Raw genomic sequence first — 144,179 nt, forward strand, 5'->3', positions numbered from 1 at the left:
TAAGCTTGAATTTTCCGGGCAACCCCTGTAGAGAGTAAGGGTTCTCGTAAATGATCAGGGTTGAGTCTACGGACTCAGGGCTCAGGGGTACATGGGAGACACCATTTTTATTCTGGTGATACCTCCTACTCCCACATGGTTATTGTTTATGTATTATTGCTAGCTCGGGTGGTGGAATTCTTAAGGGACGTAGTGTCATCCAATGTTTCATATGTTCTTCTAGTCATACATTAAGTTAATGCTTGTCTTTCACATGGTTTTTTGTACAAATAATATTCCATGTCAACCTATGTTGTATCCACTTTTGGCCTCTGTAGAGTGTGCTGGTTTATAAGAACGCGAAGGTGGGAGAAAGGTGAAGAAAGGGGCCTAACCTTGGCAGATATGGTGAAGTCTAGGCCTCACGGTTGAGCCTCAGCCTGAGGTGGAAGGGGCCATAGACACCGGGAAGGAAAAGGTAAAGAATTTGGTTCTTCTTCTTGTCAAACTACGCGGTAGAGGACTGCAGGAGAGAGGGGTCAAAAAGAGAACTCTGAGATTCTTTAGAAATACTACGAAGGTACCCCGATGGAGGTGAAACAATTGATCACAACTTGGGAGGTAGAGTTGAATTTGAAATTTGAGCTTGAGCTGCCACCTGAATATTTGGGGGAACTAATCACAGTCCCTAGGTAAACTCGTAGTCGTCTCACCCTATTTAGACAATTCATCCATCTCTACTGGTTAATGAAATGCATAGTGGCCAAAGCAATGGCTGTGACCACCAACACAACAACACAAAGTGAGCCTTATTCGGGCCTCCAAGACATTCAAAAAGAGCTCCAACTTATTCAACTTTATTTTTATAATTAGAATGCTCGCCTAGGCCTCATTGAGTGGCATATCCCATGTGTGCCGCAATCTAAATTTCCAGGATCAATTGCTAAAGATCCTCCTTTGGTGGAATAATCAGATGATTAGTTAGTTGAAGTTATGCCTATTAATTTTGGCTTAATTTTTGTTGTATATGTCAACTAGCAATTATGTTTTTAGCATTATTCTTACTAGTTTGTTTCCACAATATCAACCTTATAAGGCTTTGTTCAATAAACTCAAACTATTTATGTTTTGGATGGCTTATAATGCGATTCGGTGGCCAATAGACCTGGTTTCTCACTGGGCAGGTTGAGGCCACAAAACGACCTATATATTTGTAACCTGCATGTTTATAAATGAATGAATGAAAGGTACTACTAAGCTTACAAAAAAAAAATTATCATCCAAATTTTATTGATTAGTTTGTGTTTTGTATATTAAAAATGATTCTTAGACCATCACCATCAATCTATTATATAATAAGTAGTTAGGTGGTCAAATATTGTGAAATGATTTTGTATGTATCATATAGAATATCTATGTATCAAATATCGATGCTAGAATTCTTTGTATACATATTATATATATTGTGTTATGATTCTACGCACATATTTTACATCTATCAGATTTTAATGAAATTTATAGCATTCAAATGTTTCAAAGATATATACATTTTCATTGTAGCTTGTTGAAGACTTAGTGTAAATTATATTAATCCATAGATTATATACTGTAATTTTTTTAATTTACTTGTGTATATTTCTATAAAATATCCATGTCTCTCTTTTATTTCATTCATCATTTCAAATCCATGAATACCATCTATTTATAACTACAAAATCATAGTAAGAAAATTTTTGTAGCCAAATAGTAAATCGTCTACCTCCTTCGAGGGTTTAGAATTCTACCATACATATAGTTTGAATAACCAAATGGATATGTAGCATTCAAGAGATATTTATATACACACTTATTGTAGAAATTAAATTGTCTCTAATGAAATTAAACAAATTGTGTTTAAGGTTACGTGTTTTTACCTTCAGATAGGTTGCAATGCTTGAAATTGTTAAAATATGTTAAAAGTTGACAACTATTTCTCTATATTATTGGGATAATAGCTAAAATTGGTTGCTTTGGTTTTCATTGTTTTTCCTAATCTAATCTTTTGGACAAAACATATAAAAGGAATTTTTTGTTTTTGTAAAAGGTTTCTCATCTAGCTGCTTTAAAATCTGTGGACAAGTTTAGAAAAAAATTGACAGGTTGATATTTATCCATGTAAGCCTACAGAGACAATGAGAACACATAAAACGAATGGAGAGGTTGTTGAACGGTTGGATATTGTATGCTTGTGAGTTGGATGTTTTAAATATCATTGAATAATAAGCATATTGATTATCATTTCCCTGTGGATGTTTCACTCACAAGGAGGGTTTTACCACATAAAACACTGTGTCAATTTTTGTGTTTCATTATTCTGCTATATTGTTTATTTGCCTTTATTTTATGCAACTAAAACTTATTTGTAGGATATGCTTCTATTTCTTAACTCCACAAGTGGTATGATATGTTCTAGGAAAAGTTTTTGTTAATGGCAAAGATGTAGAGTATGAAGTTTGAAATCGAAAATCTCAATTAGAGAAATAGCTTTGATCTATGGAAGGTTAAGGTGCAGGATATGCTCATGTAGCAAGGAGTGGAGAAGGTGTTGCTGGGAAGGGCAAAGGAACTTGTGGACATGGATGATAATGACTGGGAGTACATGGATGCAAGAGCCCTTAATGCTATTCATTTGTGCTTGGCATATGATGTATTATTTAGCATCGTTGGAAGGAAAACAATAGTAGGCTTATGGATCAAGTTAGAAATCCTTTATATGAAAAAATAGTTAAAAAATAGAATCTACTTGAAGCGACAGTTATACAGTTTGCAGATCAAGGTACAAATATCCCTGATCATTTGAATTCTTTCAATACACGTTTATGCTAGTTTTCTAGTATAGATGTAAATCTCGAAGGGGAAGAGAAAGAAATTATATTAATTTGTTCCCTTCTTGAGCTTTGGGTTCATTTTTTAACCTCTATCAGTTTTAGTTGTACCAATACCATTGAATTTGATGGTATTGTGGGATAATTATTGTCTGAGGAAAATCAACGAAAATATAGCCTTGAAAACTCAACATGAAAAGAAATTTTGGCAATAGGTCGATTAAAATAAAAAGATCAAAATTCAATAGACACATCAAGATTGAAGTAAAGAGGGAAGAAGAGTAATTTGAAGTGTCGGCACTATAACAAATCAGGGCATCTTAAAAAGGATTGTGGGCAAAGAAAGGAACACGCTGCTAAAAAGGAATCTACAAAGGAAGTTAATTCAACTTAAAGTAGTGCAAGTATTGTTGATGAGGTATTGTCCACTTCTACTATTTCTAAATTTCAAAATAATTTGTTACTTGATTCTGATGCTTCCCATCATATGTGTCTTCATACGAATTGGTCCTCTTCATACCAATTTATTGATGACGGTGTAGTTTTCATAGGTAATGATGTTACATGCAAAATTGTTGGGATTGGTAATATCAAGCTTAAAATATATGATGTTACTATTAAAATGTTAACAAAGGTGAGGAATGTGTCTGAGAATAGAAAGAACTTAATATCATTGGGAATGTTAGATTCCAATGGTTACAAAATTTATAGTTCAAGGTGGAGTTATTAAGGTGATGAAAGGCATATTAGTAATCATGAAGGCTAAAAGATTTGGTAAATTTTATGAGATTGGAGGAAGGAAAAAAATAGATCATGAAACAATAGCATCTTAAGGTGAAAGTGACTATACTCATTTATGCAATCAAGGCTTGGGTCATATGAGTGAGAAAGGGCTAAAGGTATTAATTGATTGAAAGTTACTTCCAAGCTTCAAATCCTTGAATTTGAATTTCTGTGAACATTATATTTATGCAAAGTACTACACAAAGAAATTTAAAATAGGAACACATGTAAGTAAAGGTATGCTTGATTACATCCATTGAGATATTTTGGAAGCATATCCTAAAGTGTATTTTGGAGAATCTTCATATTTTGTAACATTTATAGATGATTACTCTAGAAATGCATGGATCTATTTACTGAAATTAAAAATTGATGTAGTTGATTCTTTTAAGAAGTATATATCTTTGGTTGAAAAGAGCAATGGAAATTCAATTAAATATTTGAGAACTAACAATGGAACTGAGTTTATTTATAAGGAATTCGAAAATTATTGCAAGGAAGTTGGGATCGAAAGACATAAAACCATGGTTTATACGCCTCAACAAAATAGGATTTCTAAATGCATGAATAGGACTCTTATAGAGAGAGAAAGAGTATGCTTAGTAATTCCAAGTTGCAACAAAAATTGTGGGAAGAAGCAGTTCTTACAATGTGTTATATGGTAAATCAATCACCATCAACCACAATTAACTGTAAGATTCTAGAAGAGGTATGGATAGGTCAACCTTGTGATGATTCAAATCTTAAAGTTTTTGGTTGTGATGCCTATGGTCTTATTCCAAAGAATCAATGTTCTAAGTTAGATCTGAAATAAAAAACACTAATCTTGTTTGGATATGGTTATGGAGTTAAGAGATATAGGTTGTGGGATCCTACCACCCCAAAAATCATCATTAACAGAGATGTCATATTTGATGAATCGCCACTCATAAAATCATATGTAGATGGTGAAATGGAATAGGAAAAAGTACCATAGATTCAACAATTTCAATTGGAAACTCAATCATCTTCAAGGGAGGAGGATCATGAAGATGTTCATGAAAAAAATCCTATAGAAGCATATGATGATAAAAAAAATTCCGAGGAAACTGAGGAAATACTGTAACAAATTATAAGAATATCTACACAAATAAGTTCTTTTCCTAAAAGGTATGATGATTTTTCTACATAAGTTTCTATTATTTCTAATGATGAAGAACCTAGTTATTATCAGCAAACAATGGAAGCATTTGATAATGATGAATAGAAAGTAGGAATGAAAGAAGAAACAAATGCCTTACAAAGAAATAACAGATGGGATTTGGTCCAACTTCTTAAGGACATGAAAGTTGTTGGTTGCAAGTGGGTTTAAAAATTGAAGAAAGGAGTTGTTGATATTGTTCTGAAGTACAAAGAAAGAGTGGATTAAAAAGGATATTATAAGAAGGAAGGTATTGATTTCCATGATATTTTTTTCGCATTTCTTAATCTTGTTTGAATTTGATTTTCGTTACCATTAGTTTATTTACTTCAGCTATAGTTAGAGAAACTAGATGTTAAAACAACATTCTTACATGGAGATTTGGATGAGGATATATATATGGAAAAACCAAAAGGGTTTGTTCAAAATCTCAATAAGGGGTTAGTTTTTAAACTCAAGAAGTAATTGTATATTCTAAAATCGTCTCCCAAACAAAGGTAGAAGAAGTTTGATTCATTCGTGATGAGTTAAAATTGTTTTTACTTTGAAAATTTCGGAAATGGAATATTCATTATTTTGTTGTTATATGTTGATGATATGATTATAGCAGGAAAAATCATGGTTGAGCTCAATAGGTTGAAGGATTAGTTGGCTATAACTTTTGAAATGAAGGATCTCAGAGCAACAAAATAAATCGTGGGCATCGAGTCACAAAGAAAGTAAAAATGGTAAGTTCTAGTTATCACAGTGGATGTATGTGGAGACAATACTTCTAAGTTTTAGTATGAGTAATGTGAAACCTGTACAAATCCCTTTAACTTACTATCTCATGATTTCTTCAATATTGTGTCCTAGTAATGATGAAGAAAATGAGTATATGTCTCGTGTACCAGATGATAATGTAGTAGGGTTGTTAATGTATGTAATGGTTAGTACAAGGCCAAATATTTCACATGCATTTGGCGTTGTCAATAGATACATGGAAAATCCATGTAAAGAGCATTGGGCAATAGTGAAATGGTTTGTTTGGTATTTTATTAAAGGAACAAATAATTATTGTATCACCTATAATTGTAGTAGTGATTCAGTCTGTGCTTATGTTGACTCAGATTTTGTAGGTGACCTGGATAAGAGGATATCCACTTATGGATATGCTTTTAATCTCGTAGGTGGAGTTGTTAGTTGGATGTAAAAGTTTTAGAACATATTTGTTTTATTGACAACTGAGGTATAATACATAGTTGTCTCACATTCTTGCAAAGAGGAAATTTGGTTACATGGTTTGCTAGGTGAGTTTGGAAGGATGCATGATAAGGTGAATGTATCTTGTGATAGTCAAATTGTTATTCATATGGTGAGCAATCCAACTTATCATAGTAAGACAAAACATATGCATATTAAATACCATTTTGTAAGACATGTTATGGATGAAAGTGGAGTGGTGGGTCTAGAAAAATTCCATACAAAGAAAAATTGTGCAGAGATGTTCACAAAACCATTGTTGTCAGAGAAGCTAAAATGGTGCCTAGCTTCTCTTGGATTGCAAGGAAGGTGATAAATATTTTGGACATGATATATCAGGTAAATCATTGTCAAGGTGGACATTGTTAGAAGTTGCTAACTGTTTACCTATCTTGCTGGGATAATAGCTAAAATTGGTTCCTTTGGTTTGGGTTGTTTGTCCTAATATATGTTTTTGGTAAAAACATATATGTTATATGCCTTTTTTTGACATATGTTCAATACGCCTCCAAACCTGATCAATGATAATCTTTGAACATGTTTTCATCATCCCTACACAAACCCCTAAGCATGACATTTCGAAATAATTATGTTTCTGGGTCTAGCTTCCAAAAATTAGATCTTTTAATTCCTAACACACCATGCCCCTTTAAAGACCTACGTTCAACAGTAGGCTTCTCCTTTCTGCACCAATGCTGATAGGAAGTAGCTTGTTCCTCGCTGGGGTTTCACTGATTCTTGAAATTTGGGAAAACTAAAAGAATCTCGACGCTTCCTTGTCAAAAAGATTTCACGGGTTGTTTTAACCATTTACCTAGGATGAGAAGATTGATTCTTATTTGATCCTACCTTGGAAAATTAAGATCTTATCTCTTGAACTCATCCTCCAATCTTAAGTGGATCTCTAGTCTAGATTGGTAAATGGATAAAAAATCCTAAACTACCATTCCTATCCTATAAATTTACCACTCTCTACAACATGAGGGTTGTATTTTGGAGACCAATCATGCCCTCATGATTCTTTCTTGAATCTAAGGGAGTCATCATCTCCATACATTAGGATGACATTGAGGTGTGCATTGTGACAAGAAACGACAACTCAACTTGGGGAGATCTATACAAGATCATATATTATTATTGGTTATAAACTCTCTCCTATTTATACTTATACAAAGAGTTTATTGTTTTCCTATATGTGTTATGTTACATTTATATTCATCGATGTCAATGCCTCGATAATTCATTTAATAGAGTAATTGAATTATGCTACATAGATGTTGTGGATCCTTGGCTTGTTTTTGTAGTATGTGCAGGTTCTAATTACAGGAATCATAGCTATGATTGGAGCTTACAAGCAGGGAGGAAAGTGAATCTTGTGACAGATTCCAAGTAAGCCTCTTTCTGATTCTTCAATTTCTCTAAGGGAAACTTTATGTTCTTTTCTTTTTGTGTTCTAGACCAGTCCACTAGGTCTAGGGAAGATACTTTTGTCTGCAATCATAAATTCCACATTAAAAATTGGTAACTCCACTAGGGATTGTTGCTTTCCCATATTGGTTTCCTTGACCTTAATACTTATTTCACCTCTTGAATAGACCTTCCTTTCCTCACTCGGATTTGGATTGACTTATTGTACTTTTCAACGACCCCCATTTCTATATATTATAAATTTCCTATGAAATTTATATATATTAAAATAGGACCCTTTTATTTAAAAAAAAAGAAGAAAAAAACAAATTTTATTTTTAATAAAGCCCCATAACCAAAGTTTAATACTTAGGCTTTTAGAAAAAGCCCAAATATTAAACCTTGGTTATCATAAATATCGCAATTATTCTTTCCAAAGTTTTTAACCATTCCTTTGTTAAATATGTGATTGCCATTTATCAAACCAGACCTGATAGTGTTATCAATTGACAACCATGAAAACCCGCATCCAAATATACATAGGTTTGCCCCCACATAACTCATTACAATATGCAATTGTGATAACTGAACCTGAAGTTGGATTTAAATCCACTTCATATAAAATATCGCACCCACAAGGACTATTGAAACAACTCCCATGGCCCCTTCCTTTAGTGATTGCGATCAGAAAAACCCGACAGGTTATACACTCGAGTTCATAAATTCCCCATGTCCGAGCAATGGTAAAAGCCAAAGGTTAAGCACTCTACCCCTTCTCAACGAGATTTGCGACCAGCAGACCTAGTGAGATTCTACATTAGAGTTCATAAATCCCCATGTCCATGCAATCGCAAGTTCAAAAGGCTAGCAATCCCCTCTCATCCTTCCAAACCTGCTATGATTATAAAATGAAGTTAAATTAATATTGCATCCATAGTTACCAACGGTCATGCCTCCTAACCGATACCAAATGTGATTGCAATCTGACGTCAGATCCATGTCATCCATCCATGTTAGAATTTCACGTTAACTAGTGACCTCACCTCCATGTCAATTACATGTTACCTTTCCACATGCATATGCCACGTCATAATGACATCACCATCATGTCATCCCTTAGATCACAAATCAAAAGTCTTTCATGACTGTTGGTACCCAACAGTTCTGTTGTTGCAATTGCGATATCACAATCACAAGATCCATGTGTCATGTGCCGTTTCTGCCTATGTTCATTAATTCCATTAACATGATTTAGATTTATGTCTATTTTTATAAGGATTCTCCTTACTCAAGATATAACACTAATTCATCCCCTCCTGGTCTAAAAGCGATGCGATATGATTTTAGAAGGCCCCATTTGGATTTTGATCAGAATACTCCTCGTTTTAGATATGATTTTGCTTGTAGTTCAATCCCTCTCCAAGCGATTCCGATTATTTTGGGTTCCACCCCTAATTCTCAGGCGATTCTGATTTTGATTTTTTTTATTACATTAAAACAATCTCCTTTTTTATTATAACGTCCAGGCTAAAAAGAGTTTGCGATTTAATCAAAATGGCCTCCCTGTGTTTACTTAATTTTATCTGAAAAATACAAGTCTTAATTCACAATTTACTTATCCATGGCTTATCCTTCTAGGTATGGTTAGATCTCAACAATGAGGAGGAGATAGCTACACAGAGGAAAAGGCATATTCGTTCCTTAGAATATATAGAAAGCGAAGAAAATGTGATCGAAAGTTAAGGATAATAAGCTAGAAAGGGAAAACTGTTTTTATTTTTCACAGATTCGAGGAACCTCATTTAATTAATTTTTTCAGCGCTTTGTGTAGACATTATATTTTTAAAGAAAATTGTATTATTATTTAAGAAGACATGATGGACTGATTTAAGGGTCCAGAAGTTGATAGATAAATCCTAACGAAGAATTCACACTTCTGCATTCCTTCTTGATTATTTGTTTAAATAAAAAAAAAAAATCGATTGTGGCCTCTTTTATTTTTGTAAAAATGCTTGAGATTTGTTGCATTTCCATATTACCTTTAAGTGTTTGAGGAAAGGAGAAAAGGTCGAGACTACTAATTTTTTTAAAGCAAACATTTTTGGATACAGATATTTTTATCAGTATTTTAAAGCGATTTTGTTTTCTTTTATTGTTGCAGTTTCTCTCTGTTTTGTGTTATATGCATTTTTGTAATAAAACATTAGCATAAATTCATTTCTAAATATGTTTAAGTGCTGCAATATTTTAATGGAATGTATAAAAAACAATTAATAATATTTTGAATGTGATATAAGCTTATCATAGTTTTTAAAATTAATTTCTTAATTAAAAGAATTAATTTAAATCATTTTTCAATTCTGAAGTAAATGGTTAATTTACTACTCATCTACTAAGGAAGATTATGCTATACCACTATCAAACTATTAAGAAATAACTCAGGTAATAAGTAGATTAGTTTCATATGTTCTATGTTTTAGTCATAAATCATTCCAAATCCATATTTTTGATCCCATTATAAGAATTTATTATCCATTTTATCACCTCTCATTGGGAAATTGGTCACATTATATCCAGTCGTAGCGACTACCCCAACTGGAAAAGGAGTATTTAAGGTTTGGACCAGGTGATTTTCCCCCATGCTGGTGCAATGAATTTTGAGGCCTCAACATCTTGGCACTAGAAGGAGGGCCAAGACTATGAATGGAGAAGAGATCTCAGTCTAAATTAACAAGCCATTCCAAGAGTCACTCCCACTCATGATCACCTCCAACTTCTCGATCCTCTTCTAAAACTCCTATTTCTAGATTAGAAGTTGAGCAGTCACTCCCAAAATGTCCTAGTACTATCCCTAAAGTAGATTCTTCAGATTATAATTCTAAATCGCCTAAGGTTCAAAATTTAATAAAGAAATTAGAGGAAATCTTTATTTCAGCAGAAAATGCTATCCTATCTAAAGCATCTGAAGGAAGTATCACATTTTCTTTACAAGCCCACTTAGATTCTAACTCATTCTCAAAGTGAGAAGGTTGGGTTTCCTCCTTTTGAATTTCCCTTCCCTTCTTTCCTAAAGAAAACTAAGAGATCTGAGTTACAGACATCAACTAGTGAGGTTTTATCAGATTCCCCACCACAAACACCTTCATTCCTTCCATTTTTTCCCACTTATTCTTATCAAGGTACTGGTTCTCACTCATAAAATCCTACCACTCAACCTGCCTCTACTTCCACTCAAACTCCATCAATATCCACTTCCACTCAAACTCCAATAATGGAAAGACAACAACCACCACCACAAGTCAAACCATGGGTTAATCTTGGCGTTGTACAAATGACACGTCCCATTCATGACGTACCTAAGCATCATGAAAGATGGCTGCCAAAATTCAATTCCGATGATGGATTTCCCATTGAGGAATATCTCAATAATTATAAGTTAGCTATCAATATTAATGGAGTAATTGAAGAAGATTGTGTAGTAAGATTATTTCCCTACACTCTCCAAGGATAAGTAGGATCATGGTAGTTTTCATTGCTAGCTGGATCTATAATATGTTGGGACATTTTTGAAGATTTTCTTTGGCTAAATTTGGTGACGATAGATCAATCACATCTCCTATCAATGTTCTTTCCAATTTGAAAACTAATCCTAGAGAAAAGATAAAAGATTTCAATGCCATATTTAACAAATTGTTAAATAAATTTGCATCCACTTCAAAACCTGTTTTAGATGTACAAATTGAATGGTATATTTCTTCACTTCCTTCTGACATATCAATTTTTGTAGATAGAGCTAACAAAACTACATTGGTAGAAAACATGAGGGAATCTTTTTCTATAGAGAAGAAGATAATTTCACTACAGAAGAAAAATGAACAAGAAGATACAAAGCAAAAGAGGGTTAATTTTAAAGGAAAATCAAAAAATAAAACTCCTAAATATCCCTTTGATCTCGAAGGATTACAAAAATTCCTAAAATATATGTCTAACAAGATGGTAGAGATTAAAAAACAAGTAGCTGAATCTTCTTCCGAGAAACCATTTAGACCATTCAGAAGAAATCAACCAGCTAATCCTCAACCTCTAAATACCATATCAAATGCTAAAACTTATGATGAGGATGAGGATGAAGCAACACTTTCTGTTGACGAATTCCAAGATGAAAAAACTGTTGAGTTAAATGAAATGTAGGTTTTCATTCTTCCTATATATGATAGTGAAAACGAACATGAATCACTTCCTATTAGCACAAGAAGTAAAGGTCCAGTTGATCCTATACAACCAATTCAAAAACAAAAACCATCAACTCCTCTTGCTAAAGATAAAGTTGTTAATAACAAATCCACTTCCACATCTAATCAAGTGATTCCCTCTTCATCTAATTCTCCATATCCACCCAAAACCTTAGTAGTTTTGGATAGTATTGAGTATAACATGGTAGAGGACATGAAAAAAGTAAAATAAAATATATCCCTCTTTGAACTCATTAAACTCAAACAAAAGAAGAATATTTTATTGAAAGAATTGAATGCAATGCCTGCTTCTCCTCTCTCTATTGCTGTAATATCCAAGGCTATAAGTGGAATGGGTAAACCTCCTATTAATTCATTATTTGATTCCTCTGATTCTATTTTGATAGGTGACAGATATAATTCACATACCCCTCCTTTGCTGTTGACTTATGATATATTCAATAAAAATGTACATAAATTGTTTGTATATTCAGAAGCTTCTTCGAACATTATGCCATATTCAGTTTGTTTAAAATTGAATGTGTCCCCCAAAAATTTGCAGTTCATGTTGTGCAACTCGATAGGGAAAAAGTCAAATTAATAGGAGTAATGAATGCAGTCCTGATTCGATTATCTTCAAATCCTAAATTCTATCAAATAATTGATATACTATTTGCCGACATACCATATTTTTATGGTTTGATTCTTAGTAGGAATTGGTCATAAAAACTACATGGTTACTTTTCCACTGATTGGTCTCACTTGTCGCTTCCTTACAATGGTAAGCCAAATCAAATTAAAATCAACTGACAAAAACACATGAAAAATTTGGTGACATATTTTGAAGGTGAAAATGATCCAATAATGTTTAATAATAACATCCTTGGAAATTACTCTATTGAACCATTTTTTGGGAATTTCGACGCACAAATGTCACCTTTTCAGAGTAATTCGGCAACTTCCCAAATTGAAATTTTTTCACAAACATATCCTTCTAGATGTGTAAATATGTTAGAAAAACCATTAGCTAAATCTTTGCTTTGGAAATTGTATTTCGATGGATCAAAGTCAAGTGATGGTGAAGGAGCAGGTTGCATATTGATTAATCCTGAGGGTGAGAAGACAATGCTTACTTGGACGTTAGAATTCGAATGCACAAACAATATTGAAGAATATGAAGCATTGGTCCAAGGTATCTACAAAGAAATAGTCCGTAACATTAAATACCTTCAAGTTTTTGGAGGTTCATAAATTGTAATTAAACAAATAAGAAGCATTATGCATTGCATTTTTGGACACTTGAAGCGTTATCAATCTTTAGTTCAATCTCTCACTTCATGCTTTTTAGCTTTTAACATTTCTTCTATTCCTAGGATTCAGAATGCTAGTTCTGACCTTCTCGCTAATGTTTCATCAAAACTAATTCCATCAGAAGATTACAACCCAGATAAATTTTCTATAGTGTTAATTTTTAGACCATCCATTCCTGATAATATCACCAACTCGCAGGTATTCAATGATGATGAATACATCTGAAACTTCTTAACCTTAGAAAAATCATATGATGACCAAATAATTGATGAAGATGAACACGAACACGACAATCAATAAAAAATAAAATCAATGATAATCCCATACCAAAATCTGTAGTTAAGCTTAAGGATATTTATGATTTAAAAGACAGATTCAAAAAGGCTATTAATTCAAAACTTCAAAGTTCGACTTTAATATTTGAATTAATAAACCTTAGGACATACCTTAAACCTTAGAACATTAACTTAGAAGTTGGTCTCTCATCTGACAAAATATTATCCTTCATCTATTTGTTAAATAAATATAAAGATATCTTTTCTTGGAGTTACAAAGATCTCAAAACATTTGACACTTCCATCATTCAACATACAATTCCGATGAAATCTAATGATAAACCTATCCAACAAAAATTAAGGAAAATTCATCTGAACTTAGAAAGTCAATTCAAAACAGAATTGAATAAACTCCTTAAGGCAACAATCATTTTTCCTGTTAGGCATTCACAGTAGGTTTCCAACTTAGTGCCTGTTAGGAAGAAAAATGACAATATCCACATTTTTATAGATTTTAGAAACCTCAATAAGGCCAGTCAAAAGGATAATTTTCCATTACCTACTATGGAATAAATTTTACAATCAATTACAGGTTTAGAACTTATCTCTTTCCTTGATGGATTTTCAGGATAGAATCAAATAATGGTCCACCGAAGTGATGGGCTTAAGACTACTTTCACAAACAAATGAGGAACTTATGCCTACCAAAAAATGTCATTCGGGTTAATAAATGTAGGGGAAACTTCCAAAGGGCTATGGATATAGCTTTCAAAGGTATGTTAAACAAAAGGGTTGTTGTTTACTTAGATGACATTATTGTTTATTCTAAGAAAAGAAATAACCATTTACATGACTCAAAACAAATATTTGAATGCTGTAGAAAATATGTGATTTCATTAAATCTGAAAAAGACTTTCTTCTCTCTTAGTGAAGGAAAACTTTTAGGATTCATTATATCCAAAGATGGAATTTATATTGACCCTGCTAGAATAAAATAAATTTTATAAATTCCTCTCCCACATAATAAAAAAATCCATGAAATATTTTTTCTGACACATCAATTTCGTCAAAAGATTTTTCCCTGATTTTTCACAAATCATTCTACCATTACAACAAATGATCAAGAAAAACTCAACCTTTAAGTGCGGTCATAAAGAAAGATAATATTTCGACTTAATCAAGGAAGAAATCATTAATTTTCCTTCTCTAAGTACTCCAAATTTCTCTCATGATTTCATCTTGTATACTTTAGTTTCTTCAACATCTAATGTTGTTGTCTTAACAAAAATTAACAATCAAAAAATTGAAACAACTATCTCTTTTTTCAGTTCAAATTCTCAAGGTGTTGAACTGAATTACTCAAAGGTAGAGAAACAAGCATTTCCTGTTAAGAAATCTATAAAGAATTTTATACCTTTTCTCTTAAAAACACATACGAAAGTAATAGTCACATTCCCAGTGGTGAGAAAATTACTTATGTAGAAATAGTTAAGAGAGAAGAGAGAAAATTGGGTAATAGCTCTGCAGTAATATGATATTGAAATGAAACCAACTAAAATTGTCAGAGGACAAGGTTTCTGCATATTTCTTATAGGAGCATCCAACGTACCAGCTAATCAGGACATAGGCAACAATGAACACGTATTTGAGGTAAACCTTATTGATACTAAGTCCCAATACGTTGATCTGATTTTCTATTTAAAAAATGGATATTATCTTACAAGCTCAATCATAAAAGAAAACGAGCTTTAATATTGAAAGCAAATCAATATGAGATTTTTGATAATGTGTTATTAAGAAGAAACTATGATTCCATTTTGTTAATATGTGTTATGAAACCAGCTCACAAAAAGATAGAAAAGATAGATCAACGCCTTAGAATTTAGCTTCTTCGAGGGGGAAACCTCCTTTACATTACACAAATGAACAATTCTTCGATGATTCAAATGACAAAACCTCCTTTCTATATATAGGAGTCTATGGAGTGACAATATAACCCAACCGACCTAACAATAATAATATAAAGCCACAAAAATAACAATAGAGGGATTCTATGGGGCACAATAATAAAAATATGGGGACCATAGGGGCTCAACAATATTAATAAGGGATACAACTACAATAGTAATGGGGTAATCACTAGTATTATAGGGACCTAACATGCCCCTCTCCTTCAAAAAAGTGTTGTCCTCAACGCTTGAGTAGTTCTGGATGCTTCTGTATAAAATTCTCATCCTCCCATGTGGAATCTTCAGTAGATAAGTTCTTCCACTTGATGAGATACTCCGAAATTGATCGATTTCATAGCTGTCGAGTTCTTGTTTCTGTGACTGCTTCCAGTTCCAATATAATTTTTCCTTCCTTGTCAAGTTATGGCAATATTGTTTGAACTAGGAGCTTGTCACCTATAAACTTCTTTAAATATGAAACATGGAAAACTGGGTGCACTCGAGATGCTGTAGGAAGCTCCAATTTGTATGCCATAGTACCAATATTTTGCAACACCTTGTACAGACCATAATACTTTGGTGATAATTTATTATCCTTCTTAGCTTGCTTGAGGGACATTTGTTTATATGGTTGTAGCCGTAGGAATACCCAATCACCTGCATCAAAACTTCTTTCGCTGCGATGTTGATCTGTGTGTTGTTTCATTCTATTCTATGCCAACACGAGGTTATCCTTTAAGAGTTGGAGGACTTGTTGTTGATGTTCGATGTGATGTTCCACTGCTTGAACCTTAGCATTTTCTCTTAAATATGATGTGATGGATGGTGGTTGATATCCATAAAGTGCCATAAATGGGGTCAGTTTTGTTGTTGTATGGAAGGAAGTGTTATACCACCATTCAGCTAGAGGCAACCATTTGACCCATTGTGTCTGTTTATCAGATACAAAGCAATGAAGATATCCTTCCAAACATTTGTTTACTATCTCAGTTTTCCCATCAGATTGAGGATGATAAGATGAGCTATGAGCTAACTGAGTACCAAGACAAGAAAATAATCCTGTCCAAAAATTTCCAGTGAAAATTGGATCTCTGTCACTTACAATAATCTTTGGGTTTCCATGTAGCTTTTGAATTGTTTCCATAAATGCAGTAGAAACTATACTGGCTTTAAATGGATGTGATAATGCACAAAAGTGTGCATACTTGGTAAGTTTGTCAACTACCACCATGGTGACACTGTTTCCCTCAGACTTTGGTAAACCTGTGATAAAATCCATTGAAACCTCCTCCGAACATTGGCTTTGAATGGATAAAGGTTGTAATAGACCCGGGGTCTTAATTGTTTCAACTTTATTTTGTTGGAAAACCAAACATTCCGCCAAAAACTTTTGAATATCTGATTTAAGGCCATCCCAAAAAATTTCCTTCTTAACCCCGTGCTAAGTTTTTAAAAATCCTTAGTGCCCTCCTAAGGGAGAAGTGTGCAATTCCATAAGATTTTTTTTTTGAGTTGCGAATTCTTATAGAGGTATAAGCGATCTTTATACCATAATGAATAATTTTTCTAGCTAAATGTATCAGATGTACTGGAATCTTGTTCTAACTTTCGAATAAGTGCCCATACTTCTTCATCATTCTTCCATTCCTCCCTTGATTCGTTTATCCAATCTGGCTGGATAATAGAAATGGTGCACAACAATGCTTCCACATCCTCATCCTTTCTTGAGAGTGCATCTGCCACCACATTTTGCTTCCCTTTTTTGTACATGATTTCAAAGTCATAACCCAACATATTTGTGACCCACTTTTGTTGCTCTTCAGAGGATAATATTTGTTCTAAAAAGTATTTAAGGCTATCATGATCCGTTTTTACCTTGAAGTGTCTTCCCATTAGGTAGGGTCGTCATTTCTTAAGTGCATGTAGTATTGCCAACATTTCCTTCTCATAAATAGCTTTGTGTAAATACTTTCCCTTGATTGGACGACTTTCAAAAGCAATGGGTCTTTCATATTGCATTAGAATAGCACCAATTCCATTTCCTAAATCATCACATTCCACAATAAGGGTTTTTGTGAAGTCCGATGTAGCTAAGACTGGTGCTTGGCACATTGCCTCTTTAAGATGTTCGAAGGCCTTTGTTGCTTCTGGAGTCCATGAAAATGCATCTTTCTTCAATAATGTTGTTAGAGGTGCTGCTATTCTCCCATAATTCTTAACAAACTTGCGATAATACCCTGTCAAGCCAAGAAATCCTCGTAGATGCTTTATGGATGTGGGGATTTTCCATTCCTTAATGGCTTTAATTTTGCTAGGGTCTACCTTAACTCCTTCATGAGATACAATATGACCCAGATATTCCACCTCTTGTACTCCAAAGAAACATTTGGATCTTTTTTCATATAATTGTTTCTCCTCCAATAGTTGTAGCACCCTATCAACATGTTCAACATGATCCTTCCAAGACTTGCTGTAGATTAGTATATCATCAAAAAATATTAACACAAATTTTCTAAGGAATGGTTTGAAAATGGAATTCATCAAACCTTGAAATGGTAGAAGGTGAATTGGTAAGGCCAAAAGGCATGACCAAAAATTCATAATGACCCTCATGAGTTCTAAATGTTGTTTTCGGAATGTCTTCAGTCTTCATTCTGATTTAATGATATCGTGAACGAAGATCCAACTTGGTGAAGTAAATTGATCCATGCAATTCATCCAGTAATTCATCAATGACAGGAATGGGAAACTTATCTTTAATAGTGATCTTGTTGAGCTCCCTATAATCCAGACACATGCACCATGATCCATCTTTCTTGTGCACCAATACTACTGGAGCAGAGAAAGAACTTTGACTAGGTTGAATTATACCATCCTCTAGCATTTTTGCAACCATACGTTCAATTTCACCCTTTTGGGCATAGGGATATCTGTACAGCCTGATGTTTGGAGGAACACTTCTTGGAATCAGATGAATAGAATGATCATGATCACGAATAGGTGGGAGACTTTTGGGAGTCTGAAATACCTTGGAATGATTGTCCAAGACTTTTTGGAGATCTAGAGAAACAGATGATTCCAATGTGGAAACCTCTAGTGAACATAATTGAGATATTACACCTCTTTGTTCCTTTTTTAAAAGCTTTGTCATACTGTTAGAGCTGATTATCTTTCCTGGTTTCCCTGCAATACCCCTTAATTCATCTTCTTTTCCTTCGAAAGAAAGTTTCATGAAAAGTTCTTAAAAATTAAAAGCTATTGTACCCAAGGATTGTAGCCATTGGACTCCTAGTACAACATCAACACCTCCCATTGGAATGGAAATCATTGGGCTAGTCAATACTTATTCTCCCATGGATAGCTTGATATTATGGCACTTTCCAGAGAAATTTATCGTTCCTCCATTTGCAATCATCACTTGCACTCTGGTGCTGGATATAGGAAGAAATTCAATTCTTTTGCTACCTTACAATGAATAAAATTGTGGGTACTTCCTGAATCAATCAACACTATTACCTTTTTCTTCTTGATTTGTCCTTCTATCTTGATGGTTTGAGGAGTGGTAATTCCAGCCAATGCATTACAAGATATGGTCGGGTTCATTTCTTCTTTATCTAGGCTTTGTTCCTGGAGTATATCCTCTTCCTTTGACCTTTCTTGCTCATTTTCTTCTTCCTCTTCACAATCTATGTAGAATAATTTCTTCTCAGCACACTTATGACCTTTAGTGTATTTTCTATCACAACTGTAACAAAGCCCTTTTGCTCTTTTTTCTTCCAATTGTTGTGGTGTCAACCTTATAGGTTGTGGAAGGATAGGGGTAACAACACTTCCATCTTTATAGTTTTGACTGGTATGCTTCCTGGTTGCCATAATTTTGCTTTCCATTTTTCTTGCTAACCTGAATTCCTTCTCTAATGAGTCAGGTTCCCAAAGGCGAATATCATGTTGGATATTATTCTTTAAAGTCCCTATGAACACATCAATCCTATGCTCCTCTAGAATACTTTTTACCCTTAAATTCAATTTTTGGAACTCCTCAATATGCTCCATTATTGAACCCTTTTGTTTGAGACTTATCAATTGGATAAAAAAAGTGTTTCTTTTTGTATCCTCATAATGTGCTGTCAATTCTTCCATAAAAATTGCCCAAGTTATAATTTGTTTACAAGAGAAAAGCCATTGATACCATACAAACTGATTTGGTTACAAATATAAAGTTGCAATATGTACCTTTTGTGTGTTTTGCACATTATTGAGATCGAAAAATTGCTCCATCTGTAATATCCATGTTGCGGGATTCTTTCCATCGAACTTCCTCATATCGATTTTTGGAATATGGTGGGTCTTCGATCCAACATTCGAGTATATGGAATCATGATTAACATTTGTTTTGTTCTCATCATGAGTTTCCTTTACTACCCTTTCACCATTAGTGACCATTTCTTGTAGCAACTTATTCATATTTATCTTCAATTCTTCCATCTTATCATCCATGCCATCCATTTTACCATCCATGCCATTCATCTTAGCTTCCATGCCATCCATCTTAGCTTCTACACCTTTCTTTAAACAATCCATCTTATCTTCTACACCTTTCTTTAAACCATCCATCTTAGCTTCTACATCTTTCATCTTAGATTCTGTTACTTTTTGTGCAAGTGACACTTGTTGCACTTGGTCTCGTAATTTTGATATATCATGTTTCATTTCTTCCTCTTCTTCATGAGTCATGCTTGAGCTTTCAGGTTGATTACTAGGTGTTTGCATTTTCTTTCCTCGAGGCATCAATTACTGATAATAATGCTTTACTATGCCCTTTGAATTCCTTCAAACTAATTTTTCAAACCAAGCTTAAGCAAAAATTTAAAAAAAACTACACACCTTTTTTCACTTTGTAGGAGCTTGATATTGAATCTGATGTATCTCTGTAATTCCAGATCATCCAATTTAGAAATTGTGACCCATAGTAGCCCTCTGTGTCCTCTTTCCAATGCCACCAGTCTGATCCAAATTGGATTCTCCAAGAAAGAGTTATGCACAATCTCCCAAGATGACCTGATTAAGACCTTTCCAGAAGAGCGAACTTGTATGAAATGTCACGTGTCACTGTTTCAACCTATGGGAATGAAAAATATATACAAGAAACTAAAGTCCATCCTCTTTTTGTACCTTCTTACAAAATTTCAATCTGATGCTCAGAGAGAAAGTTATGATGATTTTCCCTAGGTCACCTATTTGGAATGTAATTCAGGAGTCTGCAAAAATACCAACTTCCTCAGATCATATCTCCACAAATATAACGCGAAAAGCTCTGAAATTTGGACCCGAGGTTCAATGCGACTTCGTCTCAATTGGGTTTTTTTTTTCACTTCTGAAACTTCGCAAAAAAAAGTTATAGCGAAAATGCCACGATGACCTATTTTGAGTAGCAAAACCCTAGAATCCAAAGCTCTGATACCAAATGTTATGAAACTAGCTCACAAAAAGATAGAAAAGATAGGTCAACGCCTTAGAATTCACCCTCTTCAAGGGGGCAACCTCCTTTACATTACAAAAATGAACAATTCTTCGATGATTCAAATGACAAAACCTCCTTTCTATATATAGGAGTCTATGGAGTCACAATATAACCCAACCGACCTAACAACAATAATATAAAGGCACAAAAATAACAATAGAGGGATTCTATGGGGCACAGTGATAAAAATATGGGGACAATAGGGGCTCAACAATATTAATAAGGGATACAACTACAATAGTAATGGGGTAATCACTAGTATTATAGGGACCTAACAATATGTCTTGAAAAATATGAAGCCCAAAAGGTTTTGCAGGAACATCCCGATGGACCAGCAGGAGGACACTCTGGAGGAGATACTACCACATATAAAATCCTGCATGTAGGATATTGTTGGCCCACTCTCTTTAAAGATACTCATGCATACGTAAGAAAATCCAAAACGTGTCAAACTGCGTTTGGAAGGCAACATAAACTGGCCTTGCCTCTGCAGCCAGTCAACATGGAACAACCTTTCGAACAATAGGGATTGGGTATCATAGGTGAGATTGTTCCTCACTCTTCTAGATAGCATACGTATATTTTAACTACTACAAATTATTTCACTAAGTTGGTGGACAAAATCCCATTAAAGGGATCCAATTCTGATGTTGTTACTGAGTTTATTGATCAACTTATCATTACAAGATTTGTTTTACTTTCTGCACTTATATTTGATAATGCATCTTACTTTTTGGGTAATAGTATGACTAAGTTTGCACTTAAGAGAGGTTTTAAAAGAAAATATTATGCTAACTACTATCCTCGTGGATACGGTTTAGCAGAATCCACTAATAAAAACCTCCTAAGAATAATAAAAAGAAATGTTTACCAAAATAAACGTAATGGGCATCAATCATTAATATTTTCTCTATGGGTTGATAGGATAACTCAGAAGGCCTCTATAGGTACTTCTCCATTTAACCTAGTATATGGGAAGGAAGGCATCATTCCATCACATTTAGCACTTCCCTCACTAGCCCTAGTTCAATTCATTAAAGATACACCTACTTCTTCTTTACAATTAAGACATTCCAAAACCATAAAACTAGAAGAAGAAAGGGAGAAAGATAAACTCAAACATGCCAAACATAAACAGATAGGGAAAGCTTCTTTTGATGCAAGCTCAGTTGCACAAAAATCCTTCCAAGTTGGAGACCTAGTTCTCAAGTGGGACAATGCACATGAAGAAAAAGGGAAACATATGAAATTTTAGAAATTGTTGTTTGGTCCATTCCATATTCTCAAACAGATAGGCCCATCTGCATTCATACTATAAGATTTATCAGGAAAGGGAGATTCTCTTCCTGTAAATAGGCTCATCTTAAAGAAATTATTTTCTTAAATATTCAATTTCTTTAACACAGATCTATATCCATATATATGTGTGTGTGTGTGTGTGTGTGTATAAGATCACTTTCATTGTACATCCTGCTGCAATTTATTTTCCTTTTACAGATTTTGTTAGTAAAAATGTTAAATAGTACTCTATTAGCTTTTCAAGCATCTCTCAAAGTTATTTTTCATTTTTCAATTTGAAGGTAGGATTTTTTTTTTAAGAAGTGGTTACCGAAATTGAAAGCTAGATAAAAATTATATAACTCGTAAATTTTTCCATTAAGTTGTGAAATCTTTAAAGAACCTAAAAAATTATATCCTTTTACTCTAGTTTCAATAAAAAAGGTTATATTTAAAAAGTAAAAACTATTTTACGATTAAGCACCTTCAAGTCAGATTTGTGATCCAAAACTCTTAAGGATTTAATGATTCTCTCCATCCATTAAAAAGAGAATTTTTAGAGTGTAATTCAAAAATATAATAAATCTAAAAGATAAGAGGTCTCATTGTGAGCCTGCTTACCATGATCATAGGAACCAATTAAACTGATATTACTAATACTGAACACCAAATTAGGGTAATGGCTTATGATTGTTTCAATTATAAGACAAGGGGTCTCACCACGAGCCAGCTTGTTTATTTTAATTATTACCAGTGAATGACATTGTCGCTATCTGGTCATGAAACCAAGACAATGGCTTTTAGGCATCAATTAAAATAGAGAATAAAATAAAAGAAAAATAAACTTACCTCTAATGATTGCACTATTAAATGGATCAGATACTAGATGATTGTTGGTTAAAGGGTAACCCTGTCGAAGCTATGAACGCTTGCTAGTAGCAGCAACTCTACCTGTGACAAACGAGTACATCAGAGGTTAAGTCGTAAAAGGTACCTTACTTTATTTTTATAACTGATTAATGATTAATACAGGTAAATAGGTTTTTTTTATTCACGAAAGTTTTCTAAACGAAATTTCTATTTAATGACTTTTTATAGTCGGAGTAATTTTATTTATCTAAATATTTCAAAAAATACTTTCCACATCATAAATTATTTTTACTAAATTTTTGGAGAATTTTGTTATTATTCATCAGAGATAATTGGTTCTTCCAGTGAATCACCAATTTTTGTACTGTTCAACAACCATCATTTTTATATATTATAAATTTCCTATGAAATTTATGTATATTTAAATAGGGACCCTTTTATATTTAAAAAAAAAAGAAGACACAAAAACAACATTTCTTTTTAATAAAGCCCCATAACCAAAGTTTAGTACTTAGGCTTTTAGAAAAAAAACCCAAATATTAAACCTTGGTCATCATAAATATCGCAATTATTCTTTCCAAAGTTTTAAACCCTTCCTTTGTTAAATATGCAATTATGATTTGTCAAACCAGACCCAACAACAATATTAATTGAAAACCATGAAAACTTGCATCTGAATATACATAGGCCTGGCTACCCATAACTCACTTCAATATATGATTGCGATAACCAGACCCCATGATGGATTTAAATCCACTTCATATAAAATATTTCATCTGCAAGGACTATTGAAAAAAGTCCCATGGCCCCTTCCTTTACCGATTACGATCAACCGGACTCGACAGGTTATACACTCCATTTCATAAATTCTTTGCGTTTGTGCAATCATAAAAGAAAAAGGTTAAGCACTCTTCCCCTTCTCAACGATACTTCTGATCGGCAGATCTGATGGGGATTATACATTCCAGTTCATAAATCCCCACGTCTCCGCAATCGCAAGTTCCAAAGGCTAGCACTCCCTTCCCATCCTTCCGGACCCGCCATGATTATAAAACACAGTTAACTTAATATCACATCTGTAGTTACCAAGGTTCATGCCTCCTAGCCCATACCAAATGCAATTGTGATCTGACGTTAGATCTACGTCATCCATCCATGTCAGCATTCCACGTCAACTAGTGATGTCACCTCCTTGTCATTTCCACATCACTTACACGTCACCTTTCCACATGGATCTGCCATGTCATAGTGAAGTCACATCATGTCATCCCTTATGTCATCCCACAGATCACAAATCGCAAGTCTTTCGGGACTATTGGTACCCAACCACTCTATTGTTGCAATTGCGATATCGCAATCACAAGATCCAATGGTCACGCGCCATTTCTGCATATGTTCATTAATTCCATTTATATGATTCATATTTTCGTCTCTTTTGATAGGGATTCTCCCTGCCCAAGATATGACACTAATTCATCCCCTCCCGATCTAATAGCGATTGTGATATGCTTGTAGAAGGGCCCCTTTAGATTTTGATCAGAATAGTCCCTATTTTGAATACGATGGCGATTCTAGTTCAATGCTGCTCCAAGAGATTGTGATTATTCTGGGTTCTACCCTCGATTATCAAGAGATTGTGATTTCAATTTTGGTTATTGTATTAAAATTCTCCCCTTTTCAATTATTATTTCCTGGTTGAAAAGTGATTGCAATTTAATCAAAATAGCCCACCTTTTTTTATTTAATTTTATCTGAAAAATACAAATCTTAAGTAACGATTTACTTATCCATGGCTTATGCTTCTAGGTATGGTTAGAGCTCAACATCAAGGAGGAGATAGCTACACAAAGGAAAAGGTAGATTCGTTACTTAGAATGTGTAGAAAGTGAAGAAAATGTGATTGAAAGTCCAGGATAATAAGCCAAAAATGGAAAACTGTTTTTATTTCTCACAGATTCGGGGAACCTCATTTAATTTTTTTTCAACGTTGTGTGGAGACCTACTATTTAAAAAACAATGTATTATTATTTAAACAGACATGATGGATCGATTTAAGGGTCCACAATTTTACATAGAAATCCTAAAGAAGAATTCACATTTCTACATTCCTTCTACAATATTTGTTTGAATAAAATTTTTTGAATCGTGGCCTCTTTTATTTTTGCAAAAAATCTTTCGAGTTCTTGCATTTCTATATTACCTTTAGGTGTTGGAGAAAAGGAGAAAAGGTTGAGATTGCTATTTTTTTGAAAGAAAACGTTTTTGGATACAGGTATTTTTATCATTATTTTAAAGCGATTCTGTTTTGATTTATTGTTTGCAGTTTCTTTTTGTTTTATGTTATATGCATTTTTGTAATACAACATTAGCATAAATTCATTTATGAATATGTTTAAGTGCTACAATAGTCTAATGACATGTATAAAAAATAGTTAATAATATTTTGATTGTTATATAAGCTTATCATAGTTCTTTTAATTAATTTCTTAGTTAAAATAATTAATTTAAATTGCTTTTCAATTCTGAAGTAAATTATTAATTTGTTACTCATCTACTAAGGAAACTTATTCTAGATCACAATCAAATACTATGAAATAACCTTAGTAATAAGTAGATTATTTTCATATGTTTTATATTTTAGTGATAAACCATTCCAAATCCAACTTTTGCATCCCATTATAAGCATTTCTTATCCATTTTCTCACCCCTCATTGGCAAACTAGTCCCGTTATATTCAGTTAGAGCCACTACCCCAAACGAAAAAGGATTTGTTTAAGGTCTGGACCAGGTGGTTTTCCACCATGTTGGTGCAATTAATTTCGAGGCCTCAACGTGATCCTACGAAGGCATTTCATTGAGCTTGACTTGATTTTTGGTTTCATAATTTGGCTAGATTCAAATCAACACTCCCTTGGTCTGGAGACAGAGTGCTGCAATGCATCCTATCCTTCTTCCCACCTGTGCTACAGAGCACTAGTGCTCTTTCTACACCTACACTAGCCCATGTTAGATGCAACAAACTGCCTTTTATACTTTTCTTTCTTATTTTCTTTGTTTTAGCTAGTTCTCCTTACGTCTTTGAGTGTGTATTGGTCTATGAAAAGCCTTCAGTTGGTTTGATTTTGGTTTTCATACCCTTTGATAAGATTTTTTTTGGATTTTTCTTTGTTCTTGTTAGTTAGGTCATTAGAAAACTCTTGCTTGATCATTGATTTCTTGAAAGAATCAATATTACAGTTATCTTTTTCTTTGTTAATAGAGGAATTGGCAACTGGAGCAGCCTCGCAACTCGCGTTACACGGGATCGATTCTGACTGCTACCACCATAACCCCTGGGAAATTGTCCTTGCCCCTCTCCACAACTCCAGGTTAGTCTGGGGGAATTGAACTTGTGACCTTCAGTACAGAGCCCGCTTTCTTAACGAACTTCACCACATTGTGATTACCAACTCGCCTATCCCTGTGGGGCCTGTTTTTGCGGAGCAGAGGACGGATTCGAACACACAACCTTTGCCTTAACAGCTAAACATTTTACCACTGTGCCATGTGATTAGGACTTAGATCAATATTACAGTTATCATTATGTATATTTTATTTTATTAATTTCATAGAAAGAATATTAGTTTTGATTTCATTTGGAAATTAAGTGGATCGAAAAGAAAAATATCATACACTTTTCATTTTAGTTAGGGTTTTGTGTGTTAAATTAGAAATTGGAAAAGTTGCATTATATGAATTGATTTAACAATTTGTTTGTTGCATATTTTATGTTTCATTACTCTTTGTTCTCTTCCCTCCCATACATAGATTTTCATTGAAATTAAAATTTCATTGTTTCATGCTAAATTTCATCTTTCGGATATTTAGGTGAAATTCGTCGTGAGCCGAAAACTGAAACATAATTCAAGATAAACTTTAAAATTTATTGAATAAATCTTAAGGAGAATTTGAAACTTTAACACAAACATCTAGAGGTTTAGGCTAGAGGCATGTTCATACATCTATAAACATATGAGTTATTTTTTTTTTGCCAACATTGCATTCTGTGGGTGATATCATGTTCCACATATGAAAGTGCATCACACCATTCTTCACATACCTTCAGGTATATCGGATGGCGCTCCACGCATGAAAAATATATGGGAAGGATATCATCATATGGTTATGCATTAGACAACACTACCATAGACTACAATTCCATGTACCAGTGAGTATATTTTAGAATTCCACCATAGGTTGTTATCCTCACGTTAGGTAACCGAGTTGGCCACCTTGTACACTGTGATACACCAAACATAAAATTCGAGTAGATTTCTTGCTAATATGTAAATCATTGGTTCTCCAAGGTGGTATATTGTAATTTATAGTTGTTTGATAAACCTTTATGCATAGATTACCCCTTTCGATTTATTTTTTCTTTAATTTTTGAAATTTATTAAACCAATGTGGAATAGAAACACCCCACACTCCTTGTTCATGTATAATGTAAAATAAGCCTCCTCTTCCACCTGAGGAATATCCTGGCCATCGTCAGAAGCAAAAAAATATGCATACTACCTAATTTACTACTTCAAGGGATAATACATTTGGCCCTCCACCTAAAATAGATCCACCTGAATCATCCTTTCCTATGAGTACTGAACCAGAAATTAATTCTTCATTTGTTGGTGAGTTTGATAGAATCAAAACAGAAGCACCTAATATTTCATTACCTAGGGTTATTGAACCTAACTATACTACATGAGATACAATGTGGCCTCAGTTTATACAACTTGAGGGACCCCAGTTATCTACACTCATTACTTCAAGACCTTACTCTTCTCTTCCTCTATATTAGACCTAGACAAAACCTATATATCTTAGACCTGATGATGAATCCCTTCAACTTGGGCCTATGAATATTGAAGCGATTCCTCAGGAAGAGCCTTGACCCTCCTCTCCTATCCATTTGGGAGGGACTCAGTTTTATTAGGCCTATAGCTTTCCTTCTCCTCATACTCCATCACAAGCTCCTTTATCTGGTCTTTTCCTTTCAACTCACCCTTGGGTTTACCTCGAAAATCTTGTTTCATATAGCTAACCATGGTTGAATCTACTATGGTTTCTCAGCCTGTATCTACTACTATGACCAAGATATCCCATGTTGCAAATTCATCCATGTTTGTAACATCAACAAAGACACATCTATATGGTGGCCCATCCATTCGGCCTCATTACCAATCATTGTCTGGTACCTTTTCTAGCACAACGTCTAGTTGATGGACCTCTCCCATGTCATCTTCTTCTCTAATCCTATCTTTCACTTTTTTATGAGTGCTACACATTTTTATCTTTCTCCTGCATTCACACCTACAATTTAGCAGAAAACGGTCCTTAAGTAAGTGGGTATGGACACCTACAACAACCCAATCAACTTCTTATTTGGAACCCTCGTCTTGGGGGGAATTTTCCTCCATATTCTCCTTCTCTTTTGGTAGGTGGAAACTTGTCATCGGATAATTTCCATCGCCTCATAAAACATCACAAGTTAGTCCTAAGCCCCATTTGAGTCCTCCTTGTTCACAGATGGATGATAATGTTTGGGAAACTACCTTTCCCGTACAACCTAGTTCGGTTGTGGCTTCATCTCTTATCTCTCAACCTCTTCCATTTTTATCTCAGATTCCTACTCATCAACCTATACCTCAACCTATTCAAGCTCAAGTGAATGTAAGCAAACCTTCATAGGATTCATATTTAACTCAACCTATTATATGGGTATCTGTCACCTATAAAGACCCATATGCCTAGCCTCTTCAAGGTTTCTTACAATATTCATTGCTCAGTAAGGTTATTCCTCAAATTCAATTGGGTCTGAATGTATATGGTATGGAACAGGCACAACCTAATCAACCTTATGTTGGGATGATGCGAAATCGCACAGTGCATCTGTACCAACCATATCAAGGTATACCTCAAATTCCTTATGGTCAAAAAATCCAAACCCAGAAATTTCAACCTTTACAAGGTTATCATAGAGGTGGGAAACAACGTTATGTGTATCTTGATTATCAGCATCCTGCCTATATTTGAACATATATACCTATTTCTTAGGCCATCCCATCTTACCTATGGTATCCTCGACTGGACCTCAGCAGGCGGTTTCCATTTGTAGCAACTCTTGAATTTCCATATCTGACCTGGCTTACCAAGGACCACATTTCTCATTATCCTTGGTGGTCAGTTATTCCAATGAAATCTCCCAATGATATCCCTAAATTCAATCGAAATACTAGAGAACACCCATCTACACACATTATTACTTATCATATGTGGTGCTCTTTGCACTCTCTCAATGCTGACTCTATTCATTTGTGTATTTTCCAACGCACACTTACCTGTTTGGAAACAGAATAATGTTTTGAATTACCATGAGTTTCGTTCAATAATTTCAGTGCCTTAGTGACCACATTCCTAACACATTTCTAGTTACCCATTTTATATGAGACTGGAACTAAATTTTTAATGAATTTCAAAGAAAATAATTCCACTCACATTTCAATCACATTCATGAGTGGTGAAATCATTGTCATTTGGTTGAATATTTTGTTCATGATCAACCATGAGACAAATGGTTTATCTAGTCTTTATTTCCATCTATAAAAAAACACATCACAAAAGGTAGAGTTGTGACCAAAGAGCAAGTGATTTCTCGTGGATCCTATTTATAACCAATTCAACACACTCTATGATAAAATACCAAATTCTCTGCAACCTTCAAATATTCTTCCTCAACCTCCCAATAAACAATCACATGTTGTCGATGGCATGATTGGTTATGCCAACCGCTAGTGCGAGTGTAAACCATCTAGCTTGTCTCTTATTCTGGTAGCCCAAAACGCTTTTGCGGATTCTACTTTTGAGATCAATTTCATTCAATCCTCCATAAGCAAACCGCAGAACCAAGATGTAAGAAAAAATAAAGAGGTAAAAATAAGGAAGATGATCCTCCACACGATAAACAAAATAATTAGTCTTCTGAAATAAGTGGAAACCTCATTATCCATGTTTGATTTGTAATGAGGAGCATTTCACTAGCGATTTTCCACATCAGTGAAATAAAATAATTTCTTTATACCTTGAATAGTTAGGCTACTGATTAAACCACTAGCTCCTTTGCATCTCCATCAAATCTTACTCCAAACAAACTTCCTACTGAATTGACAATTAATCCTCCCAAAGGCATTATCCATAAATCTGCATCCAGCCAACATGCAAGAGTTGCTCATAATTATAACATATTTGAGGATCTTTCTCAAGCTATTTCGACTATGTCAACTCCTAAGGTGGTGCAAAATTTTCCCACCCATAAGGAGGCTTTGATTTTCGCAATTGGATGTATTGACCCTCCATATTCCAACCTTGTAGTTTTTAACCATAACAATTACACACCTTGACTTCCAGACCAATTAGCTTTCATGATTCAAATTGTTATTTGATGTAAGAATATCCATCGTTCCACTATGGATGAAGGAGCCTCAATATGTATCATGTTTCTTTAGTGCCTGAAGAATATTTCTTCTCCCCAATTGAATCATTCATCGACTACTCTAAAATCATTTGATAGAAGAGTCTTGAAGCCTTGTGGAATTATGAATTTGTTATGAGTAGAATTAGATTATAACCTTCTACTAGGTTGTATATGGGTTTATGCTATGCATGTTTTTGTCATGACATATTTTATAATGATTTCTGTCCATCACAAGGGAGGTATAGTAGCCATTTATCAACTCACTTTGTTTGTCGCTAATTCTTAAGTTACTAGAACCATCTTCTTGTGGGAGAAACCCCACATCCATATTAGTAAGTCGAGGTGGGATTGCTTAAGGATTATTCCCTCACGGGAAACTTTTCTCCTCCTCCTCCTTCTTGTGACAAATCTAATATAGTTGCCTATGTCAATATGATATATTCTTGTACTACTCCATCTAATCCTTAGATAGTACCATATGCATCTAATATTGATACTTTTTGTGACTGCAAGCCACTCAGTCCCATTGAGATCGACTACGAATTCATTTATTCATCTTGTGCAGTGCATTCCACACTCTCCTCTTTGACCAATTAGGTTGATCATTCAATATATTATGCCGAATCCTCTGATCCCTTCTCTCATACATTTTCTATTGATGAGAGCATCATGGAGATCATGATTTCGAATGATACGTCATGGGAGGATCATCATCATCATTCACCCTTGCCAGATTCCTTGGAGGATAATATTAGTGAAATCTATTGCCCCAATGTCATTGAAATGTGTGTGAATTCTATATTCATCAATGATATCAATTATGAGAAGAATTTGTCAAATATTGAAGAGATGATCCCTCTCAATATTTCAATTAAACCCATAATTTTTGAGAATGTACATATTGGTGCATATTTATATCCAATTGAGATCAAGACCTATAAAACCCTTTTCTGGTTTACTTCTCCATTTCATTGTACTGAAACATGGAATTTGTATTAACCCATTGAAAGTCTAGGCGAGACTAGATTTTCCTACTCCTTCCTCCCTTCTTCAACTTCAATGACTCCAAGGGAACACTAATTTTCCATAGAGATTCATTCCCAACTACGTTGAATTAACCAAAGGATTTAATTTATTGTTTAAGAAAGGTCTTCCCTTCCATTGGGATGAAATTATCCAAATGGAATTTGACACCTTGAAAGATGTTCTTATTTGAGCATCCTTGTTGTACTCCCCAAATTACCAATGTAGTTACTTCATGTGCCTCACTGTTGTAGTTACTAGCATCACTATGGTATTGGTCCAAGAGGATGATGTAGGAATTGAACACTCTATTTATTACTTGATTGTAATTTGAATGATACCTAGGTCAGGTATACTTATGTCGAAAAGTTAGATTTGGTGGTTGTCCAAGTTTTCCAAAGGTTTCGTCGCTATATCCTGCTTCGTAAAACTATGGTCGTTTGTAATTGCAACCCTATGACATACATCTTCTAACCAAAATTTATGGGTGTAAATAGTCCAAATAGATTATCATGCTCCAGGAGTTCGATTTCGAGTTCATCAAATCCAAGTCGAAGAAATATTAAATTTTCGTTGAGCTTATGTCTGACCTTCCATTGCTGAAACTGAAACGACATCTTAAAATTCTACTCCAGATGAGTTGTTGTTCCTAATCGAGTCATATAACACATGGTATCGAGACATTATCATATAGGTCCAAAACCATACTTTTCAGTGTGATACTTCTCACTCTGACTAGTGAGGTATCCGATATTAAGGTAAAATTTATATTATAATCGGTGACACCCTCTATTGTCATGGTATCGATGTGATTTTTCAAAAGTTTCTCACTCATAACAAGGCTGATAATGTGTGAATTAATGCCATGCTTGGGCATACAATTTTTATATGTCTTGTTATGCCACCGCACAAAATAATTTCCATGTTGGCTACTTTTGGCCTACTATGTTTCATGACAGCATCGTTCCCATCCAAAAGTGTCATGCCTGCCAGATATAAGATTTTAAAACCCATGCTATACCCACTCCTTTACACCCTATTATCATTGTTGGGCCATTTTCAAAATGGGGCATTGATTTCATGACATGTAACCCTCTCTCGGCCAAGGGGCATGGCTATATTATTGTAGTGGTAGAATATTTTACCAAGTTGGCTGAGACGATGCCTACATACAATAACACCGGTAAAAACGATTCTCTATTTCTTTTCAATAATGTCATTGCAAGGTTTTATGTACTATAGGTTATAATTAAATACCATGGGAAACATTTTTGTAACCACATGATCTCTCAAGTGACTTCCAAGTTGGGCCTTTCCCATGAGAGTTTAACTCCCTACTACCCTCAGGCAAATTGGTAACTTGAGGCCATCAATAAAAATTTGGAAAAAATATTGAACGCATGATAGGGCTCCACAAATTGTACTGGCATCTCATCCTTTATGCAGCCTTTTGGGCATATCGAACCTTTGTTCAGGCTACTATCTGGTTTACACCATTCCAACTAGTATACAATTTCGAAGAAATCCTTCCCATTGAATGTGAAATTACATCTCTAAAACTTGTTTTCAAATCCATCCATGCCACTTTTGTAGACAAATAACATCTCTTACATGTGACGTGATTATATGAAACCCAACGTGATGTCACGATCACTAATGAAGCCCATAAGAAACACATTAAGGTGTAATATGACAAAAAATCCTAAGTCTTGTGTCTTATGACAAGGTGACCTTGTCTTGTTGTACGGTTAAGAGTTTGAAAAGTTAGGATAAGGGTAGTTCGAGCCAATGTGGCTAAGCCTATACATCGTTAAACTTGTTCTTGATAAAGGGGCATACGTGCTTGTTTATTTTGATGAAGTTCCAATGACGCAACCTAGAAATGGGTTGTACCTTAAAAAATATTATGCTTAAGTTATTTTTGCATAGTTCATTTTGTACATGCTCTATATAGGCATGTTGAGTGTGTTTTCAATGTGTTTCCTTAAGAGTTTGTTACAATTTCTGTTATTTTGTTGTACATTTGGTTTGTAGATGTCATCATCCCTTCAACCATATGTTGGTTATGCTAATGGCACTAGTCGTATTACTTAGAACCTTTCTTTGACAGCATGGGCTAAATATGCTCTGGGATAAATTTTCTCTACAAATAATATCGTTGAGTATAGCACAGTGATCGAGATATTTTCTGATGCTATTTCTCATGGTATCCACCGTATAGTTATCGAACTTCACTCAGAACTTGTAGTACCACAATTGACTAATGTCTCTTTAGTTAGAAGTGCAACTATTATTCATATGTTCTTAAGGGTTCACCTTTTGGAATGATATTTTGATTATATCCAATATCAAGACACTTCTAGAAATCTAAATACATTAACATATGCATTGGCTAATCATGTTTTAGATAAACATTTGTGACATATGTAAATTAAATTCAATGCATATCACATACGTTGAATGAGATAATAGAACCATAAGAAACATCGAAGATAGTTGTAATTATATATATATATATATATATATATATATATCTCAAATTTTGGTTTTACTAAAATTTGTACCTGAGAAAAATATGGCCACATGGCATATCAAAAATATACATGCAGTAAAAATATGGCTATATAGCCTCCTAGTAGATCAATCGTGATGCTCATGACAGTAGGAAACTGGATGAAAAATCGTTCATAGTAGCCCACTGATACGACTAGGCACGCCAATAGTATGGCGTTGCTCTCTCATCAAGATCTGATCAAACCTAGTCTCAACTATGCCCTAGGTAAACCCCTACATGTGATACTCAACCTCTGCAAGGGTCTCAACCACATAAAGATCCTATAGTACCTCTCGTCCCCTCACTAGAAATTGTACTACCACTGGTGCCTATTGTGAGATTCCTACATGCTGAATATAGGAGGAACCCATAGGTAGATTGGGTCTAACATCTGCATCTAGAAACCCATAGTTTAGTTTTGGATACATTAAAAAAATTGGAAAACTTAAAAATGATGAAAATTTTCTTGTTTTACACCCGATCACTGACAATGAGGAAGCACAAGATTTGGGTCTCCACAGAAATCCATCCTTGCATATGGATAGTCTTCAATCATAATGAGATCCATGCAAAACAATCAGAAGAATATTGGTGTGAAACTCATCGAGGACAAACTTACATGTATGCACATGAGATCCACCCATCTCCTCATACGTGGGACTCTTAGATCTATGTGCTCAAGTGAGATATTCTATGGCTGGAGCAATATTATCCACTTTAAAGAAAAATACATCAAAATTGAACCATAACCAAAGTTCGTCAACCATCCATTCTTTTTCATGGTCAACTATTCTTTCATATTTCTAGTACTCCCTCCCTCCATTTGAATACTATCATCTCTATAGAATCTAGAGCATACTACATATGAGACCTATTGTCCAAATGTAGAGTATAATCACCATCCAATCTAGAAATGATAAACACTATCATCCTCAAAGGAAAATGTACCACATTTCTTATCTCGATTTTTCCATCCTTGGTCAGCTTAGATCGATGTCTACAATATGTGTTGATTTAATCCTTCATTATCCCTCCACTCCTCTTCAAACCATATAATGAGATCATGTAAGACCCTCCTCCCACATCTACCCAAGCAATTAGTCAGTCAAGGTAAACATGTGACAAGAGGCCACTATGATATTATTCGACCTCCTAATACACATTAAGGAAGTGGAACCGATGAAAACATACCATACATACTTTCAACGCCATAAAAAAAACCCTCAGAACACAAGTTAGTGACTCAGACAGCCTGTCCATGGGTCCCACTATTTTTTTAGGTCTCTTGGTCCATAGTCGCTCTCATGCTATGGGTAAGGGAGAAACCAACAACCTAAAGTCTCTCTCACAGGCATGCCTGCCAGCACCCGTGGACCAAAATTTTCAGTGTTGTGCTAGTGACACTGGGATTTAAGCCACTTTTTTCAAGTCAGAGCCCATGACACTGCCTACAACTCATCCATCTCTTCAAATTATTAAAGTAACATGGAAATGAAAGTACTAAAGAAAATAACTTTTCAAGACCTTGATTGGATCGCTACTAGCCAAGAAAGCCATTTCGTCAAACATATCATCAATATGTAACCTATAGGTGTAAACAACATAATTAAGTGTAGGGATATCATAGTTATCTGAGAATCTCTATGAACCATTGTCTCCTTATCACATTAGCTTCCATTTCATCCATTAGCTCACAGATACATAGATCATTCAATAACAAGTAGAAGACATGATGGGAGCCATACATAGTTGTTGTCATAAAACACATAAAAAACCAACATAATAGGGACAAATATACCAATGAAATCACAGCCATATAAACCACATATAATCCATCATAATACTCATAGAAATACCAGGGTATATCACCTTTTATTAATGATACAAAATCCAAACCCAAGATGGGCTTCGATGTTCCAACTGACCGTAGAATGGATGAGCCAAATCTCTCTTCATGAATTCAACCCCATGCAATATTCCAAGCATGAACGTGGAATCTCATAGAACACATCAATAAAAATCCATCGAGGGCTTCCAAAGGCCATCCACCTAAACCCATCAAAAAGTGATTCCACCTCCTGGTCGGACATCACAAAAACATAATCATATCGATCTCTATCCAACCCTTCCAGGGCTCCAGAGTGTTTGTTCCATCCTAACTTGCAGAATTAGTAACTCAACCCACAAATTATACAGACCTCTAGAGCGTTTTTCGAACCAAGAGTCCAAGATTGATAACTCAACCCAAGTCATTACAGGGCCCCATAACATTTGTCCAACCAAGGCCCCATGAACTAATAAATCAACCCAAGCTAAGGAAACATCAGAACCAACAAAAAACACAACAAAGAAAATAAACCCACAATCACCATGTCTATCCAAGAAATGAAACTGCTAGGCAAATCCAATGTCGATCCAGGCAATCCTCCATGCCAGCGACACATCATAAACAAGAAACCACATGCATGTGTCATGCATGCCAAAACTAGTGAAGAAATCATACATGGAACTCGGTACCTACAAGAAAATTTGATATAGTTGTTAATCCCAATGTCCTCTTGTACTTTCCTACTCTTCTTTTGCCTTCTTGATCCAAGAGTCCAAGTATGCCCCACCCTCCAAGAGTTCTCCAAGAAAACTCTAAGTATCCAAGAGTATGAGAGAGAGCGAATGATGAGAGAGAGCTCCAACACCCAACTAACCAAGTCTTGCCCTCTGATCCTCTGAAGAATTTTTATTTAATGAGGCATCTTTTTTCTTCATTTTCCTTTATTTTCCTTCATTTTCCTCATCACATGCAACATGTGACCTTTCACCTTGCTTTTCTCCAAATTTTTATTATTCTCGTAATAAAATTATAATTAATGCCTCATGCCTTTCCAAAACCTTAGCCATTGCATTTCCTAATTTTCTTTAGCCATAATAAACCAAATAAACACCCATTAGAATGTTTCCCCCAACATTCTACTTGGAATACATGTGCCATCATGTGTGGCCTTGTATATTTTTACAAGAGTTTTTAACCAGGGTTGTTACAAGAACCTCCCCCTTGGGGGAACACCATCCTTGGTGTTCAATGACACCTTTAGCCAATAAGATTGTTGAAAAAAAAACATATTTCTCATGGAGCTTTATAACATAGATCATTGTAGTATTTACAATGACCATCTACTAAAACAAAAAATCATGACAACACGACAACATACGACATAATGGATCTTTATAACATGAATCATTACGGTATATACAATAATCACATATACACATACACATCTTCTTCAACCAACAAATAACCATGCTATCTATGGAGCTTTATAAATCTAGCTCGATACAATATTTAGAATAATATACGCATATACACATTTTCTCATCTAGAAAATAAAAGATACGATGCCTGCATCCGCAACAATGGAATCTAGAGGCGCACATCTCCACCCTCAAAGTAATACCAGGATTCACGTCCTTCCCAGAAAGTCCAGAATCCACTGCTAATTTAGATCTACATCCAATTTCCAGCGCTATAATCCCGCTCCACTTGTCCTCTCAGTGAACAGTTACCAACGCATTGTTCTAGGGCCCACCCCTAATGTGCATCTGATTCCATTTGGAAATGCTAATGAGCAAAATAGATCCATCTGTGACCTTCCTTATCCACTACACAATCCCTAGGGAAATCTGGTCACCCCTTCCATGAAGTCACCCACCTTCTATGTTCTGCGAGCACCCCCATCTCGGCATTCCGTCCCTTGGCAAGGCTTCCTTGCATCTAAAGATACAAAAACCAAGACATATCCTTGCCTCAAAACCATCATACTAGTAATAACATGCTCATGGAAATCAATGGGTACTATTGGGCATGAGTGTCCCACAATGGCCCTGCTCCTGAAGGCTTTACCAGCATACTGCTTCCCGTTTCAATTCCTTTTCTGCTACTACTAATTCTTGTAGTCAATTTCAATCACGCAACTGGGCATGTTCATGCAATCCTGTACTAAGCACATAATTTCCATTAGATTCAAAATAAAGTGAAATAAACTCAAATCATACCCCATTGGTAGCTCGTCAATAAGCTACACTTGCCATCCTGTTTACTTACTGTCACAACACATCAACTAGGATATTTGATCAAATCACATATAGAAAAATATCTCATCGGGTTAGCTTAAAATATTACCATCATAGATCAAAATCATAAATCACATGTAACTATCAAAAACCAAAATCATAATTCACATGCAATTGTCATATACCAGAATCATATAACACATGCATAATAAAAATAAAATAATATACTGATACTTATCCTTTAATTGATCCTTACTTTTGCCTTTGTTCTTATTTCGTAGGTAGACCAGATTGGTTGCCACACCTGACAAAACCCAGTGCCTTCTCCTCAACAAGGTCCATATATACATAGTGTGCACCACACACATACGAGCACACACGACATATAACTCCATGGAATACATGCACCTACACCTGACATATAACACATACAACTACACCCAGTGTATAAAACACAATACCTACACCTACATTGAGTGTATAACATAATACATACACCTAGATATGGTGTACAACACAACACAATACATCTATAACCGATGTACAACAACACATAATACATGCACCTACATAATTCACATACATAGTACCACATTCCTTCAACACAACCTGTATGAAATGCACGAAATAACACATGTGCACCAGTACCATATGTATAGATTGTACACCGCACCACCTGCACACTATGTGCACAACATCACATGTACATAGTGCCACCTTCACATAGTGTATACAACGCTATATGTACACTACACCACTTGTACAACATGCACACAATACAGCATGTACATAGTAGCACATGCACAACATGTACGGAACACCACATGTAGATACCACCACGTGCATGACATCTACACAACACCACCCACACATCGTGCCACTTGTAAAACATGTACACAACACCACATGCACACAACACCACTTGTACAATCATGCAAACACCACCATATGTACATAGAACCACATTTACAAGATGCATGCAACACTAGATGTACATAAAATTGCATATCCAACATGTACATAGCATCATTTGTACGCAACACCGCATATCCAATATGCACAGATAACCTTATGCATATGACATCGCATATCCATCATGGATATAGTACAATATGTACACAACACCGTATATCCAATATGTACCTAACACCATCTATACCCAACACTGAATATGTAACATTCATACAACATTATCTGTATTAACACCCTAGGCATAAACAACATGTATGCACACTACATATGTACAATACTGCATGCACACAATCATCACAGATGCAACATGTACAACATATACAACCTGTGCACAACAATAACAAAATTCTAAAACCACAATATCTTACCAAGCAATCTTTCTTCCAGTTTCTTATCCATGCTTCTCCTAGCCTGTCGCAGACCACACTACTTTCATTTCATGGATGTATACCTTGGTATAACTTGTCCATAATGAAGACATAATATAATCACATAATATCAACTCATGACCACATGATACTGACCTCATATATTTTTCATGACTACTCTTCCCAATTGATTCCTTGTAAGACTAATAACCTCTTCATGCCATTTTCTTGTGTAAACAATCATTCCTCCATAAGAACGATTGATCACGACCTTGTCAGATAAAAACTTACATACATACATACATATATGCATATAATCATTACCATAAAACAATCATGATCACAACATAAATACTAGATATCAAGGTCAAGGTTAAGAGAACTTCCTTTATTCATGCACAACATTGAGAACCACTATTGCCAACTTAGTCAAGCCATACAACATCTCAAGTTCATTTATTTTACCTTTTCTGGTTACGTTTCTTATGACTCTCCAACCATCATCCATATACACCAATGGACCCATCCAGTCCATCTAGTTGTCATAGTCTTACCCTCCACTGTGCTTATTCATGCACAAAGTTTCATTTGAATTTCACATTACCTTTTGGGTACCACACAGATCTCCCCGAGCTCCACTAACTTTCCTCTCTCCTAAAAAATTCCCAAGACACTCAAAACATAAAAGGAAAGACAAGGAACGCCCAAGAAGGAAATAATGAAACCAATAACAACACCAACCCAAGTGACATGGCCATTTACAAGACGCAAAAAAAACCAAAATCAAGCACAAAAAAGCACCAAAATAACAAAAGCACAAGACTAGCAACAAACACCATGACTTACATCCCCATGGTTCCCAAGAAAGGCTCAACCTGAGGCTTCTTCAATATCTCATGGTAGTCTCTTTGCCATGCAATTCCCTACAACATATTACCATGAACACATAACTCTCTGTGCATAAATAAACATAACAATATGCTAGTTACCTTATCTATGTGTGCCAATAAGGTTGCCTTGTAATCAACACATCCACACCATCTCTCAAGGGACTCCAATCCTTTCACATATCCACATGTAGCTAGAGACTAGCTAATATACCCGTCAAGTACATGTTCATGATTGTAGCACATATCCACATAATGTCAGATAAAGTAAAGGTTAATAAGACTCACTACATGTGACACACTCATTCATTTGGAATTATGGTTTCCAAATATAGCCAAATGAATTCTTACACGATTCCTTTTTTTTACCTTTACCCTGTTGCAACTGATTCTTTCTATATATTTTCATGTCACCCAAATATTACTTATACAAACACATCAATTATTACCCCCATCAAGCTAATACCAAGCATTTTTCCTGCAACTGTTCACACATGTCAACCACATGTTCCAAATATAAAGACAATAATATCTATCAATTTGAGATAAACCTCTACAAACAATCATTTCATATTCCATAGTCAACTCATAGTCATTATAAATAATGCTACAACCATTACCTACTACACTCAAGTACATTTCAACTGTCTCAACACATATGTGTTAGTAAAACCATCTTAAAGAAAGATCATTGGAAGACATACTCATATTATGAAATTCAACAAACATTAAACCAATTTGCAAACATACCACGTTAAATAAATCAACTAGGCATCAAACATTCAAACACCAAATAAATGACATAATCAAACAATCAAACACCAAATATAAGGCATAAGAGAACTCATACCTTAGTGTATTTCAATGGAGGTTATCTTGTCTGCACAATCAATCTAGTTAGCAAGATATAAATTTACAACATGTCAACTCAAACATAAATAAGATCATGATATCCATAACACTAACTAACTAACATGTTCACATCGTAAACTCATAAGCATTTATCATTCAAGCATAACAACCACATGTGCAAAGTCATCACAAATATGTCAGCTCATACTTGAATGCCATAAACCTAATTATTTGCATAAGCCAATCCAATTTAGCATGATACTTGTAACATCAAGATGTTAATGTAATAACCCTAATCATCACGATAATTATAATATATCAACAACAAGTTAACCTATTACATAATCAACAACAATACATAACATAATGATAACAAGTCACTAGAATATAACAACAATAAGCTATATATCATGCTCATAAACAACATATAACCTAATCATCAAGTTATCTAACATAAAACCACAATAGGAATGCATGCAAACACAACTTACTATCATTCTTGACTATTCGACACATATGCATATGACTATAATAATCAACTAAGTATGTACCCATAACATCAAAAACATGTACATAAACTTCATGTATATAACAATCCTTAACTTACATACCTCCATTCCAAACATACAATACATGTATGGTGATATTCTCTTGCCTCAAGGGTCAATGCTGCAACGTCACTTTAATAATTTGCATCTCCTATTCTATCTTAGCTAGCACATTAGCATCATAGCAACCAATAACACCCCGATGACCTAAGTTGCATACCATGGATTCACAAGATATGTTTGACCTTCTATTCATGCATAACTATAACCAATACCATACATGCATAACAATTGCATTATCAACCATTCACACATGAATAGATACTCCACGACAACAGCTTCAACCTTCACATGGCAACATTACTATAACCATGATCAACACCATGCAAATGCAACAAGCACATGGACTACATGCATCAGCATTGATGAAATCATGATCAATGTTGAGTCCCAATTTTGCTCATTGATTGTAATATTTCTAAGGCCTTAACCCCCTTATTTTGAACCCTTCTTATCCTTAAAAATGCTCTTTTACTACATTTTGTTTGTTTTGACCAAGAGGGTGTTGTGAACTTGAAAGAATGAAAATTATTTTAAAATTTATCATTTTACTTCAATTCCTAAGTATTTTTGCAGTTAAAATGGTATCTAATTGAATCACCTACAATGTCAAAGAAGTTGATCACATCTTGTGAAGATCAACCATTTTCGGAAGGAGTTTCGAGATTCCTACAACTACTCTGCAATATCCTGCAGTCGCTGATTTCTTGTAGATGCAATGATTCCCTACAGTCGTCAATTTCCTGTAGATATCGAGATTTCTTGCAGTCATCAATTTCTTGTAGATGCAGAGATTTCCTGTAGTCGTCGATTTCATGTAGATGCAGAGACTTCTTGTAGTCGTCGATTTCTTATAGATGTAGAGATTTCCGGCAATCATAGATTTCTTGTAGATGCGGAGATTCCCTGCAATCTCTGATTTCCTGAAGATGCAGAGATTTCCTGTAACGCCTCGATTTCCTACAAATGCCCCAATTTCTTGCATGTGCTCCACAATTTCTTGCAACTTCACCGATTTCTTGCAAACGCAGAGATTACTTGTAACCGCCCTGATTTCCTGTAGTGGTATCCATGGTTGGGCATGTTACAGTTAGTCTCGAGGAGAATGAAGACATGGGTTTTGTTGAGAAAGACACTAATATGGATGTTGTCCTATTAGTCACCTCAAAAATACCATTGAAATGACCTAGATCATCATTCCTTTTTTAGATGGTCGTATTAAGAGGCAGTTCCTATAGCTTCACGAAATCTGTTCGATCCATGCTTTCAGTCACAGATCAACCTCATCATGCTTATTTCTGCTATCTTTATCAGCTATTGTTAGTCAGCAGTTGTAGGGTGTTATATTTTCTAACTTGAGCCAGGTCATGCCCATGTATTTGTATAAAAGAACTTTATGTTTATTTCGATGGAGATTAGGAGAGGATCTGGAGAGAAGAAGGATAGATTGAATATATGAGACCTGTATGACTGCATATTTTCCAGATGAATATAATACTTGATGTTCTGCTGAATTTCATTGAGTAACTCCTTTCGTATTTGATGGGGTTGTGAGTAAGGGACAGCTCCCTTTACTCAGAACTCCTATAGTTGCATATTTGTTTTATTTATTTTTGTCATGCATTACTAGGATTAATACACAATTTGCAGTTCTCTTTTCTAATTTGTAACATCTTGTGAATGATGGTTAAAAGTTGGCTCATCTGGTGAATTATTTGGAATTTTTGAATATGCTTTCGTTTCTGTTACGCAAAGTGTGAATTGAGTTAATTGTTGTTGTTTGGGTTTGTACCTTTTTTGGATTTGCATAAGCAATTCTAGGTGTTGTAGAGAGATGAATTATGTACTCCATAGCCATTGCTGCTAAGTTCTGATGAAGAAAAGAGCTCTTGAAGGAATTGAGTTAATTGTTGTTGTTTAGGTTTGTATGTTTCCTGGATTTTTATAAGCAATTCTAGGTGTTGTAGAGAGATGAATTATCTACTCCATAGCCTTTGCTACTAAGTGTTGATAAAGAAAAGAGTTCTTCAAGCTATGTGTGTGTGATGTTACTTAGAACAACACTTATGGTATTAGCCTGCAAATATTTTTCACAGCATCTCACAAGCTTACCTACCCCTGGTTGATAATTTATGTTAATCAAATTATAAGGATATAATTTGACTCAGCATTTTGGCATCGTTGCTGGGGAGATGCTAAGGGATGACACTGGAAGTGTTTTAGTATGATTTCTTTTCTTTTAATTTTTCAAGACTGGGGGAGTCGAAGTGGTAAGACGTGGGGTAAGGCCTATGCACCTGCAGAGATTAGAATTCACCAAACCCATGTCTTGATTGTTTGGTATGTAGAAGTTTTTAATTTTTCTACATAATATATGAATAGGTTCCAATATTTTCAAATATTTTTAGTGATGATGTGAGCACCACTTCGTCCACTAATAAACTATTAAGGGAGAGTAATTTCATAAAGAACAAGGCAAAGGAAATAGAGGAATCCAACAAGAGGTTTACAACAAGGTTTGATAGTTGATCCTAAGAGGACTAATAATCCCACAACAACTTCCTCTGCCAGAAAATCCTCTATTGCTGCTCATTCAAAATTTACAATGGAACCTCAAAGGCCATTGCAATCACGTCCTACAGGTATGTTACAACAACGTTTTCAATTTCCTTATGCCTAGAATCATGTGTGGAACATTCTAATTCCTTAGAAGCCCTAGCCTTAACAATGGAATTTCCCTTACCCTGCTACACCAAATTATTCCCCTCAAAACTTTTATTTTCAACAAATGGTACAACAACAACTTTGTACCCAACCAGTATGTAATGTCAACAATAAAGCCATCCAATCTACTCAAAATATTGGAATATCCATTTATCCCACTTATCCTACTCATTACATTCCACCTCAGCCTCTGCAGGAAATTTCTGTACCTTTGTTGCAGGAGTTTCCTGCACCTCTGCATGAAATTTTTGTACCTTTGTTGCAAGAGTTTCCTGCGTCTCTGCAGGAAATTTTTGTACCTTCGCTACAGGAGTTTCCCGCGTCTCTGCAGGAAATTAAACTAAGGTTAGGAAAATTGGTGACCCAACTAGAAAACATTGAAGAAATTATAGAGGAAGAAACCCCTGATACACCTAAAATAGAAAATTTACAAGAAACAACAAAAAAAACATTCTAAGATCATAAGAACCTTCCTTATCTCAAACGATCCAGCCTCCTTTTCTCGAGAGGTAGGTGGTGGAAGAAATGACAAAACAACCTGAATTTAATCTAGTGTCCCAGTTAAGAAATTTATGCATCAAGTTTCCTTTACTGCAAGCGATTAGGGATATCCCAATCTATGGTAAAAGAATTAGGGAACTATGTATCAAAATGTTGGGGAGACAAAAGAAAGAACCCTCTACAATTCAAGTAAGTGGGGAAATTGCAAGCCTTGTGTGTACCAGATTTTCCATCAGAAAATATGCATACCCTGGTGTTCTTTAGCCTAGGACTAATTTATGGAGGCACCCTTTGATCTTAGGGAGACTTTGGTTGGCGACAATGGATGCCTTCATTAAGTGTAAGTCGGGGAACATGATCATCACTCATAAGGCTGAAATCAAGCATACCAATCTATATCCCCCTACTAAACCCCTCTTAAAAAAAAAAGATTCATTGGGCCAAGGAAGAACTTAATTTAGAAATTATTCAACCAGTTTTGACAATAGCCAAAGCTATGGGCCTTAAAGGACACACTAGGGATAATTTAATTAATTTCTCTATTTCAAACCCTGATTTTTTCCAGCACTTAGATGGGCATTAAAGTCATGAGATAAATGTCATTGCTAAGCATAACTTCCAAGACCATAGTACAGAAGTCGAATTAAATGCATCCCTCCTATCTGTATTTCCTGCAGAATCAACTACTCAATGTGGAAGCAAGGTAATTGAGATCTTTCCCAGAAAAACTTTAATTATCAATTCTTCCCTAAGTTATGAACAAGAAAATTGATTAACTCAGATATTGAAAGATTTTTCAGACACATTTTCTTGGGAATATGCAGATATGGATATGATACTTGGTATATTCTATGATCTTTTATATGATTACATGGAGGTTTATATGAATGATCTTACGGTGGTGGGTGATACTTTTGAAGAGGCTTTACTTAATCTTAGGAAGGAATCTTTACAGAGATATAGAGAGAATAATATTTCATTAAGCAGTGAAAAATGTTTTATAATCATGATTGAAGGAATTATCCTAGATCATCATGTTTCTTCTGCAGGAATTAAAGTTGACCTAATAAAAATTGAAGTGATTTTGAAGAAGAAAGAGCTGGAAATGGTGGGAAAGGGGGTCATTCCTTTCACTACATCTTCTTGATCTTCTGTTGCAATAAATTGAGCTTACTTTGTTACTTCTTGTACTCATTAAACCATGAGAGGAACGTCTATTGGGTACAGGTTTATTCCTTGTTTTGGGCCAAATGGACTAATTATGGAAAACGAGCCCCCCTGGATACTTATTTTCCATGTGTTTCAGACTCTATCAAATTAAAATTTAGCGAGGATGGACTGCCCTGGCCTCGTTAAAATTACAGGTTAGTAGGTCCTTTAGGATCCTTTCAACAAATTTTGTTTTTAGTTAATCCTGGATTGCTCGTGTTGGATTGATGTGGGATTTCTTAAGGCCCTCCTTCCAACAATATTGGCCCATCGACATCAAAAAGCTATTTGGGTGAAAGTTCAAAGTCTTATGATGCCTTGAAACTTATATGCCCTAATGACATGCTATCTCGCCAGCAGCAATGGTGAATCACTATGGCTCCTTGACTGTTGGATCGTATAGGGGGTTCGACACCAACTCATACATTCACACCTGATAAGATGCATTAGATGTACATTGGTACTCACTCTCATCATCAACGATAGGCCTCGTGTTGGGTAACAACTGACTTTAATGGCTAGTAATCCAGCGAGTCCACTACACATTCGACCTCAGGACATTTATTTGTGTGTAGTGAGTTGTACAAGAGGGGGAGATTATGGTTTCCTGTACATGGACTTCCTGTAGAACATTCCAACAACAACATTTCCGCAGAAAAAAATAATTATTTCATGAAGAACGAATTTCAAGCAAAGCGTATTCTACAGTATCTGGAAAGTACCAATTTTCATCATTATTATTTGGGGCACGTAGCTATATAATATTTCATCTAATATGAATTCAAAGTGGTTCATAATTTCAAAGTAAGTACAGGCATCATCAAATGTATTGATAGTCGTAAGGTAACATCGAAGGTACATTTTGACGTCAGAATACTTAGGTTAGAAAAGTAATGGTACTAAAATTTTTAAATTTGCATGAATTTAAATGATGGTTACCTTCGTTGAAAAGAAGGACTTGACCTTTGGTATGTTACACAAATTCCCATTCGTGACTATTATTCCAATTTGCATGATGTTATCTTCCCAATGTTTATCTGGTAGAACAGATCGTGATGACAATCATGATCACATTCCCCCATAACTCAAAGTTTCCCATTACTTCCGAGTCTTTCCTAATTAAACCTTCTTGTTTTCATTGGGTTCAAATTATTTCCACCTAGTTTTAGTAACAAGGGAAACTGTTGGGTGAAACTTGTAGGCAAAAGGGCACCCTCACACCTGATAAATGCTTTACGAGGGTCCACACCACAAAACTGGTGATTAAAGAACCTACAAAGGAAAGGACACAACTATCAAGACTGAGTAATCAACTCTGTCACAGTCCTCCTAGGGAAATCACGATGATGAGGGAACCTCTAAGGAATTAGCGAGCTCACCGTGTCTGAATAAGTGCTCTGGATAAAAATAAAAAATAAAAAATTGAAGGAGAATAGCTTGCGATTGCAGAAAGAGGTGGAAGAATGGAAATCGAAAAAATGAGAAGGCCTGTCGTATTATGAAGAAACATCAAGTTCAGATTGGTCATTTGCAGAAGAAGAATGAAGAGTATTGGAATAGGGTATAGAAAGCATAATCTAGCAGGGCACACCTAGACCATCTTGCTGTAGTAGTTGCGGCCCAGAACAAGGACTGAATTTTCCTCCTGGAGGAACATTTTTGCTTGCATAAGGGACATGCAAGAAACTAGGTGTGGGGGAGATGTTGAGTCCCAATTTTTCTCATTTTTTATAATATTTCTGAGGCCTTAACCCCCTTATTTTGAACCCTTCTTATCCTTAAAAACCCTCTTTTACTACATTTTGTGTGTTTTGACCAAGAGGGTGCTGTGAACTTGAAAGAATGAAAATTATTTTAAAATGTATCATTTTACTTTAATTCCTAAGTATTTTTGAAGTTAAAATTTTATCTAATCGAATCACCTACAATGTTAAAGAAGTTGACCACATCTTGTGCAGATCAACCATTTTCTGAAGTGGTTCTGAGATTCCTGCAACTACTCTGGAATTTCCTGCAGTCGTTGATTTCCTGTAGATGCAGAGATTTCCTGCAATGATCAATTTCCTGTGGATGCAGAGATTTCCTGCAGTCGTCAATTTCCTGTAGATGAGGAGATTTCCTTCAGTCGTCGATTTCCTGTAGATGCGGAGATTTCTGGCAATCACTGATTTCCTGTAGATGTAGAGATTCCTTGCAATAATTGATTTCATGTAGATGTAGATATTTCAGGTAACCTCCTCGATTTCCTGCAACTACCCCGATTTCCTGCAACTGCTCACAATTTCCTGCAAGTTCGCCGATTTCTTGCAGACGCGGAGATTTCCTGTAACTGCCCAGATTTCCTGCATTGGTATCCATAGTTGAGCATGTTCTGGTCAGCCTCGAGGAGAATGAAGACATGGGTTTTGTTGAGAAAGACACTAATATGGATGCTGTCCTATTGGTCGTCTCAGAACTACCATTGAAACTGCCCAGATCTTCATTCCTTTTTGAGATGGCCATATTAAGAGGCAGTTCCTACAGCTTCATGAAATCTGTTCGATCCATACTTTCAGTCATGGATCAACCTCATCATCCTTATTTCTGCTATGTTTATCATCTATTGTTAGTCAGCAGTTGTAGGGTGTTAGATTTTCTAACTTGAGGAAAGTTATGCCCATGTATTTGTATAAAAGAACTTTAAGTTTATTTGGATAGAGATTAGGAGAGGATCAAGAGAGAAGAAAGACAGATTGAATATATCAGACCTGTATGACTGTATAGTTTCCCAATTAATGTAACACTTGATGTTCTATTGAATTTCATTGAGTAACTCCTTTTCTAGTTGAAGGTATTGTGAGTAAGGTAGGGCTCCCTTTACTCACAAATCCTAGAGTTGTAGATTTGTTTTTTTTTTTTCTTTTTTTTCTTTCATGCATTACTAGAATTAGTACACAATTTGTAGTTCTCTTTTCTAATTTGTAACAGCTTGTGAATGATGGTTAAAAGTGAGCCCATTTGATGAATTATTTGTAATTGTTGAATATGCTTTCATTTTTGTTACACAAAGTATGAATTAAGTTAATTGTTGTTGTTTTGGTTTGTATCTTTTCTAGATATTCATCAGTAATTCTAGGTGTTGTAGAGAGATGAATTATCTGTTGGCATTATGTTTCTGGTATGGCTATATGTTACAGATGTTGTACTTGATGGCAACTCCCGTGGCAAGGCTCTCATTTTATTGAAAAATTAAGAAGGACGCAGGAAATCAGTTCAGAAGGTGCGTACCCGCAGGTACACCATGCAGGGACCGCGTCCAGAGACGCAGGTCAGCCGTTCAGGAGGTGCGTCCACCCAGTGCACACATTTCAAGGCAGAGAAAAGCACACGTGGGGGTTTCTTGTGATTTACTCTTGGTATCTAGCCGACGGTATTGTGTTATTAAGGTGTCGGCTCGTGGTATTGTTCCATGATTTGAGGAAGAGCTTGCCTATATAAAGCAAAGGAGATCATTTGGCTTGAATGTGTCTTGGGTTGAATATCTTATTGGGCTAGATCTGGTCTAGATCTAAAGAAGGCGAATCTACAAAAGGACTGAGATCTCTTTGGCGCATGATCAGATCTGTAGATCTGACTGTTTGGGTTACTCTTAAAGTCTTGAAATCATTCATACCCGAAGGTACGCAGGTACAGTGAAAGGCAAGTGCGCCGGGACGCAGTGCAGTAGAACGAGACCTGCGTGGGGACGCAGGGCAGAGTAATATTCTGGTGCGTCCGGGACGCAGTACAGAAACAGGCGCACTGCGTGGGGACGCAGAGCGGAATAAGGTTCAGGTGCGTCCCTGCAGTAAAAAGACGCGGCGCGATAGTATCTCTGGGTGCGTCCCTGCAGCAACAGGACGCGGCGCGATAGTGTTTTTGGGTGCGTCCCTGCAGCAAAAGGACGCAGTGCAGTTGAAGGAACAGTGCGTGGGCACGCAGCGCAGCGGAAGGATACCTGCGGGTGTACGCAGGAAAGCAGAAGGTGAATTGCGTCGCGACGCAGGCCACAGAAGGGAAAACTGCGTCTCTGTCTTAAGATGTTCTGTTGATTGTATTTCTCTGTTGATAAGGTGTTCTGGGTTAATTCTGTTATTGCTGATCTGATAACTGTAGTAGACAGTAACTGTTATGTACTTGATGATCATTTGATGCTTTATGAAAAGAAGTAGGGGGTTGTAGCTCCCTTCCAGGAGAGACTGGAAAACGAGAGTGAGAGAGAGTTGCAGCTCTCTGCAGGTTGCAGCCTGCATACTGGTAAAGGACTGCACCAGTACAAAATCATTGTAAAAGGAGTTTCTAATTTTGAAAGAAGATAGAGACATATTGCAGCAGGTGGTTTTCACCCACATTGGGTTTCCACCTTACATCTTGTGTTCTTTGGTGTGACTATCTGTTTTCTTGTTCATACTCATTATTTTTATGGTACTGACATGCAAAAATAATTCAAAGATCAAATAAGGAAGATTTATTAAAAGAATTAGATAATACTGATTCACCCCCCCCTCTCAGTATTATTTTCAACAATTGGTATCAGAGCAGGTCCTTCAGAGAAGCTTGATCGCTTGAAGGTAGATCGTTCATCATGAGCAACTACGAGAGAGAAGCATCAATCAGGCCACCGGTTTTTGATGGGACAAACTTCAACTATTGGAAGGTAAGAGTTACTGCATATCTTCAATCTCTTGGTACAGAAGTTTGGGACATTGTAGAAACAGGCTACGCTTTTCCTTCAGCTACTCCTACAGATGCAGCTGAGAAGAAGAAGTATGAAACAAATGCAAAAGCAGTCAGTACTCTATTAGGATGTATATCCCAAACAGAATTCATGAAGGCAATGCACTACAAATCCGCAAAAGAGATATGGGACAAAATTGTCACGAGCTATGAAGGAGATGAACAGGTAAAGCGTGCTAAAATTCAAACTCTCAGGATTCAGTACGAGACTCTCAAGATGTATAATGATGAAAGTGTGGCTAATTATTTGCTTCGGGTAGATGAGATTGTTAATTGTATGAAAAATTTGGGTGAAGAAATAAAAGAGGCTATAGTAGTTGAAAAGGTTCTAAGATCATTGTCCCCCAAGTTTGAATCTAAAGTGTCTGCAATAGAAGAAAAGGAAAATCTCTGAATTCTCACTATGTCTCAGCTACATGGAATTCTAACTGCTAATGAAATGAGAAAGGGAGGTCCATCAGACAGAAGGGAAGCTGCTTTCAAGGCATCAGGCAAAGAAGATTATTATGAAGCAAGCCATGTTCCAGAAGAAGAGGAAGAAGAATCAAATTTTGTCGGAAATCTTCAAAGGGGTTCTGGAAGGTTCAGAGGTAAGCTACCTTTTAAATGCTTTGCTTGTGGAAGAGTAGGTCATTATGCTGCAAAATGTCCTTATAAGGATAAAGGAAAGGAACCTGCTAGATGGAACAAGAAACAAGGTGCAAATAAGAAAAGCTACTACACCCATGAAGATAGTGATGGTTTATCAAACAGTGATGAAGATGAACAAGGTAATAAATATAAGTTGTTAATGGCATTTGAAGATGATGATTATATGGATGCTATAGATGTGGATAACCTTTATGATGAAATTACTAGACTCAAGAGATGTATAGAAGAAAAGAATGTGATCATTGATACTCTACAATTTCAAATTGATGAAAAGGAAAAACACCTTGAAAAACTAGAAGGTGAAATTGTTGGTCTTAGAAAAGAGATTGAGAAAACAAAAGCTATTAATCTTAAGTTTGTCAAAGGATCTGAAACTTTGGATGAGATTATCAATGTGCAGTGGTCTCCTCTAAACAAGACAGGTCTGGGTTATAATGGAGAAACCTCTCAAGCATCCACCTCAAAAAGTTATCTTGATGCGGCAAGAAGAAATGAGCAAAAGAACAATGAAGATCATCAGGTAAAGCAGGGACGTATTACAAACAGAAACTATCAGGGGCAATCCATCTTAAGGGTGAACAAAAGCTACAACCAGCCACAGGTAAAATCTTCTCAGTTTGGTTCAAGAATAGATGAAAATAGAAATTACAATCAGTTGGCTGGTAGATTCAATAACCGCAGAAGCTTCTTCAATGGACAATGCTTTTCTTGCCATAACTTTGGTCACAAAGCAACTCAATGTGTTGCATATAAAACAATCATGACTAGGGAAGCTCAAAAACAAAGAAGTATGACAGGGATTACAAAAAGGACCTATAACAACTTTTCGGTTCTTGAAAATGAAGTTGAATGTTCTATTTACAATAATTTTGGTCATGAAGACTCTGAATGCAGGAGCAGGTTTCAGCAGAAAAAGGAACAAGAGCAGAAAAGGGAACAAGCCTCAAGCACCAAAACATGGAGAATAAAGGAACCTCAAACGGAAAGATGTGGGATAGCATTTTATGCAGAGGGACATGAAAATCTATGGTACATTGACAGTGGATGTTCGAAGCATATGACAGGTGATAAAGAAAAACTTGAGTCTTATTCTACTTTAGAAAAGGGAAAGAAAGTCTCTTTTGGAAATGATACTCCTGCAACTATAAAAGGAAAAGGCATTGCTCAGTTAAAAGAAAAGGTCAAGGCTGGAAATGTTTTGTATGTTGATGGATTGAAGCATAATCTTCTAAGTGTCAGCCAGATGTGTGATCAAAGAACCGAGGTTATATTCAGATCAAATGGATGTCTTGTTCGTGATCTTGATACAGGTAAAACAGTGCTCAAAGGCAAAAGAACTCCAAATAATCTGTACATATTTGAAGAAGGACAACAACAATGCTATCTGAGCAAGGATGAAGAGCACTGGTTATGGCATCGAAGGTTGGGACATCTAAGCTTCTCACAAATAAGGAAAGCATGCAAATATCAGGTAGTTCGCGATCTTCCAGATATCAAAATTCCTGACAACACCATATGCAAATCATGTCAGTTTGGAAAACAAACCCGAACTAACTTTCCAGAGAAAGAAGGATCAGCTAGCATGCCTCTTGAGCTAGTACATACAGATACATGCGGTCCCTTCAGAAAAAGGACACCTCCAGGAGAAGAATACTTGATATTATTCATTGACGATTTCTCCAGGTTTGTCTGGTTAGGACTTATGAAGCACAAAGATGAAGCATTCGAAAAATTCAAATCTTTCAAAGCCTTGGTTTAAAATGAATCAGGTCACAAAATTAAGTGCCTCAGATCCGACAGAGGTGGGGAATTTACTTCAAATGAATTTTTCGATTTCTTTGAAGAACATGGGATAAGAAGAGAATTCTCTACAGCAAGAACTCCCCAGCAAAATGGAGTTGTGGAGAGAATGAACAGAACAATCCAACAAATGGCTCGTGCTATGCTTGATGAATCAGGAACTCTCGCAACTTTCTAGGGTGAAGCTGCACATGCTGTGGTTATTATTCTTAACAAAACAAATGTCCGGGTGAACAACACTCAAACTCCTCATGAGCTCTGGAGTGGTAAAACTCCTTCAGTAAAGCACTTCAAAATCTTTGGGAGCAAATGCTATATCAAGAATACTGATAAGCAGCTTGGCAAACTTGAACCTAGAGCAGATGAAGGCATTCTTCTTGGTTACTCTCCATATAGCAAAGCATACAAATGCTACAATAAAAGACTTGGCAGAATTGTTGACAGCATTGATGTAGTGGTTGATGAGAAGGGATACATTCCTAGGCAAGTACATCGTGAAGACATCGAAGAAGATGAAGGCTACCCTCAAAGACAGAATGATGAAGAAGAAGAACCTCAAGAAGAACCTCAAGAAGAACCAGAGGAGCAAACAAGAATAGAAGAAAAGACTCCATCCAGATATGTTCAGAAGAACCATCCAGAATCTCAGATTATGGGACAGAAAGAAGCAGGTGTACAAACTAGAAGAACAGTTGTAGAAGCTTCAAGCTATTTGGCATTACTCTCCTTGAATGAACCACAAAATGTGAAAGAAGCATGCAAAGATGAATTTTGGGTGAAAGTAATGGATGAAGAACTTGAGCAGATCGAAAAGAACAACACTTGGGAGCTGGTTCCCAGACCAAAAGATAAGAATGTTATTGGGACAAAATGGGTCTTCAAAAACAATTTGAATGAAAATGGGGAAGTAATTAGAAACAAAGCCAGACTTGTTTGTAAAGGATATGCGCAGCAAGAAGGGATAGACTTTGAAGAAACCTTTGCTCCTGTTGCAAGACTTGAGGCCATCCGAATGTTTCTTGCTCTCTCAAGTTTTCAAAACTTCAAAGTATTTCAAATGGACGTAAAATCAGCCTTTCTAAATGGAGACTTGGAAGAAGAAGTGTACATTGAACAGCCAGATGGGTTCATTCTTGGAAATGATCCAAATCTTGTATGCAGATTGAAAAAGGCTCTCTATGGTCTCAAACAAGCTCCAAGGGCTTGGTACTACCGTTTGGACAAATATCTTCATCAACAAGGTTTTTCAAAAGGATCAGCAGATAGCAATCTTTATATAAAAGTTGAAAATGACAAATTGCTAATACTTGTTGTGTATGTAGATGACATTATTTTTGGGAGCAATGAAGAAGCTATGAGTCAAAACTTTGCCTCGGTCATGCAGAAAGAATTTGAAATGTCTTTGCTAGGAGAACTGACATATTTCCTTGGTTTGCAAATCCAACAAAAAGAAGGAGGAATCTTTTTATCTCAAACCAAGTATCTCAAACAGATTTTGAAGAAATATGGTATGGAAGATGCAAAACCAGTATGTACACCCATGGTCACAGGATGTAGCCTCAGTCCAAATGATGAATCTGCAGCAGTACATCAACCAACCTACAGATCTATGATTGGAAGTTTACTTTATTTGACAGGTACCTGACCGGACATCATCCATGCAGTTGGAATAGTTGGAAGATTTCAGGCAAATCCGAAGGAGACTCATCTTCAGGCAGTGAAGAGAATTTTCAAATATCTTCAAGGGACTCAAAATTATGGCTTATGGTATCCTAGAGATACAGATCTTACACTTCATGCTTATACAGATGAAGATTGGGCCGGAAACGTGGATGACAGGAAAAGCACAAGTGTTGGTGCGTTCTTTATGGGTTCCAGACTAGTATCTTGGTTCAACAAGAAACAGAGTTCAATTGCCTTGTCTACAGCTGAAGCGGAATATGTTGCTGCTGCATCTTGTTGCACCCAACTCCTTTGGATGATGCAGACTTTGCAGGATTTTCAAATCACTTGTACACCACCAATCCCCATCTTATGTGACAACACAAGTGCAATCAGCATCTCAAAGAATCCTGTTATGCATTCAAAAACCAAGCACATACCAATCAAGTAGCATTTTCTTCGGGAACAAGTACTTGAACAGAAGGTCAAGTTGGAGTATGTTCCTTCTAAGGAACAAGTTGCGGATATTCTCACCAAACCATTGCCCAGGGACACTTTTGAATACCTCAGGCAAAAGCTGGGGGTTGTTGATGCATCATCTTATTGTTGAACCTTTTTTTCTGATTGATGGTACAGGTTCAGGGGGAGCACATAATGCATTGTTGGCATTATGGAGGATGGTTAGAAGGAGATCTTGGAAATGGCTGCAATATGTCTCTATCTCTTTCATGGTGGATTATGGTTCTTTGTTGCAGATCTGGTTCGTATTCAGGGGGAGCATGTTCCTAGGGGGAGCATACCCCTTTGCCCTTGATGTCAAAGGGGGAGAATGACGCTGAAGTTTGTGAGGTTGCCATCAAGTCCAAAGGGGGAGATTGTTGGCATTATGTTTCTGGTATGGCTATATGTTACAGATGTTGTACTTGATGGCAACTCCCGTGGCAAGGCTCTCATTTTATTGAAAAATTAAGAAGGACGCAGGAAATCAGTTCAGAAGGTGCGTACCCGCAGGTACACCATGTAGGGACCGCGTCCAGAGATGCATGTCAGCCGTTCAGGAGGTGTGTCCACCCAGTGCACACATTTCAAGGCAGAGAAAAGCACACGTGGGGGTTTCTTATGATTTACTCTTGGTATCTAGCCGACGGTATTGTGTTATTAAGGTGTCGGCTCCTGGTATTGTTCCATGATTTGAGGAAGAGCTTGCCTATATAAAGAAAAGGAGATCATTTGGCTTGAATGTGTCTTTGGTTGAATATTTTATTGGGCTAGATCTGGTCTAGATCTAAAGAAGGCGAATCTACAAAAGGACTGAGATCTCTTTGGCGCATGATCAGATCTGTAGATCTGACTGTTTGGGTTACTCTTAAAGTCTTGAAATCATTCATACCCGAAGGTACGCAGGTACAGTGAAAGGCAAGTGCGCCGGGACGCAGTGCAGTAGAACGAGACCTGCGTGGGGACGCAGGGCAGAGTAATATTCTGGTGCATCCGGGACGCAGTACAGAAACAGGCGCACTGCGTGGGGACGTAGAGCGGAATAAGGTTCAGGTGCGTCCCTGCAGTAAAAAGACGCGGCGCGATAGTATCTCTGGGTGCGTCCCTGCAGCAACAGGACGCGGTGCGATAGTGTTTTTGGGTGCGTCCCTGCAGCAAAAGGACGCAGTGCAGTTGAAGGAACAGTGCGTGGGCACGCAGCGCAGTGGAAGGATACCTGCGGGTGTACGCAGGAAAGCAGAAGGTGAATTGCATCGCGACGCAGGCCACAGAAGGGAAAACTGCGTCTCTGTCTTAAGATGTTCTGTTGATTGTATTTCTCTGTTGATAAGGTGTTCTGGGTTAATTCTGTTATTGCTGATCTGATAACTGTAGTAGACAGTAACTGTTATGTACTTGATGATCATTTGATGCTTTATGAAAAGAAGTAGGGGGTTGTAGCTCCCTTCCAGGAGAGACTGGAAAACGAGAGTGAGAGAGAGTTGCAGCTCTCTGCAGGTTGCAGCCTGCGTACTGGTAAAGGACTGCACCAGTACAAAATCATTGTAAAAGGAGTTTCTAATTTTGAAAGAAGATAGAGACATATTGCAGCAGGTGGTTTTCACCCACATTGGGTTTCCACCTTACATCTTGTGTTCTTTGGTGTGACTATCTGTTTTCTTGTTCATACTCATTATTTTTATGGTACTGACATGCAAAAATAATTCAAAGATCAAAAAAAGAAGATTCATTAAAAGAATAAGATAATATTGATTCACCCCCCCCTCTCCGTATTATTTTCAACATTATCTACTCAATAGCCATTGCTACTAAGTGCTGATGAAGAAAAGAGTTCTTGAAGGAATTGAGTTAATTGTTTTTGTTTGGGTTTGTATCTTTTCTAGATCTGCATCAACAATTCTAGGTGTTGTAGGCAGATGATTTATCTACTCCATAGCCTTTGCTGCTAAGTGTTGATAAAGAAACGAGTTCTTGAAGCTGTGTGAGTGTCATTTTACTTAGAACAACACTTATGGTATTAGCCTGTATATATTTTGCACAACATCTCACAAGCTTACCTACCCTTGGTTGATAATTTACGTTAATCAAATTATAAGGCTATAATTTTAGTCAACAATCAACACACAACCCAAGTAGAGTGAAACCATGCTCTGATACCACTCTGTAACACCCTCCTCCCACATCTACTCAACCAACTGGCCAGTCAGGCTAAACATGCAACGATAGGACACTATGATATAATTCGACCTCCTAAGTCACATTAAGGAAGTGGAACCGACGGAAGCAAACGATCCAGACATCCAACCTGATCAACAGAACCCTTAGAGGAAAATTCAGCCACTCAGACAACATGTCACTGAGTCCCACTATTATTTTAGATCTCTTGAGCCATATTCCCTCTCATGCTATGAGTAAGGGAGAAACTAGCAACCTAAACTCGCTCTCACAAGCCTACCTGACAACGAATGTGGACCAAAATTGTCAAACCCATTTTTTTAGGCTCAGATCCCAATACACTACCCATAACTTATCCATCTCTTCAAATTATTAAAGTAACATGGAAATGAAAGTACTAAAGGAATACTTATTCAAGACCTTGACTAGATCCCTACTAGCCATGATAGGCATTCCATCAAACATATCATCGCCATGTAACCTACAGGTGTAAACAACAGAATTAAGCATAGGGATCTAATAATTATTTGAGAATCTCTATGAACCATTGTCTCGTTATCACATTAGCTTCCATTTAATCCATTAGGTCATAGATACATTGATCATTCGATAACAAGTAGAAAGCATGATGGGAGCCATATATAGCTACTGTCATAAAACACATACATAACCAACATAATAGGGACATAAATACCAATGAAATTGGAACCATATAAGCCACATATAATCCAACATAATACTCATAGAAATATAAGGAGATATCATCTTTCATTAATTATTCAAAATACAAACTCGGGATGGGACTTCCACATTCCACCCGACCGTAGAAAGGTTGATCTAAATCTCTCTTCGGCCATTCACCCCCATGTGATATTCTAAGTATGAATGTGGGATCTCATAGAACACATTAATAAAAAACCATTGAAGGCTTCTATAGGCCACCCACCTCAACCCAACAAATAGTGATTCCACCTCACTATCTGACATCACAAAACCATCATCAGATTGGTCTCTATGCAACCCTTCGAGGGCTCGAGAGTTTTTGCTTCAACCTCACTTTTAGAACTAGTAACTCAGCCCACAACTTATATAGTGCTCTAGAGTGTTTGTCCAACCAAGGCTCCAAGAAAATTAATTCAACCCATAGCTTTTACCAAGTTCTAGAGAATTTGTCCAACCAAAGCTCCATGACTAGTAACTCAACCAACGAAGCACTATAGAGCATTTTTCAAACCAAGACTCTGGGACTAATAACTCAACCCAAGCCGTTATAGGACTCCAGAGAATTTGTATAACCAAGGATCTAGGACAAATAGCCTAACACAAGCCGTTACAGAGCTCCAGAGCGTTTTTCCAGGAAAGGCTCCAAGAACTAATAATTCAAATCAAGCTAACAAAACATGCGAACTAACCAAAAATAAAACAATGAAAATAAAACCACAATCACTATGGCTATCCAGGAAATGGAAAGGCTAGGAAAATCCACTATCGATCGAGGAAATCATCCATGCCAGTGACATATCATAACCAAGAAACCACATTCATGTACCATGCATGCCAAAACTAGTGAATAAATCATACATGCAACTAAATGCCTGCAAGAAAATTGGATTTAGCTCTTGATCCTGATGCCCTCTTCTCTTTCCTACTCTTCCATTACCTTCTTGATCCAAGGATCTAGGTATGCCACACACTCCAAGAGTGCTCAAAGAAAAGTCTAAGTATCCAAGATTAGAGAGAGAATGATGAGAGAGAGCTCCAACGCTACACTGACCAAGTCTTGTCCACTGATTCTTAGAAGCATTTTTTTTAATGAGGCCTCTATTTTCTTCATTTTCCTTCATTTTTATCCTCACATGAAACCTATGACCTTTCACTTTCCTTTTGACCTTAATATGATGTAATTTTATCATGAATTAGGTATTTTTAATCTTTTGGTGGTGCTATGAGTAGGTTAACAACTATTTCATAGATTTATGGATGTCTAAATCGGAATAGATCATTTTGACCAAATAAAATACTTTTATCACTTTTTCAGGGTCTATAAACTTATGGAAAAGGAACCCCCTAGATTCCTCTTTCAACTCTTTTCAAACTCCCAAAATATAAAAAACAATTAACAACTTGTCTCTTTGAACTCGTTAAACTTAATGAAAATACGTCTACTCAGTACAAGTTTAACACTTTTCCGGACTTAGATAGAATATTTATGAAAATGGAATACCTTAGTAGAACATGGCTAAGAGTTTCTCTTGAGCATCATTTTCTACCTTCTCAGACTCAAAAGACTATTTATAAAAATGAATCTTCGGAGTTTTCTTTTCCGCCTCTTTTTCAAACTCTCTAAAAATTAAGAAGGAGATAATTTAGAACTTTGTTAGACTCATAAAAACATAAAAAAAAAATATGGACTCGTCAACCATGATGGGACTGAACCACTCCTATTCAGGGTTTGTTAAAGATATTCAGAGGGATTCATCCGAAGGATGAACTTATAGATCAAGCATATGTTATCCTTCTCAATTTTGTAAAACAAAGAGAGGTATTGACCAGAAATCATTGGGGAAATTGGGAAAATAAGTTACTCCACCTATTAATGGCAATGATCCACTCTTTAACATGACACTCTTCTACTTAATCCCTATGGTTGTTCAACTGGGAAGTATGCTTGTTTTTTGGGTCATTAAACCATATCAAAGCCTCCACTTTTGGTTTTTGGTCAACGCTTCCAGCTTTATTTAGAGTCACTGATATGTTCAAGAGATGTCTTCTAGTTTCTATATGCTACAATACTATTAAGCCTTCATTGCATGTCTATCATTCTGGAACTAATTCCACATCAATGTCATTCTATCTCAAATCACTATACTCATTTCGTGTTGTTGATCGGGGATACATCAAGATCCTCTTATGATGGGTCAGATCTTGTCGACCTCAACTCAGTATCCAGGAAGTTGACTCAGAACTCTCCATTTGGTACCTTGGAGCTTGCATACATCAATGGAAAGTTTCCTTGCTCTCAACAATATATTTTCATCATTGGCCTTCAACTGACATATTCTGTGTGGTGTTCAAATTCAACACATTCATTCACACCATATATATTGTACCATGCTACCTTGAGAGCCATCAAAATCATCGATGGTTTCTCTCGCGTTCGTTAATGGCTTACATCATTGGCTGGTAATCAGATGGTGTCTACCATGTTCCACTCCAACTCCTTTATTCACATGGTTAAACTTGTATATTGGATGATCGAGTGAATAATATAGAAGACCTTGAATCTAGTTCCATCCATCTAGGTTTTGATTTCAGGATTAATGCAATATTACCAAGCATGATGGTTATGATCATACATACTGTCATCCAATCATGGGTCCAGACTTTGCCATAATTAGACACAACTTCTTGATCATTGTACGTGTAATGTTAGCTTATGTGTTAAGCATGGGTATCCCTCCCTCAGTAGAGATATGATGATGAATATGTATTATAACAGATGATGGCTCAACTATTTGTTCTTGATCTAAACTTTTCATAAGGTAAATAAATTTAGTCATCAGCTACGATTTCTGACTTTTGGATTCGTGGGTAAATATGTTATAAGCCATTTTGTCACATATGGTCAATAGGCCTACAAACCAAATCAATCATCATCCATGAACATGTTGTCATCATCCCTGTAGAAAGCCCTAAGAATAACCTTTTCGTACAACTGTGTTTATAGGTCTAAATACCAAAAATCAAAGATTTTAAGCCCCATCATACCCTTGCCCTTTAGAGGCCTTCGTTCAATAGTATGTTTCTCCTTTCTACACCAATGCTAATTAGTAGTAACTTGCTCCTTGCTGGTGGTATGTTGATTCTATAAATTGGGAATCCTAAAAATTCCTCTTCCAAAACCTTCCAGGGGTTGTTTCAACCATTTTTCTTAGATAAAAAGCTTGATTTCTATCTGATCCTAACTTGCAGAGTTCACCTCTTATCCCTTGATCTCATCCTCCCATCTTAAGTGGATCTCAATCCTAGATTGGTAAATGGATAAGAATTTCTAAACTACCATCCCTCTCCTATAAATTTACCATCATCTAAAACATCATGGTTGGCTTTTGGAGACTGATGATGCCCTCATGCTGCTTCCTTGAATCTAAGAGAGTCATCATTTCATGCATTAAGGTGGCATTGAGGTGTGCTTTGTGACAAGGAACAAAAATTCAACTTAGGGAGATCTCTACAAGATAAACTACTATTCTTGGTTATAAATCTCTCCTATTTATATTAAAATAAAAAGTATACTATTTTCCTATATGTGCTATATTACATTTGCATTCATTTATTTCAATTCCTTGCTCATCCATTGAATAAAGTAATTCAATTATGCTACATAGATCTTGTGGATCATTGCCTTGTTTTGGTTGTCTGTGCAATTTCTAATTATAGAAATCAAAGCTAATATTGGAGCTTACAAGTCGAGAGGAAAGTGAAGCTTTCAATGGATCCCAAGTAAGCCTATTTCTCAATCTTGAATTCCTCGAAGGGAAACTTTATATTCATTTCTTTTTGCTGCTATAGACTAGTCAATTAGGTCTAGGGAAGATACTTTTGTCTACAATTGTAAATTATTCATAACAATATAAGAGGAACTTTTTTGTTCAATGTAAAATATTTCCCATGTAACGGCTTTAAAAGCTATGGATAGATTTGGAAAAAATTAATGGATTGATATTTATCCATATAAGCTTGTAGAGGCAATAAGAACACACAAAATGAATGGAGAGGTTGTTGAATGGTTGGATAACGTATTCCCATGAGTTGGCTGTTGTAAATCTCTCTTGAATAATAATCATACCAATTATCACTGCCCCGCAGATGTTTTCCTCACAAGGATGGTTTTACGACATAAAACATTGAGTCAATTTCTGTGTTTGATTATTCTGCATCCTATTATTTTCCATTATTTTTTGCAATTAAAATTTATTCGTAGGTTATGATTTCACTGCTTCACTCAATAAAATAACTTGTTCCATTATTCTCTCACACACAGATATATATATATATATATATATATATATATATATAATATGCAAAACTAAATATTTTAAAACCAATACATCTCCATGATCTTGAATTTATATGATGCTTCGTCATTATGTTAGGTTATATGTAGTTGAGACAAAAGGGAAAGTGTATTACCTTTCCTGGATGACTGAAAATTGAGGAAGTTGGCTCTGTTGAAATCCTAAGAACTCTCGTCAATGAATGACAAGAACATAAGTGGCATAAGTCTTTAGTACACTGAGTTTATATTGATGTTGTCTAATATTTAATTAACCATACAAGAATAAATTTTTGATGTTCCAATGAACATTCATTAGTTGGTTATATTGAGTATAGGATCTATCAAATTATGAAACATTTTCAATCCTATAACAAATGTTTTGTCAAAATACGTACCTTCCCGAGGAATGAAAGCATGGGGAATAGAATGAGTTGGAGGGAGGAATGAAAGGAACGAAAATTTCTCTTAGAGTTTGTAAACTACATGGTTAAGCGTACAAGACTAGTGTTTGAGATAAATTTCAAGTGGCCACTATGATTATTGGTAAACCAGATAATTGATATGTGGATGTTGAAGTACTAAATTCAAAATTTCCACAATGAATTGTAGTTCTACGTACTCTTCTACAAGAATGGAATTTGACAAAAGTTATTTTCAATCTCAGACATATTTGATGTTAAAGAAAAATTTAAAACTTCAAAGGTGACGAGATGTAAATTTGACTCGTAAGTATTTAAATTATTCTTTATTAATTTTATTGAGTGGTTTAAATTTTAATGAGTCGTGATTTTTTATAGAGGGTTAAATTTCTAATGACTGATTTAGATAGAGGTCAATTTAAACAAATATCTTAGTTAAACAATTGGTCTATGGAGAACATTGGGTTTGTGAATTTTAGGTAGACCTTAAATTTTGGGGGTTTAGATATATGAGGAATGAGGTACTATTGAATGGTTGTGTCAATAGAGGAGTACAGTACAACTTGAGTGACACTAGGAGTTAAGGCATTAATGAGGTCTTTAGGAAGAATATTATAGGATGAGGAAGAGAGAAGATCCAACATTTTAGATTCATAACCAACATTTTTCATAATAATTGAAGCTTTTCCCTTGTTATCATTGAGGATAACTATTTCTGGATTACTATTAAATTATATCCCACAACTCTATTGAATTTCTTTAGCCACAAGGATGGGGAGGTTTTCAGAGACCAACTCAATAGAGAAAATAATTGGTTCCATGTGAACAGGGTGAGGGGCTAAATAAAATTAAACCCTTTTTTGAAGAGAATAAGGCTGAAATAATTTATCTATAGAGATGAGAGATTGACTACAAATGATAATCGCAAAAGTTTTGGGGAGGGTTCTATGGAAGTGGGGAAAATGTTGAGAGAAAATGAGGCGTCAGAGTTAGAGGTGGCTTGCTCTATTTGTTAACTAATAATTATCATTATCATTGGATTGATTGGCACTTTTAATGATTAAAATAGGACTGTAACAAGGATAAGCGATACAAAAGTTATTAGAATAAATATAGGAAAAAGAGAAATAAAAGAGGCATGAGGAGAAGAATTATTAAGAGTACAATTATTATGTAAAAGGGAGGGAAAAATAATAATAGGGTTGAATTAATATTAGGTTTTGTAGTGATGAAGGATGTGTTATCATAGGGATGAGGGTTATATAATCAAGATTGAAGGGGCTCACCAAGGAGAATTGATGTAAAAACTGAAGATGAATCAAAGGAGTCCACTATGATATCTGCACAATGAGGGAACTTGCATTGTTGTGAATAGGAGATAGAGCTAGAGCTTGGGGTCGAATTCATTTACACACTACATTCAACTTGGAACTAGGGATGGAATAAATAGATATATACATTAGGTTCGTGGAAGAAGGGAAAAAACATATGTGAGGGACCATTCTGCATGTTAAGAGGAAGGGTGCAACACAAGGATGGAAGGCGAGAAGAGCAAAGGGGAAGAAATGTAAAGGTTACACAAGTAAGGGTAGAATTTGGGGTAAAAATATGATCAGAATGGTCAAGTCTGTGTGTTAGGGAATGAATGAAAGAGCACAAATTGGAGCTATTTCTAGTAATATAGTCGAGGTCCCTTTCACGCTGGCAGTGGACATAGAACTCATGCTGGAAGAAGTGAGCAAAGGAAGAAAGCCATTAGTTCCTTTTTTGAATTTCCTTTATCTTCACTAAAATTATCATTTTTCAAAGACTTTCTGAGTATATTTAATTAAGCCTTTGGTCTATTTCCTTCTAGTTTCCTCATTTTGTCATATTGAATCAATTATATTTTTCTCCAATCCTTTCGTCTATTCCATTTTTTGTTTAATCTATTATTATTATTATTATTAATTTGATTTTCATATATATATATATATAGACACACACACACACACACGCACACACACACTCAAAATTCACCTATTAAGTCTCCTCTTATTTCTACTCTGTGACCTATTGTAATTTTAATTAAATTTTTCTTCCAAATTTGACCCTTGACCTATTAATTTTCAGGTAAGAGCTGCTTTGTGTCCTAGTCTATTTAAAATCTCCTTCGCACCTTTTTTTAACATCATCAATATTTTTAGTTTCAGACGATGGATGGAGATACCACCCTAGAAAAGTTAAACCTTGTATGTAGTTCTATTTTGAATTTTTTTAACAACATAAGTAACTCTGAAAATATATATTCACTTAGAAATCACAATTTTGTAAAATTTGAACTGTAATTATAATAGATATCTATATATATATATATAGATAACAACAATTACACGTCTTCATAAAGATAAAGTTAAAATATACTTACACTAATCATTTTATATTTTCTTAAAATAAACATTATATAAAATATTATGTTATTTCATACATATGGAAAAATTGCTGTTGGGAAATTACCCAAATACTGAAGCAAAAATAAAATATTTGGTGCTATTGGGAGATTCTTAGCTTATTATCTATTGTTTAAAAATTATAAGATAGCAAGAATTATTTATCAAATAAAGAATCTGAAACTAGAATTCTCTACTATTAGCTATTTCTTATGCTTGAGAATGAGAAATGATGCTACAAACTATCCCGCCAATACATGTGTAAACAAAGAGTCCTAATGAGAATTGATATTCCTTCCCTCCAAAATCCCTATATTCTTTAGGATAGTAAAACAATTGGTAAATATTGAGAATAAAAAACTCCATAAAGAGAATAATTTTCATTATACTCACTTGTTATACAAGAAATTACATGACCTACTATCCAACTTAGTGACATCATTTTGCCTCATCCATGGCCTCGGTGGCCTCTCTCTTGTGCATTAAGAATCTTGGTTGTAAGTTCTGCAACGACAAGCCCAAAAACATATGTGTGGAAAGAAAAATAATTGTTTCTTGAGACCATTAGCTCTCCTTCTTCCCCATATTCAATATGGGTTCTTGAATATATTTTGAGTTAATACAATATAATGGTTAAAAATAAAAATTTTGGTGACATATTGCATACAACATATATGATTTGATGTAACCTGCAAATATGCATTAAGAAAACAACATAATTTAAAATATATTTCTAAAATATATCAAGTGAGACAAATTTATCATATTATTTTTTCATCATGTCGACATTTCCATTAACAAGGTCAATATGCATGAATCCTTTTAGCGAGGCTAATTGAATCACAAAAATTTCTTTCCAGTATGACAATGTGAGCTCACTTATTATATGCTCATCGGCCCAAGGCAAGTAGAAATTTATAATCCTAAGAACGTACATAATGAAATAAATCATTATGATTTTATTAGCAAGGTTACGACATAACCTAATAAATAATTCAAAAAGGGGTTTGCTTTTGATATAGTGGCTTAAATATTATTATACTACAACCATTTTTTTCATTGATCACTTGGTTTTCTCAAAAGGAGGCCATGGTGGTATTAAAATCCATAAAGAATTCAAGCATTCATCTCACTGGTTCACTGGGTATCAATGAAATTAATCAGTTATCTTAATTTTTTTTGTTATTGATAAGTTCAACAAGCATACATGGAATAAGGGGCTAGAGAGAAATAAAAAGTACTATATTCAAGAGTTTAATCCCACTATTAGTCATCAACAAATTTGTGTGTATTTGGGTTGATATTTCTTGGAGAGCCAAAATTATTATTTCACAGTTAAGGACTAATTATCATCAACTCTATTGTGAAACACGGTGTTGGAAAAGGCTGAAATAATCATGGGAAGAAAGAGTATGTATTTTTTTCTCTTTCACAAAAGTGGAAATAGAAAAGAATTTGATTTTATAATGTGAGGCCTTCAAAGAGAGTAGGGAAAGTTATGCAAATATTTTAGAAGCTAGATCTTAGGAAGCTAGACTTTATAATGTGAGGCCTTTAGGGAGAGTCGAGAAGTTGGGGGCGTTTATTGTGAGGCTTCATAGGAAAAAGGGTTGAATACAAGAATTGTATGGTGAATAAATTTGTCCTATAGGCTATCTTTAGCCTCATGGAAATTAAAAATAATCTTGTTTTATTACTTTCTTATTAGATATTGTTCTTTTCCAACTTTACAAATTAATATTGTTGTTGCGATTGTCACCAAATAGGAGCTCTTCGGTCTTCAATCAATAAGTCGTGATAGGTGGAGCAGGGTCTGTTGACCCTAAAGATTTGAAAGGTTTACCTTCTCTAACGTAACCATCAATCAGATGAAGATAATTCTTTAGATTGTGGGCATAAGTAGGATCAAGATTATGTGGCTCTTTCAGAATGGGAGAGTTGTTATTATCCAAAAACAAATTCATGCCCACATGAAAATATGTCCAAGGAAATCAATCGAACATTTTACTCAACCGTTTCTAGCAATTCTCATTGAAAACAAGTTCAGGAACTTTTGGAACAATATCATTCTTTTTCACGAGCCACAACACCTTCACTCCCAGTTCTTTGAATCTCAGGATGAATGCTATATTTCCCATGCATGTGCTTGTGAATGCAAACACATTCACATGTATAGGCAATTATTCTAGTGTATTTTCATTAAGTTTTTTCTAAATGTCAATTGAACTTAAGTTATGGAAAGATATAGAAGAGGAAACACAAATTGATACACAATTAAACTCGTATTCATTAGAGGAAATTTCAGCCTAAAAGTTCCCATGAAATTTTCATGTAATTTCCATGTCATAACATGTAAACCAACAAAAATCCTTTAAATTTAATAATAGGTACAAGTCCTAAATAAGTTTAAATTGTTTAATTTTGGTATCTGTGAAATATTTAATTATAAAATTCGATATTGGTGGAATATATTAATATTAATTTGAGTATTCATGAAATATTTTATTAATGTTATTTACCTACCTTATACATGAACTACGATATTGAAAAAAGTTATTAATGCAATGTAAAAAACTGATATTAGTGAAACTATATAAATTAGAAATGAGGGCCCATTTGACATTAATAACCATGCCCAAAAAAATAACAAACAATATATATATATATATATATATATATATATATATATATATATATATATATATATATATATATATATATATATATATATATATATATATATATATATATATATATATATATATATATATCGACAATTAAATATTAAATATAAATAGCTATAGTTATAATTAAATATAAAATAGTTAAATGCTAAAAAATAGAATATAATTATAGTTAAATATAAAGTAGTTAAATACAAAATAGTAAAAAATAAGATATAGTTATAGTTAAATATAAAATAGTCAAATAGTTAGAGAAAGTATTCCAGAAAGGTCAAATTAGTGGATGCCAGGAAAAAATATATAAAATATATAGTTAAATATAAATTAATTAAATATAGTTAAATACTTAAAAATACTTAAAAAATGTAATCCAAAATAGACAAATCACTGGATTTCAGCCAAAAATTTAGAATATATAGTTAAATATAATTAAATATAAAAGAGTTAAACAATTTAAAAAATAGTTAAACATAAAATAGTTAAATAGTTAAAAAATGTATTCCATAAAGGACAAATTACTCGATTCCAGCCAAAAAATATATTCCAAGCGATATTGTGGGTTCAATATACAATGTTCTTAAGAAAACACAAAAAAATAGTTAAATATAAAATATATATAGAGAGTAAAATATGAAATATAAATATAGACAATTAAATTTAAGTATAAAATATGTATAGAGAGTTACTTTAATAAAAGTTCCATTTATAGAGGGACTTCGACACAAATGAAAAATTGGAAATAATATATTAATTTAATTGATTGAATATCATGCTATTAAATATTGTGGAACCTAAATAAAAGTAAGGTAATATTAAAAAATTGTCTACATGGCCTTTTTTTATTAATTTCTTGATTTTTTTCTTAGGAGGTCACTTTTAGGCTAAAATTTCCTTTAATGCATAAAACTTTTCACATACACATTTACTGAATTGTGGCTCTTGGATCTTCTGGCCTCGTACTTTGACACACTCATAATGAATAAATCATGGGCATTTATAACCCTAAATTACTAATTGTCAAATCATGTTGTTTCCAACTGACTTGACTCAACTCCAACTAACTTGTTCATGCAAACTCACACTAAATTAGGCTTTTCCAAATATAGACTGAACTTGAACTTCTAATATGGGACTTGACTTAACTCAGCTCAACTCAATCGCTCCTTCATACATCACACACACATGGGAGTAATTACAATTTCCAATACTCACCCTTAATTACGATCATATGACTCAACATAACTCAACTATTCCTATAAGGCTTGTTATGTGAAAATTTCACTTATGTAGAAGAAATTGAACTCTATAGATCTAGTGGTCTGATTTAGGAACAACAGCGGAAAAAATATCTATGTTTTCATTAGAGAGTTTAGAATACGGAAAAGAGACCTACCTAGAATCTATACCAAGCCCTCTTCTTCTCCTTTCTTGTAAGATCCAACTCTAGCTCCAAGCGCTATAAATGAAAGATGAAAAATGACTAAAACAAGCAAGAGGACTACAATATCCACATACACTAGTGGAAAATGATGAAATTAGTGACTAGTTGACTAAAAAAGTTAGTCACTGCAATTATTTCAAGTGAATTGCTACCAAATTTAAGCAATTTTAAGTGACCGAACTAAAAATGACTAACTTAAATGACTAATTTAGTCTAGGGATAAATTATACAACTAGATAATAAGTGACTAAACTAAAAGTGACTAACTTAACTGACTAATTTAGTCTAGGATTAAAATATATGACTAGATAGGAAGTGACAAAATTAATAATGATTAATGTAAATGAATATTATAGTCTAAGAATAAAAATATGACCAAATAACAAGTACAACAAGGATATGAATTAGTCATTTATGTTAGTAATTTTTTATTTTGTCAATCTAGAAATGGTAAATTGTAATTTTGATACCAAAGTGTTACATTTCACTACAGGGGTCCCTGAATCCATCTGTCGTGTTAAAATTTAGAGACAAAGGGGTCTGTAAATCCATATACAATGTTAAAATTATGAATACCCTTTCGTCTCTAAAGTTTAACACTGCAGATGGATTCAGAGGCCCCTTTCTTTGATCCATCTACAATGTTAAATTTAGAGACAAAGGGGTCTATGAGTCCATCTGCAGTGTTAAAATTTAAAGATCCTCATCTGCAATATTAAACACTCTAGAAATGAAAAATTGTAATTTTGATACTAATGTGTTACATTTCACTAATTTTTAATGCTATATATGGATTCAAAGACCCCCTTGACCCCCTTAAAGGAGGCCAACTTTGAATCCATCTGCAATATTAAAAGTTAGATATTAGATGGATTCAATGACCCCCTCAAAGGGGCATATCAATACATGTATAGTATTAAATTATAACATTTTTATACAATATTATTGAGTATAAGTTTACAATATATAATAGTTTTAAACTCCTTAATTTGGAAGGAGGAATAAGAAAGAGATTGACACTGATATTGAAGGGTTTTAAGAGTTAATAGGAACTTGTTCCTCACATCTTAGAGAGACAACACACTATTTGTTGTGGGGTTTTTGTGGTGTTGTTACATACCATGGTTGATTATTGCACTAGATTCATTGAGGCAATATTGATTGTATTAATTTGAATTCAAAGTATGTTGATTAATTTAAACCTTATCAATTAATATAAATGTAGACTACTCTAAAGCCATATTATTCTATACATAATTCTACAAACACATGTAGGGGTTGCAAAGCAGAGCTCAATTGCCAATCTTGCACCTAGGTAAAAGTTGGATTATTCTCCACTTATTACAAATAGAGGAAACTCAATTAGCAAATAGTTGAATTATTTAAATCTAAATATAAAAACCGTATGTGCTTATGTATTTTTAGTTGATAATAATTATCATATTCAATGAAATTGTTGAAATATAGCCGTTACTTGAAATTATTTCTCTACATTGCTCTCTATTTAAGCCTTTTCCATGGTCTGCCTCTTCATTTGGTCCTGATGATGAACCACGCTTGTTGGTTCAAAACGCATTGGCCAAAAAATTCTCTCATGTGATTTCTACCAAAAGACTTTTTTTAAGTCATTATGTATCACAGAAGCTTGAATATAGAAATTATCATATTATTATTTATATTCCCTTATTTAAACTATACAATGTAAAAGAAAAGGCATTTCTAAATATTATGATCCCAAATATGAAGATGGACACTCAACCTAGTTTTTATACCATGGTGGATAATTGTTTTCAAGCCAACAAGTATAAACTATGGAATACCATTTAGTTTGGAAATTATCCCATCCCAAGTCTTAATTTTATCTTTCCTTCTTATTTGTTTGTCCAAATACATTATCCCACAAAAAAGGTGCATGCCATTTCAACTTTGTGAATGTATGCTTCACTCTCTTGGGGTGCTCAATTTCTCAAACTCGAGGGATTTCTCCATCTTCCCAATCAAATAAATCATCTAGTCTTATTTCCCATGGGGCCTCTACTTTTCATTTCTTATTACTCACATCATGAATATCCACTGCAACCCCTCTTTTCATAGCTTCCTCCATGGAATCCATTCTAGTTAACATGAACCTCAACATCTCGGGGATTTTATTTTTGGCTATGTTTCCCTCTACCCTATGCTTGTATTCCTAATTCCCTTATGTGCTCTTTTGCAATTCTCCTTGTTGTAGCTCCACCAAACAAATTCCCTTTGATAACATTGTTCTTCAATTCATATCTGGGACTCAAACCTACTTTGATACCAAAATAATGCAACCTAAATTAGTATTTACATAGGGAACAATAATCATAGTTACAGATCCACTCAAGCATAACACATAATCAACAATTAAAAAGACACACAAAATTTTATATCCTAAACAAAATAAAAAATGACTTTTCTCTTAGAAAAACATGAAACACATATTAAAACCCATTAATTATTCTTTTTAGCTAAACTAATTTCTTATATTCAAAAATTCATTATAATTTACACTCTCAATAAATTAAAAATATATATTTTACAACATTTTAAATTTCAACCCACCAATTTTTAATCAACCAATAACTTAAAAACTTTAATAATTATAAATGAATAAAATAATAAAAAGCTCTATAAATTTTATAATAAGAAGAAAATCATAAAAAGTTTAATATAAAACTACATATTTATCTATCTTTTAATACCAATCAACCAACTTTGATAAAAAATAAATATGAAACAATCTCACTATAAATAATTTTCCACAACAAATTCAAATTTCCCTCAATAATCTCAATCCATGACTTTACATCAATGAATTGATTATGAATTCAAAAATGAATGAATTCATTTGATCTTAAGCATATAAACCTCAAAGAATTAGATAAACCCGACCAGAATAATATTCGTCCAAGGAAATCCTCTGATATGCTCATGTAAAATCCACCATTATTCCACAACAGCCTCGGAAAAGATGACGAAGATGGGGGCCATGAACAACAATGGAAAAGAGGTTAATAGGGATCTAACCTCTGGTTTTCCTCTGGTGATCACAGAATTGATGAGGAAGCCTCTGTGGCATTGCCTTCGTCCAACATGTTGGGGCATAGAATCAGCCATGGCTGTGCTCCTTCACTCCCTTGCTTATCTACCCCGGGACGCCCAAAGGAGGTTTCAGCCATGGCGTTTGATCCTCTGCCTCGGCTCATCTGAAAACGCCATCAATATCACCCTCACCACGGATCTAGGATTGTAGCTCCTGCATGTCCACACAACTAGGGCTGAAGAGGTGGTCGATATTGTCATGGTCTTGTTGCACACATACTTGCTATTAAAACAGGGATTTTCCAGCTACAGTTGGCTTAGATCACTCCATCCCTACTGCCAAGGTACCCGCCTCCATGGTCTCGTGCTCCAGACCACCGACCAACCAGCCTCGGCCCACGCTCTTACCACCAAGAGCTTAGCATCCAAGATGATAGTCCTCTAATAGGATTGAGAAGAGGTATGTGCTATTGATACATCTATTGTATTTTTAGAACACTTGCCTCTAAATAAATAAATTTGCAAGTCAACTCTCCAGTGGAATTTGAGAAATAATGAACCCAAAAAACCATTCGAGAACATCAACATTTTTTTGGCATTTGAATGTTGGATTTTTGTACATTTCTAAAAATTTTGTAACAATCACTATCTTTAAATAAAGACTGCCCAAGGGTAATTTGGAATGACCTTCCATGATTTTTTTCGAAGGACGAGGACACAGAAAGCGAGAAATTCTTCCTTAAATTGACCATATATCAACTTGAAATAAATATAGAAAAATGACCTGAATTTCTGAGGTTGAATTCGGACATGTAATGACAAGATTACCCATACAAGTTGCCCTGAAATTTCATCGTCCTGTGGCTGTTTATCTGAGGAATCTTGACCCTAGTTGCTAAGGAAGAAACCCAAAACAAACAACCCTTCGTCCTCCTTAAGAACTCAGCTACCTTAGATATAAATTGGATCTCTTTGATATATCAAATGAGATTGAATGAACCTCTATATATACAAATTGTTGAGGGTCAAAAGACATTACCATTGGGCTTTATGATGATGAGGCTGACCTTGACAATTTGCACATGAGTGGACATAAATTCAAAAACACACTCCTGATTGTCCAGATTTGATGATATTTAGGTCATTTTTGGTCCTCGAAAAGAGGAGTTCAATGCAATAATCATCTCCAACAGATGAGTTGTCCAATGGTGGAATTTGGCCCTAGTTGCCAATTTTAACACTTCCTCTCAACTAGGGAGAATTCCATCTGGCAGTCTATCATGCCATCCGGTCATCATCAACTATCCTAACGTCACGTGCCATATTTGTATCTTTTCTCTTCTCTGCTCTGCTGAACACTGATAAGAATAATGAAGAAGAATCGATTGAGAGTGAGTCACAATACCTTACCACTCTCCACCGACAAAAGTCAATCCATATAACCAGATGTAAAACCATAATCAGACTTGGTCCCAAGTAATCAAGTTTGTTGAACATCATTCATCCTAGACATAGGGAGTACGATAGTACATGATGCATCCATCGGTAGTGCTATGGTCCCAAACCACTTTTCCAAACTCATTGGCTAGATGGTAGGTACTTCCCATGTGTCCCAGACTACATGGGTAGGATGATGTAGGAACACTAGCAGGGAAAAAATATATCACATCTTGCTCACAACCACATGTAGGGAAAGGAGAACCACATCCTACAAACACAAGTCATAACCATACATAGGGAAAGGAGAAACCACATCCTACAAACACATGTCAAAACCATATGTAGGGAAAGGAGAAAACACATCCTACATGCATGCAAACCCAGATTAGGGAAAGGATAAACCACGTCCTACATGCATGTCAATCAATAATCATAGGAAGGATCCTTCACATGGGGAAAGGGTGAACCATGTCCCACCGACATGTCAACCATCAATCGTACGGAATGAGCATCCTACAAGTGGGGAAAGGATGAACCACATTCCACGAACATGTCCACAAGTAGATGCCTGAATGCATCTCTCACTTGGGGTATCCGTAGGAGAAGGTGTGTTATTTTTAGGTATGTCCTATGATTTGAAAAATTTAATTCAATTTTCACAGTCAGCTCAATATCTTTTCCAAGTTAGCAATCACATTAGCGTTAAAGTAAACTACAGATAGAACATAAACATAAATTGCAAAAGACAAGCCAAGACAAGAGGACATAAGATGTGGTGCTAGATAGGGACAAACCCCAATGTGGGGAAACCCTTGATCAATTCTTCTTATATGTTCTTCAATAGTTCAATAGAGAGAGAGAGAGAGAGTACATTTACAACAGAAGTCAACAATTAGAATTTCTAGATAAGAGAATAGATCATCTCTACATGAGATCAGTTGAAGACATGCTACTTCAATTGATTCTCTAAGGTGACTCCTTCACCTATCATTGTGTTGCATCTCATCATCATGTTGCACCTCACCATGTTGCACCATGTTGCACCCATCATTACAATGTTGGACCTTATGACTGCTGCACCTTGTACTAGTTGTCCCATTTAAAAATTCATTACTGCTCCATGCATCTCCATGCTTGCAGTTGTCCATGCTTTACCATTTAGACATGATGTACCTTTGCATGCTAGGTGTACTTGCTGCTAAGTACCATACAACTGTCATAATGTTAGTTTGTTGTCCCTTACATGCTACTGTACCAATGTGCTTCCAATTGGCTCCAACAGGCTACAAGGAAAACTGGTGTATCTCCAACTACTCACGTTGACCTCAATACATGGCACTTAAGGGCTGCAATAATTCTGTCCACACTAGGACTGATCCTCTAGCACCCAAATCAACATAAATACATACCTCCGCTTCTTCAAGGGATGGTGATTATTCTCTACACTTAGGTAACTGGTTAGGGCTTCCTTGCTACCTGCTACAACCCACTTTTCTTGACTTTGAGACCTCCCAAAGAGTGTGGCCTTCTACCACACATATATCTTCTCCTATGTAATTCTTAAGTCCAACTTCTATGCCTCCAAACCCTGCCCTACATCCTCCTGTTCACACAGGAACCTGCCTATGTCTTTCTCCCTCCTGAACAATACATTTTAGCCATGTGGTTGAGCTGTAGCAGCTCTTCCTAGATGTGGCTCACTTGTGGGAGGAAGATACCACAATGAGAAGGCTTATCCACCACCTAGAACTACCATGTATGGCTGCGGTCTCCTGCTGTTGAAATCTGAGGCCTTGTAAGGGACAAATTAACCCAAAACAGTCTCCTACAAGCTTCTCCTTCAACCTTAGAAAATTTGGCTATTTTTGAGGTGTATTACTCATGAATGGATTCACTTTGGATCCCTTTCTTACATGATGTCCACACTCCTAAACTGCTCCTGTTCTCTTCCAGGGTACTGCGTCTGGGGTTTGATATGACAATGGTTAGGTCTTCTTAAGATCTCTGATAGGCCTCCTTTATACAATGTATAGGAGCCTTCCTTCAAGGGAAAATATATGACTGTATTAGACCTTCTTTTTCTATGGCTAGGGCATGACTAGATCCCCTTCAATTGTAGCGAGGTGTTCCTCTCTTCAACTATGTCTAGGGCACCTTGATTCACTACGTCTAGGGCTTCTCCCTCTTGATCGCTTTAACGACCAAACCCAAATGAGTGGAGGGAGATATTAAGAGAAGTGTGTGTCTAAAATGACTCTCAAGTCATCTCCTTTTATACTAAAATTTTGAGCACTTGTGGGGTTTATTTGGTTGTTGGCTGACCTTGATGAATTGTCCCATAACACAAATAAATTCATATCTCGATGAATACTTATCGAAATCGGATGATATTTAGATCAATCCTACACCTCTCGATGAGAGGGATCCAAGAAAAATATTAGCCACCATTAATAAGATGACCCACATGGAGTTTGGCCCTAGTTGCCAATTTTAACAAGGTGAACCACTCATCCTGCTCATATGCCATAGGAGAAGGTGAACCATTCACCCTACACAAATGTCAACCATCATGGGGTATCATAGGGTAAGGTGAACCACTCACCCTATTGTCACTCATAGCCCTCAAGAAGTACCCCAGGCCTCTAGGAACTCCCAGACGTCGATGTTCAACCGGACCCTCCTATTAAGGTCTATCCACAACTCCCAACCTCTCTTTGAAGAAAGTAATATTCTCATTCAACAATGATGAGCGTAGGTAGCTTTCCAATGCACCATAAAGCGATACCCAATATATGTACAGTATGGATTCTCTAAAGAATATCACAATATAACACGTTCTCAAATGGCTCACTGAACAACTTCTTGAGCTAAAATGGCTTCGTAATAAGCCATGCTTGCTACTTTATACAATCAGCCTCAATAGTGCTTTCAGAGCAACCAAATGAAGCGATATAGTACTAGATGTTCTCTTTCCAACCATGATACTGCCAACTGATCCAGCATCAAAATATTCATGCAATATTGGATTTCACTAGTGTACCTCAAATTATAGACAATAGAGTCACTTAGATATCTTACCGAGTAGCTATTAATATATAGATAGAGTCTTCATAGCGAGGCATTTATCTAGGACATTGGGCATCCCACTAGATATGCATATGCAAACCAACAACTTCTTCATCAGATCTTAACTGCATGAAATAGATTATCAAGGCTAGCTCAGCTCCCTCTTACTTTGAGAGGGTCATCAATCAGATATCATCAATATCTGCACCTTTATGGCTCGACTGTAACTTCCTTTGGATATATATAGAAAAGTGACCTTGCCAAAATGTAACCAAGGCCATGATCATGCAATTTTCATGCAGTCTTTCAAATAATAGGGATATATCTGAGTTATTTCCCTTATCAATAAACATTTGGGAAGAAGAGTCATCAAGTCATACTACCAAGGATTTTATAGCTCCCTCTGAAGACTTGTTTCACGTGATCATCTAGATTTCAATTATGAGCTTCTCAAGTAAGCGATGACACTTTTCATGAGGCAACTACAACAGTAAACTTCAAGGAAGCTCCAGGTCAAAGAGGAAAATTTTGAAGAATCATCATGGTTCTTCTTCAATCAGGGAGAAGAAATTCTCCCATGAGATTATTTCAAAATATCTGAATTATCCTCGATTTCTAGGTGACAAATGTCAAAATCAACACCTCATCTAATTATCGTGCTCATATAGAATCTCTCATGCACTTTCTTCAAGGAACCTCAGCTTTCATGTTGATAAGGGTTGTTACAGAGATCTACTCCAATGTCCCGTTCACTTCTTCAGTTAGTTGTTCTTTAAAAAAAAATGTTTCAAAAGTGTTGCACCCCTTTTCAGAATCTAAGGTGCTGAAATTTCTTTTAAGGGAAGATCCCTATAGCTTCTTCAAAAGATAAGATATCAAATGTTTCCATATGTCTCGTTCACAAATTCAATTATGAACAAGGATATAAAACAATCATCAATTTACTGGGGCTACAACATATCATTATGGCTACTGGACTGTAGTAATACCATGCATAATACTGGACTTGAAAAGAAATCATAGATGATGCTGAGTTGTAGAGAAGTGTCACACATAGCAGAATTGATGCCACATATTATTGTGAGGTAGCCAACAATATTCACTGTATAGGGTTCTATGATATCTTCAAGTCCTCAAACTTCCAGGAGCATGAATCCTTTCAATCGATCCAAGATCTTTGCTTACAAACATGTCTTCAATAGAAGCTCTGCTCTGCTACTTAACGCTTAGTATAGAAAAACTAAAAGACGATTAATTGTGTTATAAATATCGAATGATTTCATCACTTAATGCCTATAGCTACTGTAACTCATAAAATCTCCAAAATTCAAATCAACTGATATAAGAACTACATATCATGTCACCGCAGAGAGTGCAATACTTGGTTCACATTCAAAATTTATCAATGTATGATGTACAAATGCATTAATGATCTGGAGCCTTACTAATGATCCATCGACATAGGGGTCTTGGATTCTTTTTCTTTATGATTCGAGTTACAGTTGAGTCTAGAAAAATAGGAGAACTAAGCTTCTTCTTTTATAGGCTTTGAGAGGAAGAGAAGCTCAAAAGATCAACATAAAGATATAAGAAACAAATGTCAACATACTGCCCAAGGCCATGATTAGTGACTACAGTTGGAAAGCTTGCAGGAAACTTTCATGTCCAGTCTAGGGTACTACGTAAATTGTCTGGTGAGTTTGGAGAGATTTTCCTATTACAGCAAGAGTGTTATGTTGAGAGTACCTTTCTAAAGAATTTTCCAGACATGCTTCAGAGTAAGTGTTCCAGTTTTGAATCTCCAGATGTAGAGTCAGGGTCTGTAAGGCATAAAAACACATCCTTGCATCAAAAATATGTTGCGATCAATAAGAAGTGGTTGTTACATTCCCATATATTCAGTGATAAAATGGAGAAGACACTCGGAGCCACTGCTGGGATTGAAAGAATCCTGATTTGTGCTTATTGAGGTGTTGGGCACATGATTTTGTTTGCCATTTGTTCAGGCACAATGAGGAAAGTACTTTTAGCATGGACAAATGGGTATGGCATCAAATGTTTGAAGAGCAGAAAACCGAAAATGAATTCAACCTTTATAAGAGCAAAGTTCATCCGTGCATGAAGGTCTTATAATCATGTGCTCGGGATACACCATAACACAAAAAAATTTGGAGATTCATATTTTCTTATCTAAATCACATGATAAATTAGGGCTTACTTATATTTTTTTATTGGAAGAATGCATATATATGTTGGAAATAACACTGAGAGGGGGGGGTGAATCAGTATTAGAAATTCAATTATTTTTCATTTCACAATCGGATTTGTATATGCTACTTTAGTTAGAGAAAACTGCATATATACGCAACTGTAGTTAAGGAAACTAGCGTATAACTTGCAGACTTATAATTTAATTTATTCTTCAGATGTTGATCATTAATTTATTCATTAGAACCGTATAAACAATAACAAAGTAGACAGTCACACACAAGAACACAAGATATAAGGTGGAAACCCAGTGTGGGTGAAAAACACCTGCTGCAATTCATCTCTATCTTCTTTTAATAAGAAACTTATTTTTACAATGGTTCTGTAATGGTGCAGTCTTATACCAGTATGCAGGCTTCTACCTGTAGAAGGCTACAAGCTTCTCTCATTCTCCAGATTCTCCTGGAAGGGAGCTACAACCCCCTTAGCTCTTGTACTAGCTGATGTACTAGTATGTAGGTGCTGGCCTACCGAACGCTACAACCTTCTCTTTTCTTCCACGGACCAAATTTCATAAATTTTCAGACTAGATCCCTTAATAACATCAATCAAACATCAATTATATCTGCATCAACCAATCTCCTTTGCACCAACCCAAACAAAACCAATCAATCACTTCTCTGAAGCTGTAACCATAATACAGTAGCAGTAACCAGAAACCAATTTTGAACCCAGAATATTGTAGTAATAAATAGAAGTAGCTAAAATAGATTTTATGAGATGTATGCTACTTCAATATGTAGAACTTGTGTGCATCCTCTGCTATATTAAGGCAAACCTACATATACATTTTTTTGAATTGTCGAACCTACGTGTATATGCACCTTTTCTGTGTTGAACCTGTGTACAGATCTATAAATGATAATTTACCCTTTTTAATTATTCAGATATCAATTATACCCAGATCATCAGATTTATAGATCAAGTCATGCGCCAAATACAACAGATCAAAATCACACAAAGATACTTCTCTTCAAGCCTTAAGATCTTGACCCATCAATAGAACATAACCTTCTCCTAGCGCTCAGGTTCCTCCTTGATTCAGATCCAGCTATTCACCATAACCCAATGACCAGTATTCTAGATCCTGTTCTTCATAAGATATTCAATCCTTGAGTGTGTATTTGTGTAATGATCTCCTTTCCTTTTTATATTCTTAGGCCTTACTCAATACCATGGTCCAAAACCACTTAGAACCAAATACCAAGGACTAAAAATAAGTTTTCCCACATGTACGCGCTTTTCCTTGCATGAAAGTGCGTGCATACATATATGTGTCTTTTGATCGGCTATCCTACATGTATACATGACTTGGTTAAGTGGAACCTATGTATATCTCTTTTTCCTTCATTCTGAGAGCCTAAACTGTGATATATCATCTGAGTGAGTTGCCATCAAGGACAACACCTGTGTCATAGTGCCAAACCTATGTAATAATGCCAAAAATCTCCCCCTTTGGACTTGATGGCAACCCCAAGTCACTGAAATTCATTCTCCCCCTTTGTCATCAAGGGCAAAGGCTTATGCTCCCCCTGAGTACATGCTAAAATATCTGCTCTACTGAGCTATCCATGCTCCCCCTCACTGTAGGCAAGGTCTGGAAAAAGATGTTCTACAAGAAAGAACATGACTCTATACATCATAAATGACTTTCCTATCACCAAATACTCATACATATATCCATCGCCCAACTAAGTGTGGATATACCAAAAATTGACTCATCCACCCAACCCAGTGGGGATACACCAAAAGTTTGTACATGATAAAACAAGAACATTACATCATCCATCCCAGGCATAGTGGGGAGACAAAATAGGTCATTACATGACCTTGATACTAAAAGAAATACATGACATAGATACCAAATATCTAAGGCAATATCAGCATCATTTGTCAATCACCATCCAAACCAACAACCATGATCTTCCTCTGCACCTGTTCCACCTAAATCAGAAATAGCTGTGAAATTGTACCGAGAGCTCTTAAGGTAATGGCAAAAATGCATTATTAGAAGTATATTCTCCCCCTAAACCTATGCCAGATGATCAGACCCACATCAGACTCTTTTCATCCTCAGTTTGGCCCACTGTTTTTCTTCAAACCAACATATATGCGAATATATCCATTGAAACCTGCGTAGGTACGCAGAGACACTTCATGAAACTCACGTACACCCACTTTTCTCTGAAACAGATAAGTGTCAATAGCAAGATGATGCATCAACTACTCCTAGCTTCTATCTGAGGTATTCAAATGTCTCCCTGGGCAGTGGTTTGGTGAATATATCAGCAACCTGTTCCTTGGAGGGAACATACTCCAATTTGACCTTTCTTTCAAGCACTTTTTCCCGAAGAAAATGATATTTGATGGGTATGTGCTTGGTCTTGGAATGCATGACAGGATTCTTTGAAATGCTGATTGCACTTGTATTATCACATAGAATGGAGATAGGTGGAGTACAAGTGATTTGAATGTCTTGTAATATTTGCATCATCCAAAGGAGTTGTGTGCAGCAAGATGCAACAGCAACATATTCCGCTTCAGTTGTAGATAAAGCAATTGAACTTTGTTTCTTGCTGAACCAAGATACTAATCTGGAACCCATAAAGAATGCACCACCACTAGTGCTTTTCATGTCATCCACGCTTCCTGCCCAATCTGCATCTATATATGCATGAAGTGTGAGATCTGTGTCCCTAGGGTACCATAAGTCATACTTTTGTGTTCCTTCAAGATATTTGAAAATCCTCTTAACTACCTGAAGGTGTGATTCTTTTGGATTAGCCTAGAATCTTCCAACTATTCCCACTGCATGCATGATGCCTGGTCGGGTACCTGTTAGATAGAGCATACTACCAATCATGGATCTATAGGTTGGTTGATGTACTGCTGCAGATTCATCATTTTTGCTGAGGCTGCATCCTGTTACCATAGGAGTACATACTGGTTTCAAATCCTCCATGCCATATTTCTTCAAGATCTGCTTGAGGTACTTGGTTTGTGATAGAAAGATACCACCTTTGTTTTGTTGGACTTGTAAACCAAGAAAACATGTGAGTTCACCAAGCAGGGACATTTCAAATTCTTTCTGCATTACCAAGGAAACATTTTGACTCATGTCTTATTCATTGCTACCAAATATGATATCATTAACATACACAACAAGTATTAGCAATTTATCATTGTCAATTTTTATATATAGATTGCTATCTGCTGATCCTTTTGAAAAACCTTGTTGATGGAGCTATTTGTCTAGACGATAATACCAAGCCCTTGGAGCCTGTTTAAGACCATAGAGAGCCTTTTTGAGTTTGCATACAAGTTTTGGATCATTTCCAAGGATAAATCCATCTGCTTGCGCAATATACACTTCCTCTTCTAAGTCTCCATTTAGAAAGGCAGATTTCACATCCATTTGATATATGTTGAACTTTTGAAAGCTAGAAAGAGCAAGGAACATTCTTATGGCTTCAAGTCGGGCAACCAGTGCAAACGTTTCTTCAAAGTCTATACCTTCTTGTTGAGCATACCCTTTACAAGCAATTGTGGCCTTGTTTCTAATAACATCTCCATTTTAATTTAGTTTTTTTTTAATATCCATTTTGTCCCTATGACATTCTTATCATTTGGTCTAGGAACCAACTCCCAAGTGTTATTCTTTTCAATCTGCTCAAGTTCTTCATTCATGGCCTTGACCCAGCATTCATCTTTGCATGGTTCACTTACATTTTGTGGTTCAATGGAGGAAAGCAATGCTAGATAGCTTGAAGCTTCTGTAATAGTTCTTCTTGTTTGTACACCTACCTCTTTCTGCCCCAAAATTTGAGTCTCTGGATGGTTTCTCTGGACGTACCTGGATGGAGCCTTTTCTTCTATCCTTATTTGTTCTTCTGGTGCCTCATAAGTTTCTTCTTCGACATTATTCTAATTTGGTGTTGAAGGATAATCCTCATCATCTTCAAAGTCTTCAATTTTTATTTGTTTTGGGTTCTTGCCTACTTCATCAATCACCACATTAATACTTTCAACAATTTTACCAAATCTTTTATTGTAACACTTATATCCTTCACTTCGGGAAGAGTAACCAAGGAGAATGCATTCATCTGCTCTAGGTTCAAACTTGACAAGCTTTTCATCAATCCTTTTCATGTAACATTTGCTTCCAAAAACTTTGAAGTATTTACAGTAGGGGTCTTACCATACCAAAGTTCATGAGGAGTTTGTGTGCTGTTTACTCGAACGTTTGTTTTGTTGAGAATAGTAATGGCAGCAAATGCAGCTTCACCCCAGAAGGTTGCAGGAGTTCCAGATTCATCAAGCATAGCCTGAGCCATTTGTTGAACCATTATGTTCATCCTTTCTACCACTCCATTTTGTTGCAGAGTCCTTGCAGTAGAAAATTCCATTCTTATTCCATGTTCTTCACAAAAGTCGAAAAATTCATCCAAGGTAAATTTCCCTCCTCGATCAGACCTGAGACATTTGATTTTGCAATCTGATGCATTTTCAACCAAGGCTTTGAAAGCTTTGAAATTTTCGAAAGATTCGTCTTTATGCTTAAGAAGTCCTATCCAACACATCTTGGAAAAATCGTTGATGAACAATATAAAATATTCTTCTCCTCGAGGTGACTTTTTCCTTGATGGACCACATAAATCAGTATGGACAAGTTCAATTGGCCTACTAGCTAAACCTTCTTTCTTAGGGAAATGTGTTCTGGTTTTCTTACCAAAATGACATGATTTGCATATTGTATTGTCTGGAATTCTGATGTAAGGAAGATCGCAAACAACTTGATACTTGCATGCTTTCCTTATCTGAGAGAAGCTCAGATGCCCCAATCTTTTGTGCCATAGCTAGTGTTCATCATTTTTTCTTAGATAGCATTATTGTTGTCCTCCCTTGAGTATGTATAAATTATTTGGAGTTCTTATGCCTTTGATCATTGTTTCTTCTGTATCAAGTTCACAAACAATACATCCATTTGATCGAAATACTACCTCATTTCCTTGATCATACATTTTACTAACACTCAATAGATAATGCTTTAAGCCATCAACATACATAACATTTCCATCTTTAACCTTTTCCTTTAAAATAACAGAGCCTTTACCTTTTATGAGTGCAGGAGTTTCATTTCCAAATGAGACCTTCCTTTCCTTGTCTAAGGCACTATATGGCTGAAGTTTTTCTTTATCACCTGTCATATGTTTTGAGCATCCACTGTCGATGTACCACTGATTTTCCTGTACTTCCGTATATAAGGCTATATGACATCTTTCTGGTTGTGGTTCTTTCTTTCTCCATGTTTTGGGACCCAATGAAGCTTGCTCCTTCTGAGATGTTTGCTGAAACTTACTCCTGCATTCAGAATCTTCATGACCGAAGTTGTTACAAATAGAACATTCCATATCATTTTCAAGAGCAGAAAAATTATTTTAGGTCCTCCTGATCCCAGTCACATTCCTTTGATTTTGTGTTTCCCTAGTCATGATGCTCTTGTAGGAAACATATTGAGGAGCTTTGTGTCCAAAGTTATGACATGAGAAACATTGGCCATTAAATAAATTCCTGCGATTATCAAATCTACTGACCATGTGATTGTAGTTTCCATTGACATTCATTCTTGAAGCAAATTAGGAATGATTTACCTGCGGTTGGTTGTAGCTTCTGTTCATCCTTGAATTAGATTAACCTTGAATTACTTGATGATCCAATTTATGCCTTTGCTGACGATTTTCAACATGTTCACTTCTCCTTGCTGCTTCAAGATAACTTTTGGAGGTGGATGGCTTCTGCGCTTGAGATGCTTCTTCCATATATCCAATACCTATTTTTATTAGAGGAGAACACTGCACTTTGATAATATCATCTAAAGTTTTAGATCCTTTAGCAAATCTAAGATTAAGAGCTTTTGTTTTCTCAATATAATTTCTAAGTCCCATAATTTCACATTCTAACTTTTCATTGTATTTTTCCCTTTCAGCAAGCTTGAATGTCACAGTATCTATAATCATACTCTTTTCTTCTAAACATATTTTAAGTTTAGAAATTTCTTCATAGAGATCATCTTCATTTATAGCATCCAAGAAATCATCATCCTCAAAAGCCATCAAAATTCTATAATAATTACCATGTTCATCTTCATCACTATTTGAAAGTCCATCACTATCTTCATGTGTATAATAGCTCTTCTTACTTACGCTCTGTTTCCTATTCCATTTAACTGGTTCCTTACCTTTATCAAGCTTTTCCTTATGAGGACATTTGGCTGCATAGTGACTGACTCTTCCACAAGCAAATATTTTGAAAGGTAACTTACCTCTGAATCTTCCATAGCCCCGTTGAAGGTTCCTAACAAAATTTGATTCTTCCTCTCCTTCTGACATATGTTCTAACTCACTATATTCTCCTTTTCCCAAAGCTTTGAATGCAGCTTATCTCATGTCTGATGGAACCCCTTTTCTCATTTCGAAAGCAGTTAGGATTCCGTGCAGCTATGACATAGTAATACTTTGAAGATTCTGCTTTTCTTCTATGGCAGAAACTTTTGATTCAAACTTAGAAGATAAAGATCTTAGAACCTTTTCAACTAAAGTGACTTCTTTTATTTCTTCACCCAGATTTTTCATGCGATTAACAATCTCATCTATATGTAGGAAATATTTAGCTACACTTTCATCATTGTGCATTTTGAGAGTTTCATATTGGATTCTGAGAGATTGTAATTTTGAACATTTTACCTGATCATCTCCTTCATAGCTTAGAACGATCTTGTCCCATATTTCTTTGGTGGTTTTGAGCTGCATAACCTTGATGAATTCTGATTGTGATAGACTCCCGAATAGAGAATTAATAGCCTTTGCATTTGTTTCATACTACTTTTTACCTGCCATATCTGTAGGAATTGTTGTTGGAAATGTGTATCCTCCTTCCACGATATCCGAAACTTTTGTTCCAAGAGATTGAAGATAGGCGGTGATTCTTACCTTCCAATAGACGAAATTTCTCCCATCAAAAATTGGTGGTTGGATGGATGCTTCTTTTTCATAGTTGCTCATGATGATAGATCTTCCTTCAAGTGATCAAGCTTCTTCTGAAGGACCTGCTCTGATACCAATTGTTGGAAATAATACTGGGGGGGGGGGGTGAATCAATATTAGCAAGTCAATTATTTTTCATTTCACAATCAGATTTGTATACGCTACTTTAGTTAGTGAAAACTGCGTATATACACAACTGTAGTTAAGGAAAGTAGCATATAACCTGCAGACTTATAATTTAATTTATTCTTCAGATGTTGTTCATTAATTTGTGCATCAGAACCATATAAACAGTAACAGAGTAGACAGTCACACACAAGAACACAGGATATAAGGTGGAAACCCAATGTGGGTGAAAACCACTTGCATCAATTCGTCTCTACCTTCTTTTAATAAGAAGCTTGTTTTTACAATGGTTTTGTACTGGTGCAGTCTTATACCAGTACGCATGCTTCTACTTGTAGAAGGCTACAACCTTCTATTTTCTTCCAGGGACCACATTTCATAAATTTTCATAATGGATCCATTAATAACATAAATCAAACATCAAATATATCTGCATCAACCAATCTCCTTTGCACCAACCAAAACTGAATCAATCAATCACTTCTCTGAAGTTGTAACCAGAATACAGTAACAGTAACCAGAAACCAATTCTGAACCCAGAATACTGCAGTAATAAATAGAAGTAGCTAAAACAGATTTTATGAGATGTAAGCTACTTCAATATGTAGAACCTGCGTGCATACGCTGCTATATTAAGGCAAACCTACATATACACCATTTTGAATTTACGAACCTGCGTGTATACGCACCTTTTCTGTGTTGAGCATGTGTACAGAACTATAAAATATAATTTACCCTTTTTAATTATTTACATATCAGTTATACCCAGATCATCATATTTATATATCACGTCATGCGCCAAATACAACAGATCAAAATCACACAAAGATACTTCTCTTCAAGCCTTAAGATCTTGACCCATCAATAGAACTTATCTTTCTCCTAGTGCTCAGGTTCCTCCTTGATTCAGATCTAGCTATGCACCATAACCCAATGACCAGCATTCTAGATCCTGTTCTTCATAAGATATTCAATCCTTGAGTGTGTATTTGCCTAATGATCTCCTTCCCTTTTTATAGTCTTAGGCCTTACTCAATACCATGGTCCAAAACCACTTAGAACCAAATACCAAGGACTAAAAATAAGTTTTCCCACATGTACGCGTTTTTCCTTGCATGAAAGTGCGTGCATACATATACGCATCTTTTGATCAACTATCCCACGTGTATATGTGGCTTGATTAAGTGGAACCTATGTATATCTCTTTTTCCTTCATTCTGAGAGCCTCAATTGTGATCTATCATTTGAGTGAGTTGCCATCAAGGACAACACCTGTGTCATAGTGCCAAACCTGTGTCATAATGCCAACGATATAAACCTCATGTGCCTTATTCGAGATCTATGAAGAACTGGGGCTTTCAATATGAGTAAAGCAAGTAGTGAGGGAAACTGTAGAAGCAACAAAAAAGCATACTTCTTCGCGATATTTCTCCATACAGAGGATACTTACAATATTTTTCCATGCATATTGTTGTGCCTCATTTGTGAATAAATCTGTCCTTATGTGGCATGAAAATAATCTAATTTTGCCTATATATATGACAGCAAGAGCATGAACTGGTTGGAAATCAGAATTAAGGTGTCATCTGTCCTTTTCTTGACAGCAAAACTCAATTACATAAAGAACATAAATAGCAATTTGTCACAATATAAAATCATTTAGAAAGACAAGGCATAGGATACAAAATTAGAATTAGTTTCTTTATGTTTTCACCTATAAAGCACAGGCTACAGATCTTAAAAGACAAGATTTTTGCTACATTATCAGTGTCTATACAAGCTTTGGTTTGTTCAGGAAAGAATATAACCAAAAGCCCTAACTAGTTTTCTCAGTTACACTTTGCAATGTTTCTGAATGTCTATAATATTTTTGTCACTTGGTTCACTTAACAGTAGTGTAATTATGGAAGGAAAAGTGAAGAGATCCATCACAATTTAGGCTAAAATATTAGTTAGATAGAAAACTCCTACATGTTCCTACAACGGATTGTACTTTTTAGTCCCATTGACCAATATTTTGATCACTCCTTGGACATTAGTAAAGTTATATCGTCTTTTCTTATCTGCCAAAAAGTATAATGTGATCTAGGTTCTAAGGAGCCACTCGTTTCCCTTGTGAGATTTACACCAAGTAAGCAATAGCTATGCATGTATTTATTAGGATATTGAAGTTTGAGGTAGGATATAATGGAGAACCAAGCCTCTTTTTCATGGGTAGTTAACCTTATTGGGAAAACCCTTTCATTATTTTCATGAATATTGACCATGTTAAAATTTCTATGTGCCAATGAGCTCCTTGGAGGTCGTGGACTATTCATTGCTGATAAATTTATTGCTTATGTACTCCATTGCAAGCATAGATTATGGTTAGATTAAGCATATGGTTGTGAGAGTTGAGTAAAACCCAAACAAAACATTGATAGGGGTTAGCATCCCAATCTGAGACTAGCATGGCAAGATAAGGGTGAACTAGAGTTGTAACACCCTCTCTGCCATCATCATGGTTGGAGACAAAAGAGGTTTCATTTGGTAAAATAAAATTCAAAGAATTCTTAAGAATGAGCCAAAAAATATTAATATTTTGAAAACCACATTTAATCCTTCTAAAGATTATCTTGCAGTAGGGTTCTGAAAGTCCCATTATATGCATGACACTACTGTCATTGACCTTTGTGTAGGATGGATGCATCATCATACTTGTTTGAACTTTCTGGTAGCCCTGTAATGGTATTGAACACAATGGATGTTTCTAGGCCCTCAAGGATGTGAGTAAAAGTATTCATGCATGTTGTGCACCTTTGGTTCCCTTTGGTCATCCTCAAGAACTCAGTACTCATAGTTTTGATGGGAAAAAGGGGTATGGGCCCTCTTGCTAGAGCCATAAGGTGTGATTCCTTAAGAGGAATAGCTAGTATCATATGGTTGAGAATCACGATTGTGAGTCTTGAGGCCTACCATGGTTTGGCTGAGTTGAAACTGATGCGAGGTGGCATGTGACTCTTGGGTTGCATCAATCTTATTTCCCTGATATTTTTTCCTAACAACTTGAACCAAACCTTCCTCAACACAAATATTTGGATGAGGGGCCAGATTAAATGGAGGAGCTTGAGGGTGTTGAGGTCACGGGACATGAGGCTTTATATTCTGAATTCTCTGGTTAGGACTTTGGCATATGACATAGGCACTAGGCAAGCTAATGTAGCGCATAACCTACTCAAACATATTTGTGTGCAAAGATATGTATGCTTACCATAGTTAGTTATTGTAGCTATTGTAGTGGTTGTTTAGGTGGTTCATTCAAATTATTTTTCCTATTAATAAAATGTTTACTTCACAAGTACCAGTTGTCTATGTATCCTTTTTGACATTTTTTGTCAATCTTTTAAGGTGAAATCTTGTTGGCACTCATCATATTCTCAATCAAAGGTGTAATGGGATGAAACATGTGCAATTCCATGAGTAGAGAGAGTTTTCCCTTCAGAAATAGAGTTGTTTGTGGCACCTCCTACTCTGAACCCTCAGCTAGTTCATAGGAACAAAAGACCTCCACCATATGTGTTTCCTTCATCCACAAACCTATCAATGGTTGGTATACATTTGTATTAATTATGTGATATGTAAGTTTTTATTGATGAATGAAATGCAAAACTATCTCATGCCTTGTTGCTTCATAGGTTCTTGTAAAACCTCAGTTGACTCCATTAGTGTGATCTAGTATCTGCAGACACTGCAATGCCAAGAGATGAAGGCAGGCAGAGAAAGTGAGGTGGAAAGCATTCAAAAGCCTATTTTGTGGGGAGAAGAAGTGAATGCTATTAAACTAGGCTCTAGCCTCTCAAAAGCTACCACTAGGATCGAAAAATTAGGTGGTGCTCCATAGGTTTGAACCTGCATTTGGTTAGCTCATAAATGGAAGGTTTTGGTTCCTAATATGGTAAATATATCCTTATTGCAATATTTAACTAAAATTGAGTTACCCACGTTAATACAATTGCAACAGAATACACAATAACACTCCACAATTCCAAATTAGAAAGCACCCATCCATCGTTTCTAACAATGTATGTACTTGAAAGTTAGATTGCTAAAATATACATATTTACTTATATGCCACCTTGCTTGACAAGTCAGCTCAATTAAATTGGCTCATATTACACTAACTAGTTGTTAGATGGTTCCTCTTCTGACAATGTCAAGACAACTCTTCATGTTGGTATAAACTGCTTCATATATAGATGTGTACCCTTTTTAATTCTCCATTCAATTTCCAATTTACATAGCTAGTTGTGCTCTTCCCAATAGCCCTAATAGTCTCTCTTTGAAAACTATTCTCACAATCCATCCTACAATTCATGCTACTTCTTATAGCATTAGTTTCTGACAATTTCCTTATCCCTAAAATCCCATGGCTCAAATGCGATGACTCACAATATCAAAGGTATACACAGCAGTTTGCAACATTGATGTATTGCCATAAACCTATAAATATGAGCTTTCAATCTTTAAAGTCTCTACAACCTCATCACTTCATGACTCAAAACTTGCATTTGGTTTTCCACTCAGTTTGAAACCAAAGAATCCATGAACAATTATGCTTTCATTGGGGCAACCATAATTGAAATTGATTTCATTACAACCATAGGAATTTGCAAGTTCAACCACTTTTGCAAGGTTGACATGGGACTCCCACCAATTTTAATAACTATAGGATGTTGCATTTTGTGGATTTCCAAAAACTTATCCAAGTTGCGATATTGGTGAACAATAGTCTCTACCACAACCATTTCAGTATAAAGCCAAGCATGGCGAGAGGTGAGAGGTGTAAAGGTCCTATAATGATTATCAGTCCAATCCATCATTGGTGCTACACTGGACCATCAACAATGTATTTTGTGATACAATATTTGTAACATTCATTTTCACACTGGTTTTCTCCTCATCTACAGTTATATGGTCTAAGCTTCTAAGATGCAAGGTATTTTTCCTTGTTATATTGTTATGTTTTTCTTGAAATTATGAATCAAATTCTACATTCAAGGGTCTAGAGGCACAATTTAATCATGAGTTTCTTTTTTGAATGTTGTATAGTAACAGTGTCAAGGAATAGTTTTTCTATCCAATTAGAAGGTTGAGTTCCTTCTCTCAATGAGGAAGGTGGCTTCAATGTTTGCACTGATTCTGGAATGCTACAACATTTTCAATTCGATTCTCCCTATTTCTTTTATTCTCAGGTTCTATCCTTCATTCCAAAAATGTGATATAAGGCTAGCTTCATTTCTAAGGGCTCTTCATGGGCTTCTAGGGAAATAGCATGGATGCCAATGCCTCCTTGTTTGAGATTTTTTTTTCCTTTCTATTGTTATGATCCAGATTAGCAAGGAGACTTGTTAGGGTTCTCCCTTATGTCTCTACATGGACCTATAAAATTTCCCTCACCAGAGGATCAAATTGATCATTGTGTGAGTTCTTCGATTATGCTCTGAAACTCTCAAAGGAAAATTACCAAATGGGTATCAGCTAACCATAAGTGTTAGCAAGTAAAAAAGAACATGGTCCGCCAAATATGTCACCTTGGTTGAAGACAAGATTGATTGATTTCCTTTCCCTTGAATGTTTTCATGCATAATAAGGTTTTTTATGCTTCAACCCAGAAGAGAATTGTCACTTGTATGCTTTAGCCAATGTGACTCTTCTATAAACTCCGAATAAACGGTGAAATAACATTAATCAAATTATTCCAAAATTTTCACAATGCATTACAACACCTGATGTCAAACCATGGAAATGTATGTAATCATGTTAGCTATCAAGAAGCTTCTCCCCAGTTGACAATAAAGGCTGCATAAAACCACATATGGTATAGTTCCAACGTCCCCATACTAATAATTGAGTTGTTGTCAAATTTTTGTTTAAGTCTAGAATATCTACAAAGTGAACAGTCCTCGACTTTTTTCTAAGCGATCTTCAGGTTTGACTTTTGTATAGAAAATAACATAAGCATTAAATGTCTTTATCCTATCTTCACTAATAGGAGAAATGTGGTTTTCGTGAGCATTATACCATTAGTTCTCCCTATTAAATTTACATATGCTATGTAATGGTCACCTACTGTACATCCATAATGGTTACTCACTGCATACAGCTCATAGATATTGGACTCGCAAGGTCCATTCTTCCCATCAATAATCATTTAGGTCGAGATCAACTCTACTTTTTTTTTCATAAACTAACAATATAAAAACATTTTAATGTGAACAAGTAGTAGGTGCTTAGCATAAAATAGAAATATGAGAGCATTTTATAAAATAAAGAGATACCTAGGGTTAAAAACGCAGCTTTCCATCCACCAGTTTTTGATCTAAGAACAGGCCTTCCTTTGATATCGAGGGATCCATCCTGGACCCAGTCTTCTTTATCATATTTTCTTCTCTCTGGTTGCCCTGATGCTTTCCAAAACCCCATCCATTCCTCACAAAATTGGAATTTCATGATTATACTCAATCCACAGGCCAACTTCTATAGGTTGATGATGTTTCAATGAGAGTTGGAAATTCCACTTCCAAGAGTGTTGATACTGCAAGTCTATTTATGGGTGCCATGCAAGTTGATTTGTATTATCCATTAAATTTGAATATATGATTTTGCAGAAGGAAACACATGTTTTTTCCATTTCTTATTCCGTTAAACCTACTATTTGATTATATTATATTATTACTTTAGTTTAAGTAACCAGTTACTTTGAATTTAGTTTAGTTTAACCAATATTGTTTTCCATTATTATATAGAGTGGTTTTTAGTGAGAATTTTTAGAAGTTTTTTTGGTGGGTTTTTCTGGTCTAATTTTTTCAGGAATTTATTAAAATCACAAGGTTGATGTTTAACCCCTGCAATCTTCACCTCAATATTTTCTGTTAGATTCTAGCACCAGAAAGTCCAAAAAATTTCACTAAAAACAACTCCTTATTATATATATGAATCAATGAGGCGAGCTTCTTCATCGTGGTGCAACAATGATGACAATATCACCTGGTATTCCATGCACATTCATGGGATGTTGAGGCACAGTAGTGTGGGAGGTACAACATCAGTGGATATGTAGGTAGTATTAGATGGTGCATATTTGCAATAGCCTTAGGTTATTCCAATTTTAACTGTTGTCATAAATTTAGAACAATACATGCTTTTCTTTCTTTATAAAATATTCTATTTTTATCGTTAAGTATATTGTTGTTCTGTTTTATTTAAATTGCTTTTCATGTGAAAGATTCCAAGAATAGATGAGGTGTAGATCCTTGGAAGAGAGATATGCATGCATACTTGCACTCCCTTCTAATGGGCACACCTTCCTAGGAATGGTTCTCTGATGCAGATTAGGGTGTACTTCTATAGGATAGAATTCGACCACAACATCTCATCTATAAAGAATATCATTTGGATGGATTATTACTAATTCGTTGATAGTTTGCTAGGATTTATGCCATCGATGTGTATTATTTTTCTTCAGTTATTGAATGCTGATGCAATATTGAGTGTTCAGATCTCTGTGTACTTGTAGTTCATATGGCCCCCTTTTTGAGGGGGTTTCCCAGACACTCCTTTGGGGAAATGTGTCTCGACAATGGGAAAACATTTTTTAAAGTGCAATGTTTCCCAAGGTACAATGCACCTTTGGAGTCTGGGAAATGTGGGGGCATCCACCCTAAAGGATGTGTCCCTGTGCAACATTGAACTTAACCTCTCAAATGAAATTGCTTGTTATCCTTCTAATTTGGCCTTTGTGCACATCCCACTCTGCTTTGAGGCAGTGCTTGTGGCTTAATTATTTTATTATTTTCTGGTTGTTTCAAGGTGTCTTTTTTTTATTTCTTGTCATTTGTCATTGCTTTGAAAATTGTCATGTGATGTGAATTTGATATATTCTCTTTACAAGAACATAATGGAGTGCCCTTGTTTGCATATTTTGTCCCTATCTCTATTGTAAAACCTTATACATGGAAGGAATCAATGACCCTTGTATTGATATATGTGGATGTGTGCATTGATTTCTTATTTCAGGATTTTCAACTTTCTTGCTCAGCTATGGATCATATTTTTTAAATATTGTGATTCAAATGCCATGCAGATTCCTATTAGTTTTCAATATAGGCATCCAGGGAGTGAGCGTGAGTCTCAAAAAGTTGCCAGAGGATGAGGGTGGAACATGAATAGTCACCTTTCTTTACCTAATCTAGCCAGTAGTGAGTTGCTTGATATACAGAATGCCATTCATGAATCCATGTTGACTGCAACTACTGATAATTTTAATTCTGGACAGAGCTCTGACATGGTAGCAAGTTCTTCCACAAGTACTGTATCAACTGATCCTCCCAGGTATCTCACTACAGAGAGTAGGCGAGCAATTAACTCCCCTCTTGAAGAATCTTCCTTTCGTCCCCTTCCCGAGACATCAGAAAATGCTTCACATAAATATAGGAACAAAGGAAAGAAATAGTTTTTATGTCCAATTAGAAGGTTTATTTCCTTCTCTCAATGAGGAAGGTGGCTTCAATGTTGTGCACAGGTTCTGGAATGCTACAACATTGTCAATTCGATTATCCCTACTTCTTTTATTCTCAAGTTCTATCCTTCATTCCCAAAAGGTGATATAAGGCTAGATTCATTTCTAAGGGCTCTTCATGGTCTTCTAGGGCAAAAGCATGGATGCCAATGCCTCCTTGTCTGAGAATTTTTTTACTCTTTATTGTTATGATCCAGATTAGCAAGGAGGCTTGTTGGGGTTCTCCTTTATGTCTCTACATGGACCTATAACAATGAACATTGTGTGAGTTCTTTGGTTATGCTCTGAAACTCTCAATGGAAAATTACCAAAGGGGTATCAGCTGACCACAAGTGTTAGCAAGTGAAAAAAAATGGTCTGTCAAATATGTCACCTTGGTTGAAGACAAGATTGATTGATTTCCTTTCCCTTGAATGTTTTTATGCATAATAAGGTTTTTTATGCTTCAATCCAGAAGAGAATTGTCACTTGTATGCTTTAGCCAATGTGACTCTTCTATAAACTGAGAATAAATGTTGAAATAACATTGATCAAATTCTTCCAAAACTTTTACAATGCATTACAACGCCTGATGTCAAACCATGGAAATGTATGTAATCATGTTATCTATCAAGAAGCTTCTCCTTAGCTGACCATAAAGGCTACAAAAAACCACAGATGGTATAGTTGCAACATCCCCATAATAATAATTAAGTTGTCAAATTTTTCTTTAAGTCCAAGAATATCTATGAAGTGAATAGTCCTCGTTTTTTTGCTAAGTGATCTTCAGGTTTGACTCTTATATAGAAAATAACATAAGCATTAAATTTCTTTATCCTATCTTCACTAATAGGAGAAATTTGGTTGTCATTAGAGTTATACCACTAGCTCTCCTCTATTAAATTTACGTATGCTATTTAATGGTCACCTACTGTACTTCCATAATGGTTACTAACTGCATATAGCTCATAGATATTAGACTGGAAAGGCCCATTCTTCCCATCAACAACTGTTTTAGGTCCAGATCAACTCTATTTTTTTTTCATACACTGACAATATAAAAGCATTTTAATGTAAACAAGTAGTAGGTTCTTAGCATAAACCTAATTTGCTAATTAATCCAAAAATTGAAGAAATTTCACTTACAAAACTCCATTTTAACTCATAAAAATCTCATTAAATCTTAGTTCCATAGATATAATTTAGAACAGAGAATTACGTCGAAGAATATATAGCATAGCCAAGCTTACTTTTAATACAATCCAGTAACCCATAAAATAGCTTCCCTCCAATGGAAAGGTCTAGAGAAGATATTGCCAAACTATTAGGCATTAGTGGAGATTGTAAGTGTTTGCCAAACTTACAATCCTAGAATGTGTGGTTAAGTCCTCTTTCTCATCACACCATACATGAAGCATTAATGGGTTTGCTTCTAGTAAGTATATGCTTGCTAGCTACTCCTTGAACTAGGAAATTCCATTCAAATTCTCTAAAGCATGGATGCTCAAGGTGATAGCATTATTTTTCCTTGACATTTTGATTCTCAACGTCCATAACCATTTGGAAATATTCTTCTCAGTGGTACCTCTCTTAAGGCTCAATTATTGCAAGGGTTCTCTTAAGTGTTTGTTATGTTTATTATTTCAAGGAAGACATGCATATACATTTGTACTAAGATCATTTTTCATGAATGTTCTTGAAATGTAAATCAATTGACTAGATTCAGATTCAAACAGGTCATTCCATTTTTCAAAACCCTTGTCTTAAGAGGAATTTGACACCTAACCTTGGAACTGACACCAGAAACACAGTAGCAATTCAAAGACATCAAAATATTAATTACTACTATTGCCAAGATCTCAACTAGTGTCTGGATCACATTAGATTCCATCATTCCATATTATAAGAAAATAAACATTTTTACATCCTTTCTAAATTCTCTTGAGGACAAAGAAATCCTGAAGATTGAAATCAAATGCTTTGCAAATGATATCCTTCAGAGAAAAGAGGCCATTGATACCAAATATATTCTGAGCAAATAGAATCCAATGTATAATTACAATATTCCACAACACATTCCCACTAATTGCTCTAACCCTCTACTTTGCATCCAACACCAATCCTCTCGTCTTCACTGTAAATAATAATTTTACTTGTTTTTCCATAGAGAGAGCACAAGCTCTGCCACTTTTGGAACTTCACATTTGAATCAATATCCTCAATTTTGTTCATGGAATTGGTGGTAGATGGTTGTTTTATATCTTATCTACAATTTATTCTTAACTCTTGCATTAAACATTTGTTGGATTAGCTCTAAACCGTATTAAGCCATGGGACTACAGGTTCTCTGCAAATCTTGGTTGTAATAATTTTTTCTTCTTACAGTTTTCTCAGTTTTATTCCCATTGTGTGGGTGTGTGTGTGTTGTATACACGCAGATAAGAAATAACACTTTTTCTTCAATCCAAAAGTACTTTCATCATTTTAAATATTGGTTTAGAATCTAGTATCATTGCTATTAGTTTACATTTAGTAATTGACAGGTAAAATTTTGGTATCAAGCCTCTGCTGCTACAAGTTGAAAGGAAAATTTGTCCTGAATATAATTTGGGATAATATATCTCTTAGAGATCATTTTTTCCATAGTTTGTTTCATTATTGCTAGAAACTTGAAATGTCCACGCAACAGTTGAAGTTTGAAATTCATAACAATAAAGTGGCTTTGATTATTTAAGAAATATGACAGTTTCACAAGTCTCACTTAATTTTTGTGACTTAGCTAACTTAAACTGATTTGGAAACATTGTATCTCCTTGCAGGAAGACCCGGGAAGGTCTACAACAAATTCTGGAGATTTTTCAAAACCGCCAAATAGAGCTGCTCATGATAGCGAAATTGATAAAATAGCTCCTTATGCTAAGGCATGTTTTGGACATTTGCAAGATGCTTTTCTATCTCCTTTCTCTCCATTTGAAGCAACAATATTTGAAGGCATGTACTCTTGTTCTTCAACTCCCGGTCTTACGAGAGTTTAGGGCCTTGGCATATAATCTTCACAAACATTTGCATCAACAATAGGTGCATCTCATTCAAGAAATCCAACACCATATCCTCAGCTAGTCAAAACATGGTTAGCTAGTCCTTAATCAACTAAAAAGGTGGGAAAGTTTGGGTTATCTAACAATTAAAGAATTGTTAACCATGAAACATTTAACACATTTTATTATTATTCCACAAGGTTCGCTAGTACTTTGTCAGGGGTTACTTTATCCTCTGATGAAACAACTTCCACTCAGGAGAAAAACGATGCTAAGTCACAAATAGCACAGGAAATTATAGAAACTTAAGAAAACCATTTTCATAACTAAGTTTCTTTAAACAAAAATCCACAACTTTCACATCCCACAAAATCACAAGTTGAATTAGGCAAGTCATGTATTTTGACAAAGGCACAATCGCAATCCTTCTCTGGCTTCAATTAAAACAATAGAGTACTGGAAAACATGAAAATGACCTCAATGACTCCCAAAGATCAAGTTATAGGTACCCATTTACATCAACAGTATGCATCTATTACACCTAAGTTGTATGCTGTCACATTAGTTGTTGGGATTCCCAATGGGAATTGCTCAAATGGGAAATATCAGAGTCCACATATTTCAAATGTATGTACTCCTAATTTTGGTTTGAGTGGATATCCAATTAATCCAATTATTTTGCAACCCATGATGGCCAACTTTGCCGCACCTGGTACTTTGGCTCCCACATTTGACAACATTTTCGCAGCTGCTAGCATGGATTCAAAATTTGCTTCTGGTAGCCTACCTGGAGGAACATCAAGAGTCAACATAGATCTACAAAACTTATATATATTAAGTGAGACAATGGGAGTTGGAATTCAGATTCCAATCATGGATCCAATAAACATGCAACAATTGCAGAGAACTGTAGAATATGTTGCATGAATGGCCACATGATTAAATGATCATTCTATATCAAGGAATCACATTGATGCCACTTATCTTGCTTTTCTTGAGTTATAGAAATCCTGCTTGACTTCTTTGTTTTCTCAACAACAGTTGCAATATGGTGTGCCATATTTTGGAAAAGGTTGTCCAGGATGCTATGCTAGTCCTTCCTTTGGCTTTGCCATGCTATATCCAACCACCTAATTGGAAGTATTGTGCTTCCTAGTTATCTTATGGCATCTACAACTTCACCTATTTAGCATAATGAACGAAATCGTCATTATTCCTCTGCTTGAAAGAGTTCATCCGTGGGAGCTTGACATTCCCTAAAGCCATTTATATGTAGAAATGTTATTGACATTAACTATCATACTGAAATTTTATTGCTTCTTGATATTTGGCTTGAAATGGTTTATAAAACCTTTAGAACTTGTAACAAAAGAACTTTTCATGCATTCCCTAAAGTCATTTATATGTAGAAATTCCATTGACATTAACCATCATACTTTGTGATTTTGGCAGATTAGAGCTCTTGGTAGAGGGACAAATGCGCTTAGCCAAGTTATATGAGCTACGAAAAGCTGCTAAAACAAAATCGCAACTACATGTTGAAAGGGAGCATGAGGAGATGGATTCAAAAGTTTAATCCCATGTGCAACAGGCAAAGATAAACAAGATGGTTCTTCTAGAGTTAGAGAAACAACAGAGGGTTGTTTCCCAGGGGAGGATGGCACATTCCCTTCTATAATGGATGTTGCAAGAAGATAAAGATAAAAAGCACATGGAAACACTTTATGCAACAATATGTCAAAGAGTTGCAACTGTAGAGGAGAAGAGTTTGGGTATTTTAGAGGTTGAAAAAAATCGTGCACATGCAATAGTTATGCAAGCAAGAAAGGTTACCAATTTTTTCTGTATTTAGAGGGAAATGGAGATTAAAAATTTGAAGGAGAAGTTGGAAAATCGATTGCAAAGGGTATGTGCATGGTGTAGTTTATTTGAACATTTTTTTTCCTTTTAGTTGCATGCAGCTCATTTGTCCCAATTTATCACTTACATAGGCAAAACACAAACGAGTAGAACTTCTAAGGAAAATAGGAAGATGTGGAGGCATCAGTCATATTAATCACCACAAAATGTACAAGTGTGGGGACTATCCCTCAAGAAAGTTGACCAGGTCATAGTCTAACTTATAAGGGAATTCAAATTTTGATTTTAGAAATGCTGATAGGCTGATGCAACACTATTTGTTGTTTTATGTTAGGTCCCTATAATACTAGTGATTACCCCATTACTATTATAGTTATATCCCTTATTAATATTGTTGTGCCCCTATTGTCCCAATATTGTTATTACTGTGCCCCATAGAATCCATCTATTGTTATTTTTGTGCCTTTATATTATTATTGTTAGGTCCGCCAAGTTATATTGTGACTCCTTAGACTCCTATATATAGAAAGAAGGTTTTGTCATTTGAATCATCAAAGAATCATTCATTTGTGTAATGTAAAGGAGGTTGCCCCCTCGAAGAGGCTGAATTCTAAGGCATTGATCAATCCTTTCTATCTTTTTGTGAGTTGGTTTCATAACATTTGGTATCAGAGCTTTGGATTTTAGGGTTTCACTGCTCCAAATAGGTCATCGTGGAATTTTCCCTATAACATTTTTTCTGCGATGTTTCAGAAGCGAAAAAAAAAACCCATTTGAGATGAAATTGCACTGAACCTTGGGTCAAAATTTCAGAGTTTTTCGTGCAACATTTGCAGAGATATGATCTGAGGAAGTTGGTATTTTTACAGACTCCTGAATTACATTTCAAACAGGTGACTTGGGGAAAATAGTCATAACTTTTTCTCTGAGCATCGGATTGAAGTTTCGTAAGAAGCTACAGAAAGAGGATGGATTTTAGTTTCTTGTATATATTTTTTAGAGCTAAAGGTCAAAACAGGGACACATGCTATGTCTTACAAGTTCGCTCTACTGAACTAGTCTATAATCAGGTCACTATGGGAGATTTGGCATAAGTCTTCCTTGGAGAATCCAATTTGGATCAGACTAGTGGCATTGGAAAGAGGAAACAGAGGGCTACTATGAGTCGCAATTTCAGAACTGGATGGTCCAAAATTACATAGATACATCAGAGGCAATATCGAGCTCCTACAAATTGAAGAAAGGTGTGTATATTTTTTTAAATTTTTTCTTAAGCTTGGTTTGAAAAATTATTTTGAAGGAATTCAAAGGCAGGGAAAATTTTAAGAACCCCCCCTAAATTTATAAATATAATAAATGGGCGAATCTCCATGGTATATAGGAAAAATGAAAGGCGATTTTATCAATAATATAATATGTATATATAATTTTTTGGCGAATCTCTCACTAGGCATGGCGAATATTTTACTCAATTATAAAATCTTGTAAGATCTTGGCGAGTCTTTCACTAAATAATAAAACTTTGTAAAGTCCTAGTGAATCTTAGCATAGGCTACATGCTGGTTTAATTCCCCCATTTAAATAGGCTACATTCCAGGTGAATACCATGGGTCAATACCATGTGCCATTTTGGTGAATACCATGGGTCAATACCATGTGCCATTTTTATTTTTATTAATTCTAATATTAGGGTTAATAATGGTTTTTTGCATGGTATTAATAACAATCTAGTCCATGGTATTTGTCCCATAGTATTTTGGCCATAGGTTTCACCTAAATATAACCCATTTTTTGAGTGTTCATAAATATAAGGTGGCTTATGGAGTAAATATAAAAAAATGTTTTATTTGTTTACCATACCTCTCGTTTATTTATATTTTTATTAATTTACCATACCTCTTTTACAAATATGGTATTTGGCCCATAGGATTCACTTAAATAAAACCTCTTTCTTGAGCCTTCATAGATAGAACGAGGGTTATGGACTAAATATAAAAAGAGGTTTTATTTATTTATGATACATCTAGTTTATTTATATTTTTATTTATTTACCATACCTTTTGAGTAAGTATAAAAAGACGTTTTATTTATTTACCATACCTCCACTTTACTTATATTATTATTTGTTTACACCCTTACATGTATATAAGGTGACTTATGGAGTAAATATAAAAAATGTTTTATTTATTTACCATACCTCTCATTTATTTATATTTTTATTAATTTACCATACCTCTTTTATAAATATGGTATTTGGCCCATAGGATTCACTTAAATAAAACCTATTCTTGAAAATGGGCGAATGGAAGGTTGTAAGTCCTAATTTCAAGGGCTAAATTTACCTTTTTTACCCTCTCCCTCAAGATAAGGTGGGCTATTTGAGGTGATTTGTAAAAATGTACTATGATACAAAATATTCGTCCACTAAAAATTTAAAACCCCTTAATTTCGCCAAAGGGCGAACATTCGCCCCTAAAATTATCCTTGTTCAAAGGGCATATGTTCTCAGGAAATCTAGTGTCTATGTAGAGCTGCTAGTCCCACTAAGGCTGGTAGCTACCTTAGAAACAAACAAACTAAAACTACTTTCGTTTACCTTTATGAGAATTTGATAAGAGGAGAATAAAGGAGACCAACCTTTGTCTTGCGCTTGGTTCCTTGCTTGATTCCTCTCCCTTCTGATAGATCTTTGCCACTCATTTCCTCGTCTACTCAGCTTCAAAGAGCACTTGTAGAATCAAAGCAACATAACACTATCCAAGAACATAGATCTATTATCATAAACAATATAGGACCAGATATATATTGACTACACAAATGCATATATCATCAATCATACAAGAATGTGGAGGAAAACTTGAATAGCTTTATTAATAATCAAGAATAGCAAAGAGGATTACAACCAATTTTTCTGACCCAGCATCAACCTCTCAGCAAGAAAGCCCTTCTTCACCTCATGAAAATCTTAGATCACCCAACACTATGATGTTGCACCAAGAAACCAACAACAATTCCTTACATGATACCAAATTCAGCCTCTGGATCTCTGGGATGAGGGATCCATATATAGATGTTTGCAAGGGGGGTGAGTCAGCTTTTGAGATTTGATTAGTGTCCTTTCTCTGATAGTTCTTGATTCCACTTGGATATTGATGATCTCTTACTCATCCCTGGGTGAATGCAGAGAGGCAAGTGTCACAGGAGAAGTTTCTGAAATATTCCATGATCCTCCACCTTGCAGATTGACCCTGCCATTTGTCCACTCTCACCCATCACACCCCATAGAAGGGCTTTTCAAGATGCATCACACCTCCCGTGTGTATTTAGGTGGGATGCGGTGCACTTTGACCATGGAGCTCGTGAGATGGTCCAGTTCTGAGCAGTTTTTCATGGAGAAATTCTGGGAGAAGATGTAATCAGTTGACCTTGTTCTTTTAGATGTTGGAACAACACTTTTAGGGACTTGAGAGCCCTTGTTTTATGGAAATTTATGATTGGGTTGCAGCGCCCAAAAATGTCTATCACAGTTGCCCCGTAAAGCATGAGGTTGTTAATCTGTTGATGTCGGGTGAAATGCTTTATCATGAGGATATGAAGTTTTTTCGAGCTGGAAGGAGACCTGTAATAAGATACAATACAATACATTATCTTCATAATATTTTCATGATCTAGCTGAGGCAGGCATTCCCATGCTCAGCTTTATAACTTCATTTTCATGTAAATAAGACAGACTATCGTTTGAGTGTAGACTGATGATTCTGGTAGAGCCATCATCCCTTAGGTTGGATGATTATCTGTGCAGTAATGATGTACATTTGATGTCTTTATTTTCATTAATATATATCGGAGCCTGGATGGATGAAACTAGATCCGGGGTCTTCAATCTTGTTTGATCTTCACTCAAAGTACAAGTCGCTCCATGTGAGAGATGTTATGGAGTCGAACATGGAAAGACATCACCTGATTACCAGCCAATGATGTAAGTTGTTAACAGGCATGAGAGGAATCACCGATAATGAAGATGACCCTCAAGGTACTACAGTACAATTCAAGTGGTGTGAATAAGGGACTTGGTGTCAAACACCACACAAAATCTTTCGGTTGAAGGCCATTGATGTAAACCTGTCGCCGGAAGTGAGAAACTTGCCATTGAGGCATGCAAACTTCGAAGTACTGAAAGGATTGTTCCTAGATCGACCTCTTGGATGATGAGCTGATGTCAACAAGAAGCGATCCATCATAGGAGGGCCTTAGTGAATCCCACATCAATGACACGGAATGAAGCAAATGATTTTAATGGAGGTGAAAACGATTTGGTGATATAAGGTTCAGGGTGGCGGTCATGAAAGAATGGAGCGTAAATGTATTGCAGTGGGTGAGACATAGGTGAATTCTTTGAGCAACTTCTCTTGAACATATCGGCAACACTGACATGATGGTTTGGTAGCGTTAAACCCAAATATGGATGGTGTGACGGACCCATGGTTATATGACCAGTGAATGGAACAACCCAACCTGGCTCGGATGCGGAGTGAAGGTGTCATGTTCAAGAGCGACTTGCTACCAATAAAGTTTCTTCAAGTTTTCTTCCCTATTTTTCCCCAAGCATTGCTGACCAGTACCTCTTTATTTTTGTAAAGCTTGAGGAGGATAACATATGCTTGTTCTATAATTTTCCCTTCGGGCAAACCCATCGCTATGTTTTAACGAGCCTAGTGATATTGAAACTCGTTCTTGTCTGTATGGACAAGTTTGTCGCTATTTGGTTTTAACGAGTTTAATGACAAGGATAACTCGGTCCTTTTCAATTTTAGAGAGTCTGAAAAATGGACGTAAAGAAAAGTCCAATAATCCTTTTTCATCATATAATCCCTTGAGTCTGAAAAAGGTATAGAAAAATACAAAAGGGATGAATTTTCGGTACTTTTAACGAGCCGAACAAAGCAAGCGCTCAATCTTTTTGTGTAATGATCCCTCAAGTCCAAAAAGATTAAAATCTAAAGGAGGGATAGCACTTTCGGTCCCTTTAACGAGTTGGAGAGGCCAATGGCTCAGTAATCTTAACATATTTTACGAGTCAGTTGAAAAGACCTTAAAGGAGACTCGTTTTTTGAGGAACGAGTGATAAATTCGGGTAGAAGTTGATTCCAGGTAAGGTTTGGAATTTTCCAATCACGGCAGTGTCACAAGGATGGCTAACAGGATCACTCTTTGCAGTTGTTCCTCAAAAAGGGTAAACAATCAAATGGGGGTGAATGATCGGCCAATATAGAGTGGAGGTGATGATGAGAACATGACCAAGACTTCAAAGGCTGATGATAATACATTCACGATGGTTATTTATCGGAAATTGGTTCATTTTTTAATGAGCTTAAACTCTGGGGGAACATTTGCTCATTGCTTATGTTTATTTTTTAACGAGCTTGAATTCCCCATTAAAACTGCTCGATCCAGTCGTGTAATAAGTATATCTCATATAAAAAAGGCATCTTTTCAAAGCTTTGCCCCACATCCTTTCTTTATGCAAGTTAGGAAACGACCAATCCTACGAGGTTAAAGGGTTAGACGACCTACAAATTTAAAAAAATAAATGGTCGCTCTTCGCTTGCATGCCAAAAGGTTTGCATGCCCCCAGGTATAGTGAAGTAGAGTTTCCAGGTTACCCCTCAATTTGCAGACAAAACATTTGTTTTATGAGGAAATGGCTACCTTTTCCAGGTTACCCCTCAATTTGCAAAAAAAACATTTGTTCTATCGGGAAAGGCCTACCTTCTAACAGAGGTATCTTATTCTGGTCTAACCCCATTTTCCTAAATGGACGGGTGTGTCAACCAGTTATATATCCTTTGTGGAAACCTACCCTATACCCAAGGTTTTCTTGTCAAAACAGGCCAGGGTGCATGCCCCCTGGGTTTCTGTCATATCCTCCGAATCACTCGCGCTCATCAGGAGGACGGACTGGGGATTGATGAGACATTCCTTGCGTGAAAAGACCATTCAGGGTTGGTGTATGACTATTTGCTATGTGTGAACTGGGGAATGAAAGCTGGTCTATGAGCTTGACCACTCTTCCTTCATGCAGAAAACACATTACTCTAAAGTGTGAGGAGACAACGGCTCCCATGCAATAAATATAGTCTCGTCCAAGGAGTAGATTATAATCTAGGGTTCCTTGGACTACCATTACGTTCATGTGAATGGTTTTTCTTCTCAATGTTATCGGCACATTGGGAAGGATCACTAGCAGTCGACTGGTTCCTTTGTCAAAGCATGTTAGGTTTCTCATCTCAGGCAAAGGTAATGGCGAACCAAGCGCTTTCCAAGCAGTTGAGGAAAGGATAATCACAGAAGCCCCTTCATCTATGATGGTACCGACCATGACCATTCTATATATTTGAGCAATGATTTGAAATGGTACACTATCCGGTAAACGTGGTTGTTATAGACATTTTTGTGCCTTACAGCTCTAAGCATGAAAAGTCCATAAACCAAGGGCTCCTAAGTCCCTAAAAGTGTTGTTCTAACTCCTAAAGGAACAAGGTCAACAAATTACAGCTTCTCCCAGAAGTTCTCCACCAGAAACTGCTCAGAATCAGTCAAATCAGGATCATTTCAGCTGCTCCACTAGCCAAGTGCGTTGCATAGCACCCAGGTCCACTAGCTAGGTGCATTGCAACGCACCTAAATGCACTACCAAGGTGCATTGAGCAGGAAATGACAAGTGGCAGTGTCATTCCACAAGGTGGAGAGACAATGGAAGCTTCCAGAATCTTCTCCAATGACACTTGCCTCACTGAATTCGACCAAGGATGAGTAAGAGGCTCTCAGTCTCCAAGTGGAAGCAAGAACTGACAGAGAGAAGACACTAGTCAAATCATAAGTTGACTCATACTCCTTGCATACATCTATATATGGATCCCTCATCCCAGAGATCCAGAGGCTGGAATTTTGTACATTGCAGAGAATTGTTGTTGGTTTTGAGATAGATATCAGAGTATTGGGTGATTTATGCTTTGTTGGAGGTAAAGAGGGGCTTCTTTGCTGGGAGGTTGATGTTGGATTAGGAATCATCGGTTGTAACTCCTCCTGGATCTTCTTGTTATATCAATAAAACTATTTGAGTTTCTCTTACATGCTTGTGTATCATTGATGTTTGTTACATTTGTATGTTTAGCTTAATTCTGATCCTAAGCTTTCTATGAGTATAAACCCATGTCTTTGTATAGTTTCCTTCTTCTATGATCTTGCAGGTACTTGGTGAAGCTGGGCAAGTAAGGGAGCAGGTAGCTGGAAGCCGTCAAAGAGGAGAGAGATTGGATCAAAGGACTAGCGCAAGACAGAGGTTGGTTCATCCTATTTCTCTTTGTTTATAGTTCATAAAGAAGAATACAAAAGTAGTTTTCTCTGTTTGTTTCTAAGGTCACTGTCACACCTTAGTGGGATAGGGTCATTCTGAATAGACACTTTCCCCGTTAACAAAATGGCGACTCCGCTGGGGAACGATTGTCTAGTTAGTTAGTTTGTGTTTCTCTTGTTGTTTGTTTCATAAACTTAGAAGTAGCAAATCGAACTGCATTTGGCATTAACAAATGCAAAGTAGACATCTGCTGCTTCAATCCATTCACTGGATCTATTTATGATTTGAACAGCTGATTCAAAAATGATCTGATTGCCCTTTGTGATAGCTCTTAGACCTTCTTTAAATCTACCCTCTGATTGTGCATTACTGATTGCTTTTACTCGGCCAAAAACCATAGATTAAACTGCAAACTGTGACCCAGAACCCGGATAGAATTCTCATTTCTGCCCCAGCGTAGGTATTGTGAAGAGTTCCTGCATTTCAGCGCAGTTCCCGAGAGGGCAACCTGCGTTGCAATCCAGTTTCTCTGTGTAACAGGTGCGCTGATCAACCTAGCCTTGTGCAGCTGAGGTTCTTTGCTCAATTTTTTCAGTTTTGTCTCTGATTTTTGCAGCCTGTGATCAGTGTATGTGTCTATTTAAAACCCCCTTTTCCTTGTTGTAATTCTGCCTCAGTTGTACAAAAAGACTGTAGATGTTTTTGTGTGTTTGTTACGTCATTTAAAATTTTCCATCGGAAAAGTAAAATAGTCATACTGTCGTCCTTTGATTCAGATCTGTCGCAAGTGTCGATTTTGATCATAGGAGAAAGTTTATTTGCTGTTGACAGTCGATTATTATTTTACTTTTGCTTTTGGTCTGAATTTGTGACTTTCGAGTGTCGAAACGAGTATTTATTTCAAAATCATAAAGTGTCGTAATCGTCTCTACCTTTTGATTTCGAAAAGAAGCTTGTTTGTGTTTTTCAGTTGAAAGCGAATTCAGATTTGTACAACAACTTTCTTTTTAGGCATCAATATTAAGAAAGTGAAAAACAAAATACATGCATGTGCATTTGCATATTGGCAGTCTGTTTGGCTTGATTTAGGAAAAGTGCATTTACAGTGTGCTCTTTGCTCTTTGCGAAAAGATTGTGTCTTTCTTTTCCCTTGTAGCTAGGGTTTTCATTGCTGAAAAGAGATAAAAGTTTGTTTATCATCTTTAGATTGCATTTTAGGAATTACATCTACATCTCGTGGTGATCCCAAAAGGCAAACTACATAAGAAAGATCAACTTAAAATAAACTCAATGAACTTAACAACGCTTTGTAACTTAATGCACAACATTTAGAGGTCTAGGCTAGAGACATATTCCAGCGTCGTAAAGCCTGGTAACTATTGTCCTCACTGATGGTTGGGTGATTCCTCCACTTTGAGACGATAAGTGCCAGTACGGACTTGTGCTCCCACGTACCGTCGAGTATATATTGGGAGACCCCTATAGGCTTAAAACCTTTTATCCATAGGAAGTTGTGTCGGCCGCCCTACTGATCGCAATGCACTGAACATAGCATTTGGGAAGATTGACTGTCGTACCGTAAAAAGTATTCTGCAGTTTTGCGATTGGTTTGGTACTCCCTCTACCTAGACCTCCAGAGCGGTCCCTTTCGTTCCTTTTCAGACTCCTTAACGGAAAAGGTCCATCTGACCACTTGTCACTTCAGGCTCATTAAAAATCGAAGGAGACTAGAGTCATCTTTTGTTTTTTCTCGACTCTTAAAAACTAAAAAAACAAGTTGTGTCAAAGCGTGTTAAAATTTATTTTAAACAGAATATTCATACCCTTTTCCTACGTTGATCTTAGGTTGAGAAAATGGAGCCTACCAACCAAGGAATTCCCCTTGGTGGAAATCCTAGTCCCTTCTCCTCTTGGGGAGATGTTGGTGCGCCCCATATGGTCACATTATCGCTTCCAGGACTGACAATTGGCTTGCCAGTATGGCTCTTCTCAACCAATGTCGTTCAGAACACCACTATTCCTGAACAATCAAATCAGCAATTAGACGAGTCCAGAGTTACCCACCAGCCTTATACTTCCTCTAATTCTTCCTCTCCTCCTTCCTCTTCACTTGATGGAGCTGGTAAAGCTAAAAGCCAAGTTCCTAAGGAGAAGAAAGAAAAGAAGAAGAAAGAGGAAAAGAAGAAGGAGTCAAAGGCGAATGGGGGAAAATGATTGTCGTCAAACGAAAATCCACACACAGCACCGACCAGGCCTAAATCGTCATGTGTCATTTGCAAAGGAGACCACTTTCACAGAGATTGTCCTTGCATCCCTCGGATACTAAGGGACTGGTCTCCTCGTTTGCACAATCTAGTGTCATCAACCTCTGGTGATCATGTTGAAAGCACACCGTCAACTAGTGAAAGTGAAGCCCCAGGACAAAAAGGGAAAGCTAGATTTCCTTGTAAACTATGCGAAGGCGACCATGCCCTCCACCGTTGTCCATTCTTAGACGAAGCTAAAAGAGTTTTGGATGATCGTCCGGTTTCACCGTTACGACTTCCTCCTGGATATAAAAAACTCTTGCTGAGTCCGTCACTAGTTGAGAATCCAGCTGGCCCACTCAGGTGGTCGACTGAAGCGCCTATCATTGAAGATAAACCAACTGAATCCATACCAGACGAAAGTCAAAAGGTCGAGGCAGCAGTTGACCCGGTCTTGCCTTCAGAGGTTTTATCTTCGGATGATACAGTCACTGAAGAGAACAAAGATGACACTGTCCAAATTCTCTTCATCAACACAGACTCCGATGAACATGGGGGCAATCTACCCATTCCTTTATTGCAGGAAGGAAGTTCGTCAGAGCCATACCCGGCTGTCTACTCGGTCCCATCTCCAAGCAACCTAGTTGTCTCCTTCAACTGGAATCAACTAGGCAGACCCCACCTACCAGCAAGTGTACCATTCCGAATTATCGTTCAAATATATAGAATGGTCATGGCTGGTACCATCATAGATGAGGGGGCTTCTGTGAGTATCCTTTCCTCTATTGCTTGGAAAGCGCTTGGTTCGCCATCGCTTTCGCCTGAGATGAGAAATCTGACAGGCTTTGATAAAGGAACCAGTCGACCTTTAGGGATCCTTCCCGATGTGCCCATAGCATTGAGAAGGAAGATAGTTCACATGAACATCATGGTAGTTCAAGGACCCTTGGATTATAACCTACTCCTTCGACGAGACTATATTTATTGCATGGGAGCCATCGTCTCCTCACTCTTTAGAGTAATGTGTTTTCCGCACGAAGGAAGAGTGGTCAAGCTCGTGGACCAGCTTTCATTTCCCGGATCACGCATAGCAAATAGTCATATACCATCCCTAAATGGTCTCTTCACGCAAGAAATGTCTCAATCCCCAGTCTATCCTCACGATGAGCGCGAGTAATTCGGAGGGATATGACTGAAACCCAGGGGGCATGCGTCCTGGTCTGCTTCGGCAGGAAAACTTCGGGTATAGGGTAGGTTTCCGCGGGAGAATATGACTAGTCTGTACCACGTCCGTCGGTGGAAGAGGGGTTATTCTAGAATAAGATTCTCTTGTCAAAGTTATGTGAGTTGGCAGATGTCGTCGCTCACCTTTGTTTATCTTGGTAGACATCGCCGAAGAAGTGTTTTGTTTGCGTCGTGAATAGAACAATATTTGGGTGACCTGTAAGAGGTAGGCCTCTCCCGATAGAACAAATGTTTTGTCTGCAAATTGAGGGGTAACCTTGAAACCATATTTTATACCTGGGGGCATGCAAACCTTTTGGAGTGCAAGCGAAGGGCAACTATTTATTTTTTAAATTTTTAGGTCCTCCCTTTAAACCCGTAGGCTAACCCTTTAAACTCGTAGGATTATTCGTCACCTAACTTGCATAAAGAAAGGATGTGGGGCAAAAATCTAAAAGTTGCCATTTTTATATGAGACATTCTTATCATATGACTAGATTATCGAGCAGTTTTAGCGCATAGTTCAAGCTCGTTAAAAAATAAACATAAGATATGAGCAAATGTTTCCACCCGCGTTTAAGCTCGTTAAAAAATGAACTATTCCCCGGTAAATAACCACTGTGAATGAAGCATTCCAGCCATTAAAGCCTTGGTCGTGTTTGCACCGTCACCTCCACTTTTCCATTGGCCGATCATTCACCTCCATTTGATTGTTTACCCATTTTGAGGAACAGCTGCGAAGAGTGATTTCACTAGCCATCCTTGTGACACTGCCGTGATTGGAAAATTCCAACCCTTACCTCGAATCAGTTGCTACCCATTTTATCACTTGTTCCTCAAAAGACGAGTCTTCTTTAAGCTCTTTTCAACTGACTTGTAAAATATGAAAAGATTGCCGAGTTTTGGCCTTCCAGCTCGTTAAAGCGACAGGAAGTGCTATCCCTCCTCTAGATTTTAATCTTTTTGGACCTGAGGGATTATTGCACAAAAAGATCGAGCGCTTGTTTTGTTCGGCTCGTTAAAACTATCGAAAATTCATCCCTTCTGTATTGTTTTATACTTTTTCGGAATTAAGGGATTAGATGACGAAAAAGGAATTTCGGAGTTACCTTTACGTACCTTTTCAGACTCTCTAAAAATGAAAAGGACCAAGTTATCTTTGTCGTTAGACTCGTTAAAAAGATTAATAGCGACAAACTTGTCTTTAGACGAGAACGAGTTTCACTATCGCTAGGCTCGTTAAAACATAGCGATGGGTTTTCCCGAAGGGCAAATTATAGAACAAGCATATGTTATCCTCCTCAAGCTTGACAAAAATAAAGAGGTACTGGTCAGCAATGACTGGGTAAAAATTGGGAAGAAAACTCAAAGAATCTTTATTGGTAGCAAGTCGCTCTTGAACATGACACTTCCACTCCGTGCCCGAGTCGAGTTGGGTTGTTTCATTCACCGGTCACGTCACCATGGTCACGCCATACCATCCACATTTGGCGTAAATGCTACCAATCCATCACATAAGTGTCACCGACATGTTCAAGAGAAGTCATCCAGAGAAGTCACCTGTGTCCCATCCACTACCATACATTATACTTCATTCTTTCATGACCGCCATCCTGAACCATATATCATCAGATCGTTTTCACCTCCATCAAAATCATTTGCTTCATTCCGTGTCATTGTTGTGGGATTCATTAAGGCCCTCCTTTGACGGATCACTTCTTGTCGACATCAGCTCATTATCCAAGAAGTTGATCTAGGAACACCCCATTCAGTACTTTGAAGCTTGCATGCCTCAATGGCAAGTTTCTCACTTCCGGCGATAGGTATACATCAATGACCTTCGACCGAAAGATTTTGCGTGGTGTTCGATGCCATGTCCTTTATTCACACCACGTGAATTGTACTGCAGTACCTTGAGGGTCACTATCATTATCGGTGATTCCTCTCGCGCTTGTTAACAGTTTACATCATTGACTGGTAATCAAGCGATTTCTTTCCATGTTCGACTTCAAGACATTTCTCACATGGATCAACTTGTACCTCGAGTGAAGATCGGACGAGATTGAAGACCCCATATCTAGTTTCATCCATCCGGGCTACGATATATATTCAGGAAAATAAAGACATTGAAATGTACAGCATTGTAGCACAGATAATCATCCTACCAAAAGGATGATGACTCTATCAGAATCATCAGTCTACCATCAGACGATTGTTTGTCCTATGTACATGAAAATGAATTTATAAAGCTGAGCATGGGAATACCCGCCTCAGCTAGATCATGAAAACAGTATGAATATAATGTATTGTATTGTATCTTATTATAGGTCTCCTCCCAGCATTGAAAGAACTTCAGATCCTCCTAATAAAGCATTTCACCCAATAAACGGCCTCATACTTTAGGGGGCAACTGTTATAGACATTTTTGTGCCTTACAGCTCTAAGCATGAAAAGTCCATAAACCAAGGGCTCCTAAGTCCCTAAAAGTGTTGTTCTAACTCCTAAAGGAACAAGGTCAACAAATTACAGCTTCTCCCAGAAGTTCTCCACCAGAAACTGCTCAGAATCAGTCAAATCAGGATCATTTCAGCTGCTCCACTAGCCAAGTGCGTTGCATAGCACCCAGGTCCACTAGCTAGGTGCATTGCAACGCACCTAAATGCACTACCAGGGTGCGTTGAGCGGGAAATGACAAGTGGCAGAGTCATTCCACAAGGTGGAGAGACAATGGAAGCTTCCAGAATCTTCTCCAATGACACTTGCCTCACTGAATTCGACCAAGGATGAGTAAGAGGTTCTCAGTCTCCAAGTGGAAGCAAGAACTGACAGAGAGAAGACACTAGTCAAATCATATGCTGACTCATACTCCTTGCATACATCTATATATGGATCCCTCATCCCAGAGATCCAGAGGCTGGAATTTTGTACATTGCAGAGAATTGTTGTTGGTTTTGAGATAGATATCAGAGTATTGGGTGATTTATGCTTTGTTGGAGGTGAAGAGGGGCTTCTTTGCTAGGAGGTTGATGCTGGATCAGGAATCATCGGTTGTAACTCCTCCTGGATCTTCTTGTTATATCAATAAAACTATTTGAGTTTCTCCTACATGCTTGTGTATCATTGATGTTTGTTACATTTGTATGTTTAGCTTAAATATGATCCTAAGTTTTTTATGAGTATAAACCCATGTATTTTTATAGTTTCCTTCTTCTGTGATCTTGCAGGTACTTGGTGAAGCTGGGAAAGTAAGGGAGCAGGTAGCTGGAAGCTGTCAAAGAGGAGAGAGATTGGATCAAGGGACTAGCGCAAGACACAGGTTGGTTCATCCTATTTCTCTTTGTTTATAGTTCATAAAGAAGAATACAAAAGTAGTTTTCTCTGTTTGTTTCTAAGGTCACTATCACACCTTAGTGGGATAGGGTCATTCTGAATAGACACTTTTCCCGTTAACAGTGGTCTATGTAGTAGATTCCAATCGAAGGAAACAACCAGGTTTCTTGGAGGTGGGACGGAATAGACGGCCGGATATGACTCTAACAAACTTCCTTCCTACGGTAAAGGAATGGGTAGACTGCCCCCATGTTCATCGATGTCTGTGCTTACGAAGAGAATTTGAACGGTGTCGTTCTTGCTCTCTTTGGTGACTGTATCATCTGAAGATCGATCCTCTGAAGGCAAGACCGGGTAAACTGCCGCCTCGACCTTTTGACTTTCGTCTGGTGTGGATTCAGATGGTTTATCTTCAACGATAGATGCTTTGGCCGACCAGAAGGGCGTGTCAGCTGGATTTTCAACTAGTGGCGAACTCGGCAAGACCTTCTTATATCTAGGAGGAAGCCGTAATGGTGAAACTAGACGGTCATCCAAAACTCTTTTAGCCTCGTCTAAGAAGGGACAATGGTGGATGACGTGATCGCCTTCACACAGTTTACAAGGAAATATACAACTTCCTTTTTGTCCAGGGGCTTCACTTTCACTAGTTGACAATGTACTTTCAACATGATCATCAGAGGTTGATGACACTGGGTTGTGCAAACGAGGAGACCAGTCCCTTAAGATCCGAGGGATGCAAGGACAATCTCGATGATAGTGGTCTCCTTTGCAAATGACACATGGCGATTTAGGCCTGGATGGTGCAGTGTGTGGATATTCACTAGACGATCCCTGGTCACCCCTTTTTGCCTTTGGCTCTTTCTTCTTCTTCTCCTTCTTCTTCTTCTCCTTCTTCTTCTCAGTTACTTGATTTTTGGCTTTACCAGCTTCATCAAGCGAAGAGGAAGGAGGAGAGGAAGAATTGGACGAAGTAGAGGGTTGGGGGGTAACTCTAGTATCGTTTAGTTGCTGACTTGATTGTTCAAGAATCACAGTGTTCTGAATGATAGAGGTTGAGAAGAGCCATATGGGCAAGCCAATTGTCAATCCTTGAAGTGACAATGTGGCCATATGGGGCGCACCAACATCTCCCCAAGAGGAGAAAGGACTAGGATTTCCCCCAAGGCGAACTCCTTGGTTGGTGGACTCCATTTTTCTCAACCTAAGACCAACGTAGGAAAGGTGATATTTATTTCGATTAAAATAAATTTTAGACGCTTTGACACTACTTGTTTTTTCAATTTTTAAGAGTCGAGAAAAAACAAACGATGAATCTAGTCGCCTTCGATTTTTAATGAGCCTGAAGTGACAAGTGCTTAGATGGACCTTTTCTTTTAAGGAGTCTGAAAAGGAATGAAAGAGATTGCTTTGGAAATCTAGATAGAGGGATTACCAAACCAATCGCAAAAATTGAGAATAAGTTTTACAGTGCGGCAGTCAATCTTCCCGAATGCTATGTTCAGTGCATTGCGATCGATAGGGTGGCATACACAACTTCCTATGGATAAAGGATAAAGCCTATTGTGGTCTCCCAATATATACTCGACGATACGTGGGAGCACAAGTCCGTACTGGCACTTATCGTCTCAAAGTGGAGGAATCACCCAACCATCAATGAAAACAACAATTACCAGGCTTTACGACGCCGGAATACGTCTCTAGCCTAGACTTCTAAATGTTGTGCGTTAGGTTCCAAAGAATTTTTAGGTTCATTAAATCTATTTTGCAGTTGATCTTGCATAAGAAATTTTCCTTTTAGGTTCACTGCATGATGTAGATGTACAATTCCTAAAATGCAATCTAAGATGATAAACAATTGTTTAATCTTCTTTTTGCAATGAAAATCCTAGCTATTAAGGAAAGAGAGATGATATTTTTTCAACATAGAGCAGAGAGCACACACTATATGCACTGTCCTAAATCAAACCAACAAACGGTCTAAATGAAAATGCACATGCATGTATTTGTTTTCAGCCTTCTTAATGTGTGAATGATAAAAAGAAAGCTAAGTGCAAATCTGAATTATTTTTCAAAGCGACATTACTAACAAGTTTCTTTTCAAGAAAAAATGAAGACGATGACGACACTTTAAGATTTGGAATTGAAAACTTGCTTTCAACACTTGAATAACTACTAATTCAAATAAAATACAAGAGTAATATTTAATCGACTATCAAGAACAATCGGATTCTCTTCTATGACTGAAAACGACACTTTTGACACTTTCAAATCAAGAAACGACAGTTCAATTACGCTACTTCTTTGTAAAAGAGAACTGAAAATGGCTCAAAATACATAAAAACATTTATAGTTCTTTGCACAATGGAGGTGCAATAATGGCAAGGAAGGGGGTTTCAATAGAGGTGTACTGACTACAGGTAGCAAAACTCCTAAATAGAGCGGAAAAGAGTGAACACAGAAACCAGAATCTAGGAGCAGGAGAGGTCTAATCTGATTTGCGCACCTGTAACACAGGGAAAAAGAGATGCAGCACACCTACTACACTCGGGAAGTGCAATGCATCCAGAATCCAAAGAAGAGACAGTGTGATGATCCATGGACGAGACTTCAACTGGGTTCTGGGTCACAGTTTGCATCTCAGTTCAGGGATTTAGGCTGAGCAAGTGGTAATCAGTAAATCAATCACAGGGGTAGATCTAAGGAGGTTACTAGAGCCACCACAAGGGCAATTAGAGAGCTTGCAAATCAATTGTTTAGTTCATAAACAAAACTCAGAGATAGACTGAAGCAGCGTTGATCTACTTTGCACTTGCAGATCAAATGCAGTTCGAAGGCTAGCTGGCTTGACTTCAGGCTCCATCTGTAAGTTTATAAAGCAAACAAATATAGACAAACAAACAATATATTCGCTCCCCAGTGGAGTCGCCATTTTGTTATCGGGAAATCTAGTGTCTATGTAGAGCTGCTAGTCCCACTAAGGCTGGTAGCTACCTTAGAAACAAACAAACTAAAACTACTTTCGTTTTCCTTTATGAGAAATAGATAAGAGGGGAATAAAGGAGACCAACCTCTCTCTTGCGCTTGGTTCCTTGCTTGATTCCTCTACCTTCTGATAGATCTTTGCTACTCTTTTCCTCGTCTACCCAGCTTCAAAGAGTACCTATAGAGTCAAAGCATCATAACACTATCCAAGAACATAGATCTATTATCATAAACAATATAGGACCAGATATATATTGACCACAAAAATGCATATATCATCAATCATACAAGAATGCGGAGGAAAATTTGAATAGCTTTATTAATAATCAAGAATAACAAAGAGGATTACAACCAATTGTTCTGACCCAGCATCATCCTCTCAGCAAGAAAGCCCTTCTTCAACTCATGAGAAGCTTAGATCACCCAACACTATGATGTTGCACCAAGAAACCAGCAGCACTTCCTTACAAGATACCAAATTCCAGCCTCTGGATCTCTGGGATGAGGGATCAATATATAGATGTTTGCAAGGGGGGTGAGTCAGCTTTTGAGATTTGATTAGTGTCCTCTCTCTGATAGTTCTTGATTCCACATGGAGATTGATGATCTCTTACTCATCCCTGGGCGAATGAAGAGAGGCAAGTGTCACAGGAGAAGTTTCTGGAAGATTCCATGATCCTCCACCTTGTAGATTGACCCTGCCATTTGTCCACTCTCGCCCATCGCACCCCATAGAAGGGATTTTCAAGATGCATCGCACCTCTCGTGTGTATTTAGGTGGGATGTAGCGCATTTTGACCATGGAGCAGGTGAGATGGTCCAATTTTGACCAGTTCTGAGCAGTTTTTCATGGAGAACTTCTGGGAGAAGATGTAATCAGTTGACCTTGTTCTTTTAGAGGTTGGAACAACACTTTTAGGGACTTAAGAGCCCTTGTTTTATGGACATTTATGACTGGGGTTGTAGTGCCCAAAAATGTCTATAATAGAATAGTAGAGCATTATTATCAGTAACTGATGCCCCGAGGAAAGAAAATGAAAACACCTAGTAAGGAACCTGAAAGCTGTAGCATGAATCATGAAGAAGAGGAAGAAATGCTACATGATATATCAAAATTAGAAGACCAGGTGCAACAAATGTCACTCTCACAAAATCTAACAGAAGCTAAGATAAATGGCGTGGAATCTAAGATAAAGGGCGTGGAAGCTAAGATGAATGGCATGGAAGCTAAGATGGATGATTTGAAGATAGATTTGAACACATATTTGAAGAGAGACATGGCCAATTCGAAGATATATTTGAAGATAGACATGGTAGATTTGAAGACAGATTTGAGAAATTTTCTACAAGAAATACTTACAAATGGTGAAAGGGTAGGAAAGGAAACTCATGATGTGAACAAAAAAAGTGTTAATCATGATTTCATAGACTCTAATGTTGGATCTAAGACTCACCATATTCCAAAAATCGATATGAGGAAGTTTGATGGCAAGGATCTTGCAACATGGATATTACAGATGGATCAATTTTTCGATCTCAATAATGTGCAAAACACACAAAAGGGTCGTATTGCAACTTTATATTGGAACCAAATCAGTTTGTATGGTATCAATGGCTTTGCTCTCATAAACAAATTATGACTTGGGCAATTTTTATGGAAGAATTGACAGCACATTATGAGGATACAAAAAGCAACACTTTTTTTAGCCAATTGATAAGTCTCAAACAAAAGGGTTCAATAATGGAGCACATTGAAGTGTTCCAAAAATTGAACATAAGGGTAAAAAATATTCCAGAGGAGCATAGGGTTGATGTGTTCATAGGGACTTTAAAGGATAATATCCAACATGATGTTTGCCTTTGGGAACCTAATCCATTAGAGAAGGCATTCAGGTTAGCAATAAAAATGGAAAGCAAAATTATGGCAACCAGGAAGCATACCACTCACAACTATAAAGATGGAAGTGTTGTTGCCCCTAGTCTTCCACAACCTATAAGGTTGACATCAAAACAATTGGAAGAAAAAAGAGCAAAAGGGCTTTCTTAGAGTTGCGATAGCAAATACACTAAAGGTCATAAGTGTGCTGAGAAGAAATTATTCTACATAGATTGTGAAGAGGAAGAAGAAAAGGAGCAAGAAAGGTCAAAAGAAGGGGATATACTCCAGGAAAAAATCCTAGATAAACAAGAAATGAATCTAACCATATCTTGTAATGCATTGGTGGGAATTACCACTCCTCAAACCATCAAGATAGAAGGACAAATCAGGAAGGAAAAGGCAATAGTGTTGATTGATTGAGGAAGTACCCACAATTTTATTCATTGTAAGGTAGCAAAAGAATTGAATTTCTTCCTATATCCAGCACCAGACTGCCAAGTGATGGATGCAAATCGAGGAACAATAAATTACTCTGGAAAGTGCCATAGTATCAAGCTATCCATGGGAGAATATGTATTGACTAGCCCAATGCTTTCCATTCCAATTGGAGGTGCTGATGTTCTACTAGGAGTCCAATGGCTACAATCCTTAGGTACAATAGCTTTTAATTTTCAGGGACATTTCATGAAATTTTCTATGGAAGGAAAGGAAGTTGAACTAAGGGGTATTGCGGGGGAACCAGGAAAGATAATTAGCTCTAACGGTATCACAAAGCTTCTATAAAAGGAACAAAGAGGTGTAATTGCACAATTAAGTTCGCTAGATGTTTCCACATCGAAATCATCTATCTCTCCAGATATCCAAAAAGTCTTGGACAATCATTCCAAGCTATTTGAGACTCCTAGAGGTCTCCAACCTATTCATGATCATGATCACGCTATTCATCTGATTCCAGGAAGTGTTCCTCCAAACATCAGACCGTACAAATATCCCTATGCCCAAAAGAGTGAAATTGAACGTATAATTGTAGAAATGTTAGAGGCCGGTATAATTCAACCTAGTCAAAGTTCTTTCTCTGCTCCAATAGTATTGGTGCACAAGAAGGATGGATCATGGTTCATGTGTCCGGATTATAGGGAGCTCAACAAGCTCACTATGAAAGATAAGTTTCCCATTGTTATCGAGAAATCTAGTGTCTATTCAGAGCTACTAGTCCCACTAAGACGAGTAGCTATCTTAGAAACAAATAGATTAAAGTTACTTGTTTTTTCCTTTACGAGAGAGAGATGAGAAAGAAGTAGAGAGTACCAACCTCAGTCTTCCACTTGGCTCCTTGCTTTTTTCCTTTCCCCTTTGACAAAATCTCACCACTACTTTCTTACTTGTCCCACTTTAAAGAGTACCTGTAGATTCACAGCAGCATAATACCAACAAAGCATAGAGATCTTTCATTGTAAACAATATAGGATCAGATATATATTGACCATACAAATGCATATATCAACACAGTATTCAGAGATATACAAGAATATGGAGGAAAACTCAAATAGCTTTATTAGAAAAAGTAGTAGAAGAGAGGACTACAACCACTTGGTCTGACCCAGCACCATCCTCCCAGCTTGAAAGCCCTCTTCACCTCACACAAAGCAAGATCACCCAAAAATGTCTTCAAAGAGAAACCAGTAGCACCTCTTCGCAAATTACCAAATTCCAACCTTTGGATCTCTTGGATGAGGGATCCATTTATAGATATTTGTAGGGGGGTGAGTCAGCCTCTGGGATTTTGATTAGTGTCATCTCTCTGATAGTTCTTGGTTCCACTTGGAGATTTCATGATCTCTTACTTATCCTTGGGCGAACTCGGGAAGGCAAGTGTCAAATGAGCAGTTTCTAGAAGATTCTCAGGGTCTCCACCTAGCAAACTGCTTGTTCCATTTTTCCGTTCTTGCTCATCGCACCCTACAGAAGGGCTTTCTAGTATGCATCGCACTTTTTGCATGTGGCAAGGGAGATGCATTGCACCCTTTGCACTGGGCAGTCTGTATGGTCCTTCTTTGACCAGTTCTGAGTGGTTTTTCATGGAAAACTTCTGGGAGATGATGTAATCAGCTGACCTTGCTCCTTTAGGGTATGAAACAACACTTTTAGGGACTTAGAAGCCCTTGGTTTATGGACATATGTCATTGGGGTTGTAGTGCCCAAATATGTCTATAACAGTTGCCCCCTAAAGCATGAGGTCGTAAATATTTTGATGTTGGGTGAAATTCTTTATAGTGAGGATCCGAGGTTTTTCGCATTGGAAGGTGACCTATAATAAGATACAATACAATACATTATCTTCATAATATTTTTCATGATCTAGCTGAGGCGGGCATTCCCATGCTCAGCTTTGATAAATTCATATTCATGTACATAGGACAGACAACTGTCTGTGTGCAGACTGATGATTCTGGTAGAGCCATCATCCCTTATTTTGGATGATTATCTGTGCACCAACAATGTACATTTGATGTCTTTATTCTCCTAAATATATTGCAGCCCGGATGGATGAAACTAGATCTGAGGTTTGCAAAACACGTTCAATCTTCACCCGAAGTACAAGTCGATCCATGTGAAAAAGATGTTCTAATGTCGAACATGGAAGGACATCGCCTGATTATTAGCCAGTGATGTAAGCCGTTAACAGGTGTGAGAGGAATCACCTATAATGATGATGACCCTCAAGGTACTGCAGTACAATTCATGTGGTGTGAATACATGAGTTGAAGTCGAACACCATGCGAAGTCTTCTGGTCGAAGACCATTAATATAAACCTATCGCCAGAAGTGAGAAACTTGCCATTGAGACATGCAAGCTTCAAAGTACTGGAAGGGTTGTCCCTAGGTTTGCCTCTTGGATAATGAGCTGATATCGACAAAAAGTGACCCATTGTAGGAGGGCATTAATGGATCCCACATCTACGACATGGAACGGAGAAAATGATTTTGTAGAGGTGAAAACGATATGATGATACAAGTTGCAGGGTGGCAGTCATGAAATAATGAAGTGTGAAGGTATTGTAGCGGATGAGGCAGAAGTTGGGTAGGTGAATTCTCTGAGCGACTTCTCTTGAACATATCGGTGACATTGAAATGGATTGGTAGTGTTAAGCCAAAAAGTGGATGGTATGGTGGACCAATGGTAATATGACCAGTGAACGGAATAACCCAACCCGACTCAATCATGGTGATGGAGTGAAAGTGTCATGTTCAAGAGCGACCTGCTACCAATAAATTTTCTTCAAGTTTTCTTCCCAATTTTCCCTAGTCATTTCTGACTAGTAACTCTTTATTTTTTTCAAGCTTAAGGAGGATAACATATGCTTGTTCTATAATTTTCCCTTCAAGCAAACCCGTCGCTTTGTTTTAACAAGCCTAGCGACAGTGAAACTCGCTCTTGTCTGAATGGACAAGTTTGTCGCTATTGTTTTATCGAGTTTAATGACAAGGATAACTCGGTCCTTTTCAATTTTAGAGCGTCTGAAAAGAGACGGAAAGAAAACTCCAATATTCCTTTCTCATAATATAATCCCTTAAGTCTGAAAAAGTATAAACCAATGCGAAAGGGATGACTTTTCGATAGTTTTAGTGGGCCGAACAAGACAAAGGCTCGATATTTTTGTGTAATAATCCCTCAGGTCCAAAAAGATTAAAATCTAGAGGACGGATATCACTTCCAATCACTTTAATGAGCTGGAGAGGCCAATTGCTTGGTAATCTTTTCATATTTTACAAGTCAGATGAAAAGAGCTTAAAGGAGACTTTTTTTTGAGGAATGAGTGATGTTTTCAGGTAGCAGCTGGTTCCAGGTAAGGCTTGGAACTTCCAATCATGGTAGTGTAAAAAGGTGGCTAATAGGATCACTCGTCGCAACTGTTCCTAAAAAGGGGTAAACAATCAAATGGAGGTGAATGATCGGCAAAAATAGAGTGGAGGTGATGGTGATAACACGACCAAGGCTCAAAAGCTGATGATAATGCATTCACAATGGTTATTTACCGGAGGTGGGTTCATATTTTAATGAGCTTAAACTCTGGTGGAACATATGCTCATTGCTAGGTTTATTTTTTAACGAGCTTGAACTTCACGTAAAATTGCTCATGATAATGCTCATTGATATTTGATTCACCGTTGACACTAGGTTATTTTGATGGTCATACTACCTGTTCAATTGCTCCATCAAACTAATTAGAAATGAGAACATATGCTTGAAAAATGAGTTAAAAACAAATACCCTACTTAAATTACGTGAAAAATAACTTAAAAATAGTTTTTTACCCCTCATTTTACCATTTCATTTGGAGTTGTGACTGTTGGAGCTCTAGAGGTGTTTTCCCCTTTGATTTCCACCAGTTGATTCCAGGAGATTCTATGGACGATTTTCGGTGCCATCTGGCCTAGGTAGGATCTAAGCCTGAGCTCTTCAATTGCATTCTTTCCTTTTTGAATTCCGAACATGTTTTCCTGCTTTTCTGGGCCCCTAGGGTTTAAACATTTCGTTCTGCCCCCATCGCACTTAGTGTATATCGAAAGGTGCGATGCATCATAAGTTATCCACTAGCCAGAATGTATGCATCACACTATGTACATAGCCAAGGTGCGATGGGCACAAGGAGAAAAACTTTTGCACTGATTTCTCATGGAAATTTTGCCTTTTCTTTTCCAAATCAGGACCCTGATTCTTCTCTTGTTTGTTTTTCAGAGATTCATCGGAGCAAAATGGTCATTACATGGCATGAAAACAAGCATGAAGAAGAGGACATGGTTGCCTTACATGATCCGGGTATGGTAACTGCATTGCGGGACTGTGGGTTTCTCAAGTTCTTCCGCATATCCAGCATGAGTCAACAAATCAACTTGTTGCAATATTTCCTCGATGCATGGGATCCTATCAACCAAGTGTTCCAGATAAGAGGCAAATCCATCCCCATGACCTTTGAGGACATCTAACTTTTGACCAGTTTATCGAGGCGTGGTGCCCCTTTCTCATTTTCAGGTTCTGCCCGTGGGGGTGAATCCGTGAGGGATTATATTAGCCGATACTGTAGGGAAGGATCTCAACCGAGCAAGGATGGTAAGATCAGTATCCGAGATGTCATTGACCAGCCTCTGAGGACTATTTTATTTACCTTTCCTAGATTAGCTGGTAGTGTGACCCTTCACTTGGCCAACAGGTCCTATATGCAGTATGCCTTGGAATGCCTCGAACCAAAGGTATTCAACTAGTGTGATACAATACTTCCAGTTATAAAAGAACAACTTACCAAGGTGAAAACGGAAGATCCAAGAACCTTGGCTATGGTTCTATTCTGACTGCTTTGGCCTTGGAGAAGATCCCACTGATGCAGCCACAGTACATTTCACTTGGCCTACCACCGCCGATTGAGCCACGGATGCAGAGATGGGTTGACCTTATGGTTAGACATGCTGGTCAACCATAGGTTTCATTCTTTGACGTTTTCTTTGAGTTGTTCAATCATCAGTAGATGGTTTATGCCGAGTATCCATATACTAGGATGGATTTCCGGGGTGACCCGGATCCGGTGCTGCCTGCCGGCGAGAAGTGGGGTGTCATAGGTAAAAATATCTGACCATATCTCTGTTTATAATTTTTTATAATGTTCTTGTGTTTTTTTAAATGTTTATCAAGACTAATCAAAACTCATGTGCTTATGCAATTATTGGGCCAATGCGACCAACAAAGAGCCCAAGAGGAGTAGCTGTCGTTCCAGTAGGAGAGGCTGTATGGAGGGCCATTCTTCGTGACCTGCATGTATCTAAGACCCTTGCAGTGTTACAGGATCAGATCAAGGGTCTCACCCTTGGCATTCTGAATGTGAGGACTGATGAGCTGCCTCTGAGATTACAACGCCATACCACTGGCGTGTCGAGCCAATGGACTAGGCTCTTACGTATGATTGCACAGGCAGTGAATAGTTATCATGAGCACCATTAGACTAGGGTGCCCCCTACCATTTTGAGTTTTTGGGTCTTATGACTGATTTTGTCCTGGACACAGAACACTATGTACAAACTATAAATAATTATATATATATTTTTGATTTTCGGAGTTTTATTCTGGTTAAGTTACATGATCCTGATGCAGTGATTAAAAAAAATGTTTTCCTTTTACAAATGTCGCAAATGTTTATCTAACACGTAATTTGCTAATGAATTGGTTAATGTGTTTAAGTTTATGGAAATATGTTGATATTGAATAGAATCGAACTGTCTTTCCAAAATCTTGACCCTTAGGAACATGCGATAGATAGCTGGATTCCGAACGGAATAGATGCCCGTAAGTTGTAGAATGACGAGCTGTGAGTCTAGCCTGATGAAAAGTCGGCATATGCCATGCGCGATGGCATCAGAGAGGAGTTATATCAGCACGCTATATTCAGTGATTTTTTTCGTTGATTGACCAATACACACCCCTCTGAAACTCACTAACTCGCCGCTTGGATCAAAGATGGCCCAAGCTGCAGAAGATAGGTTCCACGTACTATGACTCACCCAGTCGGCATATCGAACAAATGACTCCAATGGGTTTGACATCTGAAACAAAATGCAAAAGTGGATTACCTAACCAAAATGATCACTCTTAATGAACGAAAAAATGTAACAAAAGCATATGAAGAGGTTACCATGCCGAGTCAGGTATAGTAACACTTAAGGTACAACCCGTTTCGGGGTTGCGACAGTGGAATTCCATCATAATCTACTAGTTCATAGGCCCCTTTCACTAATACACGCTTAACAATATAAGGACCCATCCACAAAGACTGGAACTTACCTGCTCCCAATTTATCTGATTCCTGATCATAGAGCAAGACCAGGTCACCTTCTGAGAAAATGCGGGGTTTGAAATTATTGTCAAATTGCACTTTGACTCTTTTCTTATGCGCTTCATTAGCCAAGGCAGTGTCATGACGAGTTTCATCCAATTTGATTAATTCTAAGAAGCGAGCTTCTTCCTCTGATGTTCCGGGGAGGAGGTCGACTGCGAGCTTGAGAGACTAAATCTCACACTGAACTCGTAAGATCGCTTCCAAGCCATACACCAACTGAAAGGGTGTAAACCCAGTTGCATTTCTCACCAATGTCTGGTATGCCCACAAGGCTGAGTACAGGATTAGGTGCCAACTCCTTTTATGGACTCCAATAATCCTTTGCAGCATGCGTTTCAGGACTTCATTGATCGCCTCAACTTGCCCGTTAGCTTGCAGATAATACAGAGTAGAGCTGTCGTGGGACAGTCCTAATTTGGTGGCCAATTCAACCATCATGTGATTGCGGAAATGAAATCCATGATCTGTGACTATAGCTTATGGAACCCTGAACCTGGTGACTACATGGTTGAAAAAGAAAAAAGCAGTTGTTCCGCCGCTGTTGTTTAATGTAGGCAGCGCCTTGGCCCATTTCGTAAAATAGTGAACTGCGACTATGATATACCCATGCCCCTTGGCCGAGATGGAGTTACATTGCATGAAATCTATGCCCCATTTGGCGAATGGCCCAACAGAAACTACTGGCTACAAAGGTGTGGGTGGTATTCTGGTTTTGCGGTCGAAGATTTGATAAGCATGCCAACTTTTGACTGCGGTTATGCAATCTTTGAACATTGTTGGCTAGAAGTATCCTGCTCATAAAATATTTTGTGCCGTAGCATAACCAGATTGGTGCCCCCCACATGTGCCTGAATGAAAATGATTCAGGACTTTTTTACCCTCCTCATGGGTGAGGCACCTTCGTAGAACTGATCGACACCACGACGGTAAAGTGTATCACTGATGATCATGTAGTCTTTTTGCTTGGTATCGAGTATGTCACTGTTCTGAGTGAGAGGTATTAGACCTATACATTTGGGTTTGGAGATAAATGATTATATCTCCATACCATGGATCGCTCGAAGATATCAGAAACAAAGATTCATCCACGATTGTTGCTTTGGATGTTGAATCGTTGGATGACGATAGGAAATCACATAGTAACTCTGCGAAAACTAGATCTTTCTTTGATTTGGATTTTACAAATTCCAGATCAAACTCTTGCAAAATTTCTATCCACTTTGAATATTTTCCCCCAAGCAACTTTCGCGACAAGATGTAATTCATGGGGTTGCAATCTGACGAAACGGTAGTTTTTCGAAAGAGGACATAGTGTCAGAATCTCTATATTTCTTGAACAGCTGCGAGAGCCAGCTTTTCAACATATGAGTACTTGCTTTCTGTATCATTTAAGTTTCGACTCAAATAATAAACAGGATGTTCGATTCCATTGTCTTATTTAACTAAAACCATTGTGATGGTCATATTTGTTGCAGCTAGATACAGGTTAAAGTCTCTTTGTTAATCAGGAGCGTACATTAATGATGCTTTTATTATGGATTCGTTTATAGCATCAAAGGAAGCTTGCGCGACCTGATCCCAGTTGAAGGGTACTTCTTTTTTCAAAAGACGTGTTTAACCTTTAGCAAGTATGGCATAATTTGGAATGAACCTCCTCAGAAAGTTTTCTTTCCCTTGGGTTTTTGAATCTGAAGAAAATTTGAAGGTGGAGCCAAATCGATGATTGCCTAAACCTTGCACAGGTCGAGACGAATTTCATCCTTTCAAGCTACAAAGCCAAGTAAATGACCAGAACCGATGCAAAACAAACACTTGTGCAGATTGAGTCTTATTTTGTAGTGTCAGCAATGTAGAAATATTGCTCTCAAATGTTACGGATGATCTGTCCGCTTTCGCGAGTGCGCCGGAAGATCATCGAGGTATGGTTGAACGATGTTCTTGATGTCATGGAAGGCATAATTCATTGCCCTCTGAAAAGTTGCCCTTGCATTCTTTAAACCAAAAGGTAGCTTACGGTATGCGAATGTGCCCCATGGACATATAAATGCAGTCTTTGAGTGGTCCTGTGGGCAGATATTTATTTGATTATACCCGGAAAATCCATCCATAAATGAAAAGATTTCTCATCCGGCGCATTCATCAATTATCTGGTCGATGAAGGGTGTAGGGTAGTTGTCCTTTGGAAAAGTTTGGTTTACATCCCTGTAATTGACGCACACTCTAATTGTTACTTGCATTTTCATCACAGGAACAATATTTGATACCTAATCAGTTAGAGGAACTCGGTAAATGAAACTAGCATGAAGAAGTTTTTCAACTTCTGCCTTGATGGCAGCGACTTTCTTTGGGTGCACCTGCTGAAGCCGTTGCCTTATTGGTTTGACATCTGGATATATCTTAATTTGGTGTTCAACTATGCTCGAGTTGATGCCTGGAATTTCTTCATATGACCATGCAAAGACATCTCTAAACTCGCGAAAGAGAGCGTAATATACTTCCAGTTCTAAAGAAGAACAAGATTTACTGACATGAATATTTTCTACAACATCTGGTTTAGTCGAGATATTTATGGTGATAGTTTCTTCAATATTGGACATATTTCACTTGGAATCCACCGTTTTATAGAATTTAATAGAAAGTCAAAAATTTATGGATGATTAAGGTTGCTGGAGTAATCTTCTTTGTAATCTGGAAGATGGGAACGATGGTGGTAATCTTCCCATGGTGCCCCATGTATGTTCATTGATTGAACAATCCCTTCGTCTGTAGAATGTACATGCGACCAAGGATCTGAAGAGGTACCATACTCCTTAGTCCTATCTACCCAAATTCTTGATGAGCATTCATTGGGGTTTGCCTCCCATGCCGAGAACATCGATTGCTACAATATTTCTATCGGGCTTGGAGGTAACACCTGGTGATGATCCATGTTAATATCATGTTCGGACATCTTCTAAATGGAAGATACCATATTGTAGGTTCCCACCGTTGTCACTTCCGTCAAGTTGTTTGGAGGCAGTAGGGCAAAAGTACCCATTAATGTAGGGTCTTTTAGTAGGCCTACTTTGATATTTTGAAGTGACTGGGGGCTTCAATGGATCATCGGAATGATTCCCGTAACTTGCGAACTGTTGGGGAGGAATGTCTGTTGGTCGACGATTGTAATTCCCCCTTGGAAGGGAAATGCAATCTTTCTAAAGTATGTCGACACAATGGCAACCATAGCATAAATCCAGGGCCTTCCCAGTAGGATGTTGTAATTGAGGTTTCCATCGATAACTTCACCATCAATTTCTACTATTTTCCCCCCCAGTTCGACTTTCAAGTTACTTAAAATCCAGTATGGAGTGTATGTTCGTCCATCAAATGCTTTTAACGTCGATGACGATTGTGACAAGGGTGGTGAGCCTAAAGTTTTCTAGCAACTCATTGACATAATACACGTAGATGCCCCCTCATCAATAATTGTTCGATGAACAGTTTTGTTGAGGGCTTTCACTTGAATGAGGAAAGCGAGTTGAGCTAGTAACTGCGGGTCATATCCTTTATGATTAAAGGCCACAATATTGGAATCCACTAGGTCAATCCCACCTATTGCTGATAATAAAGCTTGCTTTTGTGGGGGGCAATTTTGTAGTACTTCAAGTTTCGACATAGTGGACGGCGATTGGGCCAAGTCCTCTACTATATTATAATTCTGTGCCACTCTGGCACGAGGATTAAATGTCGATTTGTGTACTACTCCCTTTGGTGGCTTTATCGTAAGCTCAGGAATGATGGGTGGCACAACTTCGGTCGAAGTTGTTGTCGAACTACTAGGTTGATTAGTAGCCTTGTTGTTCGACAACTGTGGATTCCAGTAATCTTTATTCCTTGTCGATATCAAAGCACCATTTTGCTATTTCAAAATGGACAGCATAAGGACTTGGGATGGGGAAGCATTGTCACTAGCAACCAGATTGTTTCCTGGGTTTGGAAATGGATCAGTCAATACTGCTGAGGTTTTCGAATTCTTGAAGAATTTCGTAAATTCAGCTTTATATGGACAATCTCTCGTCCAATGATCCTCATCGCATATGAGGCATGATTGAGTAGGTTTCTTTTGCCCAGAAGGGTTTTCAGAAGATTTTTCAGGAGACGAATCATCTCGTTTCTTCTTTTTGCTCTTCCCTTTCTTCTTGGCCCCTAGTTTCTTTGGTTCTTTGCCTTTTTCAGTTGACATGGCATTAACCTCCAAGGCTAGAAGTTCTTCATTCGCATTTTGATCAGAAATCTTACGGGATTTCTTAGATGTAGCCTTTGTCGATTTTGTGCTCATTGTACCTATCACGGCATCGCTGGCATGAGAGTCTTTGTTCAATTTTGGAGGAGAAGGAACGAAAAACTCCGGTCTAGGAGCATCGGGGATTTTTTCATAGAGCGTTCCAGACTGAGTATAGATCAAGTCTAGATATTGCGCACGAGCAATAACTTGCTCTTCAGTGACAACCCCTCCCTTTGCCACATCTTCTGTAATAGAAGGTAACAATGACTTAATAAACCATTCAGCTAGCAGCTGATCAAGAACATATGTTTTCACCATTCTATGACGACGTCGCCAGTCATGAATATGATCAGATATATGAGTGGTCGTCGTTTGCTTGAAATTGGTAAGAAGCTCTTTTCTTGTTTCATACCTTATTGGTAATTGAAAATGGGTTAGAAAGGTTGTGGCAAGGGCGCTGAAGTTATCGAATGAAGCTCTAGGCAATTCGATGTACCATTTTGCTACCAGACTAGTAACATTCGCTGAAAAAGGCGAAGCCGGATCGAATCATCATTGAGAGTGTCGGATGAACACCACAGATGAAAGGTCATCACATGATTCGACGGGTCTTCACCTGGATTTCCATTAAACTTAGGAATATCCGACGAAAGTTTATGAGGAATCGTCGGCCACCAAGGGGCATAAGCGATTGGATCGTTCATTAGCCGATTTAGATCTGGTAACTCTAGAGTCACCATGAAGGGAAACTATTGATTCAGGTTTAGTGAAGCATACCCAGGATAAGATGGGATCGCCTGAGCAGTGGGTCTTTGCATAACAGCATAATGTATTTGATGCTAATAACTTTGATGAGGTGGTTGAGCATAACCAATTTGAGATGATTGGTGATAACCGTTTTGAATATACGACTGCCCATTACCTGCAAAGTTTTGTTTCTCAGGTCCTTGGTAAGCTTGTTGGAATTGTGGTTGTTGATGTTGCACCAGCCATGGTTGTGAAACCATTTGCTGTTGCCCAATACTAGACATTTGACCAAGATGAGGGGTAATAATACCGTTTGAGCCTGAGTCACTCTAGTTAAGGAGCCACTAACTGGCGATTGTAGTTATGTCAATGAGACAAGAGGCTATTGTACAACCACCTAAGTAACTTGAGGTTGGCATGCAACAGGCAATGCTTGTACTTGTGACACTGTCACAATAGCTGGTGTAGTGGGGATATTTGACACAGGTAGACTTGGTTGCATTGAGTATACAACTCTTGGTTGTTGAGACATTATTGGCACCCAACCGCTGGATGTGATTCCAATTTAACCTGAATTTGGTTGTGAACTCACATATGGTTGTTCTCCCGGAGGGAACAATTAAAGGGTGTAGTGCCCCCCATATGGCGACAATCCACTGCTCAAAGAAATGATTGGCCTTTGGAGACCAGACTACCCAAATTGATATTGTTGTGAAGCATCAATTTGTTGAGATTCAACATAAGAGATTCCAGATACTATTTTGGATGAACAAACGGGAATAGACCATACTGTCGAAACGGTCCCTGGGTGGACTCCTTCTAACGGTTGAGAGCTAGTTGGGATAGATGGTATACCAGCAAACATCGTCGGAGTGGTGGCAGGAGGTTCTGCTACCGCTGTATCAGATGACACAGTCCTAGATGTCAATGGTTGTTCAGACATATCGAGTCTATCCAAAAGACTTCCTAGCGATTCTACAGGAACTTGCGATGAAGAGGTATTAACTTCTGAAGTAGAAGGATATAGGTGGATCCCAGTCCCAAACTGCGATGGAGCACTGGATGGAATATCCTCCGTAATCTATTCTATAGCAATCAATTGGGTGGAAGAGGCAGACCGTCAGGTCTGTAAACTATTTCTGGTGCCGAAGAAGGTATATATTTTGCAACGACAGATGCTGGAGGGGTAACACCTTCCAAATCAACTCTGGATGGAGCTAGTTCAGGAATCGAAGTGTTTACTGTTACACTAGGATCAGTTCGAATGTCCTCTTGTAACTGCGGAAATTATTCTATAGAGGCAGGGATACTAGAAAAGGTTGGAGTAACCGGAGTCTCAAAGGATGTTGAAACACAAGTTTCAAACAAACCAGGAGACTTTGACCCAGTTAAACAAGTTCGCTTGGCTAGGAATGGTTTTGTTTCTGGAGTCAAAGATGGCTGACTCGTCAGTCTCCACGAATGACGGGGTTTTGATTGACTTTCTTACACAGTTGCGGATTATTTGATCAACTCAAAATAAGAGGGGAAAATGTTATTCTAAATTAAATGACTTTTAGACGCTTTGACACAACTTGCTTTTTCAATTTTAAGAGTCGTGAAAAAGCTAAAGATGACTCTAGTCGCCTTTGATTTTTAATGAGCCCGAAGTGAAAAGTGCTAAGATGGACCTTTTCCTTTAAGGATTCTGAAAAGGAACGAAAGAGACTACTCTGGAAATCTAGATAGAAGGATTACCAAACCAATCGCAAAACTGCAAAATAATATTTACAGTACGACAGCCAATCTTCTCAAATGTTGTGTTCAGTGCATTGTGATCGATAGGGCGGCAGACATGGCTTCCTCAGGATAAAGGATATATCCTTTTGTGGTCTCCCAATATATACTCGACGATACGTGGGAGCACAAGTCCGTATTGGCACTTGTCATGTCAAAGAAGAGGAACTACCAAACCTATGATGAAAGCGACAGTTACCAGGCTTTACAATGCTGGAATACATCTCTAGCCTAGACTGCTAGATGTTGTGCGTTAGGTTCCAAAGAATTTTTATGTTCATTGAATTTATTTTACAGTTGATCTTTCTTAAGAAGTTTTCCTTTAAGGTTCACCACATGATGTAGATATACAATTCCTAAAATGCAATCTAAGATTATAAATAGTCGTTTAATATTCTTTTTGCAATGAAAATCCTAGCTACTAAGGAAAGAGAAATGAAATTCTTTCAACATAGAGCAGAGAGCACACACTAGATGCACTGTCCTAAATCACAATCAACAAGCAGTCTAAATGCAAATTCACATGCATGTATTTTTTTTCCGCTTTCTTAATGTGTGAATGACAAAAAGAATGCTAAATACAAATCTGAATTATCTCTTCTTTCAAAGTGATAGTACTAACGATTTTCTTTTCAAAAACGACAGGAAGGCAAGACGACACTTTGCGATTTTGAATTGAAAACTGCTTTCGACACTTGAAATACTTATAAATTCAGATCAAATACAAGAGTAACAGTGTAATCGACTATCAAAAAGAGAAGTATTCTTTTCTTTGACTGAAAATGACACTTGTGACACTTTCAAATCCAAAGACGACAGTTTGATTAAGCTACCATTTTGTAAATGAGAACTATGAATGGTGAAAAATACACAAAAACATTCACAAATCTTTGCACAATGGAGGTTGGATGATGCAAAGAAGGGGATTTCAACAATGGTCTACTGATCACAGACAGCAAAACTCGTGAATAAAACTGAAGATAGTGAAGAAAAAACTAGAATATGGAGGTAGATCTAGTCTTGTCTGATCATTGCACCTGTAACACAGGGAAACAGGGATGCATCCCACCTACTGCACATGGGAGGTGCGATGCATCCAGATTTCCTAAAGGAGAGGGTGTGGTGGTCAAGGAATGAGACTTTAACTTGGTTTTTGGTCATAGTTTGCATTTAGGGATTTAGGTCGAGCAAATGATAGTCAGTAACTACAAAGTACAGGGCTGATCTAATCAGGTTACTCAAGCTACCTCTAGGGCACTTAGGATGTTTGCAAGTCAATTGTTTAGTGAGATTGATTGAAGCAGCATTGATCTACTTTGCACTTGCATAGCAAATGTAGTTTGAAGGCTAGCTGGCTTAACTTTAGGCTCCATCTGTGGTTTATCAATCAAACAAATAGAGACAAGCAATCAAACTAATCTCTCCCCAGTGGAGTCGCCATTTTGTTATCGAGAAATCTAGTGTCTATTCGAAGCTGCTACTTCCACTAAGAGAGGTAGCTATCTTAGAAACAAATAGATTAAAGTTACTTATCTTTTCCTTTATGAGAGAGAGATGAGAAAGAAGCAGAGTACCAACCTCAGTCTTCCGCTCAACTCCTTGCTCGTTTCCTTTCCCCTTTGACAGAATCTCACCACTGCTTTCTTACTTGTCCCGCTTTAAAGAGTACCTGTAGATTCACAGCAGCATAATACCATCAAAGCATAGAGATCTTTCACTGTAAACAATATAGGATCAAATATATATTGACCATACAAATGCTTATATCAACACAGTATTCAGAGATATACAAGAATATGGAGGAAAACTCAAATAGCTTTATTAGTAAAAGTAGTGGAAGAGAAGATTACAACCACTTGGTGTGACCCAGCACCATCCTCTCAACTTGAAAGCCCTCTTCACCTCACACAAAGCAAGATCATACAACAATGTCTTCAAAGAGAAACCAGTAGCACCTCTTTGTAAATTACCAAATTCCAACCTTTGGATCTCTTGGATGAGGGATCCATTTATAGATATTTGCAGGGAGTGAGTCAGCTTCTGAGATTTTGATTAGTGTCATCTCTTTGATCGTTCTTGGTTCCACTTGGATATTTCATGATCTCTTACTTAACTTGGGCGAACTCAGGAAGGCAAGTGTCAAATGAGTAGCTTCTAGAAGATTCTCAGGGTCTCCATCTAGCAAATTGATTGTGCCATTTGTCCGCTCTCACTCATCGCACCCTACAGAAGGGCTTTCCAGTATGCATCGCACTTTTTGCGTGTGGCAGGTGAGATGCATCGCACCCTTTACACTGGGCAGTCTGTATGGTCCTTCTTTGACTAGTTTTGAGTGGGTTTTCATGGAAAACTTCTGGGAGATGATGTAATCAACTGACCTTGCTCCTTTAGTGTATGAAACAACACTTTTAGGGACTTCGAAGCCCTTGTTTTATGGACATATGTGATTGGGGTTGTAGTGCCCAAATATGTCTATAACACGCATTCCTATCATTGATGAATTACTGGATGAATTGCATGGATCAATTTACTTCATCAGGTTGGATCTTCGTTCAGGATATCATCAAATTAGAATGAACACTAAAGGCATTCCGAAAACAGCATTTAGAACTCATGAGGGTCATTATGAATTTTTGGTCATGCCTTTTGGCCTTACCAATGCACCTTATACATTTCAAGGTTTGATAAATTCCATTTTCAAACCCTTCCTTAGAAAATTCGTGTTAGTATTTTTTGATGGTATACTAATCTATAGCAAGTCTTGGAAGGATCATGTTGAACATGTTGACAAGGTGCTACAACTATTGGAGGAGAAACAATTATATGCAAAAGGATCCAAATGTTTCTTTGGAGTACAAGAGGTGGAATATATGGGTCATATTGTATCTCATGAAGGAGTTAAGGTAGACCCTATCAAAATTAAAGCCATTAAGGAATGGAAAATCCCCACATCCATAAAGCATCTACGAGGATTTCTCGGGTTGACAGGGTATTATCGCAAGTTTGTTAAAAATTATTGGAGAATAGTAGCACCTCTAACAACATTATTGAAGAAAGATGCATTTTCATGGACTCCAGAAGCAACAAAGGCCTTCGAACATCTTAAAGAGGCAATATGCCAAGCACTGGTCTTAGCCACACTGGACTTCACAAAAACCTCTATTATGGAATGTGATGCTTCAGGAAATGGAATTGGTGTTGTTTTAATGCAAAATGAAAGACCCATTGCTTTTGAAAGTCATCCAATCAAGGGAAAGTTTTTACAAAAAGCCATTTATTAGAAGGAAATGTTGGCAATACTACATGCACTTAAGAAATGGCGACCCTACCTAATGGGAAGACACTTCAAGGTAAAAGCAGATCATGATAGCCTTAAATACTTTTTAGAATAGAGACTATCCTCTGAAGATCAACAAAAGTGGGTCACAAAGATGTTGGGTTATGACTTTGAAATCATCTACAAAAAAGGGAAGCAAAATGTGGTGGCAGATGCACTGTCAAGAAAGGACGAGGATGTGGAAGCATTTTTGTGTGCCATTTCTATTATCCAACCAGATTGGATAAACGAAGCAAGGGAGGAATGGAAGAATGATGAAGAAGTGTGGGCACTTGTTCAAAAGTTACAACAAGATTCCAATACATCTGATCCATTTAGCTGGAAAAATGATTCGTTATGGTAGAAAGATCGCTTATACCTCTGTAAGAATTCCCAACTCAAACAAAAGATTCTTATGGATTGCACACTTCTCCCTTAGTAGGCCACTCAGTATTTTTAAAAAATTACCACAGGGTTAAGAAGGAATTTTTTTGGGATGGCCTTAAATCAGATATTCAAAAGTTTGTGGTAGAATGTTTGGTTTTCCAACAAAATAAAGTTGAAACAATTAAGACCCCGGGTCTATTACAACCTTTATCCATTCCAAGCCAATGTTGGGAGGAGGTTTCAATGGATTTTATCACAAGTTTACCCAAGTCTGAGGGAAAGAGTGTCATCATGGTGGTAGTTGATAGACTTACCAAGTATACACACTTTTGTGCATTATCACATACATTTAAAGCCAGTACAATTTCTACTGCATTTATGGAAGCAATTCAAAAGCTACACGGAAACCCAAAGATTATTGTAAGTGACAGAGATCCCATTTTCACTGGAAATTTTTGGACAAAATTATTTTCTTGTCTCAGTACTTAGTTAGCTCATAGCTCATCTTATCATCCTCAATCTGATGGGCAAACTGAGATAGTAAACAAATTTTTGGAAGGATATCTTCGTTGCTTTGTATCTGATAAATAGACACAATGGGTCAAATGGTTACCTCTAGCTGAATGGTGGTATAACACTTCCTTCCATACAACAACAAAAATGACCCCATTTATGGCACTTCATGGATATCAGCCACCATCCATCACATCATATTTAAGAGAAAATTCTAAGGTTCAAGCAATGGAACATCACATCGAGCATCAACAACAAGTCCTCCAACTCTTGAAGGATAACCTCGTGTTGGCACAGAATAGAATGAAACAACAGGCAGATCAACATCGCAGCAAAAGAAGTTTTGATGTAGGTGATTGGGTATTCCTACGGCTAAAACCATATAAACAAATGTCCCTCAAGCAAGCTAAGAAGGATAATAAATTATCACCAAAGTATTACAGTCTGTACAAGGTGTTGCAAAAGATTGGTACTATGGCATACAAATTGGAGCTTCCTGTGGCTTCTTGAGTGCACCCAGTTTTCCATGTTTCATGTTTAAAGAAGGTTATAGGCGAGAAGCTCCCAGTTCAAACAATATTGCCAGAACTTGACGAGGAAGGAAAAATTATATTGGAACCGGAAGCAGTCACAGAAGCAAGAACTCAACAGCTACGAAATCGATCAATCTCGGAGTATCTCATCAAGTGGAAGAACTTATCTGCTGAAGATTCCACATGGGAGGATGAGAATTTTATACAGAAGCATCCAGAACTACTCAAGTGTTGAGGACAACACTTTTTTGAAGGAGAGGGGCATGTTAGGTCCCTATAATACTAGTGATTACCCCATTACTATTGTAGTTATATCCCTTATTAATATTGTTGTGCCCCTATTGTCCCCATATTTTTATTATTGTGCCCCATAGAATCCCTCTATTGTTATTTTTGTGCCTTTATATTATTGTTGTTAGGTCGGCTGGGTTATATCGTGACTCCTTAGACTCCTATATATAGAAAGGACGTTTTTTTCATTTGAATCATCAAAGAATCATTCGTTTGTTTAATGTAAAGGAGGTTGCCCCCTCGAAGAGGCTGAATTCTAAGGCATTGATATATCTTTTCTATCTTTTTTTGAGCTGGTTTCATAACATTTTATGAACCTTACTGAGTTCTTGTTTTATATGGTTTGGAGGCAGTTCCAAAATTCAAGATGTACAACATATGCTTTAGAACGGGAGTTTGTTTCATGTGAAAACAATCATTCCTGTGTTAATTCAATTCCATTTGAGAAACTTGCAGCTCACATATAGTCAACTTCCACATTACAGGTTCTGAAAGCACCTCTAGTTCACATTGAGTTAGTTTTTGGTGTCACAAGCAAGTCAATCTAATGCTATGTAGATAGATCATTTGCTTAAACAGTTATCTCCAGGACATGAAAAATGTCGTCAAATAAAAATAAAGCTACAAAGATGGTTGTTTCTCAAGTGTCTATGAAAAGGACAACTTAAGGTCAAAATGTTGAAGGAAAGGAATTGTTAAGGTATCCAGTACATGTCTTTTTGTGTGCCTATATGATTCGGGGTCATCCTGAGGTTGTCTTCAATGGTAGAGGAGACCACAAAATTGCACTTGCAGAATAAACAACTAGGCTTATTCTAGAGTTCGAATCCTTAACCACTATTATATTAGATGGGCTTTCTTCTAGCTGTTTGTCAAGACTTTCTTCTCCAGATGCAACAATCGATGATTAGGGTTCTGAAGAACCTCAAAATTTAAGTCAATAACTCCCATTTGTAGCTCAACTAGTTGCATTTCATGTTGCCTGGTGCTCTTACTTATATCAGTTTGTGTTGTGGAAAGTAAAGGACGCAAAATCCCTTGAAGTTTCAATGTTGCAGAAGTGAAAGATAACATCAAGAGATGAGGATGATGCTAGTCATGGCTCAAAGGCCATTCACAAGAAGGTCTGAATTACTATATATTCACATGCACTTGATATTCCCATGTTCATATTAATTGAGTGTATAATTATGATTATTCATCTATGAGGATGCACATGAGTGACTAAAATGTGCATAGCTTTTCGATCTTAATTTTTGTGTTGCTGAGCTCTATTTTTTATGATGATTTTTGTCACCTCTAATGAGATGATCTTGTTGGTGGATACATAAGGAAGATATCTACAAGTTTACTAGAAGGATTTGTAGGGTGTATTTATATATATCAATTGGTTTCCATGGAGTTGCGATTGTAAAAGCCACTATCTACTATTAGTACACCTTAGTAACTCACAGTTGTTGGGATGCTATTGAAGTTGGTTTTGGATTTGTTTTTTTGCATTTAGAGTTTAAACTTTTGAGAAAATGTTGGACTTCTAAAACACACCTCTTCAGATGGTCTTTTTTTCTTTTGTCTACCATCAATTAATCCTATTAAGATAGGTTAATACCTTTTCTTAGTATGGAATACCTACTAAAATATCAATAGGTTTTTTTATTTTATTTTTTATTTTTTTAAATCAAAACCCAATATGAGTCTAAAGTCTCATCATTACATGAATTTTATAGGTTATATAACGTCAACAACTTCTACAAGAAAGGGTTCTTCATTTGTGTGGCAGTGATGGAGCAACAAGGATGAAAATGACACTATCAAATGCATGAGATAAATTTATGGAATCAAAGGAGAATGTAGCTCTACCAATGCCATATCATAGTCCCTATGATGTCCAAAATAGTGATAATGGAAAACCAAAGAAGGTTTCTTGGTCATTATTTAAAAACACTTCAGAACCAGAAACTTCCTCAAGCATTAAGTCTAACTCCAACAATAGATTGGGGGATGCACTTGAGGACAAAATGTTAAATAACAATGAAATTATGGTTAATGATATTCTTCATGATAGAGATGGATAATTGGATGATATTATCTATGGAACAAATAAAGGTTTTGATAACATTAAGGTGAGTAGAATTAGAATCTATTGAAAGGTAAGAGTTGGTCCTCTTTTGGATGAAGTAAGTAGAGAATTTAGTTCCTTCACATATGTTTTGCAGGCATAGGTTAAATCAACAATGGAGAAAGATTTTTGGAATGGTTTTGAAGAGTCACTTGCATAGGATAATCCTAATTACAGTTGGGTTGTCGAACTTATGAAAGAAGTGAGGGATGAGCTTCTTTCATTGATTCCTGAAAGTTAGAAACAATAGCTCCTTGAAAGCATCAATATGTAGCTCTTGTCTACTATTTCTTTCGAAATGATAATGCTTATGTGGCATTGTATTGATGCGGATTTTGATTGACTTCCATATTTCCTTTATTCATCAAGATATTGGAGTCAGTGAGCCATGACATAGAGTATCTTAGCAAGCTTTTGGGTTATTCATTAGGTGTTGTATTGAAGCTTGATATTCCAACACATGATAAGGAGTAAAAAGAATCCAACGAATTCTTTTCATGAATTATTTTACATAGTGGTTGGCATGGAAAAAAATTCAAACTGTTCCTTTGCACGTGCATTGGTGAAGGGACTTCATTTTAAATTTTTTCTACCCAAGATATAACAACAAGAAAAATATTGATATTGTAGAAATTGTTTGAGGATCTCATTGAGGTTAATTTTTATAATGTCCTACTTGATTGATACCTTCTCCTATGTCAAAAAGGATTTAAATATGAATTAATATGTTCTTAAAACAAATAAAATTCAAATTAATAAAATTAAAAGATAAAAACAAATGTCAATTCCTTCGTTTGATTGTTACTTGACTCTATTGTGGGCAGGTTATAATAAATGTTATTGGAAAAAGGATGGGGAGACAATGTAGAGCATGTCTTCGATATGATTCATTTTTTTTTAGAGATCCTTCAAGCACCTGAGCCATTGAATTTGGAAGTGTTTGTAGTAGGGATTCCTATGGTTTTTAATGTTGTGATTCTTTCACCTCATCGCTATTTTGGGCAAACAAATTTCCTAGGAATGCTAGACACGACATTAATGGACAAGTGAACATATTTTTTATAATTGCAATGTCCATTCCATGATATCCTCTCTTTATTGTTTGATTGTATTTTGGACGTTTCTTTTGATTTTGTTTTGTCTTTTAACTATGAAATTGAAAATACTTGGTATCATGTCCATTTAAACAACAACCAAAGCTTGAAGATGAAATTAGTATTACATGATATTGATTGGAATCCTTGTAGCTATTTTTTGTTAAAAGATTTTCATGGCTATCATAAAAGTTTACTTTCATGTTGTTATTTGAGCACATGTTGTTTATATACTTGACCCAGTTTATATGTTAGAAAATGAAATGTTGTTACTAATAAAATGATAATGATTAAACATCACACCACAAATTTTTTGTTTTCACAAGTTATTTATAGCTTGAGCTTTTTAGCTTGTAACTTAGTTGACATGATTGTGATTAAGCTTTCCTTGAAAGTTGAATACTGAGTTACTAAGGTGTTCTTTTTAATGGTGACATTTTATTTGCTTTGTTTATACAGGTCATCTGGCCACATTATAGTGACCACTATCGCCCAATTGGAGACAACTTGTTCGAGTTTCTTACTTGTATGGGGAAAAATGGCTTTGACATTACTGATGTTGAGGAATATGTCATATAAACTCTTTATAGTATACTTTAGTTTATATTTTCGTGTTCATTGTCTTTCATGTATTAGACATTGCATTGTATTTTCTTTTGTTTTCAGAAAATGAACTCAATATTGATGGTAAGAAGAAGGAATTGAAGAGAGAGGAGAGCAATAACACTGGAGTGAAAAATGAAAAGAGATGGAAGAGATATGGTCTCACGATACCCTTAGAGCCAATATCTCGCATAAGACACACACATAGAGACTGATGGTCAAGTCCTCAGAGTTGGTGAATTCACCTGCAATGCCTTGGCAACACAATGATAATGTTTTGAATTGATGAAACATCATTTCATGTGTAAATTGTAGTCCAACCAATATTAAGTTGGAAATTTGTATTGTAATACTTAATATTTCATATAATATAATTTATGTGTTTGAAATTATTTATAGTTGCACTTGATATTTTTTAGTATTGTAATTAACATATGGAATTTTGCGTTTTCATATTAGATGAACATGCACATTATATAACATTTTTTAAATCATACTAATTAATCTATGTTGATTAATATTGAATGCATAAAATCAATCTAAAACTACTAAATTAGTAGTTTATATTGATTAATGATGAACACAAATAAAATGGATATACGACTAAATTAGTCCTTTATAATAATTATTAATGAAAGTAAATGAAATGAATATAAACTACTAAATTAGTCATTTATATAATGAATATGAAACTACCAAAAACTATAAATGACTACTGCAAATGATAAATTTATGATTACAAATGGCGACTAAATTTTGCATATATATGACTATTAGTAGCTAATTTACAATATCTTATAACACGACCAAAATGTAGTCATATTTCTTTGGTCATTAATTGGTTTCAAACGATGACTAAAATTTGCATATATATGACTATTAGTAGCTAATTTCCAACATCTTATAACATGACCAACATTTTGGTCATTAATTAGTTTTCTTGGATGATCATATAGTAATATATTTTGCTGTATATTTGATCATTAATTGTGGCAATTAATGACTAAATTAATAACCAAATTTATGACTAGATATACTACTAGATGATAAAATTGAGACAACCAATTAATGAATAAGCAAAAAATGACTAAAAATTGGTCGCATTATAAGATACTACAAATTAGCTACCACTGGTTACCGACTGAGAAATGGTCGTTTATATGCAAATTTTAGTCATTTTTTAATAATTAATTAGCCATTTTGTGCTAGTTATAGCATAAACTAATGCATATAATAAATGAGTGAAAGGGAATTGAAATACATAGTCATCAACATGACAGAAGTAGAGGAAAACAGAGTGCTTTTTGCATTAATAAATGAAGGAGAGAGATACAACCATTTATAGATGCTTGACTTTGTAGATGTCTCCCAAATTGTATTTTCATTCCTTGCCACAAATAAAATCTTCAAACTCAAACCTAATGGATTAATGGGTGATGATCCATTCATTTGAAATTACCAGCATGAGGACACTAGTAATCTCCAAAAGCAAACCCAGACTCTATGGGAGGTAATAAATTTATAGGGTAAAATTGGTAGTTTAGGATTTACTAATCTAGGCTTCAAATCCACATATGAAGGAGGATAAGATTTAAGGATAAGAAATAAAACCTCCACAGTAGGAATTCAAGATATATATCCATTGTAAATGGTTAAAATCACCTTAGAAACTTCTAGAATGAGAACTTTCATAAATATTTTTTATTTTTCCTGAAATTTTATAAGAAACACACTTGCAAAGAAGAGTAACCTACACTAGTTAGTCTAGGCGCTCATTTACGCAACATGTGACCATTGCAGGTGGAATAAAGGGTAGGGTACATTGGGGCCAAAATCATGTTTTTTGACCTAATTGACCAAAAAACTTAGACCTTTTAATGAGGTGATGCTTAGTGTTTTTCAAAGGGATAATGAGAAAATGTTGAGGATCTTGATTGAATCGTTTATTAGGCCTTTTGACTGAATGCGGAAAAATGGCATGTAACATATTGGCCCTTAAAGTACAAAGTCAAAAGTAGTGGCTAAGGACTAAAGTTCTTTACCTTGTGACAATTCCAGATAAAGAATCGATTGGTCGATATCATCATCTAGTACAATACATATTATTTTCATGATATCATTGCTGAGGGAGGCATACCAATACTCAACATATAATCCATTATACATGTAAAATCATTGAATTCATGTCTATTGATGTCAAGTAATGGACCCATGCTTGGATGACTTTCTGAAATGATTATAGCGATCATACATTTTGATCTAGTATGAATTCTGAAATCATAACCCTGATGGTTGAAACTAGATCTGGAGTCTTCTACCTCATTCATTTGATAGTACAAGTCTAACCAATCAAATAAATAAGTTGGAGTCAAACATGGTAGAAACCATCTGATTACCAACAAATGATGTAATTCATTAACAAATGCGAGAGAAATCACCGATAAGGAT

The sequence above is a fragment of the Pinus tabuliformis genome, chromosome X, assembly GCF_031772625.1.
Source record: "Pinus tabuliformis cultivar Carrire ecotype Pingquan chromosome X, CPIR1, whole genome shotgun sequence".
NCBI lineage: Eukaryota > Viridiplantae > Streptophyta > Pinopsida > Pinales > Pinaceae > Pinus > Pinus tabuliformis.